Source organism: Caloenas nicobarica, chromosome 3 (assembly GCF_036013445.1).
Source record: "Caloenas nicobarica isolate bCalNic1 chromosome 3, bCalNic1.hap1, whole genome shotgun sequence".
Lineage (NCBI taxonomy): Eukaryota > Metazoa > Chordata > Aves > Columbiformes > Columbidae > Caloenas > Caloenas nicobarica.
Window position 1 is genome coordinate 110,316,531 of NC_088247.1, and position 109,398 is coordinate 110,425,928.

Consider the following 109,398-nt stretch of genomic DNA (forward strand, 5'->3'; position numbering starts at 1 on the left):
CCTCAGTTATGTAAAAACAACAGTTCTTTGTTAAACATTCCTTACATAACGTCGTCAATTATTTATTAGTATAGAAGTATGTCACCATTTCCAAAAATTGTAATGCATATGTATTGATTATGTGAATATAAGCAACGCAAAGAGCGTCCAGTTGCTGGAGCACTTATGGAGGATGATCTCCAGAGCTCCCCAGCGCTGATAAAATAAAGAATGCTGCTTAACAGTATAACTGACTCTGCTGTTAAGTTTATTTCTCTGTTTCATCTCACCCACCATTTTGGCCCCAGTCACCCTCTTTCCGCCTTCCGCGGTCCCTGGTTGCGGTCCCGCTGGAGCCTGAGGAGGACGGGGCCGGTGCCACGGCTCTGCTCTGCGCCAGGCCGCGGCAGCTGGGCCGGGGGCTAGGCCTCGCGGAGGCCCGGCCCTGGGACGAGGCGCCGCTGCAGCGCGCACCGGCGCTGCTCGGGATGAGGCCGCCGCCAGGGCCGCCCGCAGCGAGACCGAGGCGGGGCGCTGCTGAGGGAAAGCGGCCGCTCGGCGCCCACTCTATGGTCCCTGGCCCCACGGGGCCGCTCTGCGCTGCCGCTGGGTGGCCTTGGCGGAGCGCGAGGAGGCCCGGCGGGCCGCCCCGCGCCTGCGCACCGCGTCCTCTCGAGGCGCTCGGCTCTGCGGTGGCGGGGCGGCCCTATGGCGGTGGCTGTGCTGCGGCCGCTGGACGCCCCGCCGGCGGAGCTGGCGCCGGCCACCGCGCTGCTGCTGGCGCCGCCGCCGCTATGTGCGGCGCTGCGCGGGCGGGGCGGTGGGCTGGTGCTGGCGGTGCGGCCGGCGGGGCGCGGCGGGGCGCAGGCCGTGCTGCTGAGCGCCGTGGCGCTGGAGGCGGGCGGCCGGCGGGGCGCGGAGCTGTGGCTGCGCGGGGCTCTGCTGCGGCGGCTGGGGCTGGTGGCCGGTCGGCGGGTGGCCGTGTGGCCGGTGCGCCGCCCGCCGGCGCTGGCCTGGGTGCTGCTGGGGGCGGCGGGGCGGCCGAGGCGGCCGGCGGCCGGCGCGGTGCTGGTGCGGCGTGGGGAGGCGCTGCCGGGGCCGGGCCCGGGGCCGGTGGTGCTGGAAGCGCGGCCGGCGCTCCAGGGGTTGCTGGGCAACGCCACGCACACCGCCCTCGCCCCCCCACCGCCGCCGCGCGAGCCCGCGGCCGGCGGCGCCCCCTGCCGGCGCCCCGCCGCGCCGCCCGTCGTCTCCCGCTTCGCCGCGGACAGGCCCGGCGGGGTGGCGGCGGCGGCGCCGCTGCTGCTGCGGGTGGCCCTCGCGAGCGGGGCGGGCGGCGGCGGGGCGGAGGTGTGGGTGAGCCGGCGCGGGCTGCTGGCGCTGGGGCTCTTCCAGGGGGAGTGGGTGAGGGTGGGCGCCGAGGGGGCGGCTCGCGAGCACCTGGCGACGCTGTTGGCGCGGCCGCCGCCTTGGGAGTACCCGCGGGCCGCCCGCCACGGCGTGCCCGACGGCGCCGGGCTGCTGGCCCCCGCCCTGGCCTTCAATCTGGGCTGCGACCCTGCCGCCGCCGCACACCTGCGCCTGCGGGTGAGCCGGGGCCGGGCACCGCTGCGGGACGCAGAGGCCTCTGGAGCAGGGGGGTGACAGCCCTGCGGTCTCACGGTGCGCCCTTTCCCCTCCACAGAGGTACGAACGATCCGGTGCCGCGGATGGGAAAAGCAGCCGGTCGGTGCTGTCCGTGCCCCCCTTCGCCAAGGAGCTGAGCTTGGAGATTGTCTGCTCGCCAGCCTACAGCACCCAGGGAGGCTATGACCGTGTGCTCTACAAGCATTTCGAAACACCCCGGTGAGCTCTGCGAGGCAGACAGCGCCTTTCTGTTCATGGGGTGTATTCGTCAGATGCACCCTCACTGTCTGTTGCACCCAGATCAGATACACACTGATGATGTGTATAATCAACACCTTAGTACAGACACCAAGCAGTTGTAAAATGTCCACTTGTACTGTCTTCTCTTTATGAGCAAAGCACGTGACACCTCTTATCCTGTCCTTTGGCAATAATCTTCAAGTCCTCTTCCTTGTTCTCTTACCATCTAATGCTGAGGGCTCCCAAGTGCTGCCTGCAAACTTCCATTCTGGGCTGTGTTGATAACTCAAGTTTTCAGCTTTGAATGAAGTTGAGTAATCAGTCAGGAAACCAGATGTGTTGCCACCTGATGACCACCTGCCACCAAGCCTCTTTAATTTGGCTGTGAATGCTTTCTGTTGTTGGAACTATTCTCAGATGTTCCAGGGATAAGGAGGGTATTTTGTCTGGAAGAAATGCTCTTTAATGGCATTTATCTTCTATACCATTCCCAGAAGGTTCCACTTAGTAGTCTGGATGCACCTTCTCACATCTAGTCCATGCCAAATCTATTTGTAGTTTTATTTACAGGAAAGGAGTGAGTCAGTGTGAACAGCTACATTCTTTTCCATAAAAACGCATGTGTTATGGAGGGGTGGGGGACACATGACCAGAAGGATTTACTCTCTTTCAGTGCTGAAACTCCCTGTTGCTTGTTTTTTTGTTGTGATTTTTTTGTTTTGGTGGGGTTTGGTTGGTTGGTTGTTGTTGATTTTTTTTTTTTTTGGTAGGCTTGTCCAGGAGGGAGACATCCTATGTGTTCCCACATTTGGATATGCTGAGTTTTTAGATGTAAATGCAGACAAATTTGTAAGGTAGGTGGCAACAAATTATGGCTCTATTGCATGGATACTGCAGGAGAAAATATACTTTTCCACCATTGACTCTCTTGAAACAAAACAGCTGATTCCATTCTGATCTGCCCCTGGAGTTGAGAGTTTATCTGGCTCTTATTTTAAGGGGAAGAGGGAAATATTTTTTCTTTGATTATGAAGGGCTGCAGCTAAGAGGGAGGACTCTCTTAGCTCACTCAAATAGTCATGGAGGGAAGAAAGGAAAAAGAAACTAATGGGAGAAAAGAATGAAGAGGAGGAAGGGGTGGCCTGAGGATAGCCAGTGCCACATAAGGAAAGCAAAGTGGCAGTTGGGCTTGTCAATGTGTGACAAAGTGTGAATTTAAGGCCTTAGATTTCATGTTAGAATAAGTTTCTCCTTGGCCACCAATTCTACCTTCCTTGTTTTCGATCATATGGTTTTGAACCAGTTCTGTGCTAAATGAAAGTCACCTTTGTATGAGAGCAGAGGTGCTTGCAGTAGGATTTGGCTGGTTTTAATATAAATGCTTCAGCTCTGTCACTGAGGGAACTGCCACAGGTAACTGAGGCGTGCAGTGCGAAGAGTTGCCTTGAGTCATTCATGCAGGATATACCAGCGACATGTTGTAACACTGCTCAGCTCTGCTATGTATTTTAAAATTTAACAGTTTTATAACACTGCTACAATGAGTATTTCCTAGGCTGTTTCTTGAAGTGAGGCAGGACCGTAGGAGGCACAAGTCTTTCATTTGTGGACTTATATTTTAGCCATGTGGCAAGCCAGAGAAGACAGCAGAATTCATGGGACCTAAAGAGCTTGGAACTGTGCCAGTAGGAAGAAGTGTTTTTCCTGTGAGGTGTCTAGAGCAGGATGCTTGTAAGGCTCTCATGGTATTTGGGTGAGTCCTAGTCTGCAGCCTAGGGGACTGTAAGGTTTTATACACTGGAGGTGAATCTCTGCAGAGTTTTAGAGAAGGAAGTGATGCCAGAAGAGAGAATGTCTTGAGCTCTTATATAAGGTTAGTACAGCCATACTTGTGGACTGAAGCCACCAGCAGAAGCTATAACTGTTGACAGTCCTTTTGGTCTGTCTGGCCAGACAGCACAGCGAGGTCCATAAAGGATCTATGCGGGTCCTGGGAGAGGGCAAGAGTATCTCTGCTTACCCGTGCCTTCCAGCTGTCTTCTTGTTGACAACTGTATTGTTCCTGACTTCAAGATCTTGACCCAGGAATTTAGACTGCTTATTTTTTCCCTTAGGTGGCCAGAGCTTTACTTCAAAGTCAGGAAGATTTTAGGCATGGTGGAAGGCAAGCAGTCTGAGGGTTACCTGGTGGACACCCAGAACACCTCTCTGTATCTGGTAAGATGTCAGTGGAGAGCAGGAAGGGTGCACAGAAGATCTGAGACTGAGGTGCTGCCTGTAGAGGCTTGTGACTCCTGCCATTGAAAAATGGCATTTCAGAACAGACTTTGTCACTTGGTACCTGTCTCTTCTGCAGTGGTGTTCCACAGAGTGCTATTTTCCCTTCCTTACAGGTGGGTTCAACAAACAGTGCTGTCCCATCTGCACCAGCCTATAACAGTCACGAGTTCTGGAGCAGTTTGTCTCCTGCTGGACTTTCCGATGCTGTGAAACAGCTCTGTGATGCTCTTCGGCCTCACCTCAACAGTCAGTGAGTTAGAATTCCTACCAGGCCCTGGGAGAGCTGGGACCCTGCGCCCTGGTCACTGGGAGAACTACCTCTGTGTTACAGGGCAAGTGCACTGAGTGGGGCCGGCAGCGTTCTCCTCTCAGGGCCAAGCGGCAGTGGGAAACTGATGGCTGTCAGAGCTGTGTGTAGCTGCCTCAGCCTCCACCTCTTCAAGGTAATTCCTCCACGGTGACCTGATTGGTGGATTTATAATATACAGAGGATTACAGAAATGTTCTTTAAGTTAGCCATACAAACACCCCTGCTGCAACCCAGAAGCTGTTCCCACCTGCACATGCAGACAAAAGGAGTTTGTGTATGCTGAACTTAGTAGCTCACTCTGGCACAGATTATGACTGCTGGTGGGCAGAACCTCAGAGTAACCATTCAGATCAGCCTAAAGGTCCATGTCTGAGACTGGCCAGTAACAGGCGCTCAGGAAGAGAGCATAAGCATGAAGAGATATTTCCTCTGGCATGTAACCTCCAGTGTTCTGGAATTTAGAGGTCTCTTGGTCTGGAGGGGGTGCATTTGTACCTTTCTTTACCCGTGTTTGCCATTACTGCTGTCAGTATGATGTATCAATACTTTACAGATACTGCAATACACAGTTGTATTTCAGTAGACTAACTTCCTGTCATTTGGTAGGGCACTGACTTGACACTATACCCCAGAGGGTGACAGTAGCTAAAATATACTGAGGAAAAATTGGAGAGGTGATGAGGGCAGGAATTGCAGTGGCAGTGGGTGTCTTCAATTGTCCCTGCATACGCTGAAAAGAGGGCATGTTGGAAAGTGAGGCAGAGATGGTGATGAGTCTTCTCTAGCTGGGTAGGAAGCTGAGGAAAAAAAATGCAGCCCTTGGTTTGATACCAGCATGTGTGCCAGATCTGGTTCTAAATCTTGCAGCCTGCAGAAGAGCTGCCGTGTAACTGTGTTCACATTCACCACTTACCCCCTGCCAAGAGTGAAAAAAGCCCTCAAATCTTCCATAGCAGTGCTTGGCTTTTGAAAGGGGAACAACGTCAAAATTGGATAGGAAGATAAGAAGCGTTACTTCTGCTGTGGAAGTGGATGAGGGTCACTGTGCCACAACACGAGTCTACTGCATAGATCATATTGGGATGGGCTTGAGAAAAGTAAGTGGAAGACAAAACAGATCAACAGCAGGGAAAGGGCAGTCACTGAAAATGAGGCATCATTCAAGTGGCACAAACCTGTAGCAGGTTAGAGTGAAGGACAGAGTTAGCACAGGCTGGGATGACTTCACTACTCGTCAAGTAATCTCTGTTTCTGTGCAGCAGCGGAGGTTCTAGGCACCAAGGCAGTCTTCACTGACTTGGTAAAAATACCGTTTTCCTTCTGCACACCTCTTTTGTTCATTTTGACAGCCTGGGCGTATCCCACAAATACTTTAATCTCCTTGATTCTGTAGAGTTATGTTTGCAAAAGCGAGGGGATTTAAAGTCACATTGTGACTTTTCTAGGAGAGTTTCTGAAGCTCTGAAAGGGTTTGGAAAAAGAAAGTTAGAAAGAAGAGAGATGGATGGTTCCTTTTTGTGGAAGGAAAACATAGTCTCGCTCCTTTTTTTTGAGTATTTTTAGCATAAACTCAGAAAACAAGCCAAGCGTTTTGGATATTTGGGTTTTCTTCTGTTTAGAAGTTTGGTCTTGTTCAGTTGACATTAGTCTCTTTAACTGTTCTTGTCTACTCAAGTAAAGCAATAACACTGGATCAGTGTGGGAGGTGGATACAACCTTGGCCAGCTGCTGTGCAGCTCATCTTCTGGACATGATCTTAGTGGTGCTGAGCTCCTGTGCAGATGTGCCATAGCTCTTGGGATCCAGTACGGCAGTTTTTTGTCCTTTCTCTCTGCCCTTCTATACAGATACTGCTGCCACTTGGCTGTGCCTGCCACGGCCCTAACTTCTGTTTTTGTCTATAGCACATGGAGCACAGGAATTCTTTTGCTCCGTGTCCTCATCCTTACCCTTTACATCAGCTCTTGCGGCTGTGGCGTTCTCCCTGATCCAGGCTTTCCAAGGATGAGGCCCAGGAAACTCCAGATATGGTTTGGCTTTCCCTGAGCGACCTCACAGCACCAGGAGGCAGCACTGCCTCTTTCCAGCAGTGTTCAAGCTGCTGTTCAAGGTTCACCAGTCACGTCTCCCTCTTTGGATGACTCTATCAAGTGTTTGCTTTATAAACAGTGTCTGGGCTTCTTGCCACCTCTAACTTCTTCTTTTTTTTTTTTTTTTTTTCTTTTCCCTTACCTTCTGGCTTCCTCTCACACTTCGAGACTGTGTGGTACTGGGTTGACCAGTCTCCTCAGCCTCCCTCTGCACTGTTCTTCCAAGGCACCTTGTTCTCCCCATCTTGGCCTCTTCCACAGCCTTCCCATCCCTTCCAGCTTAGGCTGTTGAGCCGTGACATCCACTGCATTGACTTCTCTGGTCCTGTGGCTTCACCTCTTTGAGACAAGAATCTCCTGCCTCCCTCACCTCCTGCGGAAGAGCAACAAACAGCCATTTTTCCATGCCAGAGAGTCCTGAATGTGTCTATTTTATGTCTCTGGGAAACATCCGCTTAGATCTCCTTTCAGCTGTGAATTGCCTGTAGAAAGCTTTGTGCAAAGTGAACGTTGTCCTGGGTCCCACAGGATGTTGCAGTTGCTGCAGCCTTTGTGCCGTGTGGTCTGTTTTACAGGTTGATTGCGTTAGTTTGTGCAGTGACACTGGTGGAGCCACAGAGGAGAAAGTACAGATGGCCTTCATTCAGTCTCAGCAGTATCATCCCTGTGTGCTCGTGCTGAAAGACATCGAGGTGCTTGTCAGAGACTGGGACAGGCTGGGACAGGACGCCAGAGTCATTGCTACTCTGAGACAGCTGCTCCTGGACAGAGACCCAGCACTGAGGTATGGACCCTGAACCTTTGCTGTGGGCATCTGAGGTGATTGTTTGCTTCTGCCATTCCTAGGGCAGCAGTCACTGTTACATCAAGGTGACTGATTGCTAACATGCCCTGTTTTATTTTTAATCTGGTGGAATCTCTCCTTAACTTGCTTTGTTTACTTCAGAGGGCCCTTGTTCTTCCAGCTTAGTGTCAGAGGGAATTGGGAGGGTGGTTTCCGAGTTATTCAGATGAGCAAACCTAGCATGTTGGCTATGAGGCATGCAAAGGGTCACAAGGACCCTAGAAGGGAGCTGGACCCCAGAGGAATCCTGAAGCTGGTGACAATTACCAGGGCACAGGGAGGGAGACATCAAGTGAAGAAATAAGATGTCATTTGAAGGGCCTTGGCTTTTAGACAGAGCTCACAAAGCAGTTCAAGGGCAAGCTAGAGGAGAGTGGCTGCAGGACACCTTGGCCAATATGTGTGCATTTCTCAGAGGAAAGGCCATGCGCTGCCTCCTTTTATCAACAGCCACCCTGTTCTGGTGATCGGCACAACCTGCAAGCCCCAGGATGTTCCTACAGATGTGCAAACCGCTTTCCTTCACGAGGTGAAAATTGGAGCCCCTTCAGAAGAGCAGAGGAGGTCAATGCTGAGCATGCTTACTGCCGGTCTGCCGCTGGGCAAAGAAGTGAGCCTATCCAAGCTGGCCCGCAAGACTGCGGTGAGTGAAACCACAGCAGCAGATGGAGATTGAGCAGGCCGGGAGTGCCAAGCCAACCTCTCCTACCTGGCCATGGAGAAAGGGAGTAATTCCCACAGCCCAATCAACTTCTTCAGTGGTTAACATCAGCTTTAACTGCAGATCACTCACCTTTCTAGTGCTTAAGTACTGCACAGGTTTTGCAGAGGTGTTGGCTGATGGTCAGCTCTGCTAGAAGACATAGTTGATAGAAAAAACCAAAAAAAAGCTAAAGGCTTTAACCAGGGCACAGAAGCTCAAAGAACAGCTCTGCGAGGAATTGTTCCCCATACTCCTTTTATGGCCTAGCCAGAGCTACGGTGAGGGACTAAACTTATGCTGTTTGTTTCTGTATTCACAGGGGTTTGTGCTGGGAGATTTTTGTGCCTTGTTGTCCCACAGCAGCCGAGCTGCTTGTACCCGCATTCAGACCATGAGGTAGTGATGGCGGGGGAGGGCAGGGGCTGCAGCCAGCCTGATAATGCCAGGAGCGGGCCAGAGCCTGAGTCCTTCCCTTCTCTTTCCTCGCCAGTTTTCCAGGTGGACTGAGCGAGGAAGTGGAGAGAGATTTTTGCACTGCTGGGTTCCCAGTGCTTGAGGAGGATTTTAGTTTTGCATTGGACCAGCTGCACAACACCCATTCACAAGCAGTGGGAGCCCCGAAGGTAGGACACTGGGGAAGAGGAGAGGGGATTGGTTCTCTAAGACTGTATGGCTCAAGATAGCTGTCAGAGACCTCAGATGGTGCTGTGCTCTTGAATGTCACTTCCTCTTGTGTCCTTCCGTGTATTCGCCCAGCTTTGGGTGGGAAACAGTCCCACTGTGGGCTTTCCCCCATGAGTGCTTTTCACCCTCTTGGATTTGAATTCAGTCAAGGAAGCCCTTGCTGCTCTAATTGGTGATGGCTCAGTTGGTGAGTGGCAGAGGGGTGCCAGCTGTGTAGCTCAGCCTTTCAAGAGACAAAGGCAACTACAGGCTGGCTGCCTGTCTGAGATCTCTGCAGCCACCTGGTGTATGGGAACAGAGGGGCACAAGCTGGTGAGAAATTTTCCCCACGTGTGTGAGAAGCCTGATACTTGATCCCTGGCCTTGGATGCTGCTCAGGCTGGCACAGGCTTTTCTGACAGCCAGGCAGTTTGAAGAGCTGTGTTTTTTTCAGCGGGTGTCAGAAAAAAACAGCAGAGTCAGCTTCTAAGGAGGAGCTTGATCTGCATCTGGCAGCTCAGCACCCAGGGAAACAGAATCTGGAGTGACTGTTTTTGCCAGGTAATGTGTTAGGACCAAGTGAAGTGATCAGAGCCGTTTCTCCACTCCCTTGAGTGCGAATGACTGAGCTTAGCACAGTGACCTTGGAGCAATTATTCTGGTGCCTTCCCCAGCCACCAACTTGCAGTCCTGCTCTAGCAAGGTTACACCCTGCTGGTGTCATCATCCAGGAGCTACTCTGGCACCTCATTCATAAATTTACTAGAGACTGAAATGAGCTCTGCTTTGAGGTGTGTATGCCACATTTGCTATAAGACAATAACCATAGAGCATGCTTGGCAGCGAGCTGTGTGTATGGGAGCTAATTTTGTTTGTATTTTACAGTCCTTTATCAATTTCTTAGTAGTTGGCTGGCAGTTCAGAAAGCCTATTAGCAGACCTGGGTACTCTCAATATACAAAACTTTCAATTCCCTCCCTGTTTGCATTTTCTGGTTAGCCACACATTTGTTTGCAGTTACAGCTTGAGCCTCTTAGAGAGAACTAATTTGAAACCTCCAGTTTCTAAGCAGTGTCTGCAACACATCCTAGACTTAACAATGAAAACAACCCTGAAAACAACCTTGCTGCACTTTTCCAGCTCCCATGCTGTTGTCTGTAGAGCTTTTTCTAGCGAGGCAATATAAGCAAGAGTGCAGGGGAGATGGCAACACTTCCATTCAAGGGCACTGAAGAAGGAGAGTCTTTTGCTTTAAAAGATTTTTTTTTTTTTTGAATGGAAATCCTTGTCTTGTCTGACCTGATCTTCCTGGTGGACTTGCTGGACAGCTGGAAAAATATCATGAGATAACATCGTCTCGAGTAGCAAAGCCAAATTGCCTGAGGGGGAAAGAATTTCGCTCCGTCCTATTTTTAAACTCCCCGTTTTGCTGGCACCTGTTCCCCACCCAGCCAGCAGTGGCAGGGAAGTGTTTTGGGGCTTTGCTGTGTGGTCATTCCCAGGAGAGCAGCTCTTACTCCCAGGAGGATCTGTCATGCAGACACTGGCATTCCTGCTATTTCTAAAGCTGTGAGCAGAGCAGCAGCATCCTGCAAGATTGTTTTGCTCAGCAGAAAATAACAAAAGTGGCATGGTTCACCCCTCTCAAGTTTGCTGTCTTCTCTTCATAATGATCCCTTACATATTTGCACTTGACCCCATCCCTGTCTATTTCTTGTAAGCAACCATGGAGTTTGTTCTTACATCTCCTCTTTCAAAAGCAGATGGTTTTCTGTACAGTGTCCTCCTGGATGTCTCTCTCTCACATTCTCCTTCATATGACAGAGGTTCCCAGTAACCCAGGTTTTGTCAGTCTGATGTGAAGCTCTTGCATGGTCTCACTGCCCTGAGAGACAAGGTGCCCTGAACACGAGTAGCTCATAATTGGTAGGAATGGGTTTCTCTTTTTTTCATTTCCCCCACTTCTCCCGCATCCCCCTCTCACCTTTTTTTCTTTTTTTTTTTCTTTTTTTTCTTTTTCTTTTTTTTTTTTTTTCTTTTTTTTAATTTTTACCTTACCTCATGTTTCCCAAGGACTTTTTGCAGCAGGGCTCTCTCCCTACAAAGCAGCAGGCAACCCTGGCAGATCCTTTCCCCAGGGTATTTTTGCTGACAGGTGATATAATGTGCAATGGAGGACTGGAGATGAGGCGACATGTTGTGAGTACAGCTTGCTTGGGGACAAGTGCAGTTGGTTTTCCCCATTGCAAAGCTCAAGAGAGGAGAAATGTGGATGCTGGGGGATCCCATAGCAGGGATGGCTGGGCTGATTTCCTCCATAGCCAGACACAGCTGATGGCACAAGGGGCTGGTCATCACTGGAACAAGAGCTGGCCAGGCCTGCTTGGGGCTCAGGAACAAGTGCTGACAGAGACTCTCCCTCTCTTGGTAGATCCCCTCTGTGTCCTGGCAGGATGTTGGTGGGCTCCAAGAGGTGAAGAAGGATATCCTGGACACTATCCAGTTGCCCCTGGAGCACCCAGAGCTGCTCTCACTGGGTCTGTGCCGCTCTGGTCTGCTGCTGTATGGGCCTCCAGGGACAGGGAAGACCTTGCTGGCAAAAGCTGTGGCAACCACGTGCGCCATGACATTCCTTAGGTGAGGAATAAGGGGTCATACAGTGGGACTGACCTTCTCCTGGCAGTGGATAGCCATGCTCTAACTGGCTTCCTCTTCCCACTGCCCCACAGCGTCAAAGGGCCAGAGCTCATCAACATGTACGTCGGGCAAAGCGAGGAGAATGTGCGTAATGGTGAGCAGATGCATCCTGCTGCTGTGTGTGGGAAGATGGGGCTTTTCTGTGGTGCTGGAGGGAAGGAGGGAGTGCTTAAACCCTTCTTCCCAACTCTAACCCACAGCTGCCAGCAGGGACATGAACCCAACTCTCCTATGCCCAGTCTGTTCCCTGCCTTGCTGCAGCTTCCCCTTGTGCTCTCTCTGATCCTGTCGCCCTTCTCTCTGGTGTTCCTGATGGGACAGCAGCCCTTCAGAGACACAGCTGAGCCTCGGGGCCCATTGTCTGGATGCTGCCTGTCTCTGTTTCCACTGAGGCACTCAGGCAGGAGCAGTTAATGGTAGTGAGGCAGTCAGCAGCTGGTTTCCATCCTGAGCTCTTCCCTGCTGGGGATATAGCAGGTCCTGTTGCTGTTGACTGCTCCTCTAGGTCTTTCTCATCTGTTGTGCTGTCTCCTCCCAGTCTTCACCAAAGCCAGGGCAGCTGTTCCCTGCATTATCTTCTTTGATGAACTGGATTCCCTGGCCCCCAGTCGTGGGCGGAGTGGAGATTCAGGGGGCATCATGGACAGGTGAGTGAGCATTGTGCGTCCTTGGAAGAGTAGCATATGTGCTTCAGCTGGGGGGATGCACAGCATTGCCCTGTGAGGCAGAGTCCATCCCAGCTCGCTCTTTACTTTTCCTCTCCCTGCTCTCTTCAATGTTTTTCCATGGCCTGTCTCCTCGCTCTGGACATTAGTACTGCTGTTTGCATTGCCACAGATAGCCGATTGCCCAAGCTTGTTGTGCAAACATTTGGTTAAGACATGACAGCTGCTCCCTGTGGCCTCTCCAAGGTCATCTGTCACACCCCTGCCATGCTTTCCTCCTGTTAGCTGCTGTTTCTTTGCTATGGGAAACCCGTCAGCTGCCTCTGGTAGAAGTATGTACAGATTGGAGATACCCAAACCCAGGATTATTTAGAATCATAGAATCATGGAATAGTTTGGGTTGGAATGGACTTCCAAAGGTCATCTAGTCCAACCCCCCTGCCATGAGCAGGGACATCTTCAACCAGATCATTTTGCTCAGAGCCCCGTCCAGCCTGGCCTTGAATGTTTCCAGGGATGGGGCATCAACCACCTCTCTGGGCAACCTGTGCCAGTGTTTCACCACCCACGCTGTAAAAAGTTTCTTCCTTATGTCTAACCTGAATCTCCCCTTTTTTAGTTTAAAACTATTACCCCTTGTCCTATCGCAACAGGCCCTGCTAAAAAGCCTGTCCCCATCTTTCTTATAGGCTCCTTTGAAGTACTGAAAGGCCATAATAACGTCCCCCCGGAGCTTTCTCTTCTCTGGGCTGAACAACCCCAGCTCTCTCAGCCTGTCCTCACAGCAGAGCTGTTCCAGCCCTCTGATCATTTCTGTGGCCTCCTCTGGCCCCTCTCCAACAGGTCCATGTCTTTCCTGTGCTGAGGGTTCCAGAGCTGGACGCAGGACTCCAGGTGGGGTCTCACCAAAACAGAGCAGAGGGGCAGAATTACCTCCTTTGACCTGTTGGCCATGCTCCTTTTGATGCAGCCTAAGATATGATTGGTCTTCTGGGCTGTAAGCTGCAAGTGCACATTTCCCCCAGACCTCTATTTCTAAGATGATAGTCACAATCCAGTCTTCCTCTCCATCTGTGAGGGGTTCTTCAGAGTCTTCCAGTGACACTGTATGCCCCCAGGATCCATCTTCACACACACAAACCAGCAGCTCTGGAAGGGGCTGGGTTTGGTACTTGTTGGTCACTTCAGGTGATTCCAGAACCCAGTCAGGGCTCTTCAGGGAAGAGAAATATGAGCTGAAGTCCAAGACACGGACCTGCTTGTGGCCTTGCTTATTCCTCTTTTCGTGTGGTGGCTGAGGGTGACAGTGGGTGACTTGCCAAGGCCTCGTCGTGAGCATCCTGTCTTGCTTCTTGCAGAGTTGTCTCACAGCTCCTGGCTGAGCTTGATGGCCTTCATTCCACCAGAGAGGTATTTGTCATTGGAGCTACAAACAGGCCTGACCTCCTGGACCCAGCTCTGCTTCGGCCGGGCAGGTATGTTGCGTCCTACCCTGCATCGCTCCAGGGTAGTTCCCTGGAGCTCCTCAGGCACTGATGACCTGGACTGTGTCCCCACCATGTTCCCTCCACAGAGACAGTTCCTGAAGCCCCCTGGCTTACCGGGGAGATAGGAAGCCAAGAGGAGGCCAGTGCTTATGGCTGTAGCAGCAGCACAAGATACCACTGTTTGTTATGCCCCACTGCTCTGGTTGTTGCCCCAGCAGCAGAGCAGGGCAATAAGGGACTTGCCTTGGCACCAAACTGGTGGGAGGAGTTGGACCCCCAGAGCCTGTTCTGCAGAGCTGGCCCCCAGCCTATCCTCATGTCTGGACCTTGCTCATCCTGGGACAGGACTTTATATCTGCTGTTGTTGGACCTCACATGGTTCCTGTAAGCCTGTTTCTCCAGCCTACCCCAGTCCCTCTGAGGAGCAGCCCTGGTCTCCAGCACATTGACTGCTTGAAGCTTTGTATCACCCACAAACTTGGCAGCAAAAGGAGCTGCCCTAGGGCTGCCCTTCAGTCTATGGTACACAGAGCTGAGCACCACTGCCAGGTTTGTCTTGGCCTGCTCTCAACTGTCTCTCTGGAACAGGCTGCCCAGAGAGGTTGTGGAGTCTCCTCTGGAGACATTCAAGACCCGCCTGGACACATTCCTGTGTGATCTACTCTGGGTGAACCTGCTTTAGCAGGTGGGTTGGACTAGATGATCTCCAGAGGTCCCTTCCCACCCTAATCATTCTGTGATTCTCTCTGCTGACAGGTTTGACAAGCTGGTCTATGTGGGTATAAATGAAGACCGAGAGTCACAGCTGCAGGTGCTGGGTGCCATCACCAGGAGGTGAGTGACCCTGTGCTCTCACAGCAGCCTTCCACCACCCTCTGGTGGGTTGCAGCCTTCCTGGGCTTGATGCATAGTGTGCTCCAGCTTGGCTTCATTTCTCAGTCCTGGGGAGCACCTGAGTCACTGACTCACAGTCAGCAGGTCAGGGAAGAGGATGGAGCAACTTCCAGAAGCAGAACTGGGGCTCGTTTTCTGTCAAGATGGGAGCGGCTTACCTGTCTGTCCAGGTGGAGGGGTTGGTCGAGTTTTCCAGTCACTGTGCCCACATGCTCTCCTTGAGGAGCTCAGCCAGATCTTAACAGTGTGATGAGACTGCAGGGCACCAATATGCCAGGAGGCTCCCATTTGCTTCCTGCAGGAGCTCCCCTAGTGTATCTTCTGCTGTTTGCAGGTCCATTCGCCTGACTGCCTCTCCTGCCATGCCACAGGGTTGTTTAGCCTGTGTTCTGTGTGTCTTTCTGAGCACTGGTTGTGTGGGATCGCCAAGCAGCGGGGTTTGGCTGTTTCCTCAGCTGCTCTGAGCTCCTGAAAGCGTCTCTGGAGTGAGAAAAGCGAGCCCTGCAATTCAGGTGCAGAGGTATACCCCCCACAGCTGGGTGAGCAGCTGTGAATCTGCCTCTGCAGGGACTTTCTGTCATGGATAGCTGTGATTGCTGCTGCCTTTGATAAGGCAGCAGACTGGCTGCGAGCCATTCATTTCATTCCATGTGCCTTGGCAGTCATGTCCTCCAGCACCATGTTGCTGTTTGTGCTGAATCATAGAATAGTTTGGGTTAGAAGGGACCTTCAAAGGTCATCTAGTCCAACCCCCCTAGATCAGGTTGCTCGAAGCCCCATCCAGCCTGAAGGAGGCTCACTGTCTGCAGCATGGCTCTGATGAGATGGTTTGGTGTTACAGTGGTTCGTATTGTCTGTAATTAAACATGTTATTAACCAGTCCAGGCTGTAGGCTGTTCCCAGGCATGTGGAACACATAATTTCTCTGAGAACTTGAAGTTGCCTTTGATCCTTCTTAGCAGAAGAACACCTTGCTGTGGGGATGTTTTGAAAAGAAGTGACTGCGATTGAAAAAAAATCCAAACAAACCAACCCCTTTGATTTTTTGGAGCATGCAGAGCACAGTCCAGAAGTAGCTAAACATGTGGCCTCCAATTCGTCCTGCCCAGTCACGCTCACTGCCGCTCTGTTTTTTTCTGTGGCTTTTACACCTGCAGTTTTCTCTCTTGGCAGGTTTAAACTGGATCCTTCCGTGAATCTCACCACCATCCTAGAAAAATGCCCGGCTCAGCTGACGGGAGCAGACATCTACGCCTTGTGCTCAGATGCCATGATGTGCGCTGTCAAACGCAAAGTAGGATGGATCGAGGAAGGTAGGAGCCCAGCCCCTACTTGTCCCATGTGTTGGGGCAGCCCAGCACAGGTGCAGGAAGGAGAATTACCACTGCGGGTAACTGAACTTTGTGAAAAAAGCCTCAACAGCTTTGGGACCATGTCAGCCTGGATAAGAGAAGGCTCCAGGGAGACGTTATTGTGGCCTTTCAGTACTTCAAAAGGGCCTACAAGAAAGATAGAGACAGGCTTTTTAGCAGGGCCTGTTGTGATAGGACAAGGGATAATGGTTTTAAACTAAAGGAGGGGAGGTTCAGGCCAGACATGAGGAAGAAATTTTTTCCAGTGAGGGTGGTGAAACTCTGGCACAGGTTGCCCAGGGAGGTGGTAGATGCCCCATCCTTGGAAACATTCCAGGCCAGGCTGGACGGGGCTCTGAGCAACCTGATGTAGTTGAAGATGTCTCTGCTCATTGCAGGGGGATTGGACTAGATGACCTTTGAAGGTCCCTTCCAACCCAAACTATTCTATTGATATGATTCTGTGTTTGACTGCTGGGTTATTGGTAGGCTGGCAGGTTCTGCAGGTGTGATCATCTTCACCTCCAATGCGTGGCCTCAGGGGGAAGGAGAGAGACAGGTTTTTCTTCCAGTTGCAGGTGGCTGGAGAGGGGGCTGTTGGATCTCACCAGCCACCCCTGCACTTGGCTCTCAGCCTTTTCCTGTTTTCTCTCCTGCAGGGCTGGATACCGAGAGCTCTGTGCTGATCCTGACCATGGAAGATTTCCTGCAGGCTGCTACCAGGTTGCAGCCATCAGTTTCTGAGCTGGAGCTGGCCAGGTACAGACTCATCCAGCAGAAGTTTGCTGCCTGCTAATGGTCAGCAGAGCTGGGACTGGAGGAGTGATGGGGAGGATGTGTTAAGGGGTGCAAGAGACCAAGCACAAATGGCACTCACCTACTTTTCTCCGATGTCTTCTGGGCCCCCTTCTTTTGAGCTTGGGTGAAGAAGTGGCTGTGCAGTTTATTGAGCCAAAGCCTGGTGGAAGCTCAGCCAAGTTGATGGTGGCTTCTGTAATGGTCCACATCTTGGGGAGCACTTTCTGGCTGCTGGGAGCATCCTGGGGTGACTTCCCCATGGGGAGGAAGCAGAGTCTCATGATTGTGGGCAATGTAGAAGTGTCTCCATGGGTGACAGAACATTGGTGGAGGAGCAAGGCCCAAACTGCATCCAGTTTGGTGGCAAGAGGTGGGCTGGAGGCAGTTGCTTGTTGAGGTGTCAGCCCCCAGTAAGGGGTATTGGCCAGAGGGCAGCAGGATACAGCTACTGCACCTGGCCTTAGCTTGACATGGTCTTTCTGAATAAATGCAGGTTTTTGGCAGTAGGTATTGACTTCCTGGCCTCCAGTCTTTGCTTGCTGATGGCGTCTGTGTGTTCGGGAAGGTCTCTGTAAGCCCCTGCACATGCTGGGTGTTGCAAAGAAACCAACGTCCTGCAAATAGATGGGGGAGCACACCTGTGAAGAGTCCTAGGGCCACTCCTGTCCAGCAAAGGTTGCCAGAGTGGCTGGAGCCCACAGCAAATGAGGAAAGGCCAAGCGAGTGGGGTTTGCTCAGCTGGGAGCTGAGCTGCCTCTGCAGAGGGAGCCTAGTTCTTCCTGGAGGCACTGGGCGACAGGACAAGAGGCAATGGGGACAAGTGGCAGCAAAGGACATTCCCATCAGATACTGGGAAAGACCTGTCACAGGGAGAGGGAGTGCTTCAGGCTCAGAAATACTCAACCCTTGGCTGAAGCAGCCCAGAGCTGCCATCTGGGTCAACCATGCATTGGCCCAGACTCCCTGAAGTCCTGTCTCACCTCCCTCTGCAGCCTCACAGCAGCTGCCAGCACAGTCACATCTGACCTGATTCCCAGCCTTTGCCAAGGATGACAAATAAATCTACTCCTGAGCCATGTGTGGCAGCCAGCTGGCCAGCAGCTGCCTCTGCCCAGTCCCTGCAGCTGCTGGTGTGGCTCATGGGCAGCCTCATGTTAAATCTGGGGCCTGTGTGCGCCCTAGCCTGTCGGGTCAGTGCTTTGCCCTGCTGCTGCCTGCACCGCAGCTACTGGCAGCTGCATCCCTGAGTCAACTGTGGTTGTTGCTGACCAGTCTCCATTGAGCTCCTCTTGAAAGGCTGGTTCTTCAGCAAGCAGCTGCAGGCAGTGGAAGCATGAAGCCCTAGCTGATGGGTGTTTCCAGCCCTGCTGCTCCGGCTGCAGCTGGCCTCCCACCTCTTCCCCAGAGCAGGCAAGGAGGAAGCTGCAGCAAAAGCACTGGGGAGGGATGTGTGGAGCCTCCCCACCCTGGGAGCCCTGCTGGGGGCACTGAGGAGTGTCAAGGTGTTAGCACCTGTTGGGGGGTGGGGTACAAGGGAGAACACTGTTTGCAGTACACCCCTGTGAGCAGTGCTGCAGGGTGCTCAGCAGGGACGTGCAATCACCCAGCAGCCAGCTCCCCTTTGTTCTCTGCTTCAAGGAGAGTCCCAAGCTCTGCACCACAGGAATGACTGGCACCTGTAGCTGGGGGTTTGGGGGCGAAACTGTGCCTGCACCCATCCCATGCTTCTCCCCAGGCTGAGCATTGCCTTCCCTGGGAGTCCTGAGGTGGCTGCAGCCATCCCCCTCACCCTATTCCCTGCCCAGACATGGACACACGGACCACGGGCTCCAGTAACTCTCACGAGTGCTCTTCATTAAGGGGAGGGGGCTTCCAGGCACCTCCCAGAAATGTCCCCAGCTCCCTGCTTGTCTCCAGAGCTGCTTGTAGCTCTCAGCCACCACAGTACCATCTTCACAGCCCCCTCAGTCTGTCTTCTTCACAACGTGGATGAAGTAGCAGGGAACGTGGGCTTGCCCTGGTGTGTAGGGCTGGAAGTCGCCCAGTACGCTGTGCTGGCACTTCCCCTGGAAGGCGCATTTCAGCAGGGCTGTGAAGGCCTCCAGCCGGTGCGGGTAGTACGAGAGCCGAAACGTGCTGTGAGGAGGCAACAATGGTGAGGTGGGGGGGCAGCAGGGCACAGCGCCGGCCACCCCCACCCCACGCTGGGAGCCACCCCTGCGGCCCCTCTCACCTCAGCTCTGGGGCTGCCCCTGCCTCAGTAGGGGGGACCTGCACCGTGTAGTCCAGGGTCACCATGTGTGCCTTGTTGTTTACCAGCAGCACTGAGGTGGTGATGTCCTTCGTTAAGTCGCTCTGGGGACCACAAGAGAATGTCTGTGTCCTGCAGAGATGGGGTGGGCCCCAGCCTGGGGACAGCCCTGCTCCACCTGGCCCCGCTTGGGGCCAGGGGTTGGGGCAAAGGGGTGTGACATGATGCTGGGTCTGCCAGCCACCCACCTTGTAGTAGATGTTCTTGCCAGGCGGTGCACAGCCTGTGGCCAGAATGTGATCGTAGTTGCGGTGGTCGATGACCAGGACACCCCCGGGCCGCACCATGCTAACGATGTTCCTCAGGGCCAGCTTGTGGTCACTCTGGTCCCCTGGGCAGGAAACCATGCTGTCCCCAGGCACTGGCAGTACCATATGGCGCAGTCAATGAGGCCCCATCTCACCCATATACACACACAGCTGCCCCCACCACCTTCCACCCCAATCTCAGCTTGGTGAACCCACAGCCCCACCCATGATATGAGCTCAGGCATGTTCTCAGCCTCAGTGAGGCAGAGTATGCCACGTGGGGAACCCACCACCCCACTTGAGGCACAAGTCTGGGTGTGTCTCCAGCTTTGCCAGAGATATGACATAGATGCACACAAGTCTACCACCGCATGACCTCATGGCCCCACTCATGCCAGGCTCCCTGGAAACATGCCATGACACAGCAACTCCACTGGGAGTAATCCACTGCCCTACTTATGTCATAAGTTAGGGCACATTCTCAGCCTGCTAGAAGACCATGTGCATAGGTATCCACACCCCCTTCACTCCCCCACCAACTCACCTTTGAAGTCAGGCAGGTGTGCAAAGGAGTTGCCCAGGCAGATGACTGCGTCAAACCCATCCCCTGGCTTCTCCAGGTCCTTTTCCAGGGTGAGCCAGTTGGCCTCCTCGATAACTGCAGCACAGGGGAGTGGATCAGGGCAGGGACACCCTAAGAGCCTCCCCTGCATGCAGGACCCCACCCCAGTGTCCCCCAGCCCTAACTTGGCCCCTGCGGGTGCTGGATCCAGCCTGGGGCCAGCAGGCAGGTGAGGGCCATGGCCTGGACTTGCCAAGCAGCTGGTGCCAGCAAGTCTCTCCCTTTCTCTGCAGCACAGCCGCCTGGACACTGACACCCATGCCAGGGGCCTGAGCACAGCAAGGGGTTGGGGACAGGACACCCGGGGCGGGGGGGCCGCGGAAGGGGTTCAGGGCAGAGGTCCCCAGTGCCAGGGCTTGGTGTCTACGTTCCTCCCAGCCCCCGCAACCCCCGCACCCCATCGGTCGAAGGGCTCCTCCTTGCGCCGCTCCCAGCGCTCCTTCAGCGCATACTTTAGCATCTTGTCGCTGGCGTCGACACTGGTCACCTGGAAGCCCTCCTCGAGCAGCATGATGGAGTCCACCCTGGGGAGACAGCTGTCAGCGGAGCCGGGGGCAGGCGAGGGGGCCCGTAGCGCTTGTGGCGGGGGAGGGGGTGCTGGGGACGGCCGAGGGGCACAGGGCCCAGGTTAGCCCCGCGGGGTGGGGAGAACCTGGGAGGCGGGCGGGCGCGGGGCGCGGTGCCTCACCCGGTGCCGCAGGCGACGTCGAGGACAGAGCGGCAGCGGTGTTGGCGGAGCAGCGCCAGGAGCCAGCTGCGGTACTCGGCCGTGCGGCTGCGCGTGTCCCCAATGTACAGCTGCCACACGCGGGCCGCCCGTCCATCCGCGTACTGGTCCGGCAACCCCTCCGCCGCCACCCCCAGCGACCGCGTCCGGTAGACGCTGTCCACCATCCCGCCGACCCGATCGCGACCCCGCTCCGGCCCCGCTGCGCCGCGGCCCCGGCCCCCGACTCCAAGCCCCGCCCCCTCCAGGCACCCCACCAATCCCACCCCACCACCTCCTCCGCCCCCTGAAGACCCGCCAATCCCCGTTCCCACAGCCCCCTCCTTCCACGCCCCTACGCGGCAGCGGGGGCGGTGCCGGAAAGGGGCGGGGCGTGCCCGCCCGCCGGCACCGCCCCGGGCCGATGGAAGCGCATCAGCCTCCCCGGTGGGGCCGGGCCTGGCGACAGAGGCGAAGCCGCCGCCCGCAGCAGGAGCTGCGCCTGCCCCCGCACCGCGGGTGAAGCAGGGCCGGCAGCGGCAACGGTTCTGGGGAAAACGTCTTTATTTACAGTCCTGGTAGGGTGTGGGCAGCGCGGGCAGGACGAGGAGCTGGCACCAGGGAAGCACCCGCGGCCTTCCGGAGCTGCTGGGTCGGCGGTTCCGTGCCACCCCCTGCTCGCAGGATCGCTGGCAAGTCTGAGCTGGCTGCTCTGGCCTCCCCAGGGTCGCTTATGCCGTGACACAAGTCCCTTTTCCTTTGGTACCTGCAAGACGTGGCAGGATGACAACTCCCGAGTGGGTGGCCCCAGAGGCTGCGGCTGCATGCCTACAGCTCATCGACCCGGCTGTGGGTGAGCGGAGCCTCCTCCTGGACCCCGCTCTCCTCCAGGGCCTCCCCTGCGGCTGGGAGGCCAGCGGCTCCCTCGCGCTCATCCTTCCGGCTCTTCTTCTTCTTCCTGTTCTTTTTCTTGCTCTGCTTCTCCCCCACGCTTGCCAAGTCACCTTTCTTGCCAGTCCACTTCTCTGCCAGGCAGCCTGGGGAGAAGGGTAGAGGGGGCCCTGAGGGAGAAGTAGGGCTCCCTGTGCCCTGGCAGGGCTCCCCTACCCACCCCAGCTTGCCTGTGCTGCCCCTGGCTGTAGCCAGGACTTACTTGTGTCCTTCCCTTTTAGCACATGGTTAGCACAGAGAAACTGGGAGAGATCTTCTGTCTGGTGGTGCCTGTACCAGTCCTCGATCACATCTTCATACTCCTCCACTAGCACATCACACTAGCATAGAGAGGAGAGCCCAGCTCCAGCTGCATGCCGCCAGGGCATGACCAGGAACAGGGCAGCAGGGTCTGCTGACACCCCTGTTCCTGGCAGTGCACCTCCAGACCCTCTCTCCCCCTGTGCTTCAGCCCACAAGGCCACGGCCACCACCAAGGGCCAGTCCTACCAGGCCAAGTACCTGCTTTTTGAGGTCAGCCACCTCAGCAGAGGTCTCGTTCCACAGCTCATAGGGGATGTCCATCACCACCTTGACTCCCTTGTGCACCAGGTTGTGCAGGGTCTCGAATGTCTCCGACATGCCCTGGGGAAGCAGTGCTGTCTGGTGAAACAGTGCTCTTCCTGCTGGGCTCCTGCTCTCCCCTCTCAGCACTGGCCCTACAACTGTGCCCAGGGATTCAGGTACATGCAAGCCAGCCAAAATCAGGGATCCTGGGGCATCAATGTTACTAGGAGGGAGTTCAAGTGGCAGTGAGTGCCTCTCTGCAAACCTGCTCCCAAAAACAACAGGAAGACGTGTGCCAGGCATCCATCTGTGCAGGCAAGGGCAGGGGCCTGCCCACCCCCAAGAATGGTGCCCCACACCTGACTTGGGGACAGCATGCCTTGCAGGCTGGGCACTAGCAGGGGATGGGAAGAACGAACCCCAGTTCAGCACCCTGGCAGTGCAGGGGCAAGTGAGGGATGCCTGGAAGCAGGGGACTGGAGGACAGCCTTCACCTTTGCAAATCTGTTACTGCCACTCCGCTCCTTGTGCAGGTTGTAATCCAATAGCCGCTTGCAGATGTTCTCCGTCACCTCGATTAATCGTATGTCCCTGCACGGAGAGAAGCGGGGGCTCGGGTTCAGCACTGCCACCCAAGAACAGCCAGGGCACAGAGTGAGGCCTCAGCCCAGCTGCCACCATGGAGGAGTGCTCTGCAGCTCCCAGGCTCCCCCAAACAGAAGGAGCACCCCATGGCTGCCCTGTTCACCCCACGAGCCCTCTCACTTACGACTGCGTGTACTTGACAGCAGAGCCCTTCCCGTCCAGGAAGCCGTACTTGGTGTCAATAACCTCCTTGGTCTTGCCGGTCTCCTCAAAAGCAGATTTCAGCTCCACTGCCACGTACTTGCACACTGCAGGAAAGAAAGCAGAGGCAGGTGAGGGGGTTTCTCTGCTCTGATGGGAAGCGTGACACAGCACCAGGGGATGGGAAGGCAGCACAAACAAGCACACAGAGTTGGGCACGCTGGAGCTGCTGTGAGCAGAAAACAGACACCTTGGCCACTCAAATAACCAGGAATGGCTCAACTGATTCCACTGGAGATTCCTTGAAGCAGGAACACCTAAATCAATGCTTAGGTGTCTGTACATCCCTGCAGCCAGCTGCTACGGCACAGCTAGGAAGGCAGATGGCGCCAGTTCTGCCTGCACGTTTCCCCACAGCACCACTTCACAGCCACTGAAACCTCTGCCTCTGCATCACCAGCTACTCTGTTCCTCCTGGAAGAGGATGGGGTCTTTTTGTAATACAGGTCACAGCTCCTCCTCATGACACCAGCACATCCCACCCGGTAACAATTCCTCCAGTGCTCTGGAGATACGGAGGCTGTGTTGGAGATGGAGCAGCTGGGTGGTGGGAAAAGATGCTGGCTACGGACTGTGCCACCGCACGACGGGCTCTCAGCTCCAGCAACTCTGTGTGGGGCACTGCCTGCAGCAAAGATGACAGCACCAACAGCTTTATAACAGGATGCATGTTTTCTTTTATAGAACTAAAAAACCCCACACGGAAACAAAAGGAAATAAAAGCTTTATTTCTTCTGTACAGTCTTACAGAGTTATAAAAACAGAGCAGAAGAGAAATATCTCAGGGACTAAACATGTGGAAATATGGAAGGATGGAAGCCAGGCATGATGTGGTCCTTCCTCCCCCAAAGCCAGGGTCCTGGGAGGCTGGAGGACTTTGTCCTGTGCTGCAGGCTTCTGTTTGCCACCTCTTCAAGCCCCGCTTTGGGAGAAGGTCCAAGCCTCAGCAGGAATGGTTGGACAGTGATGAGCCACCACATCTTCTTCCAGGCAATGACATGAGCAGAGATCTACCACAGGAAAAGAGCGAGGTAGCTTCTCCATGGCTGGCGTGCACATGCCAAGAAGCCTGTGCGCACCTCCTGCACTTTCCTTGCTCTGCTGGCACCAGTGGCTGGAGGTGACTGCAGCCACTCCTCAGGTGGGATGAGTGCTTCTTCCTGCAGCCCCTCTGGATTCAGGCCTTGAGGACCTCCCTCTCCACACCACACCTGCTGCAGCATCCCCGCACATGCCAGGTGCCCTCACTGCCAGGTCAAGTTATCCAGATGCTGTCCATGGCTATCACTGCATGCTGACACAGGTTCCAAGCCTGGGCAGGAAGAGGAGCAGCATGTGGTCAGTGCTCACTATGATGCTTCTCTGAGGTTATGCAGGTGCCACAGCACAGCTCAGACATCAGTGTCTCCAGAGCTGCTTCCCTGGCAGGAAAAGCTTTGCAGAGAGGTCTGGAGTTTCATTTCATCTTTTTCTCTTTGCTGTCAAGCTCCACATGTCCCTGCGCAGCAAAGATAGAGGAAACCACAGCAGACAGCAAAGGTCTATCATGACCAGCCCTGGATTGCCTGTGAAGCCTTTGATTGCTTGTTAATCAAGGGGCTGCTCAGGAAGGAAGCATCACTGAGGCTGAACTGCAAGCAGCAGAGATGACCAGCCCCAGCTATGAACCACCAGGTGACTAGTGTCTACTGGAGACAGCAGTGACTGCCGGAGCACCCCTAAACTTTTCTGCTAGGAAAGGACGGAAGGCGGCCACAAACAGGGACACACCGGGGAGGCTCCACGCCACTGCAGGCACACAGCAAAGCGCCCCTGCGGGGGCTGTGAGGGCGGGCAGGGGCAGGCAGAGGGGCAGCCCGCGGGGGCACAGTCATGCTCCACCAGAGGGTGGTGGAGCACTGGAACAGGCTCCCCAGGGAGGTGTCACGGCCCCAAGCCTGACAGTATTCAAGAAGAGACTGGACAATGCCCTCAGACACACGGTGTGTATTGTGGGGCTGTCCTATGCAGGGACAGGAGTAGGACTCGATGATCCTTGTGGGTCCCTTCCAACTCAGGACATTATGTGTTTCTAAGTCTCGGCCTGCGGCCGCAGCCTCCGCACCAGTAACCCTCCGGCCCGAGCAGCCAGCAGGCGGCGGCCGATCACCGCAGCTTCGCCCGGCGACCCGCGCCCAGGCGCTCCAGCAGGGCCCCTCCAGCTCACCCACCCCCGGCCCCACTCACCTTCGCACTTGCTGGGTAGCCGCACCCAGTCCGAGTCGTCGCCTCCCGCCATCGTCGCCGCCAGCAGCAGCAACAGCGCTACCGCCGCCATGGCTCCGCTTCCGCCTCGCGCTTCCGGGAGCGCCCCGCCCCCCCGCCGGGTAACCATAGCAACCGCGCGGCGCCGGCCAATCCCCGCGGCGCGCGTGGCTCGCCCAGCCAATCTCCGCCTGCCCGCCGCTACCCAACCCGAGCGGCCCTGCCCGGCTGCCGTACAATCGCCTCCGGGGCTTCCACGTGACAGCGGCGGTCGCGCACGTGGCCCGGTGCGGAGGGGCGGGGGCGTGTGGTGCGTGTCCCCGCCCCGCGGCGTCCCCTCCGCGACCACCGACCGCCCACGGAGTCTTCCGGGGCCCCTCCCTGCTCTGGAGATCTGGGGTCCTGCCCTTACCCCCCAGATAATTCGGGGTCTCCTCCCTACTCCTGGATAACTCGGGGTCTTTTCCCACCCCTCAGATGGTCCCTGCCACCCACAAAAACATGGCAGCCCCTCTTTCTTCCCCACCCACACGGGGTTCCCCCCTGCACCCCCCAAACAACACTGAGTCTCTCTTTCCATCCTCTGTTTGGGGGTCTCCTCTCCCCCTCCTTCAGAGTATTTCAGGTGCCCTCTGCACCCCCGGGGCAAACCAGGAGGACTTACCCCTTGGGGCTGGGCCTGCGCCGCGGTGCTCAGCTCTGGGTGAGGAGGATGGAGGTGAGCAGAGCATCAGAGAGCGCAGCCTTCAGCAGCACCACCCGCATGGCCACAAGCAGAGCTGCTGAGGTGCGGGACAATGGCACTGCAACAGAGGGGACTGGGTGATGCCTGCCACAGGCACCCTGCTGCCCCCACGTCCCTTCCAGGCAGGGCCACGTCGAGGGGACTGTCCCCAAGACTTCAGGCCTAACAGGCTCCTTGGGTCCTATTGTGGGCTTCTGTCACCCTCTCATGTCCCCAGACACCTCATGTCACCCTCATGCTATCCCTGAGAGCAGGCTGGCTCTGACCCACCTTCCCCATCCTCCCTGCAGAGACAGATCTTCATCCTCTCGATGCTGTGAAGACACATGCCAACCACGATACAGCCCCAGCGAGGGCCCTGCCAGGAGCCCAGCACAGTTTGCTCCCTGGCAAATGACATTCCCAGCACAGCAGGGCCCAGAGACTCACCGGCCGTGCTGCCAGGACACAGCTCTGCTGCCTCCTCATTGCCTGTGGGATGAAAGAGCAGCTGGGGAGGCAGCAGCAGCCTGGTGCCAGGTGTGTAGCAGGGCCAGCCACAAACCCCTTCCTGTGCCTGCTGGTTGGGGCAGCAACGTTGGCTCACACGGCTTCACACCTGCTCCTCGCTGGCCCCAGAGCACCCCCAACCTCAGGGGCCACCAGGCTGGGCAGCAGCAGGCAAGGCAGGGGGTGGCAGTGGGGCCATACCCATGATGCAGATGGGGCTGGAGCTGTGGGCTGGGGAGGTCTTGTTGGGCCCCACATGGCAGGCGAGGTTCCCTTCAGCCAGGGGCTCATCGGGGAGAAGAGAGATGGTGCAGATGGTGCCACCATCTTCCTGGGATGTCCCGTAGGCAAAGGACTGCAGGGCGCTGCCGTTCCCATCAGAGATCCAGACAGCATGGCCAGAGCTGGGGGCCAGGTCCCTCACCACGCAGACCACCAGCCGCCGGAGCTGCCCGGCCACCACCATGCTCAGCGGTGGGGCCAGCGTGGGCAGTGGCCCGGCAGGCCTGCTAGCTAGCGTGGGGGGAAAGAGCTTAGGGGCGCTGTGTCCCTCGCATGTTGCACCCACCACAGCTGCCAGCTCAGCCTTCGCACCCAGGCTGGATGGCACCCAGCCCTCCCGCCCCCCGGGGCCGCCCCTGTCCCTCCCGGGGGTACTCACGGGGCAGGAGCAGGAGTGCACCAGCAGCCAGCAGCACCCAGGTAACCTCCGTGTCAGCCATAGCTCCTGGAGCTGCTGAAGCTTCAGCCCCCAACTGCCGCCGCCAGCTGCGTCGCCCATCACCTGGCGTCACGGCGGGGCGGCCCCGGGGGATGAGGGGACGGGCCTGGCACCGGCGGTGTCTCTGGTGTCCCTCCCCCCGCTCCCCCCCCCCCCGCAGCAGTGGGACCGTCTGTCTCCCCTCCCTGCCAGTGGTACGGCCCGTCCCGCCCCGCCTCCCTGGTGCTCCCGCCCCGGCCGCGCCATGGAGCCGCCACCGGTCCCGCCGCCACCTGCCCCCTCCTTCGCCGAGGTGCTGCGACTGGTGCGGAGAGGGCGAGAACCGCCGGGCGTGCGGCATCCCTTCGCGTCGCCCACGGGGGCCAGCCCCACCGCCTCCCGCCTGCCGCCTCCCACCAAGCCCTGGGAGAGCCGCCCCCGCCGGCCCCTGCCAGAGCCCCCCCGCGCTCAGCACAGCTCTGGAGACAGGTAATGTAGAAACGTACAAAAGAACTCTTAACAAGAAGCATAAGGCTGCTGCCTGGCCCAACCAGACACCAGCCCGGCAGCCAGGACAAAGGCGGGTGCAGGTGGGAGCGCTGCCCGGGCCGCCGCGGGAGGGGCGAACATCCACCGAGCGGGGGTGGTTCTGCTGCAGGGAACCGGGCGTGTGCAGTGACCGGGACACGGCGAGCTCCCCACCACGACGTCCGCGCTTTATGGCGCTCCAGGAAGCCGAGCGCAGGCCGGGGCCCGGGCTGCAACGCCCGCTGGTTGCTGCTGCTTCAGCCAAACGCACCAAAAAACCCCACCGCTGTGGGATGAGAGCACTAGGCGCTCCCAGGACAGGCCCGGCTCAGTCCCCTTGGTCTCTTGCAATTAGAACTTTGTGCCTTCTTCTTCATAAGTTTCAAGGAATATGTATTGAAATAAAACAAAGGTGTCCAATCACTTTAACATGTACCCATCATTAAGGCATATGTTTTGCCAGGATTTTTCTTAAAAAAAAATTTTTTTTGTCATTTCCAGCATTGACTTCATGCTGTTTTATGACCTCTTCATCTTTGCAGCCACAGCCAGCACTTGCAGAATGAAGAATCCCCACTGCTCTCAACCCTGCAGCCCCATGGGAGCAGTGATGTTGCTTGATTTCCATACATCACATCTCAATAACTAGTGATCCTTTAGGAAGTGCAAACAAACTTCAACAGAGCCGCATTTCCTCACCGTACAGTTTGGCAACTGTCCTGTCTCAATATGAACATCTAATTAATCTTGCAAACTTTTGAAGAACTCGAGAACTGACTTAACACTTGAAACCTGCTGGGGGCAAAGGCAGAACCAACATGTGCTTCCTCCCTCCCAGCAGCAGCATCGCCATGCCCAAGGACAGAGCTACTCCACGTTCAGCTTTGTTTTTATGTTCATGGCTGCCAGCTCTGCCACAAAGTAACGGAAGACATGGGGCACAGGGACAACCTCGATCTTGTCCACCTCACTGCAGACAGAGCAGGAGTATCTCCTGTTGCTTGTCACAGCGGAGGAGTGCAGCGGTTTCTCCAGCACAGGAGATGTCATACTGCCACAGCTCATGCAGACATAAGCTACGGAGCCATCGGAGCAATTGAACAGGCGGTCTTGCAGCAAGAACGACGTGCCATGAGCCAGCAAAGCGTCACGCTCCATCTCACCGAAGCGAATCCCACCTTCCACATTCCTCCCCTTGATGGGCTGGTTGGTGACCGAGTCTCGAGGCCCTGTTGTCCTCACCTGGAACTTGTCTGAGACCATGTGGCGCAAGCGCTGATAATACACCACTCCCACAAAGATCTCCGCCTCCAGCTCCAGGCCGCTGATGCCACTGTACATCTTTTCTGTCCCAAAGAAGTTATAACCCGCACTTACCAAAGTCTCACCAAAGTATTTCAAAGCGGAGTTCTTCTCCGTGAAGGTGAAGGGAGTGGCGTCATAGGAGACACCATGCAGCGCAGCCGACTTCCCCGCCATGCTCTCGATTAACATCCCAATGGTCATACGGGAGGGAAAGCCGTGAGGGTTGAAGAGTATGTCTGGAACCATCCCATTCTCTGTGAATGGCATATCCTCAACTGGCCAGAGCTGGCTTAGGATGCCTTTCTGTCCATGACGGCTGGCAAATTTGTCTCCGACAGTTGGATTTCGGGGAACCCTCACAGTGATGCAAGCCTTCTTGAATTTCCCAGTGCCACGGTCATTGCTGCATAACCTGACGTTGTCAACAATACCAACTTCCTTATTCCTGTGTAAGTGGAAAAACAATCACAGCAAAGGCATTAGGTGTGCTAATGATTTTTAGCTAGGAAAGGGAAACAAAGGAAAAAACCAAACCACTTCCTAAGTCTCATGAAACACCTTGGGACAGCTGGAGAATGACACTGTTCTTGGAAAAATATCATTCAGTAGTGAGGGAAACCAGACTGCACAAGAGTTAGGGCAAGCAAGCATTAAAATGGCATCACACAAGTACCATTCATTTGCTTTTTCTAATATAGAAGCACAGCTACAACTTTCAGGTGATCAGGTAATGTGCCACCCATGGTTTAAAATAAAGATAATTTAAACCTGCTTCATCTATACCACACTTTATCTGACAAACTGTATCCCAGTGCCATTTGCTTTAAGGTAGCAGTCTTTCTCACTACCCCCAAAAATTCACACCATCTTGGTGGGATACCAAAATAAAGAATTAGGTTTAGTGCAAAGCAGAGAGGAAAGCTCAGACCAGAAAGGGAAAGCACAGTGTGTGCTTCATAAGCCTCTTCTAAGCTTGTTCAAACTTTGAAGTTAAAGCCTCTGTCCTCCCGGCTCTTCCAAGCCATGCATAAGATCTAGCAGTGCATGCAGCGCTTAGGACAGTAGGTAGAATTCCCTCAGAAGGGTCCTGGGTCTCTGGGGCAAACGGGGCAGGAGCCAACACTGAGAGCTGGGAACCTCATTGCTCTGTAGGAAATTAAATAATTACCTGATTTGGATCAAGAATAAACAAAAGCTGAATGGGAGAGAGGTAAAATGTCTCTCTGGATAAGGAACCTAAACGAAGGCCAAGCTGGCATGAGAGAGCTGGGGAGCAGGAGCACAGGGTGGGAGGGCCAAAGAGGGCTCCACAACTGCAAGGACAAGGGTGATCTGACAGATCTTCACTACCACATGCCGAATCTCTTACTCCTGCTCTACAACCAGAATGACTAATTCTATGAGTCCACAGCACTCTCCCAGTGCACCTAAGGCACCATCCGTTGTAGAGTAATAAATAGGTTCCCCAGTAATGCTGGTTACTGTTACCCAAGTGCTTCACAAACCACAATGTGAATAACTACACAGGACTATACTCGCTATGTCAATGATGTAGAGAGACACAGGTAAGGCCTGAAGTTGTACAGACAACTGGAAGTGCAGGATGCATATAAATGTCATCAGGTTCTGTCAATGTTTTTGCTTCCCTTTCATGAAATAAGAGGATTTTAATGGAAGCCTCAGCAAGCCTTTTCTTTTTCAACTGAAGTTCAAAAATCTTACAAAACTTATCCTCGAAATATGCCAGGGGGAAGGAGGGGTGTAGTTGACACGTTTTTATGTTCTAGCAGTTTGGAAGCTGCAATGTTAACAAAAATGCTCTTTGAATCTCTAATCCTGTAATAACTTTGCTTACAAGGTTTTCTGGCAAGTCTCTGGGACCACACACTTTGTTTTAGTTTCTTTGGGATTTTTAGACAGAACACGTTATGCAAGTCAATTAACAAAAAACTACAGAAAACGTGGGCAGTGGATGGGCAGAGGAACAATTCTTGGGAGACGGCAAAACATTTCTGCAAGCTCTTTCTTGTTACTGGCCTGAGATTCTCCTCCTGGGGTAAGTCAGGCTCTGCAGCATACACTGGCTTTGAGAAAAACCATGATATGTGCATGGGAGTCACCTACAATGTGAACTTCATGCTCTCTGTCAAGACATGGACACTATCACGGGAGGAGAAAAGACAACATCTGGAGGAAAAGATACTGGAGCTCCTCCTAGGCTAACTGATCTCAGAGTGCTCACCACTGGGTGTGTGGAGACAAGAGGGACAAGCTGAACTTACGGATAGTAGACAGTGAACGTTTCCCCTGTGTTGAGGTTCATAAAGCTGTAGAAGGGGTCCCCAGGCTGTAGAATAGAGCCAACAAAAGGCAGTCCGTCAGCATCCAACTTCGCCGTAATATTCGGATCACCAGGCCTGATGCCAAATACCAAATTGTCACCTGCCCTGCTGGCTTTAAGGGAAAGGTCAATGCTCTCCATCTTGATAACACTTCCATAGGCAAACCCTCTCTGCCAGGAAGACTTGTTGACAATCTATAAAGAACAAATGAAGGCCTGTTAAAGACTTGCCAATAACTTCAACAAAGAAAGCGCTTCCATTCCAATCTGATGCTTAACTTCTAACATTGCCTTCCTAAATGAAGCCTCCCACATTCTAAAAGGTCCAAACCTCCTGCAACCCCAGTGTTTTTCAATGCTGAAAGCCCACTGCCTTGTGCAAGGGAGCTCTGCTTTATGCTCAGTACCTCCAGAGTTAAGCTCAGTTCCTCCAGCATTACCTGTGGTAACAACATGTAACTGCTGTACCCCTATAACTGCCCTAGCAGAGTCTGTGGACTAGCAGAAAATGGGCTCTTCTCAGCTAGGTACCACCCTTCTTCTCAATCCCCCACACCAAATTCCCTTACAGGACAGCAGGATTCCTCCTTTTGGTGGCTTACCATTGCATCTTCCATGTCATAGCCACTGTAGGAGATGACAGCCACAATCGAATTGGTGCCAACTGGATAGCTGTCCATACCATAATAGTCATACATGCTGGGCCGCACCAGAGGGCTCTGGGGAGTATGAAGGTGGTACAGCTTGTTATCTGAGCGATCCTTGTAGTTATAAACTGGGAACCCCATGGTTTGCTTTCCTATAAAGAAAAAAAGTTGGATTTATTCAGAATCAATTCAAAGTTAATCTGTGTTTCATCCTCATTTATCTTGTTAAGAAGAAAGCTGGAAATACTTACAATTTAGAGGGATTATCAATCTTAAAACCCTTGGAATTTAATAATTCTACAAAAGTTTCTATGAACCACAAACACTCAATTCCTTTCATAGTACTTCATAAGGACTATTTGTAATTTTGTGTCTTTTCTGCAATTTCAAGCTATCCAATAAGGCTGGTATAGTGTGGGGTTTTTTTTATTCTGGTTTGGTTTTTTTGTTTGTTTTTTTTTCCCTCCCCAGAATTTCCCATAGTGAGGCCAAAAAGCACTTGCTTCTGCAGTCTAAATATATTGGCAAGACGAACAAGCTTTGAACACAGTCACATTTGTACTTTCAGAAAAGTATGAAAAAGTGGTAGCATTTTAAGGTCACCTTTCTCATGTTTTCTGATTGTCAGAAATACAGGGTGTTTCAAAAAGATGGACCCAATTTCAATTCCAATTTCTTTGAAATTTGGTCCATCTTTTTGAAACACCCTGTATAATATCCTAGTGATGTTATTGAGGTAAAGAGACTTGTGCTCTTCAAGTCCCTACCCGCACACTTTCTCTTAGCCTGCTTTTATTTAATGTAAGGTTCTCGCCTATCACTTACACCTCCGCTGATTGAAACCTCATGTACATACTCCATTCCAACTTCTTTCAGACAACTAAATAAATCACTTTAAATCTTTGTTAAATAGTTGTCATTAAAAAAAGCCAAACCTGCTGTCACAGTGCTGTATTACTATCTTGCAACAGGTGCCTAGCAAGTGTCCTCTCAACAGCTGCAGCGTTAAGACAGCAGTCACTCACTGAAAACAGGTGGCAAAGAAACCTCACACTAACTACCGCAGAGCATCTCCCATAGCTACCAGTCAGAAGCAGGTTAACCTCTGTCGGTTGTGGGGATGAGGGCACTGTTGGCAGCACAGCTGTCAGACACTAACATTACAAACAGCTGGTGCAGCGCACTTCACTTGTCTATATGATCAACACCACCAAATTAAGAAAAAGCCAAACAAAACTTACTAAAGGCTGAAGGAAGGCAATATGGCTGCAACAACCTAGAACTGCCCACTGGAAGGCAGCCAGGATGATAAACTTGACTTCATTTACTTTGCCATTTAAAGAATGGCTGTTAATCAACCTCAATGTTGAAACAATGTCTGGGAAGAGCTCTTACTTGGGAATGTGGGAAGACACACTGGAATACACATGTGAGAGATTTTTTTCCCCTCTCCCTTGCAGCATTAGGTACTACAGCACTTACCCATCTGGCACTGGTACATGTTTCGTGGACTTTGGTTGTGGTCAGAGAAGGGGATGAGGTTGGCCACCACACTGAGAATGCTGTGAGGGAAGAGTTCCTGGTGAGTGGTCATTCCAGGCACCACCTCTGACTCCAGTGAGGCCACATTCATGAACACCTGCAAGCATCAAATTGGACAATTCTCGTTTGCTCCCTTCTTTCAAAGGGAAGGAAGCAAAACAAGCCACCTCCAATGTCTTCTTATCCATTTCAGTTTTAGCTGTGGTGGTTGTCTGTACCTTACTGTATTAGCAGAGAAGAAAAAGAACAGACAGCTGTTAAACTACCTATCACAATCACAGACCAACTGCAAGGAAAGCAAGTCTGGAAATACAAAACTGCAGTAACACGTCCTCCTTCCTGTCTCCCATTTTAATTTTTCTAAATGATCAAGTTCCCTGGCAATCCACTTCTTTGCTGCCCGTGGGCAATCTGGAGAACACAATGGAACACGAGACAGTACACACAGGACTCGCCTCAAAAGCTTCACTAAGTTAATAGTGAGAGCAGATTTCAATATCTCAAAAAGATCCCTACAGTCCGTTCACCACAGAAACAAGTAGAAAGTCCTTTTGCCACTTATTCTAGCTCTTCAGCACAAGCCACCCCTATGTCCTATCCTCAGATCCTTTCACAAGTATTTTCCAAAGCACTGTTTTTGATGCTTGGGTACCTCTGTAATAGCCAGCACTTTATAAAGGAAAGATGCAAACCCCACCTGTTCCAGCGTACCAATCCATTCTTTCCTTCCATAGAACAGGTTTCTGACAGGCCGCACCATCCGGCAAGGGGTAGTAAAAATGAACAACCCAGGATACAGGCTGGGTTTTCCTGTCATTGGGATAAGGACAACTTCTGCCCGTGCAGGAAATCTCTTCTCTTGTGTTACCTGTTTGTGCAAAGAAATACCAATTTAGAAACACAAACCTGCATCCAACAGTCTAGACAATGAAAATGCCAAACACATGTGTACTTACTAATACAAAATGGTGGAGAATATATTTTTAAAATACTTCTAGAAAAATCTCAACCAAGAAAAGGACAGAATATATCTATCTTACCTTTTTCAAGAAAAAAAGTTCTTTTAACAATGATGACTTCCTAAACCAACAGACCCAATACACGGATATAAACAAGAAAAACAGGAAAGTGTACTCCAATACTAACGTACAGCCACAGACAATTTACTGGGTCAGATTAAAAAAAAAAAAGGAAGAAAGTTCCAAACATGCATATTTTTGACCACTGCATATTGAGGATGTTTAGCTAAGGAGCATTTTAAAGAAAGCAACCTTGAAACGGCGGAGGGTTTCTGCGATCTCAGGAGCCAGGTCCCACTCTACCCAGCCCACCACGGAGCCATCCAACAGAACTCTGTAGCACTCGGTGTAAGGCTTGCTTGGAGTCACATTAATGGGGGTGACACCTGTGAGAAGAGGGGGTTGGTTGAAGGAACAGCCAAAAAAGCATACAAAATACATCAGTTATTTCTGAAGAAAGCCTCAATCCACACCAAAAAGCTTTCTGAGACATCAAAAAATTCAGGCCTACAGGCAAAGGTGTAGATTACTTACTGGAAAATATAAAACCTGCACAACTAAGAATGCCATTCCCCTCCCCATTTTTCGCATTGATATAAGGATTTCCATTTTTATCATCAGGAGGATGGAGCCAGGCTCTTCTCAGTGACAATCAATGATAAGACAAGGGGCAGTGGGTGCAAACTGGAACACAGGAGGTGCCACTTAAATATGAGAAGAAACTTCTTCACGGTGAGGGTGACAGGGCACTGAAACAGGCTGCCCAGGGGGGTTGTGGAGTCTCCTTCTCTGGAGACATTCAAAACCCACCTGGACGCCTTCCTGTGTAACCTGATCAGGTGTTCCTGCTCTGGCAGGGGGGTTAGACTAGATGATCTTGAGAGATCCCTTCCAATCCATAACATTCTGTGATTATTGTTGTAATCACAAGTGAGCTGCAGTTTAATTGAAGTCACCAGCAGCATTAGAAGGTCACTGCTTGGTCCAATTTCTTAGAGCCTGTACTGTGCAATTTCTTTTGCTTAACTGAACATCTTCACTCTAGAGCACACAGCTAAAAGACATTTATATGGAACTTCACACTCTCCAAAAGGTTGACAAGCCTGTATAAGCAACATGCTGCTTAACACTACACAGAAGCACAGTAAGTACAAGTTTAACTTGATTTTACCTTCTCAACAGTGTGCAGTGATGGTATCTGGAGAACCTTTCCCAGATATGGGTTTGCAGGGCAGAAAGGTAAAAGGAATTGCTTCATTAAGTTAACTAGCCAGTAAAACATACCTAAGGAACATAACAAAGGTGGAATGTCTGTCATGGGCACCATCTCTGTCACTATTTCACACACAGCTGTCATGTGGTTCATCAGGCCGCAGGGTTCTCCATCTGGGGTGTCCACAGGGCACAGGAATCCCCAGGATTCAGGTAGCAGCTTGCGGACAGTTGTTGTTCTCATCTGGGAAAATGCTGCTCCTCTATGTATGCAGCGAAAGTGGGAAAGGTAGCGAATGAAATTCAGCTTGTCTCCCACCACACACAGACCACTGTCCTGTAACATGCCCAGGCCTTGGGAACAAAATGGAGACTTATGTCAGGATGTCATCCAGCTTTAACAAATAAAGGATGATGTTACAAGGCAGTTTCTTATTTTTCCCACTGACAAGCCCTGAAGATGCTCACACAGGATCTCAACAACAGAAGGCAAATGTGCTGTTGCATGTGCATAGGCAACTTGGTGACCTGTAAGAGGCATAGACACTTTAAATTCCAAAATATTGCTTAAAATCAAACTCCTTTTAGAAACATATGAAAGTCATTCTCAGTGAAGTGACTTGGGGATTTGCAGCTGGTACTTTTTACTGAAATTCTGTGACTTTTTCCTCAATTATCCCTTTCCTCAAACCACTTTCATTAATTCAATTACAGTGTACAATGTCTGCATACAAGCAGTTGTTTTCAGCTAAGAGCTCAGTTTCATGTTATTTCTCATTCTGTTTAGCAGGAAAAAAAAAAGGCTTCATGAGCCTGAAAATTTACCAGTTTTAGATCGCAGGTTACCAGTTGCAAGAAGATATTCAAATGGCTTGGTAAGGTCTGTTGCCAGGCTGAATGCCTTCACCAAGCTGTCTGCATTTATGCTGATATCTGCCTTTTCGGCTCTTTTCTCCAAAACGAACTTAACAGATTGCAACCAGCTTTCAAGCCTCTCCTACGGTTTAAAAGCAAGAGATTTAAATTTAAAACAGGAAAATAGGGCCTCAAATTAGAAATTCACATCAGTTGCATGTGCTACAGAAATCCTCTGAAATCAAACAGCTTTTAGTGAACTGACAGTTTTCCAGCCATATTTCCCACACTGACTTCATTTTATCAAAACACTGACAGTATCACGTCAACACAGACCTGCGAGGAAAATACCGATTCAACAGCTTAGTAATCACTTCCACCCAGACTGGTGAGGAGTCTGGCAAATGAAGTACAACAGAACTTCATAAAGAACAAACAAAACCCAAAGCTGAAATTGTACCTATAATGTGACCACAAGAATAAATCCACTGATTAGCCTGCTAAATACAGTGACAAAATAAAGCCACATTATGAAGTTAAGTTTAGATACCAGAACTTGGAAGGCCATGGACACACGTTATTTAAATGTTGTTGAGACAATCTGAGATAGTGGACTGGATTTTCATTATAACTGTAATTTTATCACTGCTCTGATCTTAAGATACTACACAAAAACATAGAAAAGGACATAAGATACCCAACAACACTTTGAACTCTTAGTAAAAATCCATTGTGTGCAGCCACACTGTGTCTACTGTATACTCTAGTCTATTTGGGATCTTTGCATTCAAAAAAAGGCACTGTTAACTCACTTCCCTGCTGATCTGACATGGCCAGGCAGGAAAGCAACCTTTTCTGATTCCTGGTGGCAGTTCCATATAACACTAAAATGCTTCACAGAACTCACTTTTTACTTTATTTCTAAATGTACTGAAACCACTCAAGTAGTAGAGAGGCTTTAGTAGTCTTTCAACAAAACAATGCTAAAGAAAATTTTGGCTAAAATGGAAAAGAAAGGCTAAAAAATAGTTATCCAGTAACTCAGGGCAGTATCTTTACTTGTGGATAGGAACTACTATTCCACAATGATTTTAATGGGATAGTCAAGATTCTGAACGGGAATAATTTCCTCCCAGCATCCTAAAATGAGGAATCCCCAGAAATAAATGGAATTCATACTGAATTTGAATAGATTAGGAAACTGCATTTTTTTCCTCACTAGTAATAAATTAACTGCTTAAGTCAGAAGCGTGCTATGAACTTCCTGATCCGTAAAGGAATTTAAAGATGGGAGAGTGATTACGACATCATGAATCTTCACTTTTGGAAGATGGAGAGGGCAGTTATTTTCTTGTACACTTGCCATGTGAAACAGCAGCAACATTGCAAGGCAGATATTTACCACTCCCGTATCAATTGATCCAACAGAGGTATGCTGCTTCAAAACCCGCTTCGAACTTCAGAAGGATCGGTATTCCTCCTTCCTCAGATTCCCATCCTCATTGGGGCACTTCCATTTTCTCTGGAAGCCTATGAAATGCTCTATTCCAGGTTTTGTACAGGCTTTTCTGCAACACATTTAGTACACTATACTGAGATAGCCAAGCCTTCCTCAACTACACTGCCTGGTTACACTACATCCAGCACTCTCTCAGCCTTCATAGCATATCCAGGCTCCCCACTCTTCAGCCTGGCTCCTGCTCTTCTTTCATCCCCATGGTCACTGTCGGGTCTGGACTGGATGACCACTACACTCACAGGCTTAAACCCCTTAAGACTTTACCTTTAAGAACATAAGGAAAAGCTGTCCTGGGGTAAGCACTTCTTGATTCATCAGGCTGTCTGGATTATCCTCCATGCACTCCCCTTTGGCAAAAGCATACAGCTTGCGGGTCATCATACAGAGCAGGTAGAACTTCTCAGTTCTGTTTGTCAGGTGGATGCAGATACACTTGCTGGAGGAAGAGAAAGAAGGTGGACAAATAACACCATCTTTTCATGCTAGCTTTTCTTAAAGTTTCTCCCATATAATCGCAAACCAATTTTTTTGGCTAAAAAGCCTGACAAGGCACAAGCTTTTCCAGCTGCCCTTAGTATTACATGATAATTCCAACAAATAATTAAAAAAATCCAGAGGCTGAGCTGAAAAAACAATCAACTTGTCTTCTTAAGGGGCTAGTTTTGTTAAGGACTGTGGTGGTTTAACCCCAGCCAGCAACTCAGCACCACACAGCTGCTCACTCACCCCTCCTTGGTGGGATGGAAGAGAGAATTGGAAGGGTAAAAGTGAGAAAACTTGTGGGCTGAGATAAAGATGTGGTAAAGCAAAAGCTGTGCACACAAGCAAAACAAAACAAGGAATTCATTTACTGCTTCCCATGGACAGGCAGGTGTTAAGCCATCTTCAGGAAAGCAGGGTTCTAACACACGTAATTGTTACTTGTGAAGACAAACGCCATCAATCCAGACATCCCCCCCTTCCTCCTTCTTCCCCAAGCTTTATAAGCTGAGCATGACATCCTATGGTCTGGAATATCCCTTTGGTCAGTTGGGGTCAGCTGTCCCGGCTGTGTCTCCTCCCAGCTCCTTGTGCACCCACAGCCCATTCGCTGGTGGGGTGGTGTGAGGAGCAGAAAAGTCCTTGACTCTGTGTGAGCCCTGCTCAGCAATAACAAAAACATCTCTATTATCAGCACTGTTTTCAGCACAAATTCCAAACAGCCCCATACCAGCTACTATGAAGAAAATTAACCCTACCCCAGCCAAAATCAGCACAAGGATATACCTGTTTGATTAGATTAAGGTGAACCCTGTGAAAGATTGATTTTACACACTCCCATGTTAGATGTCCTTATAAGTATACAGTTTAGGTAAACAGATATTTTAGTCAGGACCAGTCAACAGACGAGCTTTGCATGTTATTTTACAGTAGGTATGACTCCAATCATATACACACATATATCCACATACATGCACCTCACCCAAAATCTGAGCTGGAAGCTAGCAGCAAACCACGAAACACTTGTGTTAACACTATCAGTGTCCTGCCACAGAAAGTCTAAATCTCCACTGCTACCAACACACATGTGGAAAACTGTGGGCTGAACAACGCTCTAGAACAATAAAAAGGAAAGCCACGCCTAATTTCCACTAAAGCTGATCAACTGCTTTCGAAGAGACTTGAGATCACTCCGTCTCCAGGACAGGAGCACAAACACCTCCATCAGCACTCAAGGGTATTTCCAGCTTTTCACTTCTGCTCTACAATGCACTCTATTGAAGCTTCACAACTTCACTGCAAAGCAAGACAAAACTCTGAAGGCAAGTTCTGTCCAGAAAAATTACAGTTCCAGCACTCTTACATACAGGGTATGTCCCAATTAATGTTTTCACTGTTCCTCCTCCTCTGTCTCCTCAGTTGAGGCAAATAAGGTGTACAGAACATAACAGAGGAAACCAAACAAACAAATCGCCCACCAGAATATTTAGAAACAAGCAAATCAGAGTAATTCCAACTTGAAATTATCCATTCACACTTCTCAGTACAAGGTTCTGTGCTTCCAGCTGGTCTGTGGACTTTCAAGTGCCTCTCTGAGGCACCCGTCTTTTGTGTTTCCAGCCAGACCACCCGTTATTTACAAGTACTCAAAGACTTGGGCATCCCAAAGGATCCTTTTCATGTGCTAAAAAAACCTCTCAAATAGCAAACACATACTTTACTAGCAAAAGAAATTATTTAGATGGATGCCTGTCACACTGACAGTCTCAAAGCCAGCTCTTCCATTCCTTTCTAACTTATTCCATGGAATAAAAAATATTTAAAAACATCTAGTTTCTACCATTTTAGAAGATAAATGTAATTCCCATCATAGTCGCCACCAACTGTGTGGAACTGATAAAGTGCCAAAAACTGCGGTATTTCTGCTCAACAAATAGAACCTTGAGCAGTCATAGACCTAACTTTAACCTTCTCTTTCTTAATCTTTAATATTTAGCAAATATGTCAGAAAATCACATCTAAATAACAACTAATACCCTCTCCTGAAACCGTTATGGGGATACTTGTGTCAACCCATTAAAATACATATTCCTCAACACCACAAATACCGATTATCATAATATCCTAGGGTCCCATCAAAAACTAGACACTGGCTATCTTTTCATAAATGCATGTGAAAAACATAACAAAGTGTGATGTAATGTGCCCAGTACTCTTAACTCTGCCCATAATTCCAACACAATTACACTGAATCACACAGTCTTACATGTATACATACATACTTCAAAATGAAATCTGCAGCCTGTTCATTGCTGTACCACTCAGGAAGGTTAAGTTTTATTCTGAAGCTCTTTCCCAGGTATTCAAGGACATTTTCCTGTGTCAAACAGCCTGCATCCACTACCGCTCTCATCATCTCAGTAACGCAGTTCACGTAAAAGGTATCACCTTCCTTTCCTTTGACCAGCTCTTCAAAAATCTGGTAGTCTGGGAAATTCACTAATGCCTGAAATACAGAAGTGTATGAGATCAGAAAAACAAAGTCATAGCAACATCTGTCCATAAAATACAGCAAAAGATCTAGGGCACCCCACTGATTTAGGTTTTCAGTACTCTGGAAATACCCTTCCACCATGCAAACTGAAAAATATTATGGGGTTGAGGTGTCCAGAGAGTAACGCAGGGGATATTTATACCCTGATGATGATCACAAGTACTACCAATCCAATGAGACCCTTGGAAAAAAACAAACTTGCACCCTTTAAATTAATGGGCTTCTCTTGTTTAGGAATTTACTAATTTAGGATTTACTAATATATTTACAGAATGAGCTCATTTACAAACATGAATTTAATTCACCATTGTCTCAAGCTGCTCATGCAAACCAAAAGACAATTTAGCCTTTTGATGAAGGCTATTAGAACGAATTCACTTTAGTTTCACCACTTCATATACTAAAGCTTACACTTAGATCCAATATTCTTAGCTCTTGGTGTTATAATGGTTTTCTAGCTGTTTAAGTCGGTGTTAAGCAAATATGTCGTCCACCAATTACTTCTGTATTTACTGACAAATGTGCCTCATCTTTAAGTGAATTATTTGTTCATCACATTTAAGTAGGCTCCAAAAAGTTCAGGAAAAATTGAAGGCTGCATGAAAAAGACGCTGAGGAAGATTTATTTATGGGAGGCAATGTAATGCTTGGTAATCATGATATATACAATTTGGAAGGAGCCAGCACACGTCCTGCCTCTTGTTCAACAGAGGAGAGCACTGGGATGATTACACAGCAAGAAGAAACCAGAATTACAGCCAGAACAGAAGCCTGACTGAGGCAAGAGGGGATGCAAACCCACAGACAGTGACTACTTATGGAAGAATTTGAACTTCATACAATACGGCCTGCTTATCCTGAGATCTAATGAGCTACCAGAAAGTCAGTACAATTCCTTTGCATATTAAACCAACAGGTAATCAGCTGCTTTTGCTAACTGCTTTTGTTGAAACTGTTGAAGAAAAAGTGAAATGCATTGTGCAACAGCAATGTGAATACAGCAGGCTGAAAGAAGAAGATACAAATTTACTGAGGCTGATATATGCGATGTTTCCATCAGGTAGTGTCACTGGCCTCCAACCTGCTCCAACACTTAGCTGCTGTAGGTAAAATACATGGCTGAAGTACTCGGGCTCTGCTACTGGAGAAAGCGTGATTTTAGAGCAGAATTTTAAGTCTTGGCTCAAGTAGAACTTTAGCTTGCTATCCAAAGTTTACAACCATCAAATGTGCTCAAATAGATCCTTCCAGATGTTCATTGCTTCCAGTTCCAATCAGAAACAACATTTTATTTTTCTCCTTAAAAAAAAAAAGCCAGTTCACTGGTTTATTTTTAGATGGGACAACCTGATGCTAATGATTAATGTTGTTCACTCACTGAACACTCAAGTAACATTCTATTTTAAAAAGATTCCCGATGTCTTTCACATTAGGTGACAAACTCTTACAGCCTCTAAGAGCTATACATCCAGAGCATTCAATAGCAAAACCAATGAAACCCTTGAGTAACTCTCCCCCCTTCTCTTGACTCTACACATAAGTCCTCTGCTGCAGTCAAGCGCTACATTACAGGCATAGGCTCAGTTTGGACTAGTTCTTCAGCCAGTATAAGGATGACTGAAAATACTGAAAATATGGAATAAGCTTCTTTTCATCACTTAAATAAAAATGCTTAGCAAAACTTCTGTAATTATTTCATTCAGAAAGCATGAGCATTAGTTGTTTACCTTCACAGCAAATCCCAAGGGAAGGAAGAATAACTCTTTCTGAAAAATGAAGTTCACCATGACACAACCATTTTCCAGGTAGTGAAGGTTCATGTTTATTGCAGTGTGCTCATCCTTAACGCAGTGCATCACTACTCCTGCAAAAATTAAGACAAGCAAAGACCAACATGAGCTCTACAAAACCAACTGGCTGCATTGCTGTAATGTGTCCAAGCAGGTCTGAGGCAATTCACGAGAGAAACTTCAGTACTTCCTGTCTCAACACGAAGCAGATCACTAGTTTTTGCATCAGTCTCCCACTTCAAATAAATACACCAGCTTAATGCAGTTCTTAGTGGACAAATGTCTCAGCACACTTGCTGAGAGGCTTGGAAGATGCATACAGTTTTTAAGAAAAGGAAAGCCCCAAGCCTCAACTATTCTGTCTGTAACCTTAGGTTGTAAGATACAGCAACACACAAGTACTCTTCCTAATGGTCAAGTTTTCACATGTCTGTGTTTGGGTGGTAACTGCTGAAGCAGTGTTTCCTGGTCCTGTCCTGTGCTATCCACTGCAGGTCAATGAAAAATAAAACAAATGAGACTGTTTAAACTGGCACTGCTTCTGAATTAATGTGGAATTACAGTGTGTGCTCAAGCACCACAGTCCAGTCAAATCAGCAGCTGATAACATCAAAGTTTAAAACTGCAACTTTTCTGTCCAGTTTTAAACTCATTTTATTCAGTATACATGACAAAGACAGCCAAGAATCTAGTTAATCTGCTTCATGTAAATTCAATCTGCCAATATGAAGTATGGATAAACAAATTCAACTAAACAAGTTCAGCAGTTTACACTGACTTGTACTGAAAGTAGGGTTTTTAGTTACACCTTCCACATAACATAAGGTGACATACTGCCAGGCCTGGAATACAATCTCCTCACTCAGCACGGGCGGCTCAGGCAGCTCCCATGATGCCAGCACCAGCCTCACGCTTGTACCGTTCTGGTGGTGCTGACCCTTCATTTTTATATGTAGTAAAAAATATAAACATTATACAAGATCTACACCAAAACAAACTACCAAAAGTCAGCTATAGATGTTCACTCCTGTTTGTCCTCAAGTAGTTACTAGAAGGATGCTGCAGGAAACTGTTCACCTTACCATACTCTGTGAAACCAGGGCCTCTGTTTTTCCATTTGTGTCTCGCCATTGCGAGAGGGATATTTCGCCTTGGCATAATCAGCATCCTAACAACTTTTTCTAAGCCATTGATTATAAAGTAGCCTCCCATTTCCTGGCAGAAGAAGGAAAAAAAAATAACGCGCTTAGAAATTAGTAAGCCAGCACTTTAAGTAAAAGACAAAAATGCCTGTATTATATGTTAACAAGTATTTAACGTTTTAACTATGAAACCCATAGCAAGACATACATTTCAGCACTGCATTTTGGAAGGCTGCACTCCTTGCCAGTGATTATTAAGTCTAAATGTAACATACAGTGCAAGGGAAGGGATGCATGTTCCACAATTTAAATGAAGAAAAAAAAAAAACCCAACACGTAAAACCCCTGTGTGATCAGCTGAATGACCCTGAAGAGCTCACAATAACTATTTTTCAAATAAATACTTTGAAGTTCTCATTTTGAGTTCATAGAGGGTTCTTCAGTGCAGAAAACCTCTTTCTAGTGATATGCAAGCTTAAGACAAATACATTTATAGCTCCCTAAACAGTATGCCATTAGACAAAAAAGTGTCTCAACAGCCTTCAACATACTACAAATGAAGGTACAAGTGGGACACTAGGGGGACAGCAATAGTATGCCATTGTATATTCTTCTTTCATAGTTTGCTCACTCTTTCTGTGAGTGCAAAATACAGCACTAAATAAACCTGTATTCAAATCCCCACAGCTGACACTACTGGGGAAAAGAGGAAAAAGCTGCAGGAGACAACCAAGAATGAAAACACCTCTTTCAGTGCCTGTTCTCCAAATTTTTCTCTCCACAGAGGCACCTCACAGCTACATAGCCTCAGCTGGTGGTTAGCAATTGAGAAGTTGTATACTGGAACTCTTGGTATCAGCACCAAACAGATCCCTGTATTCAAAGATAGCTGTGACTGCAAACTTTTCAAGGTGCTGTATGGAGCCACCATAAATAGGGTACATTCAGAGAAAATAACAAGTTAAACTTGAAACAAAATATAAATGCTCCAGTTCTGTAAAGACAAGCTGGCCTGAGATACTGCTCATGTAAAATGCAGATTTTCCTGACCCACAAAATCCCTGTTACCTCTTCCTCCTCATGATGCTGTATGAGCTCTTGTGGAGAAAGATTATAGAGGTTGCACAACTTGGACTTCACCATGATTGGAATATACCCCAGGGGCTGTTTAATAGTCCCTTGGGGCACGCCATTCACCAACCAGCTGACATCAGCCTAAAATGACACAACGCAAACAGTGAGCACATTAAATTGCCCTTTTAATCTTTCCTGCTATATTAACCGTACATTTAATATAACCACAATCTGTCTAACAAAATCATCATCACTACAAAATGGTAATAATGATAATAAAAAGCAGAACTAGTAGATACATGCATAAAGATTACTCCATGGAAAACAGTCAATGTGGGTTTACAGAATAAAATCATACAAGTCTAAAACTAGGTAAACAAGCTGCTAGTAGAGTCTACTTTGCCTTCCAGACTCTTCAACAGAGCAGCCTAAGTAAAAACGGCGGCCACAGGATATGAAAGGAAAACTCAGAAGTTAACAAACAGCTAAATGAAAAAGTTGAAGAAAACAGAAACTGCTCAATGCAAGGACATTCACACTACAAGCCTGCACAGACCTTTCGAAAGACTTCTTCACTTACCATGTTCGCGACTGATCCAAAAAGCGAGAAGGAAAAGTGTGTGTGAAAGAAAATAATTTATTTACAAAACATGATCTGGTAGTGGGTCTACAGAAGGAACCCCTGACTGTAAGAAACAAGGTGATAAAATGTGGGAGCAAACAACCCCAACTTTATATGCAAAATGACCAGCTTTAAAAGAGCTGCTGCCATGCAGGAAAGAAACACCAGCATTGCAACACAAAGACATCCGTTCAACACCTGGTAACAGCTAAAAGAGTAAATTGAGTCTTAGGAACTACTAGGAGAGGTATATGTTACTGTGACCTTCTAGATCCATGGTACTGCCTTACACCGAGACCTCTGCACGGTCAAGAACAACAGAAAGAGCTTTTTCAAATACATGGCAGATAAAACTAACACCAGAGGCAATGTAGGCCCACTGATGAATGGGGTGGGTGCCCTGGTGACAGAAGATATAGAGAAGGCAGAATTATTGAATACCCTTTGTCTCTGTCTACTCTGCCGGAGGCTGTCCTGAGGAGCCCTGTACCCCTGAGGCCCCAGAGGAAGTCAGGACAATGGAGGGGTTTGCTTTGGTTGATGAGGACTGGGTTAGGGAGCAATTAAGCAATCTGGACATCCATAAATCCATGGGTCCAGATGGGATGCACCCGCGGGTGCTGAGGGAGCTGGCTGAAGTCATTGCTAGGCCACTCTCCATCATCTTTGCCAAGTCTTGGGAAACAGGAGAGGTGCCTGAGGACTGGAGGAAAGCAAATGTCAGTCTAGTCTTCAAAAAGAGCAAGAAAGAGGACCCGGGTAACTACAGATCGCTCCGCCTCACCTCCATCCCTGGAAAGGTGATGGAACACCTTATCCTTGGTGCCATCTCAAGGCATATCAAGGATAAGGGGGTCATTAGGGGGACTCAACATGGCTTCACCAAGGCGAAGTCATGCTTCACCAGCCTCATAGCCTTTTATGAGGGCATAATGAGGTGGATAGATAATGGCAAAGCAGTGGATGTGGTCTATCTCGATTTCAGTAAAGCATTTGACACAGTCTCCCACAGCATCCTCGCTGCTAAACTGAGGCAGTGTGGTCTGGATGATCGGGTAGTGAGGTGGACTGCAAACTGGCTGAAGGAAAGAAGCCAGAGAGTTGCGGTCAATAGGACAGAGTCTAGTTGGAGGCCTGTATCTAGTGGAGTCCCTCAAGGGTTGTTACTGGGACCAGTATTATTCAATATATTCATAACGACTTGGATGAGGGAATAGAGTGCACTGTCAGCGAGTTTGCTGATGACACCAAGCTGGGAGGGGTGGCTGACATACCGCAAGGCTGTGCTGCCATCTGGCGAGACCTGGACAGGCTGGAGAGTTGGGCAGGGAAAAATTTAATGAAACATAACAAGGGCAAGTGTAGAGTCTTGCACCTGGGCAAGAACAACCCCAGGTTCCAGTATAAGTTGGGGACCGACCTGTTGGAGAGCAGTGTAGGGGAAAGGGACCTGGGGGTCCTGGTGGACAGCAGGATGACCATGAGCCAGCACTGTGCCCTTGTGGCCAAGAAGGCCAATGGCATCCTGGTGTGTATTAGAAGGGGGATGGTTAGCAGGTCGAGAGAGTTTCTCCTTCCCCTCTACTCTGCCCTGGTGAGACCGCATCTGGAATATTGTGTCCAGTTCTGGGCCCCTCAGTTCAAGGACAGGGAACTGCTGGAGAGAGTCCAGTGCAGAGCCACAAAGACGATTAAGGGAGTAGAGCATCCCCTTTATGAGGAAAGGCTGAGGGAGCTGGGGCTCTTTAGCTTGGAGGAGACTGAGGGGAGACCTCATTAATGTTTATAAATATGTAAAGGGTGAGTGTCACGAGGATGGAGCCAGGCTCTTCTCGGTGACAACGAATGATAAGACAAGGGGCAATGGGTACAAACTGGAACACTGGAGGTTCCACTTAAATACGAGAAGAAACTTCTTCACGGTGAGGGTGATGGAACACTGGAACAGGTTGCCCAGGGAGGTTGTGGAGTCTCCTTCTCTGGACGCCTTCCTGTGTAACCTCATCTAGACGTTCCTGCTCCAGTGGGGGGATTGGACTAGACGATCTTTCGAGGTCCTTTCCAATCCCTAACATTCTGTGATTCTTGGTCTCCAGCTTCATCAATGACTAAAGGTACAAAGTGGCTCCTGTAGGAGCAGCTGCTCAGCAGACCAGGGCTCACTTCTCATCCTGAGGAAGTGAGAACTGCAGCAAGAATCTGAGGGAGGGGTACGTGTGTAAAGGCAGCACAGTGGAAGCAGAATTATTACATGCTGCTGTGCAAGGGCAGGGAGTGGGAGACACCAACCAACCTGTCCCAAGCACAAGGCAACACCTTCTCACACAAGGCACAGAAGAATGTTTTGTTCCAAACATTTACACGGGTTCAAAAAATACTTAAGCAAACAAATGCTGGAAAAAAAGATGGGAAATAATTCAGGTATGAAAAATAAAAGCATCTCTAGCTCAGGAAAAACCAAGAGCCACTGGGAAAACAGCTGTGAAGAATCTGCAGCTGCCCCACTTTCATGTTTTGATCAGATAGTGCACTTAGAGTTGCTTTTATCACTGTTAGTTGTAATGCTTTGGACAAATAAAAAAAGTTGAAACTGCAAGCAAGCATTCCCTCACACCTGGTGCCTCATACAAACATACAGTTCAGACACAGTTACACCATTTGAACAGAAAACAGCAATGTCTGCGCAATGGAAAGTATTTGCTGGGGATGCTGCTTCTTCTCTAGGCAAATTTAAGAGCCATTCAGAAATATGATGAACATATGATGTGAACAAGAGGGATTTATAATTCCGGAATTCTGTACTGGAGCAACACTGCTTTTGAAACCTGGATTCCTGCAGAAACAAGATTTCATAGAATCACACGATGTCCTGCTTTGGAAGGAACCCGCAAGGACCATGCTCTCTGGGATGACACAGATCTGTGTCCAAGGTCTTCAGAGCTGGCTGGCTGACTGAAAGGCAAGTTTGACAGCGAGGCAAATAACGCAGCTGTGGTCCCGTGGAAAAGGAGAGCAGCAGAGGCGGGGACTGCGGCGAACTCAGTTTGAAGGGAAGTTTGCACGGTGAGCTCATCCTTCACCGACATCCCACATTCCACGAGGGACAGACCTCTCAGAAACCCCGCCACGGCAAGTGAAAGCAGGACGAGCTTTTTAACCAAAGCGCACAGAAGAATGCGGGAGGGGTTCAGCTGACTCTGCTCCACACAGGCGCGGGGGGGGGGGGGGGGGCGCGGCGGCGCGGGGGGCGGGGCGGCGGCGCGGGGGGGGGGGGGGGGCGCGGCACTTACGGCGATCCGGCCGCGGTAGGTGCTGCGAAGGCCACGGCACTCGGCGGGGAACACCCTCCTCTCCTGGCACACCGTCCCCGCCGGCACGGCGGGGGGGGCGATGGACAGCCCCGCCACTGCCAGCGACACCCGGCTGTCCTTCAGCACGAACTCCACCGGGGAGAGATCCTGCAATGGCACCGCATGAAACACCGCGGGGAGGTGGCGGAAACCGGCCCCGCCAACCCCCCCCCCGCCCCGCTTCACCCCCCCAAACCTGCACGGCGCGGTAGACGCCCTCGCTGACGGCGTAGTTAAAGGACTCGATGTGGGCGGTGGTCAGATCCCGCCGGGCCCCGCCGCGCCCCGGCGGCCGCAGCCGGTGCGGATCGCCGCTGCGCCCCGCCATGCCGGCCCCGCGCCGCGCCGCGCACCGCCTCACGGGAAGCGGCGGGGGCGGGCGCACGCGGCGCCGGACCGCGTGCGGGGCTCGCCGCGCCGCCGGCGGGAGGCGCTGCCGCGTGCGCAGAGCACGTGTGCGCACGGCCGGCCCGCCTTCCCCCGCGCCGCGGGGCCACCGCTGCGACTGTGCCGCGCAGCCTCCGCGGCCCTGCGCTCGCCCGGTGTCCCATGGCCACCCCCGGCCGTGCTGCCCAGAGCTGTGCTCCCCCCAGCAGGGGTTCCCAGCACCGTGTCCGCAGCCATCTGCGCCCGTGTTCCCCAGGGCCCAACCCCCCCCAGCCACATGCACTCCAGCAGGGATAGGGAGGCTTTGACACCCTCCCCACCCCATGTCACTCCCTGCCACCTCCACACCCCTAGGCCCCAAAACAGTCTCCCCACCAGTGCTGGGACACCCCTGGAATGTGAGGCCGGTGCCCCCTGTGCAATGCTGGTTTGCATTTGTCACCTGAAGGTGAGAAAACCTCTGCGGGGCTGGGCAGCTCCCATGGTCCCACGTGGCAAAGGGGACAACAATCATGACAGGTACTCACAGGTAGGTTTCCTGGGGGACCTGCCACCCTGGGGGCCCGCTGCCCCAAGGAAACACTGCAGGCTGTGGGGTTTGCATGTTTTAATGGTGGTTTAGGAGAGATGCGGATAGAGTCACCGGAGATCCACCAGCTCAGGCACCTGAAGGCCCACACGCACATGCTGACGTGAGAGCAGCTGGGGACACGATCTGGAGCTGGGGACACAATCCGGAGCCTGGCAGGCTCCCAGCTTGGCAGCACTGTACATAACCACTGTCTTCTCAACACCAAGGTTTTCTGAGGGCTGCCATAGCGGACTCCGAGACATGATTATGAACCTACATATGGCACATTGTTGCTCTTGCTGGGGGAGAGCTGCATGTGGAGAACAAGAAATTCTGGGAGCAGCGACATGCAAGCAGTCCTGAAGGGTGCTGGTCACAGCAGGGCTGAGAAGCCGGGCCACCTGGATGAAGCAGCTTTTGACCCTTTCTTAAGACTTCTCCAGCATTTTCTGTGGGCTGTGGCCAGCCACTGGATTTTGGCAGGAGCACAACAGCTGTTGCATGATAATCACGACTAACCTGGTATATGACAAGCCACATGGGAGTTACCTGAAAACCAGAGCCCAGCGGGACCACACCCTGCTGGAAAATGCAGCCAGAGCACCTGGGCCTGAAATTCTTCACGGCCGACATGAAAGGATACAACTAAGACTAGAGACATTCTGCAATATGGTAGGTGTCTTCTGGAAATGCAGCACCATCCTTCGTGAAAGCTCAGGAAAGAGAGTAAGACCTTTTCTATTGTCCTTTTAGCTGAAGTAAGCTAGAAAACATTTATTGTGTATTCCTAAAAAAAAGTCTCACGAGACCTTGTGAGCATCACTTACAAGATGCACTCACAGCTGCAATGTTCAGGCTTTAGGCATACACACATCCTCATCTCCACCCCATAGCTAGTATTTTGAGCAAGACCTTAGGCACTGTGCTGTCTGTCCTTCACCATCTACCTCCTGTGCTTTATCTTGGGAAGCACTTTGAGAGCACATGGTAAATACACACGATACCTGCTGTTTTCCTCCAGAGGCTGTTGCTTATTTCTGAACAATTCAGCAAACAAACCAATGATTAAAACATCCCTGAATCACTATCTCCCTCAAGCCCAGCTGAAAAGGCAGGGTATGAATACCTGCATTGCCTCTGGTCATAGCTCTGCCATCAAGTTGAAGCCCCACTTTCAGCTGAGCAGCAAAAATGGCCAGCTGCTGATTTGCCACTATGCAATCTGGGGTGAAAAAAGGGGATGAAAAGGCCTCCCAGTCAGGCAAAGGTTACTGAGTCACTGCTCCTCCCAGTGGTACCAGGTCCTCCAGTTGGGCCTACTGCTTTTGCTTGCATCCAGGCAGCTTTCTTGCCCTTATCCCACTACATCACCAGGAATCTCACATTACTGAGCAGTAAGGGGGTGATTCAGTTTTTTAATTTCCCTTTTGAGAGGAAAAGAAGGATGGGTCTGGCACCCCAGAACATGAGAATTTCTCATTTCGATGGGGAAAATTTTCTCTTTTCACTTTGTGCTCTGTTCTCATCTGCCCTAGAGCCTGTGAGAGCCCAACGTCTCCTCTGTCGCCTCAGGGCAGTTGCTATTAGATCTTCCCTTTTCTGGGCAAAAAGGTGTGAAAATAAGCTGACATGACCTAACATGAAAATGCCAATGGAGATGTGGTGCAAGTTGAGTAACAACCATTACACCTATGTTTTGCCTTGGAGTGTTACCATTATGCTTTACCTGGCCTGCAGTGAAATTTTGACACCTATGTGCTATCATAAGGTTAAAATACCCAACCAGTTCTTCCTCCACACCTGTCTCTCAGCTTATCACCCAGTGCGTCCCATATCATGAACTGACGCATTCATGGTCCCTCTTCTGAACACCCACAAGGCCCACATCCCAAGACCAGACCTGGCACTCACGGTCTCACTGGAAGTGAAGCCACCTGCCAGCACTTGCAGCACAAGGGAACAAAGCCAGAGTCCTGTCTTCTCACAGTTCCTGTTCCCTGTCGTTTCTCAGCACACGCCAGTGCACCCTGTGCCCACCACATCCCCTGCAGACAGATTCATGCTGCCCTTTGGGGCATTGACAACTTCAGAGGTGCTTGTGCGGCTCTTTGGGATGTGCCCTCTCCGCAATGCTCCCGCGGGGTTTTGCTAAGCACTCTGTTCCCTCCTGGATTTTAGTGGCCCACTGTAAAATGGTGCCACTTGTGGATTCACAGCATGTCACAATGAATGTTCATCCCATGACTGCACAATCAAAATGGATCACTCCAAGGATGCCTGGGCACTTCAGTCCTGCCTACACAAAGGTGTCAGGATTATCTGCTGGCATGAAGGCCTTTGCAATCTCCATCACGGGCAGGGATGAATATGCCAAAGCGCTAGGATCTTCTGAGGGATGCAGAAATCCCACTGCCTGATTCACTTTCCATTACATACAGGCAGCCAGAAGCTTGTAACCTCCACAATTTCTTCGTTTGCTTCTTTTGGGTAACAGGAACTAGTTTATTTCAGTGACAAACATCTCTCCCCACCAGAGGCAGCAGGACCCCCTGCCCCCCAAACTCGCTGCTGTTACAAGTGCCACTGTGCCCTCCAAAAAGCTCTAGATTAGGAGGGATTTGCTGGGCTCATATTGAAAATGCAGATACACTTCACAGCTGGACAATATGCCAGGGATTTAGGTTATACTCAGAGTAGATGTTAGCTCTGAAATTCAGGGATCGCAAAGAATTCAACCTCCTCTCCCCCAAAAAACACCTGCCTTCCCAGCCATGTGGCACACCTGATCTCCAAAACCTCACCTACCTCCCTCCCAGCTGGGACCGAGCTGTGGACTATGTTCAGGGCAGAAAATTTCAGTGTTTGTCAAATGAGGAGGATAAAATGGCTGGATCAAATGGGATAAAAATTTGGGTTGAAAGGTTTCAGATTCAAGCCTCAAATGCATGAAGGTAAAAGCTGAAAGAAGAGCCTAAACTTGCTGCAGTGTCTCAGAAGAAACTGAGAAGATGAAATTTCTGCTATTTGAAACACAGCACAAAAGTGATGCTAGAAATCCTGCAGCCTGCCAGTGAGCCCCAAGGGAGTGTCTCTACCTCCTTTAAACAGAAACCAACTGCATCAGACTAGGATGGACACTGACTCAAATCTCATTAGGAAAAGGGATAGCTATATATAAACAAAATTGCCTTCCTTGTTTGAGTTAATTCACCACCTGCAGTTCAGCACCCTTTTGCCAGCCATTGCCTGGGTGTTCAGCCAACCAACTTGGAAAATGACCTAAGAAAACTGGATTCTCGGTGTTCCTGGTTTTAGGCATCCTGCGATGCAAGAGAGCTTGCTCCTTTCTATTATATGTAACAGAGCAAGAACAAAGGAAAGGGGTCACCTATTAGGAGCTGAGCTAAGGCACTAATGATGCAGTAGGTGAGGAAAGAAACACAGCAGGAGGAGAACTTCCCAGCCATGATGCCCCAGAAGATCATTGTAGTCTTTGCTCAATTCCCTTAAAAAACCCAATGTTATCTCTATAGAAAAGGAGGAGCTAATACAGCATTATAGTACCCCTGTTGGGGCTTCATTTTAGGGTTATTTTGTTGTTCTCCCAGAGAGATTTGTTTCAGATATCAAAGTCACACAAGCTGTTTCTGAAGTGGATTTTAGTGAATGCAGGCCGAGTTGTCTGAGCAGCTCTGGATCATTGCAGCTCTGTGTGGATTTTTGTTGGTTGTTTTTTTCCCCATGATTTTCCAGAAAATAAGAAGCCTGTCCCTATCACTTTTTGGCATGGTACTGAGAGAAGCCACTGAACTGTGCCAACCCTATGGGTGCAGTCTCTCCCTGTGCACAGCAGAGGCATTCTTGTCATCACAGCTTGATGAAGATCGATGACGGCTGGTTTGTCTTCTGCCCAGTGTCATTGAGGGGGAAAACACTAGAGATGGCTACATCCACAATTCCTTGGCAGAGCTCTGCATACAGCTTCCTAAGAGAAGAGAGAGAGAGAATCAGATGCCCAGGCAGGACACACCAGCTGGCCCCCAACCAATTTTTACATAGACATGCATTTTCCCAGAAGGATCTACAAGATCCTGCTCCCATTACAGATAGCTCCAGAGTGGCAAACAGGAGGAAGGTGGCTTCTCTTCCATCTCTTCTCCACCTACCCTAGCAATCATCTTCTTTTTCAATGGTACTCCCATTCCCAATATTGCTCTCTGCAGGACAGGACCACAAACCCCATTATCTAAATTTACTGTCAGAACAGGCTCCTGAGGAAAGTCTCCACACTCTCAGGCTCCAGAACTGAGTCACTGCAAGATGCACAGGGGCAAACAACAGCTGAGCACCCCCTGTACCAGCCTTCCAACTCAGGGAGTCATGATTATCACACCAGATCCTCTTCATGGGGGGACATGCCCCAGAGGGACTGCTCTGATGCATTCACAGTTTGATGAAATGCTGCGCTGGGGTGTGCAGGCACAGATACTTCACAGGACCCTCCGGAAGTGGAGGATGTGTTTCACCATGGCACACTCATATAAAGCAGGATTACAGAGAAGAGAAACAAGATGTTTGAGAAATGAGTTAAAAATAGCTTCACTTTCTGCTGAAGGAAATACACCTGTCACCTCCCTGACCTGGAACATTTTTAGTACCAATATAGTCCATACTACAATTAACATAGTCTTTCACCTTTTGTAGTTGGGGCTACATGACAAGGTGCTTTTTCAGCTCCTGGGAATGTTACTGCTTTCAGCAGCCAATTTTTGTCTCTTAAATGAGAACTATGTGGTACGGATACTATAAATTTGAATAACCCTGAAGAGGAGAAGCCACAAATAACCAAAATCTACCTCAGCTGCTTTTGATGGCTTCCAAGTGCCCACAGAGCACAAAGCAAACAGGGCATTGCTGCAACCCAGATCCATCCAGCAACAGTTAAATTCTACCCATAAGGCAACACAAGGACATGCAAGGCAGTATCACAGCATGTTGCATGTGATGAACAGGGCATCCTGGACACAGAAAGCTCCCCAAGCCCTGAAAAGGCTGCTGAACAGGCTGTCTGGTAGGTTTGACCTGTATTTTTTTGTCGACTGTTAGTGATGACCTAATTTAATTTAATTTAATCTACATCCAATCTAATCTAATTCTAATGTAGTGATGTACAGCCTGTTCTGTTTTGCTGGGCTTGTATATGATACAGGTGCCCGTTTAGCAAAGATTTCTAGTCTCCTGCAGTTGTCTCAATCACATAATACAGCACCTCCCACTGTGCCTATGCAGAGATGTTCAGGGCCACGGCTATTTGTTTGTCCCAGCCTCCCTGTGGTTGTTGGAGGCTTTGATCCAGCGTCTGCAGCATCCAGTGTTCTCTGGGGTCCTGCTGCCTGCAAAATCAGTCACTCACTTCCAGCTGCTCCCCATAATGCTACTCGTTTATCATGTGTTCGGTTAAAAACCAGCCACCAGTGGCTCCACAAAAGGGATTAAGAAACCACCTGACCCCCAAAGCGTTAATTCTGCAACATAACTTCAACTCAATAATGTCAATAAAAATGATCCAAGTTATGTTCAAACCCATTTGTCCAAAATATGAGGTTAGTGCCCTATCTCACATGGGAAAGAAACTGGGGTATACCAAACGTGGGGACGGGAGCAATGAACTTAAATTAACTGGCACTTAGAGCAGTGTCTGGTATGGGTTAGCCAACGCCCCTGCTATTTGCTTCCTTCTACCTTTTTCACTTGGAGCTGGGACACAGCCATGTGGGAGAGGCAAGTGAATGGTGGCATCATGGGCAAAAGGATGATTGGACAGGAATTAGCAGGGCTCATTTGGAGAGTTTTAAACTAGATTTGAAGCGGGATGGAGTTGTAGCTGGGCTTGCACCAGTGGGGCAGCACTCTAGAATTAATGAAGACTGGGAGGCCTTCCATACCTCTAGGGTGAAATCGGTGTGCTCAGCTCGCTCCCTGAAATGCCTGTACACCTATGCGCGCAGCATGGGGAATAAGCAGGAGGAGTTAGAAACCTGCGTTCGGTCAGGGGATTATGATCTGGTGGCAATTACAGAGACATGGTGGGACAGCTCACATGACTGGAATGTGGTCATGGATGGCTATGTCCTTCTCAGGAAAGACAGGCCAGCCACGCAAGGTGGTGGAGTTGCTCTTTACGTGAGAGAGCAACTACAATGTATAGAGTACTGTCCAGGGGTGGATGAGGAGCGAATTGAGAGTCTGTTGGTGAGAGTTAAGGGGCAGGCTGGCAGGGGTGACACTGTTGTGGGTGTCTATTACAGGCCACCAGATCAGGGTGAGGAAGCTGCCTTCTACAGGCAGCTGAGGGCAGCCTCACAATTACAGGCCCTGGTTGTCATGGGGGATTTTAATGACCCTGATGTTTGCTGGAAGGACTACTCAGCCAGCCATCCATGGTCCAGGACGTTCCTCCAGTGCACTGATGATAACTTCCTGATGCAAATGGTATATGAGCTAACTAAGAGAGTAGCACTGCTGGATCTCATCCTCACTAACAAGGAGGGTCTGGTTGAAGCAGTAAAGGTTGAGGGCTGCCTTGGCTGCAGCAACCATGAGATGGTGGAGTTCAGGATCTCATGTGGCAGGAACAGAATACCTAGCAGAATCACAACATTGGACTTCAGTAGGGCAAACTTTGGCCTTTTCAAGCAATTGCTAGGGGAAATCCTGTGGGAAAGGGTACTTGAAGGTAAAGAGGCCCAAGATAGTTGGTTAGCATTCAGGGACTGCTTCTTCCAAGCTCAAGATCAGAGCATCCCAACACGTAAGAAGTCAAGAAAGGGAGCCAGGAGACTGGCTTGGTTAAACAAGGAACTGCTGGGCAAACTCAAGTGGAAGAGGAGAGTTTACAGATCATGGAAGGAGGGGCTGGCCACTTGGGAAGAATATAAGGCTGTTGTCAGAGGATGTAGGGAGGCAATTAGGGAAGCTAAGGCCTCCTTAGAATTAAACCTTGCAAGAGGGGTCAAGGAGAACAGAGCTTCTTCAAATAAATGGCAGATTAACACTAGAGGCAATGTAGGCCCACTGATGAATGGGGTGGGTGCCCTGGTGACAGAAGACACAGAGAAGGCAGAGTTACTGAATGCCTTCTTTGTCTCTGTCTACTCTGCCGGAGGCTGTCCTGAGGAGCCCTGTACCCCTGAGGCCCCAGAGGAAGTCAGGACAATGGAGGGGTTTGCTTTGGTTGATGAGGACTGGGTTAGGGAGCAATTAAGCAATCTGGACATCCATAAATCCATGGGTCCAGATGGGATGCACCCGCGGGTGCTGAGGGAGCTGGCTGAGGTCATTGCTAGGCCAATTTCCATCATCTTTGCTAAGTCGTGGGAAACAGGAGAGGTGCCTGAGGACTGGAGGAAAGCAAATGTCAGTCTAGTCTTCAAAAAGGGCAAGAAGGAGGACCCGGGTAATGACAGATCGCTCCGCCTCACCTCCATCCCTGGAAAGGTGATGGAACAACTTATCCTTGGTGCCATCTCAAGGCATATCAAGGATAAGGGGGTCATTAGGGGCACTCAACATGGCTTCACCAAGGGGAAGTCATGCTTCACCAGCCTCATAGCCTTTTATGAGACATAACCAGGTGGATAGATAATGGCAAAGCAGTGGATATGGTCTATCTCGATTTCAGTAAAGCATTTGACACAGTCTCCCACAGCATCCTCGCTGCTAAACTGAGGCAGTGTGGTCTGGATGATCGGGTAGTGAGATGGACTGGGAACTGGCTGAAGGAAAGAAGCCAGAGAGTTGCGGTCAATGAGACAGAGTCTAGTTGGAGGCCTGTATCTAGTGGAGTCCCTCAAGGGTTGTTACTGGGACCAGTATTATTCAATATATTCATAACGACTTGGATGAGGGAATAGAGTGCACTGTCAGCGAGTTTGCTGATGACACCAAACTGGGAGGAGTGGCTGACATACCGCAAGGCTGTGCTGCCATCTGGCGAGACCTGGACAGGCTGGAGAGTTGGGCAGGGAAAAATTTAATGAAATATAACAAGGGCAAGTGTAGAGCCTTGCACCTGGGCAAGAACAACCCCAGGTTCCAGTATAAGTTGGGGACCGACCTGTTGGAGAGCAGTGTAGGGGAAAGGGACCTGGGGGTCCTGGTGGACAGCAGGATGACCATGAGCCAGCACTGTGCCCTTGTGGCCAAGAAGGCCAATGGCATCCTGGGGTGTTTATAGAAGGGGGGTGGTTAGTAGGTCGAGAGAGTTTCTCCTTCCCCTCTACTCTGCCCTGGTGAGAGCGCATCTGGAATATTGTGTCCAGTTCTGGGCCCCTCAGTTCAAGGACAGGGAACTGCTTGAGAGTCCAGCACAGGGCAACAAAGTTGATTAAGGGAGTGGAGCATTTCCCTTATGAGGAAAGGCTGAGGGAGCTGAGCCTCTTTAGCTTGGAGGAGACTGAGGGGAGACCTCATTAATGTTTATAAATATGTAAAGGGTGTCACGAGGATGGAGCCAGGCTCTTCTCAGTGACAACCAATGATAAGACAAGGGGCAATGGGTACAAACTGGAACACTGGAGGTTCCACTTAAATATGAGAAGAAACTTCTTCACGGTGAGGGTGATGGAACACTGGAACAGGCTGCCCAAGGAGGTTGTGGAGTCTCCTTCTCTGGAGACATTCAAAACCCGCCTGGACGCCTTCCTGTGTAACCTCATCTAGGTGTTCCTGCTCCAGTGGGGGGATTGGACTAGATGATCTTTTGAGGTCCTTCTCAATCCCTAACATTCTGTGATTCTGTGATCACAAGGGTATGACAGAAACTGGTTACTCACTGGGCACAGGCTGGGGCCCCATTGACTTCTATCAGCCAAACCTTCAGCTCCTCATCCACCATGAAGTCAAAGCCAAAGAGCTGGAAGCTCTGGTAGTGAAGATGCTTTGTGCTGATTGCAGGCTCTACACACATAAGGCAGCTTCTGTGAAGAGCAAAAAACCCAGAAACCCAAGATTAAAAGCCCCGTGGACATATTTGTTGCACTGTGGACATATCTGTTGCACTGCAGCTTCTGAAGGCATGTGCATAGTGCAGTGAAGTGGAGGGGTCTCCTGTTGCCCTGGGACTGCCACAAATTACAAGCCATATCCAATACACGTCATGGTAACCAGGTCCCTGCAAGTGAGATCATGCAACCATCAAAATACATGTGGGGACACCCCTGAGTTGACTCCCAAAGAGCTGGAGAACAACATCCACCCTCCCTACTGGATTAGGCAAGTTGAAAAACATGATATGCAATTAGAACCTGGAGTAGAAGACAGAGCCACAACGGGCTGCAGCAGGTCCCCAAGGAATGGCCATTGAGAGCTGATCTGTCTCTGAGGCCCTCAAAGATCGTGTCATGTCTTTTTGGTGTAACAACAACGAGGTACTTGCAAAGTGAATTCCACCATAAAGGATCACTTTGTCAAGACCTGGATTCTCTGCAGCACTGTGATCTCTGAAATCTCTCAAGAGACACTTTGTGTACTGAGTAAGACAACCTATACCAATGAGATATGCTGCTGCTTGCTGGTGGTGGGGGAGGCAGTGAGATCCTGCAGACCTGAGTCCTGTTTCATTTCCTCTCTCACCCTTTATATCTTTTTTAACCTCAACCTCCCCCAGCCCTGCCTTTTCACCTTACCTTACTGGGTGATCTCACTCCATCCTTCTCCAGCCACAGCAGGCAAAATGCAGACACATTGACACATACCCTTGAAAGAACAGCATATACTGGGGTCCATTTTCAGTGAGCAATGACATTGGAGTGTTTATGGCTTTATCTTAAATTTATCTCTGGGTTGCAACCCCTGATCCATGCAATTGAAACCCTTCCCTTGTTGGTCTGCCTGCTTCCCCAGATGTGTCCGTACACATTCCCTGTAACTGAAGGGTTAAGTTTCCCTACACAATAGGCAGTGGCTACCTTATTATGTGTTTGATTTGCAGTAAGATGCTATTCTCAAGCGTTGTGTTCAGGGCATCCATCAGATACTGGTTGAACTCCTCAAAGAACATTTCATTCCCTTCCTCATAACGCCCATAGTTTTTGGAGTATTCCTTCTGAATGCAGTGATTGGTCAAGTGGCAGGTTTTGTCTTGGAAATTAGCACTGTTATACGGTTCGGAAGAGGTCCGCAGGACACCCTCTCTGTAGAGGTAGATATTATATTGATGATCCACAAGAACCCAGCTCCTGGGGGGCAAGAAAACAAACTCTAGTCTCAGTAGCTTAAAAAGAAACAGCACGAAAATGAAAACAGGTATTATTACAGAAGCAGAAAAGGTTACCTGATGTCAAACTTGCGATGCCCTGGCTCTAAAAGCAGAGGCTTCTCCAGGTATTTCTGAATCACATGCACTTGCCCCTGCTCATCGATGAAGTCCAAGAGCTCTGCAGCCTCTGAAGAAATCAAGATCCCTTCCCCTGGCACAGAAAGATGAAGACAAGTTAGGCAGAGGATCCTCCTACCTTTGCTGGAGCTCTTTCAAGGCGCAAGTAGGCCATAGCTCACTCGCCCAAAAAGCCAGGCGACATGCCCAAGTGGCGTCATGTTTTCTCAGGATCGGGTGGTGAATCCACGGAGGGATCTCCCTGTTATCGCACCATGGGGCCTCTGGCTCCCCAGTAACTGGAGCCAACGCAAATGGGAACCAAGGGTACCTGAGATTTTTCTTATTTTTTAAAATTTTTATTTGGGGAGAGAGGTTTTTGGTTTTTTTATCCTAGACTCAGACTTGCTCCCCCTACCTAGCTGCTCTGGTTGCCAAAGGCAGTCACACATGCACACTTGCACAGTGTTGCCCTGCTTAGTGAGCTCATTTAAGTTACTGTTAAAATAATTGTTGAATTAGGAAAAGAAATGTTTCAAAATGTTCATCCATGTAGTCTGTGTTTTCCCCTGCTGTGGAAGCTCTTCATTAAAGAAGTTAGCTGTACCTTTTAAATACTGCCACATTTTGGCAGAAGCTGTCACTGTTCCTTTAGTGCAGGCGTCCAGATATAAAACCACTGTTGCAGAGCAATGAAAAGAGAAACTATCCCTTCTGGGATTTGATAAAGGGATGGCACAGTGCTGCATGAGGGATAAACCATCTCAGTCAAAATTATCTAACACTTCTCTGGCACTATGTCCAGTCTTCAGGCATTTACTTACCTTTTTGTACAAAAGCTGATGACTCAGTCTTAATTTTGTAGTAAGTTTTTTTTGAGGAAACACCGAGTGGAAAGAAACAAGGGGGTAGCAGGGGAAGAACACAGGTTTGGAGCACAGGCAGAGTTTGAGAGAGTCATCCCATGGAAAACGGTCCTGGCTCTGACTTCTGAAGGTTGCTGTTGGCACAGCCCTGCAGGTACTTCTTTCACTGCTCCATGCTTTGCACACCTGTGAGCTTCCCAGGACCACTGGCCCCCTATCCTTCCTAGTGTCCTCCACTGAAAGGAAATACTTTCATCAGAAGTATCTTCCTCACCCATGTTGTATGCAGGGGACAAGATTTTTAGTCCCCTGATCACAGCAGAGCCAGGCAGAAACTTGCATTAGAACAACCAAAGGGCTGCGCACTGCGGGGGAGGAGGGAAACAATATCTCCGTAAACCAGTAAAGCCCCTGCAGTGGGAAGATCAGTAGGCATTCATTCTGCACTGGACAGATGGCGAATCAAGGGGAAGGTTAGCTTAACTGTGCACCTAGTCAGCAACCTGGGGAGGTAGCAAAGCAGTTTATGTGGGGCAGCTGTACCTTCTCTTAAAGAAAACATCAAAACCTCTAGCCACAGTTGAGCAACTTCTCAACTTTTAAGTCAGGACATCCTAAAGCTTTAATCTTCCTTTTAATGATGGACACCCAAGCTTTCACTAGACCTGTCCCAAGTCAGGAGCTGTGCCTCAGCTGGATCTGCCTCAGCAATTAATGCTGACAAGCTTGCTTCTTCATCAGAAGTAATCCCCGGACATTATAACTTCCCTCTAGAAGATTAACATGAGGCTCTGCTTTCCATTTTAATTCTCAGCTTGAGTTCTGCAGCACACTGATGAAAATGAAAGGTTAGTGTGCTCTAACGCAGAAAAGATGGCATCACAATTGAATAAGGTATGTGGAGAGTTTAAACCTTCCCATCCTGCAGCAAAACACAGCAATGCGCTTTCAATTGCTCAGATTGATTCTTTGCCAGACAGTTATACTACACAGAAACACACTCCCTCACTGGCATAACAAAGCACTCATCTCCCCTTCCTCCCTGATGAAAATTAAGTGTACTCATCTGATGCTTCTTGCTAACACAGCCAAGAGAGCTGAGCAGTGAAGGAAGCCAGTTTTATTATGCAGCCTGCCTGCAACCACCTCTGGCTTTCACATTCCCTGCTGATTTTTGTAAGACTGCATCAAAAGTGACTCTGCAAATATGAGTAATGCATGTGGGCTTGTTCTCTTTGAAAGGCCAGGACCTTCCTCAAGCTGGGCTCTGCAGCCTGGCATCTGCACACATGGCAAGGCAAGATTTCATAAAGCGATTTCTGATAACGTGCCCATGATACTGTCATAGCTGACAGACAGCAAATATTATGTTGGTGCAAAAGTAATTGCAGTTTCGGGCTGTGAATTTTAAAACATTATAACTAGGCTCAAACATATCTTTTATCAATCAAAATAGGAACCATTATAATCAACACATTTTTGCCAATGAGAAATAAGTTTCTTTATTCCTATAGCATCAAAATCTGCTTTGGGATTCCATGAACTCTTGGAAAGAATTTTCCACATCCTGATGGTTGTGGAAGCATTTTCCATGCAAAAAGTTGTTGAGATGCATGAAGAAGGGGTTGTCAGTTGGCAAGAGGTCAGGCGAATATGGTGGATGAGGCAAAACTTCATAGCCCAATTTGTTCAACTTTTGAAGCGTTGGTTGTGCGATGTGTGGTCAGGCCTTGTCATGGAGAAAAATTGGGCCCTTTCTGTTGATCAATGTTGGCTGCAGGCATTGCAGTTTTTGGTGCATCTCATCGATTTGCTGAGCATGCTTCTCAGGTGTAATGGCTTTGTCGGGATTCAGAAAGCTGTAGTGGATCAGAGCAGCAGCAGACCACCAGACAGTGACCACGACCTTTTTGGGGGACAAGTTTGGCTTTGGAAGTGTTTGGGAGGTTCTTCTTGATTCAGCCACTGAGCTCATTGTTGCCAGTTGTCGTATACAATCCACTTATCATCAGACGTCACAATCTGATAGAGAAATGGTTCATTGCTGTTGCGTAGAATAACAGAAGATAACACTTCAAAACAATTTTTTGAATTTTCGGTTATGAGGCACTCACTTATTGAGCTTTTTCACCTTTCCAATTTGTGTCAAATTCCAAATGACTGTAGAATGGTTGATGTTGAGATTTTCGGCAGCTTCTCATGTAGTTGTAAGAGGATCAGCTTCGATGGTTGCTGTCAACTTCCGATGGCTGGCTCCTATGCTCTTCATCTTCAAGGCTCTCACCTTCTTTGTGAAACTTCTTGAACAACCGCTGCACTGAAAGTTCATTAGCAGTTCCTGGGCCAAATACGTTGCTGATGTTGCGAGTTGTCTTTGCTGCTTTACAACTCATTTTGAACTTGAATAAGAAAATCACTCGAATTTGCTTTTTGTCTAACATTCCATAGTCTAAATATAAAATGAACATCAAGTAACAAGTCAGTAGCAAAAAAACAAAGTGAGAAAAGCAAATTAAAATGATGTATAACATATCCACATTTAAGAATGTATTGCAATATCAAATGGCAAATTTCAACAATGCAAAAACCACAATTACTTTTGCACCAAAGCATTACATCTATAGCTGTGTCCAGCTACCTCATCTAATAGCTCATTATTTCTGTAGAGTGAGCGACGCAATGACCCTGGAACAAGGAAGGACATGTTATCACTTAGGTATCTATTGCCTTATTCAAATGAAAGGGACATACAGACACAGCATTGCTGTTCTTTGCTCTGGTACCTTCCCCTAAGGCATGGGTGTAATTTTGATGCACTGAGCTCATGGCTGCTCAGCCAGTCTCTCAGTGTGACCATGGTTAGGCCATTGGCACGAGGCATCTGCGTTTGGTTCAAAGATAAGCAGCGATATTTCTGCCCAGGTGAAACCAGGCTTAGCTGCAGCATGGAGAGCTGGGCTCCTAGCCCTTGCTGCTGTCCTCCTCCCCATATCCTGTTCTGCTCCCTTTTATCTCCTGCTCTCCACATTCCCCTCGCCTGCTGCTCCCTGCTGCCTTCTCCCTGCAGCAAACTTTCCCATATTTTGAGGAGCATAAGTAGAAAAGTAGGAGTCGTTTCACTGCCACTCATGTTCTAGGTAACATATGCATGTTACAATGCTTGTTAGGAGCCCCATGCCACCAAGCAAAGGAGAGACCTGTGCTGGCTTGACTGAAATGATGTTGGTAGGTGAAGCCTTTCATAGATATGCTATATATAAGCTGGCCTCAGCTAAACCCCAGGACTCTACCGATCAAGTAAAGAGTAAGGAATAATGAGAAGGTGGCTCATTTTGCTGGAGAATGAACCTTTGGCACCAGCTGAGGACTTGGCAATCCACACATTGCCTTCTTTGCCTTCCCGCCGCCTGTTGTAAGCTGCCAAGAAGACTTCCCGCTCATCTGTCCTTGTGTTGTTTATGAGATGGCGAATTCCATTCTGTGCTGGAGCCACAGGGGTCTTCAAGTTTGTTGGGTAAATCACATACGACTCGGGGAACCACGTGCAGGACTCTGATAGTTCAGGGCTTGTCTTGATTAGCCTGGATAAAAGAGAGATAGAATGTTAATCTTGAGCGTGTCCCCACCTGCATGGACATAATTTATTAAGTAAGTATCATCATTAACTGGGCTCTTTTGCTTGGTGAAGAATATCAACTTACAGATAGTCTGTGTTAAATTATTATATTTTCCTTAGACCCTTGAAATCAGAGTTTTCCTAAAGATATCACAGCAAGCCCAACCTGCAACCAAACACTGCTCTTTGAACCAGACCTGCATGCTTTTGTTAAATGTTTTGTGGGTACTATGGGTATCATGAAATAATCAGTAGAGAAGTTTCCATGACAGAGCATCTCATCTACCAGTAATGTCTACTGATGCCAGTGAACTCCTGTTAGCAGAGCCCAGGCCTCTTTTTCAGAGTCAGGGTTGCTGCCTGCCTGTCTGAATGCGCATTTGTGCAAGGCCAAGAGCAGAGCTCATGACTTGCTGACTCTCTCTGTGCATTTGTGCCTCTCTCTTGAAATGTCAGTCAGTCAGTCAGTGACACCCTGGGAGCCTTGAGGAATGTAATTTGCAGTCCCTTGTGTTCATAAGCAGCTCAATGTATGGTTGACCCTACAGTTAGAAAGGTCAGCTAAGCTTCAGGAGAGAAAAACAGGTGTGCAAGCACTTTCAGCACTGCCTCTAGACCATGAGCAACAGAGAAACACGGCTGGGGAATGCCATGAGTGCCTTTTTAAAAAATACTCTGCTAGTTCCTGACAAACACCATCAACACTGTAAAGAAAACAACTGGGACCAGGTTCTTTGCAGGGGAAGGCAAGGCCCCAGAACAGCACAGAGTCTGGAGGACTGCATCAGTACAAGACACTAATGTGGAATCAAATGCTTCAAGGAGATCAAGAGCTCTGACATGAAGATCCCCTTAATGGCCACAGAGTTTACACAGAGACAAGGCTTATCTGCAATGAAAGCTCATCCACGTTTCCCTAGGAGACCCTGCTACACCTGGTCACGCAGAAATAACTCCCAGAACTCTTCCTGGTGATGTCTTCAAGAATTTGTTTGACCAAGAAATCTGATTAGCTAAAGGCATATTAGTGTCCCATCTCTGTATGAAACAGAGAATAAAAGGAGTAGGCTTTAATTAAATGTCTGCAAGGAAAAAGAGAGGATTTTTTCTTTTGGTTTGGCTCTAATCTGATGCAATACACTCCATGGTTTCAAGCAGATGTAATTCAGTTGAAATGGCATTTCCCTTGTAGTTACAAAGAGGCCTTTGTGCACACAGATAGCTGCACAGGAGTCTGAAGACAGCACATGCTCGGACTCTCCCAGGGCAGCTGTTCTGTGAAATACAGGTTCAACACTCAGTAACCGTTAGAAGAAAAATTTCTGTCAATCCCATGTAACATTTCAGTGAATCTCTTACTTCACCAGAGATGCTTTGCGGCACAGCTTGTCTGCCCCTCTGTAGTAATTCACCAGCTGCACAAGTCCAGGCTCATGGCCTAAAAAGGGGAAACAAAGAGGTCAGACAAACTTCTCAATTAATTAATCTGCTTGGTGCAAAGGTCCTGCGTAGCTGAGAAAAGAAAGCGGGACATTTCCTTGCCCTGCATCACAGAAACAGGCTCTAAGCTGGTGCTGTCTCCCATGTTTCCTTTCTTTTAGTTATGAAAAACCATGCGTTTGCCCAAGTCTGTTTTGAATCTGACACTTCCATTTTCCAAAGGAAAATAATAATTTCCTAATTCATACTGGAAACTGGCAGTGCCACCCAAAAATGTTTTCTATTTTCTGGTGGCAGTTTTTAAAAGCAAAGATTTCAGTTATTCTTACATGCAGTACGATGATGCGGGGAAGCACACCATGATACAAAGATTACTGGAGCGAGTTCAGAGAAGGGCAACAAAGCTGATGAGGGGCCTGGAGCACAAGTCTTATGAGGAGCGGCTGAGGGAACTGGGGCTGTTTAGCCTGGAGAAAAGCCTGGAGAAAAGGAGGCCGAGGGGAGACCTAATTGCTGTCTACACCTACCTGAAAGGAGGTTGTAGCACGGAGGGTGCTGGTCTCTTCTCCCAAGTACGAAGTGATAGGATGAGAAGAAATGGCCTCAAGTTGCACCAGGGAAGGTTCAGATTGGATATTAGGAAAAATTCCTTCCCAGAAAGGGTTGTCAGGCATTGGAATGGGCAGACCAGGGAAGCGGTGGAGTCACCATCCCTGGAGGTGTTTAAATGAAATGTAGATGAGGTTCTCAGCAACAAGGTTTAGTGGTGGACTTGGCAGTGTTGGGTTAATGGTTGGACTCAATGATTTTAAAGGTCTTTTCCAACCAAAATTATTCTATGATTCTATGATCACAGCTTAGGAAAGGGCGTTGCTTTTTTTTCTCATGTACAGCAGTATTGCCCGTCAGGCCTGATATCATATCACAAAACTGGCAAATGTTAGAAGATGTGGAGTCTTGCTTCCTTCTGGCAGTCTGCTGCAAGCTCTTTTATATAGTTGGGGTGGAAAGGGTCCTCTGGAGTTCACTGCACCAACCTCTTGTTCAAAGTCTGAGTAGCTCTAAGGATGAAGATCCTACTGCTTCTACAGGTCTGTGTCCCAGTGCTTGACTGCCATCATGTGTCCTCCTGAATATCCTGATGGCACCTGCTGGAATCACTCCAGGGTGTCTAGTCTGTGCCTTTCTTGTACTGGAATAATCCCAAACTGATCTGAGTATCCAGCTGTAGCCTCACAAGTGCCAAACAGAGTGCCAAATAGATGGGTACCTCCTTACCAATACTGGACTTCATACCACAGCCTGCCTTCCTTCACCCTCTCACACTACATGAACATTTGTGCTCAGCTGGAACTGCTCTGAGGGGCACAGCACATCAGCAGTTGTCCAAAGGGTAACGCAGATCTGGGCAACACCATACAGCCTCTCCCAAACAACCAGTGCAGCCGATGGTGGACGTGCAAGAGGCAAGTGATGCCTGGGGTGATACCTGTGTCACCGGTGACAACGGCTGACAAGAGCATTGATAGGAAAAACATGATGGAAAACTGCTCTGGTTTTAAATTATCTAGGACTAGAGGGACCCCCCAGGCACAGCAGTTACCTTCACCTTCACCTTGTCTTTTCAAAAAAAAAAAACCTTGTGGGAGTGATTTAGACCCTGAAAAAGAATTCAAGAGTTTTGGTTATTCTCTGTGGTGTTTGCCAGGGAAAAAAAGGCCTGGAGCAAATATTACCTTGGAGACCAGGCAGCTGCAAGATCACAGAGAGTGAATAACTATTTCAACCCTGAAGTCACAGCCCTGACCTGGATCACTATTTTATTCACAAATCTTTAAATATAAGATAGCTGAAAACCATCTTCCAGAAATGATCTGTAAGTTCAGGCACTTCAGTGTATAGCCAGGACCGCCAGGCACTTAATTACTGAAAGAAATTACGAAAAAATGTCATATTTCCTTCTGTCTCCAGTTTACTGATTTTGCTTGGTTCATGGAGGAACTGAGGTCCATAAAGGAGATCCCACCACTCTGGATAGGCTGCAGTAGTCACTCCACCCTGTCACCAGTGACAGAGAAATGGGGCTGGTGAAAGGAGGAGGATGGGAAAGCTGAAACCTGCCTTGAAACCACTGCTGTTGGATATTAGGTTGGTGCAAAAGGAATTGCAGTTTTTGCATTGTTGAAATTTGCCGTTTGATATTGCAATATAGTCTTAAATAAATGTGAATATGTTATACATAATTTTAATTCGCTTTTCTCACTTTATGTTTTTTTGCTACTATGACTTGCTGTTCGTTTTATATTTATTTTAGACTATGGAAATGACATCACACAAAAAGCAAATTCGAGTGATTTTCTTATTCAAGTTCAAAATAGGTCGTAAAGCAGCAGAGACAACTCACAACATCAACAATGCACTTGGCCCAGGAACTGCTAACGAACTTACAGTGCAGTGGTGGTTCAAGAAGTTTCACAAAGGAGATGAGAGCCTTGAAGATGAGGAGTGTAGTAGCCAGCCATCAGAAGTTGACAACGACCAATTGACAGCAATCATCAAAGCTGATCCTCTTACAACTACATGAGAAGTTGCCGAAAAACTCAATGTCAACCATTCTATGGTCATTTGGCATTTGACACAAATTGAAAAGGTGAAAAAGCTCAATAAGTGGGTGCCTCATGAGCTGACCGAAAATTCAAAAAATTGTTGTTTTGAAGTGTTGTCTTCTCTCATTCTGCACAACAGCAATGAATCATTTCTTGATCGGATTGTGATGTGTGATGATAACTGGATTGTATATGACAACTGGCAACAATGAGCTCAGTGGCTGAACCAAGAAGAACCTCCCAAGCACTTCCAAAGCCAAACTTGCCCCGAAAAAAGGTCATGGTCACTGTTTGGTGCTCTGCTGCCAGTCTGATCCACTACAGCTTTCTGAATCCCGGCAAAGCTGTTACATCTGAGAAGTCATAGAATCATAGAATGTCCTGAGTTGGAAGGGACCCACGAGGATTGAGTCCAACTCCTCCCCTGCATATGACAACCCCACAGTTCACACCATGTGTCTGAGAACGTTGTCCAGTCTCTTCTTGAACACTGTCAGGCTTGGGGCTGTGACACCTCCCTGGGGAGCCTGTTTCAGTGCTTCACCACCCTCTGGGTGAAGAACCTTTTCCTCATGTCCAACCTAAACCTCCCCTGGCACATCTTCCTGTCATTCCCTCGGGTTCTGTCATTGGATGCCAAAAAGAGATCAGCACCTGCCCCTCGTCCCCTTGTGAGGAAGCTGTAGCCACAATGACGTCTCCCCTCAGTCTCCTCTTCTCTAGGCTGAACAAGCCAAGAGACTTCAGCTGCTCCTCACATGGCTTTCCCTCCAAACCCTTCACCCATTTCATGGCCCTCTTCTGGACACTCTCCAGTAGCTTTATATCTTTTTTTATCCTGTGTTGCCCAGAACTGCACACAGGGCTCCAGGTGAGGCCGCACCAGTGCAGAGCAGAGCGGGACAATCACCTTCCTGCCCGGCTGGCAATGCTGTGCTGGATGCACCCCAGGACACGGTTGGTCCTCTTGGCTGCCAGGACACACTGTTGGCTCATGTTCAACTTGCCGTCAACCAGAACCCACAGATCCCTCTCTGCAGAGCTGCTCTCCAGCATCTTGTCCCCCAGCCTGTATGTACAGCCAGGGTCGCCGTGTCACAGGTGCAAAATGCAGCACTTGCCCTTGTTGAACTTCAAGCAGTTGGTGATTGCCCAGTTCTCCAGTTTGTCCAGATCCCTCTGCAGGGCCTCTCTGCCCTCGAGAGTGTCAACATCTCCTCCCAATTTTATGTCATGGGAAAACTTAGTAAGTATTCCCTCAAGGCCTGTGTCCAAGTCATTTATGAAGACATTGAAGAGTGCTGGCCCTAAAATGGATCCCTGTGGAACCCCGCTAGTGAGTGGTCGTGAGCCAAACATAACCCCATTTACTGAATCCTGAGCCCAGCCCGTCAGCCAATTGCTCACCCACTGCATTTGTGTTTATCCAGCTGTGTGCTGGACATCTTGTCCAGGAGAATACTGTGAGAGACGGTATCAAAGGCTTTACTGAGATCCAAAAAGACCACATTGACAGGCTTCCCTTGGTCAAATAGGTGGGTAACCTTGTCGTAGAACAAACAAAAGTATGCTTAGCAAATCGATGAGATGCACCAAAAACTGCAACACCTGCAGCCAGCACTGGTCAAAAGAAAGGGCCTAATTCTTCTCCACGACAGCGCCTGACCACACATCGCACAACCAACGGTTCAAAAGTTGAACAAATTGGGCTATGACGTTTTGCCTCATCTGCCATATTCACCTGGCCTCTCGCCAACTGACTACCACTTCTTCAAGCATCTCAACAACTTTTTGCATGGAAAATGCTTCCACAACCATCAGGATGCAGAAAATGCTTTCCAGGAGTTCACCAAATCCCAAAGCATAGATTTTGATGCTATAGGAATAAACAAACTTATTTCTCATTGGCAAAAATGTGTTGATTACAATGCTTCCTATTTTGATTGATAAAGATGTGTTTGAGCCTAGTTATAATGATTCATGGTTATAATATTCATGGTCCGAAACCGCAATTACTTTCACACCAACCTAATAAATCTGATCCACAGGGAGGCACATCTCCACTGCGTTCCTGAACATCTACACGGAGCAGTGGGCTGCAATGTGAAGTCTGGTGGTCAGCAAGGAGGGACCACGAGGCAAGAAGGGGAACAGGTTCTCGGGCATGTTGTGAGGTCTGCACCATGCATTTTGCAGGGTTAAAAAGCTACCAAGGCACTGAGCAAACTGGTGATCCTCCCATGGCTGGCAGGGTGTAGTCCAGTGTCCTCTGCGCCATGAAGCCTCTGCAGCCTGTTCCTCCTTCCCTTAGCACAAACTGCTTTTCCATTAGATAAAATGCAGACACTCACAGCTTAAAGGCATGATTCCCCCAAGAATCAGAGTATTAATGAGAGCAACAGAAGTCTCTGCAGCTGGACAGAAACAATGATGCATGCTGAGAGTCCCCATTTCTATCCCTCTCCCGCATTAAATGATCCAGCTTAGCGTCTGAGTAATGCAAATCCTTTCGGTTCCCTGAATTAATGGCTGCTTCCACTGAGTACAGCCTTTAGGAAAACCACACCAAGCCAGCTGTGATGCAACAGTTGCTCAGGAGGACAGCTTTAGGAAGATGTAACAGAGAAGAGAAAGCTTTTTGGAAGATATACCAAAATAACCATGTTATTTTTGGTCTGAATCTACTGATTTCAGGCAACCAGCTCCTGCTATATATGAGGATAGGTTAAAGAAGCGAGTGCCAAAGCATGGTCCCTCTCCGCAGGTCATAGACTTGTCATGGCTGTGAGAAAAGGTTTGAATTTTTGGGTATTGCATGGCAACACATGCTGAAGAGCTCACTAAAGCCCTTCCATCAACCTGGGCTCTTTTTGAGGATGGTAGGGGTTGGCCACAGGATGATAAGAGATGGCCACAAGTCCACCATGGCTGGATGTGCTGTGGAGGCCCACTCACATCAAAGAACTGTGCTTGTTCTGCAGTGAAGCCCGATGCTCACAGACCCTGCCTGCTGACCACATTAAAGCACAGGTCTGCTTGCAGCGCCTGGCTACAGTGTGTGCAAGCGTCCTTGCTGCTTAAGCCTCTCCTGGTGTTTCCCTGCCTGCTGCAGACACCCCAGCGCTGGGAGGTGACCAGATGGCATTGCCATGTGATGGAGACTTTCCACTCACAAATGCATGTGGAGACAAGGGTGGAAGTGGTGGAGCTGGTGACTTGCAGTCAGTGGTGATCCACCAATGCTGGGTCTCTACTGCAAGAGAGGGGCTGCAAAAGCCATCCTGCCCTGGAGCTGCTGGGGTGAGGGGGCTCCTCCTGCTTCAACATTTCTGCATCCAGTGGCAGTGCTGCAAAATCACTCCAGGATGGAAGAAACCAGGGCCAAGGGCAGGGAGGGAGGCCAGGAGGGTCCCCTGTGTCCTGCAGGACCACAGGAGGGAATCACGCTGCTCTGACAGGCCTGGTGACAGGAGCCAGCCCAGCAGCTGACACCATGCATGGGGAGCCCTGCCAGCCTTGCGGCTCCTGCCAGCTTGTCCCCAGCCATGGGCCATGATGGTGCATCTCTGCTCCCTGCCACGCCCTGCAGCGCTGCCAGCACCTGTCTTGGCTCTCCCTGCTCATAGCTAGCGTGTGGCACTCTGCCTCCCTGCTCTTCGGCTTGTCCCCACCCGGTGGGGCTGGGGTGGCTGTGTTGACAGCCCTGCTTGCCGTGGGACGGGCAGGGGACAAGCCTGCACAGGGAAGATCTCAAGGCCCTGTGTGTTGACAGCGAGACAGAGGGCATCAGGCAGAGACGAAAAGGCTGTGAGGGGGTGTGGGGCATTGTCCTAACCCTACATACACATACAGAGCCTCTGGAATGTCACCCTGCTCCAAGCAAGGGCTAGGAATGTTGTCACCCCCACCAAACCCCTGCAGAGGCACATCCCACCAGCCTCGGCTCTGGCGCCAGGGATTGAGCATGCTTGACTTAGACCTGTCCCCCCACCTGTCCCAAACTATAGAAACTAACATGCATGCTCAGCACTGCAACATCCCTGTCCTGTGTCAGGCAAGGGATGCCACTGGTGCCACTGCGTTCCCCACAAACCCAAGCTGGGTGACTAGAGTCCTCTGCAACGGTGAAAACAGCCTCAAGGGCGTTGCTGCAGGACAAGGCAGGCTGCACCCGGGAGCGCTGGGATCCTGAGAGTCTGCGACATGTGAGTGGGGTCACCGGGTGCCCTCTGCCCTCCCCCTCCCCGCTGCTGTGCCACAGCGCAGCCCCCGAGCTGGACAATGTATTTTGGGAGGCATCGGTGAAACCACCCTCCGTGAGCTCGGGAGGAGGATCCTTCGAGCCCTGGCTGGTGGCAGCAGTCCCCGGCAGTGACAGCCTGTCCCCAGGCCAGGTCGCTTTCTGCAGAGCGCCCTGACGGAGGCCGGGAAGCGGCTGCAAGGAGCCCCCCGCTTCCCGCCCTTTGTTCTGGGCGATGCACGCTAGGGAGGCGGCCGGGTCCCTGCGACAAGGAGCCCAGCACACGGTCAGCTGTCACTGCCAGCGGGAGGCCCGGTGACAGGGGCCGGGGGCACGCCGTCCCAAACTGCGGGGAACTCCGCCGGGGCACGCCCTACCTGCGGCCCCCGCGTCCGCAGGGGTGGCGGGAGGCCGCGACGAGCCGCGGGGGACCCCCACCCTGCGGCGGAGGACCCGAGGCGGGAAGGGCACAGCCGCAGCCCGGGTCCTGGGCTGCAAGTGGGTGTGGGGCGTGTCGGGGCCGGCCGTGGGGGATCCTTACCCAGTCTGCCGAAGGGGAGCCGGTTCCTCTCGCCCAGCATCAGGTTGAAGCGGGGGTTGTCCCTCCGGAGGCGCCGCCACTGCCCGCTGGCAAGCAGCAGCCGGCTCACCTCGGCGTACACGCTGCTGCCCTCGTCCCGCACCACGAAGGTGTACATGGCGGCGGGGAAGGGGGGGACACCCCATCCTACCCCCGGCAGCCCGAGGGGCGCCCCAGGCCCATGGGGCCCTGCCACAGCCCAGGCACGGCCCTGCACGGCCGCCGCCGTCCGGCCCGGCTCCGCATGGCCGGGGCCACCGCCCCCACGCACCGCCCGCCCGAACCTGCCCCGGGGGAGGTGAGGGGGCGTTCCCGGAAGCAGAACCACTCCCCGACCGGTAGTGACGTCACGGAGGCCGGCTGGGGCCGGCGCAGCTGTTTCTTCCCCGCCTGCAAGCGTGCTCCGCGGCCGGTGCAGCGTCGCTACTCCCCTGTGTCCCCCCCGCAGAGTGTGCCGGGGCCGCCCCTGGCACCCCGCTGCGGCCGCGGCTGCACCGCAGCGTCCGCACGGGCTCTGTACGAGCAGCACCGCTGGCTCCGCGCTGCTTCTCCGGCGCTCAGCCCCTTGTGAGGTGCAGAGCTATGCACAGTGCGGGCCTACGGCTGCCGCCTCTACCCAACAGCCACCCCTGGGTGCCAGTTGAGTGAGGTTAAACAAGGCCGAGTGCTGGGTCCTGCACTTGGGTCACAACAATCCCAGGCAGCACTACAGGCTTGGAGAAGAGTTGCTGAAAAGCTGCCTGGAAGGAAAGGACATGGGGGTGTTGATTGACAGCCAGCTGAACACGAGCCAGCAGTGTGCCCAGGTGGCCAAAAAGGCCAACAGCGTCCTGGCTTGTATCAGGAACAGTGTGGCCAGCAGGACTAGGGAAGTGATTGTGCCACTGTACTCGGTGCTGGTGAGGCTGCACCTTGAATCCTGTGTTCAGTTTTGGGCCCCTCACTACAAGAAAGACATAGAGGTACTAAAGAGAGTTCAGAGGAGGGTGATGAAGGTGGTGAAGGGTCTGGAGCACAAGTCTTATGAGGAGCGGCTGAGGGAACTGGGGCTGTTTAGCCTGGAGAAAAGGAGGCTGAGGGGAGACCTTATTGCTGTCTACAACTACCTGAAAGGAGGTTGTAGCATGGAGGGGGTTGGTCTCTTCTCCCAAGTAGCAAGTGATAGGATGAGAGGAAATGGCCTCAAGTTGCACCAGGGAAGGTTCAGATTGGATATTAGGAAACATTTCTTCCTGGAAAGGGTTGTCAGGCATTGGAACAGGATGTCCAGGGAAGTGGTAGAGCTCACCATCCCTGGAGGTGTTTAAATGAAATGTAGATGAGGTTCTTAGGTACAAGGTTTTGTGCCAGTGTTGGGTTAAGGGTTGGATTTAATGATCCTGAGGGTCTCTTCCAACCAGAATGATTCCATAATTCCGTGCAGAAATGCCCTGGGGCCACAGCCCGCTCTAGGTGCTGCTGCTAGATGCAGGCACAGGCAGGTGTTGGTTGCTCTGTGGGCTGCATGGCCTTGCAGGCCTAGTGGGAGTCTGGCAGCCACAGTCTTGGTCTTGCCAGTGGACAACACCAGGAAGCTTCCTAGCCTGATACAGCCCTCGGACTACTACCCATTACTGGTCTTCCATGTGGGTGGCAATGAAGTTGTGACCCATAGTCCAAGGGCAAATAAAAGAAACTTCAGGGCCTTGGGACAATCGGTGAGGGAATCGGAAGCACAGGTTATTTTCTCCTCTCCTCTTCTAGTTGTGGGCAGTGACATTAGAAGAAACAGATGGGTACGCTCTATTAATACATGGCTCCATGCTTGGTGTCACTGCCACAATTTTGGCTTTTTTGATTATGGGATGGCCTGCATGGCACCAGGTTTGCTTGCATCGAATGGGGCTCACCTTTCATACAGGAGGAAGAGGGTCCTTGCACGCAAGCTAGCAGGGCTCATTGACAGGACTTTAAACTAGATATGATGGGGCAAGGGGATGATATCAGGCTTACCTGTGACATGCTGTGGGATGAGACACCTAGCATAGAGGGGCGAGGTGAAGGAGGCTCTAAACTGATGAGCTTGAGGGTGAGGTCCAAAGTGGTGATGCTCACGCCATCACATCCAACTGGGGAACATGCCAGACCAATCAGAGCAGTGACAAATACTCCTTAGATGCCTCCCAAGATGAGAGCCGGAAGTGCAACCACCTCAAGGGTACACACAGCTGCAGTAGATCTTTCTGCACCCCTCATGAGAAACCTGCGTGCTTGTTGAGTAGTTCTCTGAAGTGTCTGTACACCAATGCAGGTAGCGTGGGGAATAAACAGGAAGAATTAGAGATCTATGCGCATTTACAGGGCCATGATCTCATTGCTGTTATGGAGATGTGGTGGGACAGCTCACAGGACTGGAATGTTGTCATGGAAGACTACGTACATTTTAGGAAAGACAGGCCAGCAAGACGAGGTGGAGGAGTTGCACTTCATATGAGAGAGCAACTCGAATGTCTTGAACTCTGCCTAGGTGGGGAGATGACGAACAAGTTGAGTCCTTATGGGTAAAAATTAAGGGACAAGCTAACAAGGGGGACGCTGTTGTGGGTGTTTACTACAGGCCACCTGATCAGGAAGAGGAAGTTGATGAGGCTTTCTACAGACAGCTGGAAGTAGCATCACAATCACATGCCCTGGTTCTCACGGGAGACTTCAGTCACCCTGACATCTGCTGGGTGGGCAACACAGCTAAGCACGCACAGTCCATGTGGTTCCTACAGATCATTGGTGACATCTTTTTGACACAGATGGTGGAGGATCCAACAAAGAGAGGCATGCTGCTGGACCTTCTCCTAACAAACCAAGGAGAAATGGTTGGAGACATCATGGTTGGGGGCAGCCTCGACTGGAGCGACCATGAGATGGTGGAGTTCAAGATCCTGCATGGAGGAAGCAGGACAATAAGTAGGACTAAAACCACGGACTTCAGCAGAGTGAACTTTGGCCTCTTCAAGGTCCTGGTTGGAAGAATCCTATGGAATAGGGCTCAGGAAGGTAGGGGGGTCCAAGAGAGCTGGATAACATTCAAACCACTTCCTCCAAGCTCAAGACCTATAAGGAAGAAATCAAGTAATGAGAGTAAAGGCCAGCATGTAAGGAGCTCCAGTCAAAACTCAGGTGGAAGAAGGGTGTTTATGTAATGTGGAAAAAGGGACAGACCACCTGGGAGGAATACAAGGAGGCTGTTAGAGTATGCAGGGATGCGGTGAGGAAGGCCAAGCTCCACTTGGAAGTAAATCTGGCCAGGGGTGTCAAGCACAACAAGAAGGCCTTCTTCAAGTACATCAGCAGCAACAGGAAGGTTAGGGAAAATGTAGGTCCACTGCTGAATGAGGATGGTGCCCTGGTGACAGATGGTACAAAGAAGACAGTGTTACCAAATGCCTTCTTTGCTTCCATGTTTACTGCTAAGACCAGCCCTCAGGAATTCCAGACCCTAGAGACAGGAGAGAAGGTCTGGCAAAAGGAAGACTTTCCCTTGGTTGAGGAGGATCAGGTTAGAGATCTTTTAGACAAACTGGACATTCACAAATCCATGGACCATGATGTGCTGAGGGAGAACTGGCAGACATTAATGCTAAGCCGCTTTTCATCATGTTTGAAAGATCTTGGAGAACAGGATAGGTGCCTGAGGACTGGAGGAAAGCCAACGTCACTCTGCTCTTCAAAAAGGACAAGAAGGATGACCCAGGAAACTACAGGCCAGTCACCCTCACCTCCATCCCTAGAAAGGTGATGGAACAGCTCATTCTGGACATCTTTCCAGACATGTAGAGGAAAAGAAGGTTATCAGGAGTAGTCAGCATGGGTTCACCAAAGGGAAATCATATTTGACCAAGCTGATAGCCTTTGATGATGGTATAACTGGCTGGGTAGATGAGGGAAGAGCAGTGGATGTTGTCTACCTTGACTTCAGCAAGGCTTTTGACACTGTCTCTCACAACCACCTCATAGGCAAGCTCAGGAAGTGTGGGCTGGATGAATGCACGGTGGGATGGATCATGAACTGGCTGGGTGGCAGAGCTTAAAGGGTTGTGATCAACAGTGCAGAGTCTGTTTGGAGGCCTGTAGTTAGTGGATTTCCCCAGGGGTCAGTATTAGATCGAATTCTGCTCAACCTGTTCGTCAATGACCTGGATGAAGAGAGTGAGTGCACCCTCCGCAAATTTGCTGATGGTACCAAACTGGGAGGAAGGGCTGACACACCAGAAGGCTCTGCTGCCATTCAGTGTGACCTGGACAGGCTGCAGGGCTGGGCAGGGAAGAACCTGATGAAATTCAACAAGGGGAAGTATAGGGTCCTGCACTTGGGGAGGAATAACCCCAGGCACCAGTACAGGTTGGGGGTGGACCTGCTGGAAAGTAGCCTTGTGAGAAGGACCTGGGAGTTCTAGTCAACAACACGTTGACTATGAGTCAACAATGTGCCTTTGTGGCCAAGAAGGCCAATGGTACCTGGGGTGCATTAGGAAGAGTGTGACCAGGAGGCTGAGGGAGGTTATCCTTCCCCTCTACTCTGCCCTGGTGAGGCTGCATCACCTTGCCACCTCCTTTCAGATGCATCCTCAGTTTGTGTTCTTCTCACAGGACTTTGCATGGCTTTGTAAAACAACCTCACAGCCCAGGGAATCATGGGCCTGGGACTCAGATGCTGAGGCCATTCCCTCTTGCCAGTTTAGGAAAGTGCTGTTTGTCGGGGGTTCCCAATTTATAGATAATTTGGTGGCTCATTGCTGTTTGCAGAAGTGCAAGAGGCAAAGGCATCGCCTAAGATCAGTGTGTTAGACCATTAAGCAGAATGAAGTCCAGTAATAAATTATTCAATATTCCATGCAAGAGTTCCTGTAGCAAGATTTTTTGTTTAGTAGTTCATTTGGGTTTTTGTTATTGTTGCTATTTTTTTCATCTTAGAGGATACTTCTTGCATACACAATTGATTTAAATAATCTGCAAAAGCTTTTTTCTTCTTTACGTACATGGGACAAATGCTTGCAGTTGTCCCATTCTCAGTGAGAATCCTGCATGTACTTTTTGCTGGCTTTGAGCCTCAGTGTGGAAAACCTTCAGACCATTTCCAAAATCAATAAATATTTGTAGCTATAGTATATGTTTTATCCACCATCCAGTTAGATTTATTTGAGATTATTTGGTTTTGTATGATTCACACCTGGTATTTTTTATTGCTGCATTGCATTTCTTGTGGCATGTAAACCAATGGATTGTAGTTTCTGGAAAGCTGTGCAGTGATCTGAAAGGTGCTGCTAGTCCAACAAGGTCAAAGACTGCAAGAGCTTAGCCCAGGGTGCCTTTATTTCCACACCCTGTTAGACCTGTGCATTCTTGCTCCTGGCCACACTACAACATGGGGTTAGCTCCCTCCAGCTGGTTTTGTAATCTGCCTCCTTCCTCCAATGTCCTCAGCCCTACTTCCCTGCAGAGAGATACTGGGAAGACACTAAAGGCTCATTTATTGGCAGGTCAGAGCACAGCTCAGTTTTGCAGTCCTACACAGTGGCTGTCCCACGGAGTCCCCTCACTTCAGCAGAGACTGTAGCGGCATGCCCTCAGGAGCGCTGATTTGTGGAGGCCCTTTCACTCTGGAAGAAAAGAATCATAGAATCATAGAATCATTTTGGTTGGAAGAGACCCTCAAGTCCAACTGTTAACCTAACTCTAGCGCTAAACCATGTCCCTAAGAATCTCATCTATGTATCTTTTAAACACCTTCAGGGATCGTGACTCCACCACTTCCCTGGGCATCCTGTTCCAATGCCTGACAACCCTTTCCAGGAAGAAATGTTTCCTAATATCCAATCTGAACCTCCCCTGGTGCAACTTGAGGCCATTTCCTCTCATCCTATCACTTGCTACTTGGGAGAAGAGACCAACACCCTCCATGCTACAACCTCCTTTCAGGTAGTTGTAGACAGCGATAAGGTTTCCCCTCAGCCTCCTTTTCTCCAGGCTAAACAGCCCCAGTTCCCTCTGCCGCTCCTCATAAGACTTGTGCTCCAGACCCTTCACCACCTTCATCACCCTCCTCTGAACTCTCTTTAGTACCTCAATATCTTTCTTGTAGTGAGGGGCCCAAAACTGAACACAGTATTCGAGGCGCAGTGTCACCAGTGCTGAGTACAGGGGGAAGATCACTTTCCTAATCCTGCTGGCCACACTATTATTGATACAAGCCAGGATGCTGTTCACCTTTTTTGCCACCTGGGCACACTGCTGGCTCATGTTCAGCTGCTGTTGACCAACAGCCGTAGGTCCTTTGCTTCCAGGCAGCTTTGTAGCCACTCTTCCCCAAGCCAAGACGTGCCAAGAAGGCACATTTGGGCTGCTGGACAGAAGAGCAGGAAGTCTGACAGCCCAGATACCCACTGGGCTCTCCCTCTTCTGCTGCCACCCACAGGCAGGGAATTACAGGCAGCAGAGAAGGATGTTCCCCTGCCTCTTTTGACAGACTATGTGTGCAGGGCAGGATGGAGCTGACTTACTGTGTTTTCTCGATGTCCTCGATGCCCTCAGGCAGGCGCATGTTGAGCGTCTCCGGGAGCAGGAAGGCCACTGACCCGCAGCACACTGCTACGCCACAGTACGTCACCTCAGGCAGAGACCTCCATACCTCATCCAGCAGAAACACAAGGGGGGCCAAAGCCCCGCCGATGCGTGCCATGAAGCAGGTGTACCCCATCCCATTCTGCCTGGAAAAGGTAGGACACCATGGTGGTGCAGACCACCATGAGAGATAGGTACTTCTTTTATATCAGACCTTGGGAAAAAATGCAGACCCTCTGACCTTTCCCATTATTTTTCTCTGAGTGCTGAGGTCTTTTTCCTCTCAGGTTTTTCCTCTGCCAGGCTTTTCCTAGGTTGTTGTTTTGGTTTGGTTTGGGTTTTTTTGGTTTGTTTTCTTTCTTCTTGTATTTCTCCAATTATATATTTCCCAGACAGCAACCACAGCTGCTGTGAGAAATACATTTGTGTCTATTATGAGAAAGAATCTACAGTTACACACGAAAAATACCTGCTCTAAACTTGTTTCTGCTTTTAATGTCTAAAACCCCAAGTGCATTTTCTACCCATCACCTAGTAAGTCCTCCGATCTGCTGAGAGCAAACCTCAGTCTCTCCTTCTCCCAGGTACTTCTAGGCAGGTGGCATGCAGTAGAGAGAGTTCTGATCCTGCTATAGCTGTAAGCCTGAGAGAGCACAGAGAAGAGGCCAATAATAAGACTTGGGACCTATTCCACTTACTAATTTTCAGGTGCTGGTAGCATTTCACACTGACAACAGGGATTTGAGGACCTACTTGTGCATATGCAAAGTACTGCAGAAGGAACCTACGTTTTTGTGTTTACTTGTCAATCTCTTTGAGCACGTAAAGAAAGAAACATCTGAGAAGAAAAGAGCAGATCAGTGTGCCCACTCCAGTTTAAATATGCATCATTACCCACGTACAACAGACCAGTGGAAGTTAAAGGACTATATGGCAAAGAAGGGTACTCTGGGCAGGGAGGGACAGAGGTGGAGTAAGCCACAAACCCTGCTGTTATCCATGAGGGTGTTTTCAGACTTTCACAAAAAACCAAACCAAACCAAACCAAACAGTGGGACGATTCCATTCATGAGTGTTAGCTATATGCCGAATTATGCCGATGGTAAATCTGGTTTTATGTCACAGTTAGCCAGATATTTCAAATAAGCCCTCTTTTTCCTCCTGAAAGGCTAGTTAATTCCTGTTTTAATATAATTTGATGTTCAGAAGACTTTCAAACACATAGAAGTATGTCTCCCTTATAAAACTTGACATTTCAAATTATTATTTCTGGGGTCTTTTAACAGTTACTGGCAGATTATCACAGGGAACTGAGACTTTACTAAGCACAGGTGCCTTATGGAGTTCAAAAATCTTTCCACATGGAATATTCCTCTCTTTTCAATACATCTTTCTATCAACGTAACTTAACCACATAAAACTCAGGTAAAAAAAGTGTAGCTTTCTTGTGAGTATGTGTAATCCCTAGAACCTGCTGCTTCTAGAGTCAAGGAAGGCATCAGTCCTGCAGTCTACTCAGCAGCACATCCTGCTGTGTGGATGTGGAAGGCCTGAGGATGACATCCCACTGAGGTTCTGGTTGTGTACCCAGGCAAATGGCATCTCTTACCTCAGGACGGTGGGGTAGAGCTCAGAGGTGTACAAGAAGACAGTAGTGAATGCAGCTTCTGATAAACCTTTGCCCATAACGGCTATTACAGAGCGCAAGGAGGTGAAGGCTAGGAGGAGAGAAAAGGCATTTATGACAATGATCAAAAGCAGCCTCTAGGAAGAAGATTCTTGTGGCCTCAGGTACAAGAAAGAAGGTTCAATGCTCTTATAGACAAAACAAGGAGCTTCATAGTCCTGGAGCTGTTGTCTCCAAAGTCTGGTTCAGTAAGTTTGGCAACCATTAGCCCAATTGGGAGCTAAACTGATGAAAGAATAAGTCCCAACATTTCCTATTGGACAATGTCTATAATAAAGATAAGCACTTCACCTTGCCATCAGTGGACCCTTATGAGACACAATGACTAAAGACTATTTGTTTCTACCAGATATTAGGGCTAGCCCACATTAGCAACCTTGTTCCACAGTTGCTCTTCTAGGAGGAGAACACCTTCATACAGAGTTGCCTATGGACAAGATCTGCTGTTCTCCTTCTCTAGCACCGCACAGAATGGAAATTCCCCTTTAGCATCTACTGCATATAGCAGAAGGGTGGCTTACACTTGGGAATGATGACGTTGGCCCCTATGCATATTCCGGTCAGGATGAGTGTCCACGCCTGACTCTGCCGTCGTCCAACTCTATTCACCAGCACATACATCATCATCTTAGCTGGAATCTCAATGATGCCAAAGACAAACTGGGAGAGATACATGTTGAGCCCAAAGCCAGTTAGGTTCATGCTCATGCCATAATAAGAGAAGGCAACACCAAACCTGCAAGGAGTGTGTGGAGATGGGGATTAGGGAAATCGAGATGGGGAACTGCAGGACAGATTCCCTATGCAAAGTGACACTGCTTACCAGACAGACCCAGAACACAGAGAGATCTTCCGCAGAACTGGTGTTCTGAACAAGCTGATGTAGGAGTAACTCTCTCCTGGCTTTTTGTCTGTTGCCATCTTTCTGAGGGCCTGGGAGAGGTGGAAAGAAGGAAATAGCTCAGCTGCTGTACATTCAGGAAACAGACATGAAACCTTAGACAGGCTGAGGCCTGTGCCCTTGCCATTTCCAGCTCCACCTTGCATTTTCCATATGTTCTTATTGCAGAACCATTCTCTGGGCATACATTATCAGAGGCATGTCTTCCTACAACTTTATAAATTGCCTACTGTTTTAGAGCTCTTTTTCTTTCCATGGCCCCTTCTCCTGCCTTACCGACATACCCCACGTGGCAGGAAGGGTTGCAGAAAAATGGCAGATCATGGTGTTAACAAAGTCAGTATTGACCAGTTCCAGCCTCTTCCCCTTGTGGTTGTCTGCCATTGTGTCAGGTCACAGGCAGGAGCTAACAGTGAGGTGCATGCTTTATTCTGAGTGCATTTATATGAAGTGTGATTAGTTATACATCTGTTTATATAAATACAGAATATGTGAAACAGTCAGGCAATGAGAAGTGAGCCCTGCCCATAAGGAAGAAAAGAGTGCTTGTTCACAAAGTCTTTCAGCAGCTGAATTAGGGGTAAGTACCAAGAGAGTTGGTAAGTTCTACTCACTGGCTGAGATGAAAGAGATTCACACAACTGTAGGTCTGCAATGCAGGCAGCTATACCTAAGCTAGCTGGGAAAATTTGGGAAGAACGGGGTCTTATTAATAGCAAAGGGAAATAATTGGTTCATGAAGAACTAGTTGGACAAGTGTTAAGTAACCTGATGTCACCAATAGAGGTGGCTGTAGAACACGTTAATGGACATCGGGAGGAAACTCCTTTTGCGTCAGGGGAAATCGCTTAGCAGGTGAAATGACCTGAGAAGCAGCCTTAAAACCTGAAGTAATAAATATAAATTATCTTATGCCTGAGGTCCTGGCCCAGTTTTCAATGAAAAAGAAAAAGAAGTCCTCCAAGAATTAGGAGCCAGGGAACAGAATGGGAAATGGGTACTTCCAGATGGTAGAGAAATGTTAAATAAGCACACCATGGGGGAGGTATTAGCAATTTTACATCAGGAGGGTCACTGGGGAACACAAGCAATGTGTGACATAATGTTATGAAAATATGGGTGTACTGGAATTTATACTATAGCCAAGCAAATTTGTGAAAGATGTATGGTTTGTAAAAAAGTAAATAAAAAGGCACTTAGAAAGCAGCCTGCAGGAGGGCAGAGTCCAAGTTTACAACTCTTTCAAAATATTCAAGTTGATTTCACGGAATTACCTGCAGTTGAGTGAATTAAATATTTGTTGGTGTTGGTAGATCACCTTACCAGGTGGGTAAGAGCTTTCCCTCTGAGCATTGCCATGGTGGTAGTGGTAGCAAAAGTGATTTTTAGAACAAATTATTCCTAGATATGGAATAGTGGAAAAAATAGACTCAGACCAAGGGGGACATTTTACCTCAAAGGTACTGCAAAGACTAATGGACAGTCTGGAGATATCTTGGGATTTTCACACCCCCTGGCATCCCCCTTCATCTGGAAAAGTCTAAAGGATGAACCAGACCTTAAAGAAGCAATTGGCAAAATTAGTATTAGAAACTAGATTATCTTGGACTAGATGTCTATCTATAGCCTTTTTGAGAATCAGAACTGCTTCTTACAAGGATATAGGAGTTTCACCTTATGAAATGCTCTTTGGGCTACCATACCTAGGCAGAAATAATGAATGGACCCAGACAGTTTGAAACTAAGGATATGTTTCTCAAAAACTGTATACTTTTCTATCTTCTCTCAGGCACCAAGGGCTTGCAGGACAAACTCCGCCATTAGAGTTGGCAGCTTACAAGTTTCAGCCTGGGAGCTGGGTCCTGGTCAAATCCTGGGAGGAAACTATGGGTTTAAAAGCCCAAGCCTCTTTTGTCTCAGAGTCCCTTCCCTTGAGAGGCACCCAGTCCAGACTGTTTCTTTGCTGTAACTTGCTTTTTACATTTTTTATTAAATTATATTTTTTAAGCACAGACGTCTGAGACTATGCTACAGGAAACCTAGGGTCAAGAACATTTTAATACTTTTCATGGCAATAATGAATGGAAAGACACTCCACCTAATGAAGGGAATTTCTGGCCTTTGGGAGCTGAGCTGCTGTTTCCTCTTTAGGAGTGGATGTAGCTGCTTTCTAGAGTAAAATGGAGCATGGCACCCTGTGGACCACAGTGCCACACAGTTCACACTGCAAGGTGACCATTGCTTCAGATATCAAATAGAAGTGGAGAGAAAGAAAATTGGAGAGGAAGAACATGTCTCTATATCTTCAGTTCCTCACCTCGGGTGAGACAACGAAGTCTTTCCTTCCGTTCATTCTTGCACATCTAAGCAGATGCCTGTGAGCTTGTTTCACTTTGTTGTTGGCAATGAGCCACCGGGCAGACTCAGGGACCCACCTGGTGTGAGGAGAGAATACAGTGCTCCTGTTGGTGCTCCATGTTTTCCACCCCACATGCATGGCCCTGGCCAAAGAGAGAGAGTCTCCTCTATGAGACTTCAACCCCAGCTAAAAATAGCAGATGAGGTGCATGGTAATAAGAGTAATGGGACACCCATGCTCTTCTACCCTTAAAGGAGTACAGTCTGCTAACTGAAGTATGTCTAGCCAAAATTTTTATCATGAGATCTTTGATCAAAGCTTGAATTTTCTAAGCAGGTTGAAATTGCAAACACTCCTCAATTAAAATTGGCTCAGAGTGTTTCATGCTTTTTGGAACTCTTTAAACTTTGTCTGGTACCAAAAGGGAAAGCTGGAGAGGCACTTATTACAAGGATGTGTAATTACAGGACAAGGGATAATTGCTTTAAACTAAAAGATGGTAGATTTAGATTAGATATAAGAAATAAATTATTTGCCATGAAGGTGGTGAGGCACTGGAACAGGCTGCCCAGAGAAGCTGTGGAAGCCCCATCCCTGGAAGTGTTCAAGGCCAGGTTGGATGGGGCTTTGAGCAACCTGGTCTGGTGAAAGGTGTCCCTGCCCATGGCAGGGGGCTCGGAACTAGATGATCTTTATAGTGCCTTCCATCCCAAACCATTCTATGATTCCGTGATATAAAAAATTACTATGTAGAAAGGATTTAATGGGCTCTATACTTACTTTGTTAATTGCTAAAATTATTTGTTTTTCACGATAATCAAAGCCTTCTGCACAAGACAGTCAGCTGGGGCCTAAATCATTGTGGCTGTGACCTCCAGGGAAGTATCTATGTTACTCATTGAGCTGCTGTAGAGCTAAGTGGCAACTCTAGAGAGATCTGCTTAGCAGACTTGTGTAGGGTAGGAGTTCTGTGACTTTTATTTTTCTGTCTATTCCAGCAAAAGACCCAGCACTTGTCATAAACTAGCATCTGCCACTCCCTCTCCTTGGACTTCTTTCTCATCTCACATCTGGTTGCAATTCATCGCTACATGACCCTGTTTGGCCCAAAGCTTCCCAGGCCAGAAGCTGTCAGGATGAGGGTCTAGAAGACATTGGAGATTTCCCACAGTGGTTACCTTCTGCTACCCAAGTCTGTCCCCTGAGAGGAGACTTTCAGTCAGTGGAAAGACTTACAACCTTGAAGAAGTATGTGGGTATGATGTCTACTGAGGTCACACAGTTGTCAAAATCTCTCACTGGAGTCTCCCACTGGAGCAGCCCAAGACCAGATCCCTGTAAGCTGTTGGTGATTAATGTGCCCTAAGTCAGATTACAATAAAACTAACAAACAACTGCTGTCACTATTCAAGCAGTAGCTCAAAAGAATGTGTAGATAAAAAACATTTGCAGAACTGTTTTTCTGGAAAGTTTTTTGACCCTTTCCCATAATGCACCCAGTGAACCTTGGGAAATATAAAGAATGAAAGATGACATTTTGCACTTATTGCCACCATCCCCAGAGTATAATATTATGTCTTTTGGTTGTCTAAAGTCTTAACTCAGTTCTGACATTGTGTCAACAATATCTACAAAGTGTGCTAAATTAGATTTTGATTCCACACTTCAGGGACTTCTAATTATCCACCTCTTGGGTGCTTGAAGTTTGATCAGACTACAGTATGATTTGTTGGAGAACTAATCTCCATTAAAGGCATTAACATAAGAGAAAAAAAAAAACCAACAGCTGTTGTGGAAAAGGTGGATCCAAATGAATCTGTGAATTTCAGCACTTCCCAGGACTCAATTTTTTATGGCTTGTCTTCCGAGAAGAACAGCAAAACAACTCAAACTAAAAAAGTCAGCAGAACACATATTTTTGTTGTATTGTACTTGATCAGTGAAATATCAGCTGTTACTTTTGCCAGAAAACCCTCATCACCAGTGAAACCACATATCCTTTTTGAGCCATTGATTAACAACATCAGTTAATAATCCCATTTTTCATAAGTATTATTTAAGATTTTTGTGCTAGATCTGTGCAGCTATTTAACCTACTGCTTCATGCTGATGGACAGACTTAGGAAGCAGGAAAATCATAGTCTCTGGAAGCTTATGTGACGGCAGCTGAAAGGCACTTTTAGCATTCAGATATCACTCTTTATGTTCAGCAATTATGCATATAATTTTGGGGCCTGTGTGTCTAACAATCAGAGCTTATTCTGCATGGTTTCCAGCAAGAGCTACTCATTGACCTGAGAGTCACGTCTGTGATTTTTGCAGTGTGGTCCAGCACCACACCATTGTCCAAGAGGCACTAAACAACCACCATAAGGTAGGGGACACCTCAGACCCCCATTTCTGAATGTTTTCAAAGAGGCAATTGTGGGAATACCTGCATGCTTATTTCAACACAGGACTTTTGCCCATCCAGGAAATGGAGCTTCTTATACAAAGGACTGCTTTGGATCATCAAATAGGTTGATCCAGTACACTTCACATTACAGTCACAGGATCAGTGAATCAACCCTTTGTTCTAGTCTATGTTACTACATGGAAAAAAAAAAAGGAAAATCAGTTTCTTTGATTAAATGAACCCTCTCCCATTGTAAGGCTTAGGAGATGTCAGGTATTTCTTAAATACAGCTACAGGAGGGAAATAGCCGACAGAAAGAGAATGTATTTCGTCCATCAGGATGGATACACAGCTGAGAATGGCAATGGAAAGTGCAGAGGTAAATGCTCCTGACCTGCTTTGCAGATGTCATTGGCTCATATGGAAAAACTGGTGACAAAGGTAACCTCCCCAATGAGGTGAGGACAGAAATGCAACCTGTCCCACAAATGCCTGGTCTCAGCCCCAGTCCTGCCTTCTCCTTGTCCCCAAAGCTGTGGTGAGACCTTGGCTCCTGGCCTTGTTGGAGGTGAGGAAATGAAACCCAAGCCACTCAATTTTTGAAGAGCTGCCACACCTGGGCAATCCAAGGGCAGGACACAGATGAGCCCTGCTCTTCTTCAGGTTGCTGAATCCGATTCTAGGATGAGGACCTGTTGGAAAGCAGCATTGCGGAGAAGGGCTCGAGAGTCCTGGTGGAAAACAGGCTGACTATGAGCCGGCAGTGTGCCCTTAAGGTCATGAAGGCCAATGGTGTCCTGGGGTCTATTAGGAAGAGCGTGACCAGTAGGTCAAGAGGGGTTCTCCTCCCCCTCTACTCTGCCCTGGTGAGGCCACATCTGGACTACTGTGTCCAGTTCTGGGCTCCGCAGTTTAAGAAGGACAAGGAATTACTGAAGGGAATCCAGCGGAGACCTACAAATCTAATTAGTGGTCTGGAACATCTTTCTTATGAAAAAAGACTGAAAGAGGTGGTCTCTTCAGCCTGGAGAAGAGAAGACTGAGAGGTGACCTTATTCATGCTCATAAATATCTTGAGGGTCAGTGTCAAGAGGATGGGACCAGACTCTTTTCAGTGGTGCCCAACGATAGGATGAGGGGCAACGGGCACAGACTGAAGCATAGGATGTTCCATCTAAACACAAGGAGAAACTTCTTCACTTTGAGGATGACGAAGCACCGGAATGGGCTGCCCAGAGAGGTTGTGGCATTGCCTTCTCTGGAGACATTCAAAACAAGCCTAGTCTCATTCCTGTGTGATCTGCTGTAGGTGAACATTCTTTAGCAGATGGGTTGGACTAGATGATCTCCAGAGGTACCTTCCAACCCCAACCATTTTGTGATTCTGTGATGCTGTGATTAGTTATGCAACGTTTGTTATGCTCTCAGAGCAGAGGAGGCAAATCCCAGCCCGCTCCCATCCCCACCAACCATCTGGCTGCAGGTCAGTGCACTCACCACAGGCAGACAAAGCTCAGAAGACAGGGTCCCGTTACGGCTGCTAATAACCAGTGCCATTCTCGCACCAAATATGCCACCATGGCCAGCAGCATGTTCCCAATGCTCCAGAAGATGCTAGTCAGGATCCCAGAGAAGGTGCGGTGCTGTGTGTCCACCCACTCCATCCCTGCAAGAGGGAGGCAGTGTTCAGCTGGGATACAGAGGACTTCTCCAGAAAAGGGTCTGCAGGGCTTTTTAACAAAAGCAAAATGAGGTAATGTCCCTGGTCATCTCCAGGAGAATTCCACTGTTTGACCAACATTTGGCACTTTAAAAATGTTCATCTGCAATACTTAGCCTCTTGCAAAGCTGTAAGCAACTAAAATAAAGCCCTAAATAAGAAATACTGGACATATAGTAAGAAACAATGTTAAAAACACCTCAGGTGATACTTTTTTAAAATCCTATTCAGTAGCATTCAAATAGTCTTCTTCATCAAACAGATTTTTTTCCCTAAAAATCTTGCCTGCACAGTTTCCCATTCCTCTGCTCGTTCATTATTCCAGATTGAAGAAATCTCTTAAGATGAATTGTCATTCATGTGGAATCTACCTGGAGTAGATACTAATGCACATGTAAAGCCAGAATAGATGGTGGTCTCCTTGTTTTTGTGTGTGAACTGGAAGCCAGTTTTCCTCCATAGCTCTGGTCATCTTCCTACAACCTCTAAAAATCAGAAATGTCTCTCCCAAGCTCTACTTGGTCTTGCAGGCATCAACGTTTATAACAACAAAAAACCATAGCAGGCCTTGGGATTTGTCAGGTCTTGTGTGGACTTTTCCAGTACTGAAGCCATTTTAGCTTGATTTTGGCTGTATCTGCAAAAATCCTGGAAAATTTTACTGCACCCACAACTTGCTCTTGGGTACAATGAGCCTTGCCTAGTATGTCCCAACTGTATCTACAAAACTAATCCAGAGCTCTGTGTGGTACACTGAATTTTGGAGCTTGTTTTGATTATATAATTACCTAAATTTTTCAGCTTCAGTTTTGCCTAGCTCTGGGGTGGTTGTTTTTTTTGTGTGTGGGGGGGTGTTTTTTGGGTTTGGTTTTTTTTGTGTGTGTGTGTGTATGTGTGGTTCTTTCCCCTCACCTCTTCTAAAAATAAAGATTGGGCACATATGAAAACAACTGTAAACAAACTCAAGACTGGGGAGGTAGAAATGCCCTGCAAATGACACGCCATCCTCCTCCTGCTGAGGACATGGCAATGCTGATGAATTTTCTCAGTGGAGTGTTTGAAGGGTGAGATCTCAGCATGAGAGGAAAGGGGTAGATACTTCGGTCTGTGGCTTTTATTGTGCTACTGATGATCCTTAAAGGAATTGCGTAGCATGGGCTGCAAGTGTTAATGTTGCAACAGAAGCAATAATAAGTAGTTGTTATATTTTGAGTAGACCATTAAGGCATTAATTAGACTAACAGAAAACTGCAATTCTTGGATCTTTGCAAGAGGGATGTTCTTCTGGATGTCTGTAGTGAAATTGCATGCATAACAATTTCCAAATGCCTGTTCCTACTTGCTCTGTCCTGTCTGGTAGACATGTCCCTGTCTGGTAGACACTGCCTGTCAGAAGTCCCCCTCTACAACTGGGCTCCCACACACCCCCCACATACTTACCCAAAGGCAATACAATAAGAGAGACACCGCTCAGAGCCACCCCAGTGAGGGTCCTTGTGATGGCCAGCATGCTGTAGGAGACGGAGGCAGCACTCAGCATCCCAAATACAGCAGAGCACAGAAGTGAGAGCAGAAGCATGGCTTTCCGTCCAAACCTGCCATAAGTACAGACTGAGTTACAGTGGCTGGAAATCTGTCCCAGGAGCAGGGTTTAAAGTGGGGCAAACCAGGGGCTCAAGAAGGGAAAATGAAAATATTTTCTAGTCTACAAAGAGTGCAAGATACAAAGCCCCAGAGAGGAGGAAATGGCTCTGGATATAGCTGGTCATCTAGTCCAACCCCCCTGCAATGGGCAAGGACATCTTCAACTAGATCATGTTGCTCAGAGCCTTGTCCAGCCTGGCCTTGAATGTCTCCAGGAATGGGGCATCTATCACCTCTCTGGGCAACTTATTCCAGTATTTTACCACCCTTATTGTAAAAAATTGTCTTTCTCATGTCTAGCCTGGAAGTCTCCTCTAGTTTAAAACCATTACCCCTTGTCCTGTCACAACAGGCCCTGCTAAAAAGTCTGTCTCCATCTTTCTTATAGGCACCTTTTAAGTACTGAAAGGCCGCAATAAGGTCTCCCTGGAGCCTTCTCCAGGCTGAACAACCCCAACTCTCTCAACCTGTTCTCATAGGAGAGGTGTTCCAGTCCTCCGATCATTTTTGTGGCCTCCTCTGGAACCCCTCTGGATATCCCCACACGTGTCTCAGCACGTCTTCCTCCCATAGATCACTCAGCGCCAGCCACTGCCACCTGTCTCAAGGAGGACAGAGAACCATGACACTTTCACCTGGATCCTTGGAAGGAAAACAAAGATCTCAAAGGAAAATATCAGGATTTACAGTTGTCAGCCCACACATGCAAATAGCCCTGATGTCCTAAGGGGTCTATGAGGAATCTGCTAGGGGGTCGTTCCCCAAGGGTTTTGGAAGTTGTAGGATCATCTTACCCCTGGTGTAGAGTCCTGGGTGGAGAGTGTGGAGAAATGCAGAAAATCTACTACACACAAATGCACATGTACACACACATACAGAGAGGAATATGTGTGTATGTATTTCTACACAACCTATGAAAATCTAAATATCTGGCATTAGGGCTCTCTTAGTGGCCACCTGAGAAGGATGGTGGCAAGAATGATTTCTCCAGGGATAAAAAGTGTTGTGCTGGGATATAATGCCACAATTACAGTCCTGAAAATCGTCATAAATGACTTAATGCAGCAACTAGTTAATGAATCTCCTGGAGAAAAAAACAACCTGTGGCTTGGGCCCAGGCAGTTTGCTGGATTTGCTTTGAAATCTAAGCAGAGCCAGTTTGCAAAAGTCATTATAATGCCCCTGGGTCAGAACAGCAAACACAGTAATGCACAAGAACTGGATTTGGTTTCCTATAGGGTAACTGCCTAAGAAAAAACACATTTTTTTAAATGAAGATATTTCTTGAAAATACAGTAAGAAAAAACCATAAGATTCCCTGCAGGGTGCAAGGCAGGTATTTATGGACCCATTACTAGACTCTCTCAGCAAATTCATGCTGCCTGCTAGGGAAACAAGATGTGAGCTGGCAGGATTGAACTGCAGGCTACAGGGATGCTGCTAGAAATAATGCAGTTAAAATTATCTTCAAGGGGAAAGGCTGGAAAGCACAACATCAGAAAGATTAAATGTAGTAAATAAAACAAAAGGAGCAAACTGCACAAGTGTGAAAATTAATAAAAAGCCATTTCATAAATATTCCAGTCTGGAAGTCTGCCAAAGCATCATATAGCCATTTCAGCACAAGGACAAGGTATAAAAGGAGTGTTTGGAAAAAAGCAGACAATAAAGAAACAATACATATTTGCATATACAGGGTATTTCAAATAGATGGACCCCATTTCAAAGCTCTTCCCCTTCAAATTTGGTCTATATGTTCAGAGTGAAGGTTGTTGAAGGGTTTACTAGAGTGAAATTTGTCAAATTTGTTCTCAAAGCCAAATGTCTGTAGAGACTTAAAACAAAATGAACCCAAACTGTAGCAAAATGCCAGGACCAAATAGTTTCACCCTGGAGCACTAGAGGTGAAATCTCTGCATTACTGTTAGCACAAAGAAGTGGGACCTCTTCTCTGTTAGCTTTTAAGAGGTCTTAGGGAAGATAGGGAGGCATGACACCTGAGGTTGAAAAGATCTGCCAGATTTACTACAAATTTACTGGGTGCACTGCCCTGATGTGACCTGCTGGCCCTGTGGCCAGGGAGCTCAGGTGGGCAGCGCACAGTCAGCTTTGCTCCAGGCTGCTCATGAGGGCACAGCTGGATGTCAAACCCTCCTTGGCTGCCAGTTTAGCAGATTGAAGGGTCCTGGTCTGACTGATTGAAAATCAAGACATAACTTAGTCTTTTTTTCCTGAGATTCTCCAAATTTTCTCCGTCTCTGTCCTTTTGAGATAGGGAAGGAGGGTGAAAGAAAATCAAAACTGCACATGGTATTGAAGGTGTGGGGTCACCATGAATTTACATGTTGCAGCATAGTGATGTTATATTTAATTTTATATTCATTTCCTAATGATTCTTATTTTTCCATTTGCTTTCCCAAACACTACTCATTGCTGAATGTATGTTTGCCTTGGGGTGTCATAACCCCAAAGTCTTGCTCCTGAGCAGCTATGGTCAACTCAGAGGCCTTCATTTAAAATGAGAATTTAAATTTGTTTCTTTCTTTTAGATTAATCTACCCTGTAATTTTGACTTTTGATGCTCCCATCCAGTCACAGAGCTCTTTAAGTGCCTTCTGCAGTTCTCCACACTCAGATCTCATGTCTACCAGCCTGGTCACTCAGCATCACCTCCCCACTCTTTCCTTTACCAGATAATTTAGGAATGTGCTGAAAAGCTCACAAATCCACGCACAGGTCCCCACAGGTCTCCCTCTGTTGTCACACCTGAACACTTATATCTCCTTTCTTCTTCCAGGCTTTTAATCTATTATCTAGTTATGCAGAGACCTTCCTTCTTATCCTAGGGCAGCTCAGTTTCTTTAGGAGCCTTTGGTAAGGAAACTTCTTGAAATCAATGTGCATGGTATATTATCTGTTCACATGCCTGTTAGCGCAAAGAAATCCAGTATGTTTGTAAGGCATGAATCTCTTTCAAAACCCTGCTGATTCTTCACTAGTATGCCATATCTACCCATGTGGCCACTGACTCAATCTTTCAGAGTAGCTTCTTACTATTTCACCTGGTACAGGTAGATGTCAGGCTGCCTAGCATGTAGTTCCCAAGATCTTTTTTGCAGACCAGTTTAAAACTGATTTGATACGTCATACATGATTCGTTCCCAGTTCTCTGTTGTGGAGGTCACACAATGTCAACGGCGTTCCATTTTTTTCATCCCAAAGGTCCTGTAGAGCTCTAGGATGACCTTTCCCTGCTCCTGGCAGTTTACTGGCATTCCCCAGGTGTATTTCTCCATGCCTTCTTCTATCATCTTATTTCAAAGCTCCAGCTCCAACACCTTCCCCTACATATTCTTGCACTGCACAGAAAAACTCATTTATGTCTGCAGACTTTTTATTTCCAGATGCTCCTTTTACACATTGATCTAGCTCTTCCCCCTCACAATCCATTTGAAAAACAAGTTATTTTTTCATATTACTCTAGCAGAGATCTTCTCTTCTGCGTTATTTTGTCCTGCTCCATTTCATGTCTCTGAATTTCTTTGCCTCCAACTGTGCTATGAAGCCATTTTAGATACAAAGCCAAGACACACTGTCCCTGAGTGCTTCATACTGTTCCCCTCTGCTGTGCAGTGATTTTGTAGTCTGTGGTACAGTAATGCTTGTTTTGCTCCAAGAGAAAGGAATTCAGGAAGCAGTTTGCACCAGAAACTCAGACATTAAATACTGAATAGTGTACAGTGAATAGCACATCCTGGGTCTATACCTGCACTGTGTAGTGTCTCGTGGCCTTCCTGGTTCTGCTGTTTGCAAAAATATTCTTAATTGATGCCCTTTCTAGGTTATTACTCAGACTTTTTTCAGGTTTAAGTTATCACATTCTGACATATAACCAGAGAGAGCAGTTTTTTTCCTGTTTTCCTCATTGCCTCAGCTCCTCGTTGAGGAATCCTTCCCTGCTTCTTATAACCTCCTTTACCTTGCTTCTCTAGTAATGACAGAGTCAGTTTTTGCTTTCTGGGGACTTTTTTTCCCCCAGATCTGGCATACGTTTGCTCTGAGCCCCTCACTTGGATGTCCTTAACCATTTTCCATATAAGTTGCAAGGAGTTAACTCTTTTAGCCTCTTATTTTGGCTTTGTTTTAACCAGCTTTCTCTTTTTTTAGGCAGTTGTCTTTTCTGAAATTGGTCTCACAGACTGGATTTTTCCAGTTTTCCTTGTTGTGGCCACTGCTGCAATGCATCTCACTCCTAAACAGTGTCAGAGCTGCTCCTCTGGTGGGCTGCCAGCTGGTTGAAACATTTAGACAATGCATTGCTTCCCAGTATAACTTCAATCCAATTATCATGTGGGAGGCTAGACTCTCCCTTTTTTATTATGTTTTCTTTTTTCTCTGCTCCTCTGTTTGCCTTTTGCAGGTCACAGGGTTGTGTAGGTCTCATCATGAAAATGAAGCACTGGAGGAACAGCCTGAAAGGGATCAAACCTGTCTGAGAGGTATCCGGATACCACAGCCCCTATCGTGACGCCGATGAAGAAGAAAGTTGCCGTCGCCTGGTTAAGTCCACGCCGCTCGCACACGAGGTCCCACTGAAACACAAGGCCAAAATTACACTTAGTTCCCAGATCAGTCTCTCTGGTGGTCGGCCACAGTGTCTTACAATTTATAGAGGCTAAATCTGGTTGAGGGGTAGAATCCTGCACTAAACTGTGCATAGGACAGTGCTGAAGTCCTGAAAAATGTGAAGTTGCATCTTACAAACTCAGAGGCCTCCCAGTTATCTATCCACTTTCTGTGAACACTTCTTGGGCATCAGAGAGCTTTCCTGGGTACCACTCATGATGGACAGATCCTCTTTTTCCTCTCCTGCTCTCAACTTGCCTGGGTGCTCACCTCCCCTGTGTCGCTCTGCCATGCTCCTGGGACTGCCCTGGAGAGACGGGCATTTGCAGAGTGCAGCAGTGCCATGAGCTGTAAGATGTGCCTCAACCTTTTTTAGGGAATGTGGTGTTGACATTCAGTTACTGTCGCTCTGACCAGTTTCCTTTGAAGTTGTCCATGCAGGGAGGAAGGAGGGCAGAGGAGAAGTCAGACCAAATGCTTGTTCCTGATGGCATAATTTTATTTTATTGGAGGTGCAAATGTGGCTAATCATTACAGAATGCTGTGGCCGAGCTGCAGAGTAAGTTTTCTGTATGTGCAAACCTGGCAAAACTTCATTTAATCTTCAACCGAGCCTTGCAGCCTCTCTGATGAGGCCAGCCAGACTTTGAGCAACCTTTGTTGCTGCAAGAGCAAAAGACTCCAGAGAAAACCCTGGTCCCTTGAACAGTTTTGCCCTCTTCACTACAAGAAAGACATTGAGGTGCTGGAGAGAGTTCAGAGAAGAGCAGTGAAGCTGGTGAGGGGTCTGGAGCACAAGTCTTATGAGGAGCAGCTGAGGGAACTGGGGCTGTTCAGCCTGGAGAAAAGGAGGCTGAGGGGAGACCTGATCGCTGTCCACAACTACCTGAAAGGAGGTTGTAGCATGGAGGGTGTTGGTCTCTTCTCCCAAGCAGCGATAGGATGAAAGGAAATGGCCTCAGGTTGCGCCAGGGGAGGTTTAGATTGGATATTAGGACACATTTAGTCACAGAAAATGTCGTCAGGCATTGGAACAGGCTGTCCACTGAAGTAGTTGAGTCACCACCCTTGGAGGTGTTTAAAAGACACATAGATAAGGTTTTAAGGGATGTGGTTTATTGACAGTGTTGGGCTAAGGGTTGGATTCAATGACTTTGAGGGTCTTCTTCAACCAAAATGATTCTATGATTCTGTGATACTATGTCCTGAGACCACAGCACCATGGATGCATGAGTCTCCATGCTCAGCATTCATGCTGCAGAGCACCTCTGCTGTCTTTTCCCCCAGGGTGCTTTACACCTTTCTCCCTGAAACAGTGCAGAAATCAGGTGCATACCTGGTGTACATCTAACCCTCACCTCTGTGCCCACAGGGGTGGTTGGGTGGTAGAGAGGAGGCACCAGCTCTAAGTTAAGACTTGGCCCTGCTCTCACTGAGACAACCACCACTATCATTTCCAACCCAACCATGCCCCTTTCATCTGACCAAATTTTCCCCTTCCCTGTAACCTCCTGTGATTTGAACTGCTCAAGGAAGGTAAAGTGTTAACACCCAGAGATATCACTGTCAGCCCTAGCAAAGCATTTCAGAAGGAGGGTGGTTAATATTTGATGGGTATGGACCTTGGGCAGTCTCAAGGTTATGGCTGGCCACCATGCTGCATCTCAGCAGGAGGCCATGGGAGAGCATATTTGCCTTGACAGCAAGAGACACTGGTGGTAAGAGAGGCACTATGATCTTGGGGAGAAGAGGGGGAAGCTGGAGATCAGTGAGGAGAGGCAGCCAAAGGAATAAAAGTTACGAAGTCTTTGGAAAAATCAAGAAAGCAAGTAGCAAGCTCTTATGAAATCCTAACAGAGTTTAATCCTGTGCAAATGCCATGTGGCCCCAGCAGTGAAAATCCTGTATGTGTCTTCCCTCTGCCTCCCACCAGTCTCTCAATCACCTGGAAAAAATAAGATGCTTATAATGAGAAATGCTAGCTTTTAACAATCAAAGCGAAGTAATAATAAATACAAATAATAATGAAATGTTGGTTGCTGAGTCTGATCTTCAGAGAACTTCCCCATCCTGGAAATCTTCTTTAAGTAATTTCCGCTAATCAAAGTGCAGAGATTCCCCTCTGATTCTGTGCACCCAGCAAACACCTCTTCATCTGCTCCTCAAAACACTGAGATGTAGTAGGCATTACCTGTGTGGAGATGGTGGAGGTGAACTGCGAGTGGTCATAGACCCATCCATGCTTGCAGTGCTGGATAATGGAGTTGTTTTCTGGTTGCAGAGAAGAATTGAGCAGCAAGTGGAACTGAGGCTGTAAGAACATCTCACAGGACCTGAAAGTGCCGTCAGGCTCCCGGGGGATGCTGATAAGCAGAACTTCCTCCGTGGTGAGGTTCACAAATGCCTCTTGGTGTGGAATTGCACAGTGATGAGAGGGCGTAGCTGCAAGAAAATTGTGAAGCAAGAAATGCATGGGAAGGTTGATTCTTGGGAGGCAGAGGATAGACAAAATTAAAATCTGGAATCTGCCAAATCCACCAGTTTCCAACAAGAGATCTTCAAATTTCATCTTTTCTGTAGAGTTTGCACATTCAGAGCAGCTATGCACAAAGAAGCAGCAACATGAGCTTGAAAAGCGGCCTTTGTCCTTAAAGCTCAACTTCCCATGACTTTTCATACAACCACTTTGTTGGACTTTGAGACTTTGTTGAGAGATTGGCAAAAGTCACAGTGAAACTCTTAATTTGGGGTAGAGCCAAAGAAATTTTCCGGTGCGCACAAAACACATCCATTTCAAGTGGACCCAGTACAAGGTACCTTCTCTTTTGAGAGTCCTTTCCTCCTGTTTTAGTTTTTGATAGAGATCCATATGAGGAAAGGAGGCTGTGCGAAGAGTGCTGTGTGAAAGCACTGTTTTTTCTAGCTTTGCAGTCCCACATAGCATCTCAGGTGCTGCAACAAACTCTGTCTAGTGTGAGCTGATCACCAGCCAGCCCAGCTGGATCCTAAAACAGGCCCCCAGGAGTGTGGCTCTGACCCAGTGTAGGGATTCCCAGGGATACCAAGGCCTTGTTGCTGTGCATCAGTTTAGTTGTTTTTAATATGGTTTGTGTCAAGTCATGACCTGGGAGCAGGAAGTATGGAGACGGTAAGAGGGTGCCCAGAAGAGAAGAGAAATTAGTCTCTGTATGGATATAAATAGGGAGGTCAGCACTCTAGGAAGAAAGGGTAGGCTGTGGGCAAGAGCCACCTGCTTCACCAGAGTTCTCCAGAGGCTGGAAAATGTTGTGTTTCCCCCAAAGTCCCTGTCTCCACCTGAGAAAGTACTTTCCCAGAACACATGCAAGGAGGCTATGAGACTGCGCCTGCCATATGAGTGGCCGTGTCATACTCCTGTAAGGTCACAGTCATGTGCTGGTGTGCTCTGGGAACCAATGTGACAGCGAAAGGACTGAGTGTGCAGCCCCTGACAAGGCCACCAGCTATTGCTGCCACCACTGAACAGGCCTTGCAACATGGTTCTTCCACTGCCTGCTTCAAAGAATGTTTTCCGGGAAGAGGTGGGTCTTTAATGTGAATTTGCACTCTTCTTATGCTCTTAACCAAGAAAATGAGCTCTTTATCAAGCTGGAGCCACTGTAGAAGAATAATGGGTAGTGCATCTGAGAGTCTGAAAGGTCATCCAAGTCGTATAACACAGTTGTACGTCACACACATACTGTGCAAAAGCTTTGACCACAGGGTGGCAAGGACCAGAAAAATTGCCGAATTTTTGTAGAATTTATAAAAACAATACCTGGAAAATGCAGGAACTAAGGAGATGTTGCATCAGAGCTGGCACCATTTGGTTCACACAACCAACACGAGTCACAGAAGACGCCCTAGTCCATGAGCCAGAAACAGAAACAATCCAAAAGAAGTGGCAGCATCAGGTATCCTAGGCTGGCTGATGACCTTTTCCATGGTTGGCAGCAACTGGCAGTTCTCCACTAACACAACTCCCTACACCACAACTGAGCAAGCTTAGGAAAAGGCATGAGTTTCAGGCAGTTAAACTCTTACTGAGAACAGAGGGAAAAGAGGCTCTACTGTGACTCTGGAAAGGCTGCAGGACCCTTTCCTGCAACACCCTTAACACCCTCGCCTTGTCTGTGTACAAGGCATGGGCACTTTTCCCTTGCAGCAAGTACTCTGGCCACAACATGTATTGTATTTTCTAAAATGTGATCTGAAATAATGACAAAAGACAAGTGATGGAATTGTGTGGCATGGATCAGGGTCTGGAGAGTCCCTGCTTACGTGCCTGCCCTTGAGTAACACGAGCATGGTTTGTTTGCTAGTGAAGCACTTCCCATCAAAGCAAGTTGTGTTGGGGTTAAGAAAATCTTTTCTATTTCTCCTCCTTTCTAGAACAGAGGTGTTTGCTCAGTGTAGATCCTCTTATGAGAAGATGGCTAAGTATCTATTGATAGCCTGACCAGCACCGGTAAGAGCTCTATGGTCCCTTAGCACACTTGTTTCCTCTCTCTAGAGTTTACTGACCCATGGCATGATCCCACCACTATTCCATGTGCACAGACACTGATGCCCACATAAGGCCTTGCCCCGCACTTCCATCAACTGCAATTAAATTAATCTTGTGAACACAGCAAAAGTCCCTTTATGGACATGAGCAGTTTAGGTTCAAATGAGCTTCTCCTGGCTGAACTGCAACACGCCCAAGCTCCAGCAGCACTAGGCCAGTTTCACAAAGCACCTGGGAGTTTGCAACCACCTTTGATTCCGGCTCTTTGCCAGCTACGCAGCGGCATGCAAAGGAGTGAGCTGGGCTCCCGTACAGGCCCTTTTCCCTTTCTACAGGTTCCCGGGTGGGTGCCCACGGCCTCACTGTGTGCTGGCTCCCAAGGTCCCCTGCAGAACCCTGAATGCTGGTTTTGCCCTTCCTCAGCCTGTCGCTGTGCTCCAAGAGGCTGGGACCATGCTGATTGGAACAGCAGAGCCAGTTGGCCTTAAGACACGTTGGCAGCATCTCCATGTGCCTTGGGCTTGCTATCTTTGGGAGGCCAGAGAAGAGCCCTGGTTGCAGGCTGTGCCGAGCCGTGAGCCCAAGCACAGCCGGGCTCCCGTGAAATAACAGTGGTTTGTACACCACGACTCTCCTCTCCCTGGTTCCTAATTTTGCCTCCTCTAGCAAATCTTATCTTCAAAGTCACTGTGTACTCCCTGCAGGTCAGTCCCTTGCTGGCTAGGGGCGTGAAGCCCTCCTGGATTTCTACAAAGCTTGAGGCAGACTTGTCCACCAACCTGTGCAGTAGACCCTTTCCCATGCAGGCTGGTGCTCTAGGTTATAGGGACAGGTTATTCCTGTCCAGACGAGAAGCAGCCCAGGTCCCAGAGCACAGCAGTGTCGCTGACACTGGTTTTCAAACACACACCCGGGACTCCTTGCCTAAAGCCGCGCGGGTCTGCAGAGCCCCTCACACCATCTGCAGGCGCCAGTTCAAGAGCCTCTTCCTTGCAGCCCTGCAGCCATTTAGCCAAGTGCTCTGTGAACAACAGCCCCTGCCTCCTTGCAGCGACCCCGAGTCAGACCTCACCCCTGCAGCCTCCTCTAATGTAACACCTAAGATGAGTTCTCGCCTTGGTACCTACCAGGAACCCACCTCTGGGTTTGTTGTGGCAGCTCCCTTCCTCCTTTTAGCACAGAGGGCATCATCAATACATACTTCAAACCTGCTTGCCACACATTTGCAGCTCCAAAAACAAAAGGCATCCTGTTCTTCCCTATAACCTAGAGCACCAGCCTGCATGGGAAAGGGTCTGCTGCACAGGTTGGTGGACAAGTCTGCCTCAAGCTTTATGGAAATCCAGGAGGGTTTCATGCCCCTAGCCAGAAAGGCACTTACTTGCAGGGAGTACACAGTGACTTTGAAGACAAGATTTGCTAGAGGAGGCAAACTTAGGAACCAGGGGAGAGGACAGTCATGGTGTACGAACCACTGTTATTTCATGGGAGCCCGGCTGTGCTTGGGCTCACAGCTCGGCACAGCCTGCAACCAGGGCTATTCTCAGGCCTCCCAAAGATAGCAAGCCCAAGGCACATGGAGATGCTGCCAACCTGCCTTAAGGCCAACTGGCTCTGCTGTTCCAATCAGCATGGTCCCAGCCCCTTGGAGCACAGCGACATGCTGAGGAAGGGCAAAACCAGCATTCAGGGTTCTGCAGGGGACCTTGGGAGCCAGCACACAGTGAGGCCGTGGGCACCCACCCGGGAACCTGTAGAAAGGGAAAAGGGCCTGTACGGGAGCCCAGCTCACTCCTTTGCATGCCGCTGCGTAGCTGGCAAAGAGCCGGAATCAAAGGTGGTTGCAAACTCCCAGGTGCTTTGTGAAACTGGCCTAGTGCTGCTGGAGCTTGGGCGCGTTGCAGTTCAGCCAGGAGAAGCTCATTTGAACCTAAACTGCTCATGTCCAGAAAGGGACTTTTGCTGTGTTCACAAGACTAATTTAATTGCAGTGGATGGAAGTGCGGGGCAAGGCCTTATGTGGGCATCGGTGTCTGTGCACATGGAATAGTGGTGGGATCATGCCATGGGTCAGTAAACTCTAGAGAGAGGAAACAAGTGTGCTAAGGGACCATAGAGCTCTTACCGGTGCTGGTCAGGCTATCAATAGATACTTAGCCATCTTCTCATAAGAGGATCTACACTGAGCAAACACCTCTGTTCTAGAAAGGAGGAGAAATAGAAAAGATTTTCTTACCCCCCAACACAACTTGCTTTGATGGGAAGTGCTTCACTAGCAAACAAACCATGCTTGTGTTACTCAAGGGCAGGCGCGTAAGCAGGGACTCTCCAGACCCTGACCCATGCCACACAGAGATGTGTGCACTCCAACACAACTCCGATGGTAAGCATAAGGAGCTGCTAACCATCCGAGCCGGGCTGTTCTGCCTCTGGTTCATGCGCTGGCCAGTGGAGCCTCACGGCTCACATGCACCTTTGGTAGAGCGGTAGGTACCCTGTTCCTCCCTCCACATCCACCCTATACAGCCGTGAGTCCTGCACACATCAGCAGTCACACAGCATCAGGGCCCTTCTTTGAAGGTCGCAGGATCTTTTTCAGCATTTAGCCACTATGTATAATGAGCACTATTTATATTGTTATAATAATTTTATGAAATATATATATGTAATATTTTCATAATAATATATATGGTATTCTTTACTTAGAAAAGGCAAGCAAATCCACTACATGAAGGTTCTTGTGAAATATGATTGTGTTGATCACATTTACAGGGTCACATGCATAGAAATACATAGTTACACGCATGGTAATCTGAATCAGACAGAAGGTGGCTCAAAGAAAACTCAATTTTTTTTAACATCAATCTAGGTTCACGTCCCATTCCATGGAGACAGTATGCATAAATACTTTTGTGCTTACTGGGGTCTTAGCTCCTATTTCTCCTATCTCACCTAACAACCCTCAGTCAAAGGTTCAGGGTTGTGGAAACTAAGACCATATCTGATGCCAAGCCCTGGGTTTTTAGCAACAATATCTTTATGTTGTTGCGGGAAGACTGTTGTGAGAGAGCCTGTGAGCTAAAGAAATGCCAGAGAGGAAATCTAGAAAAGTAAATTAAAAAGAAACAAGAAAAAAAAGTAAAGGTAAAATGGTTGAGATAATAACACCGTGGAGCACAAGTTCTCACAGACAAAACTCTCAAAATAAAGCAGTGGAGAAATTTAGATGGCAACTGAGCAACAGGAGAATGAGCGTTTTTCAGGAATCCACAGAAGCTGACAGCAACTTACCAGCAGATGTCTGCTGTGTACCTGCAAGGTGGCTCTGAGTTTATGAATGTTTGGACAAGTAATGTGTTTGAGCCCTGTAGTGCGTACGTCAGGCAGTGTCTGACAGCTGTCTGCTTGTAGGCAGTATCTAGTCCTGCCTTCAGAATCTCCTGTGCTCAGTAAAGGTACCTAAGTGAAGGTGATGAAAGCGTATGAACTTACCAATTGATGAAAACGAGCCTTCACAGCTACCCTGTTCCACCATCCACCAGCCCTTCCCAAACCTAGGTAAGAAACTATACTACATGTACCTGGATGTGGTCTGCACACAATAGCCACCAGGCAATGTGCACATGGTGAAATTACTGTTGTAGGAGTTTAGTCATTATTACTAAAAAGAATGAAACCTGCCAGCAATTGCAACCCTAAAGATAGGTAAATCCTCTCAGTTTTGGTCAGTCTGCTCCTCTAACAAATGTGAGTAACTTGCAAAACGCCTAATCACAAACTACTACAAAGAATACTGTCCTTGCAGTGCAGGTTATCTGGTGCCAGCACAATTAGTTGAGTCTTGTTTTAACATGTATCTCAAAACTGTTAGCTAAAGTGTCCTTTAGCTGAACTTTGCTCATTCTATGCTCATTATAATAATAAAATACATTATAATAATAAAATACACACCCCTAGGACAGGAGACCCAGGCCCAGCCCGGGACCCTTCCTCAACAAGCACGCACAGTGGTAAAATGATTATGTAACCAATATGCAGATGTGTAACCAATTGGCTCTTAGGACTTGCCCTGAGGGTGTGAATGTAGTGAAAAGGTTTTGTATATAATGGCATTTACTTTTCTTTCTGCTGTGCCGGCTTTATTTCAGCATCCAGACTCGCAGAACTCTATAATAACCACTATCTCGTCTCTGTGTGCTAAATTTGGCTTATTTGCATGCACACTGGCTAAAGAACCCTGGTTTTGGGACAACAAGAGCAGTCCTCAGCTTAGATGTCAGACTGTCAAAGGGGAATAAAAGTCAAACCATGCCAAGTTACTGTTTTTCTTCTGCTCCACTTCCAGCACATTAATGTGCAGGTCCAACTGCAGCCCCACCTGGCTGGTCTCAGCAAAGACTACAGATGGGACCAGCGAAATATTGTAATGCTCCCAGCAGTGCTCAAATTGGGAAGACCATATAAAGCAGATGAGTCCAGTCATGTAAAACACTGGCCCTGGCCAGCTTTGCAGTTCTGTGAAAATCCTCATGGACCGGCCAGGCGTTGTTCCCCCAAACAGATGCACAAATGTTACTTGGCTGTAGCATCTATGCTTCCACTCTACAATTTTGTGTGTGTGTCTGTGACTGTGTCTGTTGTTTGTTTTGTAAAAAAACCAGCCTTTGCTCTCTGACAGATGCTGTTTTGGAAGTGGAGAGCTGAGCCTGCTGCCTGCAACATGGTTGTGAACAAGATTCATGGTGAATAAATGCTTGCATAAATACCAACAGCCCCACTCTGGTGCATTTTTCCAAGTTTTTCCTCTAACCTTGCCTGCTGGCATGAATTGCAAGCCACAAGAGAGATCCAGCATTACCACTGTGGCATAGGGATAGGCTACCTGCAAATCGGACAGCTCTAAGCTTTTGCATACCTATTTACATGCAAAAGGCAGGACCCACATCATTGATGCTCATCTTGAAAAAAGGGAAGGCTCCTCTTCCTTGCCGGATTGTGCTTTGCAGTTGGTTGCAGCCAACTGAGTTTTCGTGATGTAGAAACCTAGAGACAATCCTAGCCAAGGTCCCTTGGCAGGAATTCAGTTGTATTTCTGTTTCACATGGCAAGGCTGATAAATGGGAGAAGACACCAACGAAAAGGTAGGCAGGTTTTTAATGGCATGATCAAGAATCCCCTTTTAAAAACAAAACTAATGACGACTGTGTCTGATATGAACAAGAAATGGCCACATCATTTATTTTATTTTTTAAAATGTGATCTGAAGTTTTGACAAATGGCAGGTGGATATGTACACAGACAGGGCCTCTGTGATACATGCCGGATTTTATGGCCAAGAAATTTGCCATGCAATTGAACCGGATTCTGGTTCCTCGGTCGAAGTTGTACATTCCGTTTGTAGTGTGTAAACATTCTCCAGCTGCTTTCCTAAAGGATGCAAAAGAAGACATGGAGAGAGATTTAGCCTTGGGAGCCAGTCCCATTTCCAGGCAGGCAGTACCAAGGAGCACGAGTCGTATTTCCAGGCCAAAAGGCTTTGTCAGACTGTGCCAGAGGCAAAGGAAACCAACGTCGCTGCACCAGACACAACGTCTCTGAATGTAGAGTCACATGCCATCATGTTAAAAGGCGAGATACAAAAATCATCTGTGTTTCCAGCTCCAATTCCTGATCAGAGGAGAAGCAGCCCAGGTCCCAGAGCACAGCAGTGTCGCTGACACTGGTTTTCAAACACACACCCGGGACTCCTTGCCTAAAGCCCCGCGGGTCTGCAGAGCTCCTCACACCATCTGCAGGCGCCAGTTCAAGAGCCTCTTCCTTGCAGCCCTGCAGCCATTTAGCCAAGTGCTCTGTGAACAACAGCCCCTGCCTCCTTGCAGCGACCCCGAGTCAGACCTCACCCCTGCAGCCTCCTCTAATGTAACACCTAAGATGAGTTCTTGCCTTGGTACCTACCAGGAACCCACCTCTGGGCTTGTTGTGGCAGCTCCCTTCCTCCTTTTAGCACAGAGGGCATCATCAATACATACTTCAAACCTGCTTGCCACACATTTGCAGCTCCAAAAACAAAAGGCATCCTGTTCTTCCCTATAACCTAGAGCACCAGCCCGCATGGGAAAGGGTCTGCTGCACAGGTTGGTGGACAAGTCTGCCTCAAGCTTTGTGGAAATCCAGGAGGGCTTCACGCCCCTAGCCAGAAAGGGACTGACCTGCAGGGAGTACACAGTGACTTTGAAGACAAGATTTGCTAGAGGAGGCAAAATTAGGAACCAGGGAGAGGAGAGTCGTCGTGTACAAACCACTGTTATTTCACGGGAGCCCGGCTGTGCTTGGGCTCACAGCTCGGCACAGCCTGCAACCAGGGCTATTCTCTGGCCTCGCAAAGATAGCAAGCCCAAGGCACATGGAGATGCTGCCAACGTGTCTTAAGGCCAACTGGCTCTGCTGTTCCAATCAGCATGGTCCCAGCCCCTTGGAGCACAGCGACAGGCTGAGGAAGGGCAAAACCAGCATTCAGGGTTCTGCAGGGGACCTTGGGAGCCAGCACACAGTGAGGCCGTGGGCACCCACCCGGGAACCTGTAGAAAGGGAAAAGGGCCTGTACGGGAGCCCAGCTCACTCCTTTGCATGCCGCTGCGTAGCTGGCAAAGAGCCAGAATCAAAGGTGGTTGCAAACTCCCAGGTGCTTTGTGAAACTAGCCTAATGCTGCTAGAGCATATATATATAATGAGCACTACTTATATTTTTATAATAATATATATGATATTCTTTATTTAGAAGAGGCTAGCAAAGTGTCCTGCCTCTCACTTATTCCAAGGACAAGTGACTCAGAAATGTCTGCTACTGAAACACAAAGACTCTTGTCTCAGCAGAGCATTTTCAGTATCTCATGATACCTGGCAGTCCCAAAGACACTTCTGCTCCCAATACACACATGACCCCACAGTTCTCCCCCTGTTGGTTCCTACCACCTATGTACATGTATGCACAGACGCAGGCATGGTGGCAGCCCGTCCCAGGGTTCACCTCAAAACACACATGGGCACAAGCATCTGCAGGACAGGTTCTGCAGCAAACACACTGATGGGGAACACAGGTAGTGTCAGACTGTTCACAGAAATTCCTGCAAACATGGAAAAGCGCTGAGAAATCTGCTTCTCCTCCCCTTACCCCAGTTTCCTTTATTCTTCCTAGCTATTTCATCTGCTCTGCTCAGCTCAGTCTTCTCTTTGATCTTCTCTTCTTTGCAGTGAAGCAAGGATGCAGCTGGACACCAACAGCAATGTTTGAGCAGCCTTGTGTTTCCTCAAAGCTTGACTGAGCTTGCACACTATGTTTCATGGGCAGGGGACAGCAGGGTTTTGTGTCTCCTGCATTTCTGGGATGTGACAGCCCACCATGTCTTGCGATGCCAGACTGAATTGTCTGGCATACCTCAACCACTTTACCCTAACATCACAGGCCTTGTTCCCTGCTGCCCCTAAAAATGATCTCCTATGTTTTCTCCAACTAGGGCAGGCGCCCTTCTGGCCTCCCTGCAAGGTGGGGTAAGAAGAGGAGAGGACCTGGAGGAGTTGTTTACCCTTTTGCAGGCCTGTTTACACAGTTATGTTAGCAGAGAGCATCACTGCTGCTCCTCATGCCTGCCAGAAAATCCCTCCAGGGAGACACACAAGAGGAATGGGAACTTCTGCAAGCAGGGTGTGCTGTGCACCCTGGTGTCGGGCGTACCATGGGTTCACACTCACCACTGAGCAACTGAAGGGCAGAACCTTGAAAATCAGAGCCAGGGAGGAGATCCAGAGCAGCACCACATGGCAAGGGCTTTCCTGTGTCCCTCTGCTGACACCCAAAAGAAGGATCCAGCTATCACCTGCTGCAGCACGCTAACAGGGCTGTCAACAGGGGGCTTGCAAGCATGCCTGGGCCAGGTAGTGCCCTGTGACCACGTCTGCCAGCAAAATGCAGCTCTGTGGACCATCTCTTGTTACCAATTTCTTGAAATCCACTTGACTGGAAGAGCCCAGCACTGAAACTCCTGTAAAAATAGCTTCACTGAAGGAACGAAAGAGGCAATGTGACATCCAGCCAGGATCACAGCATCACTTGCTACTGGGAAAGAGAGCAGGTCTGGACACCCAAGCCTGTGGGACACAGAGGGACAGTCAGGCCCTGCAAGAATGACCCTTAGAAGCCTTTCAGTAGTAACAGCACCTGGCACCTCCTGCACAGGTTGTCTGGGGAGGAATCATTGCTGCAGTCAGTCAACTTTCACTTCCATCACAGCCCTTTCTCATCAGAAATGACTGGGGGAGCATGCTGCTTTTGACACACTCTCCTGCTCCCCTCTGTGCCAGGGACAGCGGGGATGCAGGACTGTGCCGGAGCAGGGAGGCTGTTAGCACAACCACAAGGAGAGACAACTCATGCCAGGCCCAGATCTCTGTGGATCCAGCTGCACCATTAGCCCAGCCCTGTCAAACAACACTGGGAACAGATTATGTTTTCTGTGCTGGAAATATTTCACTGGCTTTCTGGAACCTGTTCAGATGTCCACAGAGTACCCTGTTCTCGCAGCCACCCCATCACAGCTCTCATGCTCCTTTCCAGAACAGTTCCCGTAGATGTGAACAACTTCAGGATTCCTCAGATTCAATGGCGATCAGTGTGACTGTTTGTATCTATGTTCAAATGAATCAAGGTTATTATTGTCCAGACACCTCTATCAAGCTTTGTTGTCTGCAAAGAGTAAATATGCTAGTTGCAGCTGTGGGGATGGGTGTACAGAGCAGCCGTATTTTTGTTCTGCCTCATGCAAAACCTCTTTTAGGCAAGTCAATGGTGTGGAATCCAAAGTATTTGGGTCTGGAGTGTTTACCCCTGCAAGATGCAGAGAAAATTTTGTGGTTACTTCAAGATCTCACCAAGCTCAGGCAGGTATTAGTCCTCCTGACTTTCATTTTCAAACATTCTTAATTACTCTGGGGGCTAAAACCTTGGTTAATTTAGTTCTAGCGGAACACTAAGCTTCTGCTCTGATAATATTACTTGAAGAATACAGCCCTTGCTTTTACATTCCCATTGTTGTGTGGAAGAGCTGAGCACTGAGAAAGACATAAACGTGACATCCACAACTCAACCCACTGTACTCTTAGACAGAAATGCACAATGTTCCCATAGCACGCTAGCAAACCTCCTCAGAAAGCAGCAGCTTTTGACTGCGCTACAGGATAATTTCCCACTCTGCCC

General features: G+C 48.8%; 7 protein-coding genes across 11 annotated transcripts; 2 read left to right on the top strand and 5 right to left on the bottom strand.

The window, feature by feature from the left end:
* Positions 1 to 681: 681 nt before the first annotated feature.
* Positions 682 to 17,134, top strand: PEX6 (peroxisomal biogenesis factor 6). 3 transcript variants are annotated; one of them, XM_065632534.1, is made up of 17 exons: positions 682 to 1,566; positions 1,664 to 1,824; positions 2,616 to 2,699; positions 3,960 to 4,062; positions 4,239 to 4,375; positions 4,457 to 4,568; positions 7,101 to 7,309; positions 7,820 to 8,012; positions 8,392 to 8,468; positions 8,563 to 8,695; positions 11,167 to 11,372; positions 11,465 to 11,526; positions 11,971 to 12,079; positions 13,456 to 13,572; positions 14,341 to 14,418; positions 15,652 to 15,791; positions 16,490 to 17,134. In XM_065632534.1, the coding sequence occupies exons 1-17, from the start codon at positions 688 to 690 to the stop codon at positions 16,624 to 16,626; spliced, it is 2,937 nt and encodes a 978-aa protein (XP_065488606.1). In that variant the 5' UTR covers positions 682 to 687; the 3' UTR covers positions 16,627 to 17,134. The 3 variants fall into 3 exon arrangements, with proteins under 3 accessions (XP_065488606.1, XP_065488607.1, XP_065488608.1); XM_065632535.1 differs by having other exon boundaries at positions 682 to 1,329; XM_065632536.1 differs by lacking the exons at positions 8,392 to 8,468; positions 8,563 to 8,695 and having other exon boundaries at positions 682 to 1,329.
* A 1,322-nt stretch (positions 17,135 to 18,456) lies between these two features.
* Positions 18,457 to 20,752, bottom strand: GNMT (glycine N-methyltransferase). Of its 2 annotated transcripts, none has more exons than XM_065631377.1 (6): positions 20,498 to 20,752; positions 20,206 to 20,333; positions 19,732 to 19,845; positions 19,128 to 19,270; positions 18,862 to 18,983; positions 18,457 to 18,764 (listed from the first exon to the last, which is right to left on the bottom strand). In XM_065631377.1, exons 1-6 carry the CDS (start codon positions 20,701 to 20,703, stop codon positions 18,593 to 18,595), a joined length of 885 nt encoding a protein of 294 aa, XP_065487449.1. In that variant the 5' UTR covers positions 20,704 to 20,752; the 3' UTR covers positions 18,457 to 18,592. The 2 variants fall into 2 exon arrangements, with proteins under 2 accessions (XP_065487449.1, XP_065487448.1); XM_065631376.1 differs by having other exon boundaries at positions 19,128 to 19,300.
* A 509-nt stretch (positions 20,753 to 21,261) lies between these two features.
* On the bottom strand, positions 21,262 to 27,179 carry CNPY3 (canopy FGF signaling regulator 3). 2 transcript variants are annotated; one of them, XM_065631375.1, is made up of 7 exons: positions 26,998 to 27,179; positions 26,538 to 26,849; positions 22,782 to 22,905; positions 22,507 to 22,603; positions 21,968 to 22,090; positions 21,669 to 21,786; positions 21,262 to 21,552 (listed from the first exon to the last, which is right to left on the bottom strand). In XM_065631375.1, the coding sequence occupies exons 1-7, from the start codon at positions 27,056 to 27,058 to the stop codon at positions 21,344 to 21,346; spliced, it is 1,044 nt and encodes a 347-aa protein (XP_065487447.1). In that variant the 5' UTR covers positions 27,059 to 27,179; the 3' UTR covers positions 21,262 to 21,343. The 2 variants fall into 2 exon arrangements, with proteins under 2 accessions (XP_065487447.1, XP_065487446.1); XM_065631374.1 differs by lacking the exons at positions 26,538 to 26,849; positions 26,998 to 27,179 and adding an exon at positions 25,085 to 25,599.
* A 111-nt stretch (positions 27,180 to 27,290) lies between these two features.
* C3H6orf226 (chromosome 3 C6orf226 homolog) lies at positions 27,291 to 29,641 on the top strand. The gene is made up of 2 exons (XM_065631636.1): positions 27,291 to 27,525; positions 28,107 to 29,641. Exons 1-2 carry the CDS (start codon positions 27,302 to 27,304, stop codon positions 28,183 to 28,185), a joined length of 303 nt encoding a protein of 100 aa, XP_065487708.1. The 5' UTR covers positions 27,291 to 27,301; the 3' UTR covers positions 28,186 to 29,641.
* On the bottom strand, positions 28,432 to 49,344 carry POLR1B (RNA polymerase I subunit B). Its single transcript, XM_065631635.1, has 15 exons — positions 49,213 to 49,344; positions 48,957 to 49,124; positions 45,039 to 45,185; positions 43,911 to 44,043; positions 42,766 to 42,902; positions 40,767 to 40,990; positions 38,269 to 38,440; positions 36,456 to 36,627; positions 35,703 to 35,984; positions 34,671 to 34,804; positions 34,097 to 34,267; positions 33,340 to 33,496; positions 31,813 to 32,009; positions 31,152 to 31,405; positions 28,432 to 29,314 (listed from the first exon to the last, which is right to left on the bottom strand). Exons 1-15 carry the CDS (start codon positions 49,342 to 49,344, stop codon positions 28,432 to 28,434), a joined length of 3,363 nt encoding a protein of 1,120 aa, XP_065487707.1.
* Positions 49,345 to 49,995: 651 nt separating this feature from the next.
* On the bottom strand, positions 49,996 to 74,021 carry TTL (tubulin tyrosine ligase). The gene is made up of 7 exons (XM_065630808.1): positions 73,659 to 74,021; positions 66,191 to 66,269; positions 64,564 to 64,796; positions 60,308 to 60,443; positions 59,943 to 60,212; positions 58,809 to 58,952; positions 49,996 to 53,959 (listed from the first exon to the last, which is right to left on the bottom strand). The coding sequence occupies exons 1-7, from the start codon at positions 73,813 to 73,815 to the stop codon at positions 53,842 to 53,844; spliced, it is 1,137 nt and encodes a 378-aa protein (XP_065486880.1). The 5' UTR covers positions 73,816 to 74,021; the 3' UTR covers positions 49,996 to 53,841.
* Positions 74,022 to 79,266: 5,245 nt separating this feature from the next.
* Positions 79,267 to 98,192, bottom strand: SLC22A7 (solute carrier family 22 member 7). The gene is made up of 11 exons (XM_065632464.1): positions 97,815 to 98,192; positions 95,486 to 95,589; positions 90,794 to 90,948; positions 89,131 to 89,299; positions 88,028 to 88,030; positions 85,197 to 85,314; positions 82,802 to 82,911; positions 82,500 to 82,714; positions 81,901 to 82,009; positions 80,231 to 80,437; positions 79,267 to 79,330 (listed from the first exon to the last, which is right to left on the bottom strand). The coding sequence occupies exons 1-11, from the start codon at positions 98,190 to 98,192 to the stop codon at positions 79,267 to 79,269; spliced, it is 1,632 nt and encodes a 543-aa protein (XP_065488536.1).
* Between the last annotated feature and the right edge of the window lie 11,206 nt (positions 98,193 to 109,398).

Excerpts from the sequence above, each read along its gene's own strand:
- PEX6 (XM_065632534.1), top strand. The coding sequence starts at position 688 with ATGGCGGTGGCTGTGCTGCGGCCGCTGGACGCCCCGCCGGCGGAGCTG. Across the intron at positions 7,310-7,819 it reads GACAGAGACCCAGCACTGAG|CCACCCTGTTCTGGTGATCG; the intron begins GTATGGACCCTG and ends TTTTATCAACAG. Across the intron at positions 13,573-14,340 it reads GCTCTGCTTCGGCCGGGCAG|GTTTGACAAGCTGGTCTATG; the intron begins GTATGTTGCGTC and ends CTCTGCTGACAG.
- GNMT (XM_065631376.1), bottom strand. The coding sequence starts at position 20,703 with ATGGTGGACAGCGTCTACCGGACGCGGTCGCTGGGGGTGGCGGCGGAG. Across the intron at positions 20,334-20,497 it reads GACGTCGCCTGCGGCACCGG|GGTGGACTCCATCATGCTGC; the intron begins GTGAGGCACCGC and ends CTGTCTCCCCAG. Across the intron at positions 19,301-19,731 it reads ACACCTGCCTGACTTCAAAG|TGCCTGGGGACAGCATGGTT; the intron begins GTGAGTTGGTGG and ends TGGTACTGCCAG.
- CNPY3 (XM_065631375.1), bottom strand. The coding sequence starts at position 27,058 with ATGGCTGACACGGAGGTTACCTGGGTGCTGCTGGCTGCTGGTGCACTC. Across the intron at positions 26,850-26,997 it reads TGCACTCCTGCTCCTGCCCC|CTAGCAGGCCTGCCGGGCCA; the intron begins GTGAGTACCCCC and ends CCCCCACGCTAG. Across the intron at positions 22,091-22,506 it reads GCAGTAACAGATTTGCAAAG|GGCATGTCGGAGACATTCGA; the intron begins GTGAAGGCTGTC and ends CTGCTTCCCCAG.
- C3H6orf226 (XM_065631636.1), top strand. The coding sequence starts at position 27,302 with ATGGAGCCGCCACCGGTCCCGCCGCCACCTGCCCCCTCCTTCGCCGAG. Across the intron at positions 27,526-28,106 it reads CAGCACAGCTCTGGAGACAG|CCACAGCCAGCACTTGCAGA; the intron begins GTAATGTAGAAA and ends TCATCTTTGCAG.
- POLR1B (XM_065631635.1), bottom strand. The coding sequence starts at position 49,344 with ATGGCGGGGCGCAGCGGCGATCCGCACCGGCTGCGGCCGCCGGGGCGC. Across the intron at positions 34,805-35,702 it reads ACCTTTGTTATGTTCCTTAG|GTGTCACCCCCATTAATGTG; the intron begins GTATGTTTTACT and ends CTCTTCTCACAG. Across the intron at positions 34,268-34,670 it reads AAACCCTCCGCCGTTTCAAG|GTAACACAAGAGAAGAGATT; the intron begins GTTGCTTTCTTT and ends TTGCACAAACAG.
- TTL (XM_065630808.1), bottom strand. The coding sequence starts at position 73,815 with ATGTACACCTTCGTGGTGCGGGACGAGGGCAGCAGCGTGTACGCCGAG. Across the intron at positions 66,270-73,658 it reads GCTCCCCTTCGGCAGACTGG|GCCATGAGCCTGGACTTGTG; the intron begins GTAAGGATCCCC and ends TCCCCTTTTTAG. Across the intron at positions 53,960-58,808 it reads GGGGCCCCAGCCTGTGCCCA|GAAGCTGTATGCAGAGCTCT; the intron begins GTGAGTAACCAG and ends CTCTTCTCTTAG.
- SLC22A7 (XM_065632464.1), bottom strand. The coding sequence starts at position 98,192 with ATGAAATTTGAAGATCTCTTGTTGGAAACTGGTGGATTTGGCAGATTC. Across the intron at positions 82,715-82,801 it reads CTGTGTTCTGGGTCTGTCTG|GTTTGGTGTTGCCTTCTCTT; the intron begins GTAAGCAGTGTC and ends CACTCCTTGCAG. Across the intron at positions 82,010-82,499 it reads CAACGTCATCATTCCCAAGT|CCTTCACCTCCTTGCGCTCT; the intron begins GTAAGCCACCCT and ends CTCTCCTCCTAG.